The 144,179-nt window shown below is 39.6% G+C and overlaps 4 protein-coding genes and 1 pseudogene across 9 annotated transcripts; 4 read left to right on the forward strand and 1 right to left on the reverse strand.

The window, feature by feature from the left end:
• Window positions 1–28,009: 28,009 nt before the first annotated feature.
• Window positions 28,010–30,005, forward strand: LOC103696981. The gene is made up of 3 exons (XM_039119348.1): window positions 28,010–28,024; window positions 28,179–28,256; window positions 29,451–30,005. The coding sequence occupies exons 1-3, from the start codon at window positions 28,010–28,012 to the stop codon at window positions 30,003–30,005; spliced, it is 648 nt and encodes a 215-aa protein (XP_038975276.1).
• Window positions 30,006–45,571: 15,566 nt separating this feature from the next.
• LOC103696980 (protein EXECUTER 1, chloroplastic) lies at window positions 45,572–78,121 on the forward strand. Of its 3 annotated transcripts, none has more exons than XM_008778726.4 (12): window positions 45,572–46,145; window positions 48,853–48,969; window positions 49,047–49,112; window positions 54,625–54,731; window positions 61,889–61,967; window positions 62,457–63,152; window positions 67,007–67,127; window positions 67,290–67,459; window positions 75,465–75,539; window positions 75,617–75,709; window positions 75,818–75,957; window positions 77,767–78,107. In XM_008778726.4, the coding sequence occupies exons 1-11, from the start codon at window positions 45,657–45,659 to the stop codon at window positions 75,908–75,910; spliced, it is 2,106 nt and encodes a 701-aa protein (XP_008776948.1). In that variant the 5' UTR covers window positions 45,572–45,656; the 3' UTR covers window positions 75,911–75,957; window positions 77,767–78,107. The 3 variants fall into 3 exon arrangements, 2 of the variants coding, with proteins under 2 accessions (XP_008776948.1, XP_008776947.1); XR_602490.4 differs by having other exon boundaries at window positions 45,573–46,145; window positions 62,457–63,164; window positions 75,818–75,961; window positions 77,767–78,121; XM_008778725.4 differs by having other exon boundaries at window positions 45,574–46,145; window positions 62,457–63,164.
• Window positions 78,122–104,404: 26,283 nt separating this feature from the next.
• On the forward strand, window positions 104,405–107,466 carry LOC103723186 (annotated as a pseudogene).
• A 2,149-nt stretch (window positions 107,467–109,615) lies between these two features.
• Window positions 109,616–116,000, reverse strand: LOC120106349 (armadillo repeat-containing protein 7-like). 3 transcript variants are annotated; one of them, XM_039119344.1, is made up of 8 exons: window positions 115,703–116,000; window positions 115,267–115,451; window positions 114,875–114,911; window positions 112,127–112,200; window positions 111,957–112,050; window positions 111,603–111,685; window positions 110,013–110,207; window positions 109,616–109,919 (listed from the first exon to the last, which is right to left on the reverse strand). In XM_039119344.1, exons 2-7 carry the CDS (start codon window positions 115,336–115,338, stop codon window positions 110,037–110,039), a joined length of 531 nt encoding a protein of 176 aa, XP_038975272.1. In that variant the 5' UTR covers window positions 115,339–115,451; window positions 115,703–116,000; the 3' UTR covers window positions 109,616–109,919; window positions 110,013–110,036. The 3 variants fall into 3 exon arrangements, with proteins under 3 accessions (XP_038975272.1, XP_038975271.1, XP_038975273.1); XM_039119343.1 differs by having other exon boundaries at window positions 109,662–110,207; XM_039119345.1 differs by having other exon boundaries at window positions 109,662–110,207; window positions 115,267–115,463.
• Window positions 116,001–118,583: 2,583 nt separating this feature from the next.
• On the forward strand, window positions 118,584–129,607 carry LOC103723257 (H/ACA ribonucleoprotein complex subunit 4-like). Of its 2 annotated transcripts, none has more exons than XR_005508523.1 (2): window positions 118,584–120,762; window positions 129,209–129,486. XR_005508523.1 is itself a non-coding variant. In XM_039119346.1 (2 exons), exon 1 carries the CDS (start codon window positions 118,778–118,780, stop codon window positions 120,689–120,691), a length of 1,914 nt encoding a protein of 637 aa, XP_038975274.1. In that variant the 5' UTR covers window positions 118,585–118,777; the 3' UTR covers window positions 120,692–120,700; window positions 129,209–129,607. The 2 variants fall into 2 exon arrangements, 1 of the variants encoding a protein (XP_038975274.1); XM_039119346.1 differs by having other exon boundaries at window positions 118,585–120,700; window positions 129,209–129,607.
• Window positions 129,608–144,179: the final 14,572 nt, after the last annotated feature.

Below are 144,179 nucleotides of genomic sequence, written 5' to 3' on the forward strand. Positions count from 1 at the left end.
GTCCGAGCCCAGTCGAGCCTTAAGATAAACTTCTCTAGAATTTTTATCTTTTCTCTTCGTTGTTAAATTCTATTATTTAACATTCTCTTTGGCCTTGCAGCTGTTGCGGCTATGAAGACCGATCTAGCAATGATTTAGAAGATAATGCATAAGATGGGGGCAGCGACTGGAGGTGAAGTTCCTCAAAAGAAGAAGGCAAAAAAAGGATCTTCTTTAGCACCCCCTGATACTGCAAATGGATCTCCTACGCTTGAGGTGCTAGAACCTTGGGTGGAAGGAGCGAAGCCCCATCCCAAGGCTGAGGTCAAGGTCGAGATCGTCTCACCCATTAGGCTGGTCTTGCTAGAGGGGTTGCCCTCACTCAGACATCTAGGGCTGTTATTCCTTCTTTTCCATCATCATCTGAGGCTAATACCTTGGCTTAGGCCAGTCCAAGCTCCTTGGCATCAAGTTCCTCTACTCATTCCTCTGGACTTTATATTCCAAGGTGGTCTGTTAAGGGTTCTGATTCAGCCTTGATAACCCCTTAAGTGACTAAGGATGTGGTCTGAGCCATACAGCTATGCCGGACAAGAGCATCATGAGCTCGATCCATGTCAATGACTTGATTGACGGAGGCTTTTACCTCAGTTGTTCGGGTAAGCTTTCATTTTGTAAATTTTCACAAAGTCTTTTACTTCGATTACTAATTGTTCCTCTTTTTAGCATGCCTATGAGGTCAGTAACATGTACAAGGTGATTATATTATTTAGGTGGCATTCCTCAGATTTTGAGATGAAGTGGAAAGCTGTCGAGCATAAAGCTTCCAAAGTTGAGGGCAAGCTTGAATAGGGCGAATAGCAGGCACGCTCAGCAGAAGAAAGAGCGGTAGAGGAGCGGATCGAATCAGTAGAAGCTCAAGCTTCGACTGCAAGGACTAGTGCTATGATCTTCGAAAGCTAACTTTATGAGGCTAAAGATGCATTTTTGGCTACCAAATAGTGTGTTGCCGATCTACTATGGAAGATTTCTCAAGCTCGGGTGAAGGAAAGGGCTATTCGAGCCTAGGAGAAGGCTGCTAAAGCAGTCGACGACTTTCTTTTCTCAAACAAATTTGAGTCAGAGACCACTGAAACTGCCTATGATGCCTTTGCCAAAGACTTCGAAGACTGTTGAAGTCAAGTGCTCAAACTTTATCCCAACATGGACTTCAATAGTCTTCATATCGACATTGGGGAGGATGAGAATGACGAGGATGAGGAGGAATGAGTCCTCTCTCTTTCTCTCTCTCTCTCTCTCTCTCTCTCTCTCTCTTTTTGGTCGGCCTTACCGAGTTGGCCGTATTTTGTTTCTAGCTTGAGTATGCCGAGGTCAATGTACGAATTTCTTCAAGTAATGAAAAGTGAACACAAATTTCTTCAAGTAATGAAAAATGAACTTTTTCTAAGTATTTGAATTTGGTTTGCACAGTTTGTTTTGTTTGAATTCAATTTATTGTATCGAACTTCTTTCTCTTGATGCCTCCTCTTAGGCTTAATTCTGATTAAAGGATCGGCAAGGATTCCCAACCAATCTTGGGTTTCTCATATAAATTGCTGGAGTTCATCTCCAGATCAAGTTTCGGGTGAGCTCGACTTTCTAGGATGTCTCTAATCTTATTTGAGTCGGATATGTTAGTCATAGTTGACCAATCTGAAAGATAGAAATATGACAAGAGGGTCTTCGTTAGGAATTAACTTGGGATATAGCGGACCTTATTGGTAATATATATGTACATTCTCGGAGTTCCAAGTTCGAGGGATCGGGGTACCATCGAAATGCTCCAGCTTATACATCCTTGGTCATATTGTTTTGGCTACTCGATACGGTCCTTCCCAATTTGGGCTCAGCTTTTGAAGTTCTCCTAGTTGTGATGCTTCGATCTTAAGATGAGGTCTCCAAGTCAGAAAAGCTTATCCTTGACTCTTGAATTATAATACTGAGCTACCTTTTATTGATATGTCTTTATATAAATTTGAGCCAACTCTCTAGCTTTTTCTAGAAGATCAAGATTAGCTCAGAGCTGATTTGAATTTGTGTCATCATTCAAGCTTTCTATCCGAAGTGACAAAAGTCCGATCTCTAGTGGAATTACTGCTTTTGTTCCAAAAGCAAAGTTGAAGGGCATCTCTTTAGTAGAAATTCGATATGTTGTTCATTACACCCATAAGACATTATAAAGATCTTCAACCCATAGTTCTTTTGCTCAGTCCAATCTTGCTTACAGTCTTTGTAGAATTATTTGGTTGGTCACTTTGGCTTCTTCATTAGTTTGGGGGTGTGCTACCGAAATAAACCAGTGATCGATTCCAAAATCAACACAAAATTTTTTGGACCGGCCATTGTCGAATTGATGCCCATTATCTATGATGATTACTCAAGAAAGTTCGAACTTGCATATTATAGCCTTTCAGATAAAGTCACAAGATTTTACCTCGGTAATCCGAGAAACTGATTCAGTTTCTGCTCATTTGGTGAAGTAATCTACAACCACAATGAGAAACTTCCGTTGCCTGGTTGCTACTCGAAAAGGTCTGAGAATGTTGATTCTCTATTATGCAAACAACCAAGGGGCTAATCGGTGCTAACAGCATCATTGGTCGTCGTTGTATGCTAGCATGGCATTGACATCGGTCGTATTTATTGATGAAGTTGGCAACATCCCGCTATAAGGTTGGCCAATAGTACCTTTATCATAGAATCTTGTAGGACAAATATCTGCCCCCAAATAATTGCCACAAATTCCTTTATGTACCTCTCAAAGTGCATTATCTACCTCGATTAGACAAAGGCACTTGAGGAGCGGTAGTGAAAATGATCTCCGATGTAGTTTGTCATCAAGAAAAACATAATGAGAGGCTCGATGCATTATCCGGCATGCTTCAACCCTACCTGCAGGCAATTTTTTGACCTTTAAAATATCGACGAGAGGATCCATCTAGCTCGGCTCGACCATGGTGTTCATAATGAAGCCAAGTTTCTCGATGCTCGGTGTCTCTAGGACTTCGAAATATGTGGCTTTAGTTAGATCAACAAACTCTAAGGTGGCCAATTTTGAAAGCTGGTTGACCCTTGCATTTTCTGTCTAAGAAATTTGTTGTATATCAAAGCTATGAAAGGCTAAATTGATGTTCTTTACTTTTTGTAGATATTTGACCATTGACGGCTTTTGAGCCTCAAACGTTCCTCATATTTGGACGATGATTAACTATGGATCGCTGAAGACCTTCAATTGATGGACACCAAGCTCCTTAACAAGCTCAAGCTCGGTGATAAGCATTTCATATTCAGCTTCCTTATTTGAAGCTAGCTATTTGAACTATAGTGCATACTCCATAATTCCTCCATCCGGGCTGGTAGGTATGAGTCCAACCCTACTGCCCTCCGAGCTTGATGATCCATCCACGTGCAAGATCCATGTCTACTTGGTAGTCTTCTTTTTCTCGAAGAGCTTGAGAGGATCTTCACCAGAAATGGTATATTCCACCAAAAAGTTAGCCAATACTTGTGCTTTGATTGATGGCCGAGGTTGATACTCCAGGTCGAACTCTTCGAGCTCGATTGCCTACTTTGCCAACCAACCTGATTTTCAAGTCTGTGCAAAATTTGTTTTATTGGTTGGTCAGTTAAGGTTGTGATTGAATGAGCCTGAAATTATTGCTGGAGCTTTCGAACTAAGATGATTAGGGCATAGACCATCTTTTCTAACTTAGAATACCTCATCTCGCAATGTCACAGAATCCGGCTTGTATAGTAATTTGGCTTTTGACATCTTTCTTCTTCTCATATCAAGATTGAGCTTACAGAAGAAGGAGAAACAACTAAGTATAGATAAAGTATTTCTCCAACCTATGGCATTGTAAGCAGAGGTGATGAGCTGAGATACTCTTTTAGTTGCTCAAAGGCAATGCTCAGTCGATTTGCACATAAATCTTCCAAGTGCTACGAACCGACCAGCCAGGCATTGAACTTTTTTGACAGTCTTCGGTGATTTCATTTTCTATACTGCTTGAATTTTCTTTGAATTTGCCACGATGCCTTATTGTGTTACCATAAACCCCCAAAAATTTTCCAAGATGACTCCGAAAGTGCAATTCATTGGCTTGAGCTTCATTCAAAACTTTCCGAGGGTTGAAAGCCTTCTCCAGGTCATTTATATGTTGCTCTGCTGCTCGGTTTTTCACGAGCATATCATCCACATATACTTCCATGTTTTCGATCTATCCCTTAAAAATTTTGTTGACGAATTGTTGGTAAGTTACTCCTGCATTCTTTAAGCCAAAAGGCATTACTTTATAGTAGTAGAGGCCCTTGTCGGTGAGAAAATGTGTTTACTCCTCGTCCTCGGGCATCGTTTAAATCTGGTTATACCCAAAGAATGCATCCACGAAAGGCAGCAGTTGATGTCCGAGGTCGCATCCATGAGCTGATCGATTCATGGGAACGTGAAGCTGTCTTTAGGACAAGACTTATTCAAGTCAGTGTAACCCATACAAGCTCATTATTTTTTATTAACTTTCTGACAAGTACAATATTGGCCAACTGGTCAGGATGACTCACTTCGCAGATAATGCCGGCTTCTAGAAGCTTGTCAATTTTTTGATCTATGACTATTTGCCTTTCTGTGGCGAAGTTTATTTTCTTCTACCACACAGATTAGTATGTCGGGTTCACACTGAACTTGTGAATGATCACTTTAGAGATTATTCCACGCTTGTCAATGGCCAACCATACGAAGACGTCAGCGTTGGTGCGAGAAAGTTAATCACTTTAGCCCGCATTTTCTCATCTAGGTTCGAGCCGATCTGCACAGTTTGGTTAGGTTCTTCTTCCTTCAAGTGGACCTGTACCAATTCTTCGGCTGGTTCACCTAGTTGTTCTTTTAGCTCATCCCTTGTGTCCAACCCTTTGATGAGCAGTGTTTCGATCGGTTTCTTTTCTTTAAGGATGGCCATGTAGCATTGACGGGCTAATATTTGGTCACCTAGGATTTTTTCTATTCTGCTTCTAGTAGAAAACTGCATGAGCAAATAGTAAGTCGATATCACAGCTTAAAGAGTATTGAGGCTAGGTCGGCCCAAGATGGCATAGTAGGCAAAGGAGATCCGAAGTACCAAGAAATCCAACCTCACAATTCTATCTCAATGCTCTTATCCCGTAGTGACTAGTAAATTATCTGCACCTTCTACGGGGATAGAATCACTTGAGAAACCGACTAGAGGTGAGTTGACTTTACGCAATTGTGCAGCATGTAACTTTATTCGTTGGAAGGCATCATAAATAACACATCAGCCGAACTTCCATTATCCATAAGAATCCTCTTTATATCATAATTTTTGATTGTAAGAGAAATAACCACATCATCATCATGAGAAGTCTGTACTCCTCCCAGGTCGACATTGGATAAAAAGATGACATCTCTTGTGCACTATCTCTTCGGAGTATCTTCTGCCACTTACGGGGATCGATCATCCGAGGTGATTGAAACCTCAGTAGTACTGCTAGCAATTGTGCTGATAACTCCTGTTGCCAGGCGGCCATCAATTGACTCCACGGGTGGCTAATCTGAGGCATGCTCTTTTCGACCATGCCGAGCATGTACATACCGATCCAACCATCCACATCGGATGAATGCCTCAAGCTCATCCTTAAGTTGGATAAAAAGCTCATCCTTGGTGCATGTTTATGACCTCGGTGTCATGTTTATGACCTCGGTGGAATCAACAATACTTATTTTTGTCTTTTTTATTCGCCTATGCCTTCATTCGATGCGAAGGCAGCAAGTAACCTTGGCACTCAATTTCTATGAGCATCTGAGTTCTTGGTGTAGTGAGAGAAGTGTACCTCTCAAATTTTCGAGGAGGGCTCTTCGGCTGGCATGAACTCTTTTCTCCATGGGGTGAAGTGCTCCTAGATGCACCCTGCTCTTCATGCCTCCTTTCGCCTCTTTTGTCGGGTCTTCCCCCGGCCAGCTCACGATGGGAGGTCATGGCCTTCTCTACATTGGAATACTTTTTAGCTCGTGCTAACATCTCAGCGAAGTCTACAGGAAAGCATTTCTCCAAAAAAAAGAGAAAATAGGAAAGTTTTAGCGGCCCTTCATTGTTGACATCATGACCGACTGATCTAGTTGTAGACTTTCAACCTCGCTGCATTGAAGCAGTTGACGTAATCTCTGATAGACTCTCTTTCCCTTTGTTTGACATCGAGTAATGCAATAGATCCACAATGCTGTCTTCGGCTGCTGATGAAGTGCATCATAAAAAGCTGTCTGAGCTGCTCGAAAGAGTGAATCGATTCGGGATGAAGCCTCGAGAACCAAAACTGAGCTGCTTTATGAAGAGTGGCAGAAAAAACCTTGCAAAGTACAGTGTCGATGGCACCATGCAAAATCATAAGAGCTTTAAAGCTCTCCAAATGATACAAAAGATCTAAGGTTCCATCGTATAATTCCACCTAAGGCATTTTGAACCTAGTGGAATCGACTCCTCCATAATCTATAGGGAAATGGAGGTTCCGTAGAAAATTTGAGGTTACTAGTTGACCTCGAGGTATGTCCCTTGAGCGCCTGAATCTGACGGCCCACCTCCTTGATCTTTCTATCGAGCTCAATTTTCTGCCGAGGCAAAAGCTCCATGCCACGAGGAGATGAGTGACCCAAAGTAGAAACTTTGTTGGAATGGGGGCTTGGAATATGTTGTTTTCCAGTGAGACCAGGACTCCTCTGTTGGGTGTGTCGACTCTAGAGAGATCGTTCTAGACTTTGGCGTCAAAAATGGTGGCTGACTTGGTGCGTATGGCCCGTTGATTATTGGGAGTGATGACTGGGCTGAGCAAGTTTTGGTCGGGTTGGTGTTAGCCATGCTCCTGTTTGCTGTAAGCCCTGAACTATCGCAGTCAAGGCCTACGAGCAAATTAAACTGCTCGGTGTTCATAAGTGCAGCAAGCTATGTCGATAAGGCGTGTTCCGAGCTCTATAGTGAACCTTGTGAGGCCGGAGCTTGGAGCTATGAGGCAATGGATGCTATAAGACTCCTTCATGACCTCATGATAATAATTTCTCCCCTCTTTAAATGTTGGTGCAAGATTCTTTCTCTAGCACCAATCTGTTGTCACTAAATTCTGAACCAAGGCCGAGACACTGCTCAACTGGCTTTGAGGTTAGTAAGAATGGAAATGAGTGAGATCGGATGAAACCGAGGTGAGAAAGAACTGGTCGCCTTCGAGGCCAATCCTGCAAGAAGTCCACTTGTCGAAAAGTTTTTGGTAGGAGACCCTCCGATACTTAAGTCAGAATACTAGAGCAATAGTATGGAAGAGAAAAAATTTATAGAGTGGAGTCTCCAAACTTACTCGAGGATCCCCTAGACACCCCTTTATATAGGGTAAAATATACTACCTGATTTGGAGTGACATGTCTTAACTATATGGTAACGATCGGCATCATATTTACAATATCACAATTATCTCGTGCGAACAGCACATGGCGTCAATTGCACTGGTCATGCATTAAGTGAGGTGTCGCCATAACTGCTGATCTTTATTAGCACGAGAAGAGTAGCACCTCGATTTTCACCAAGGTCAAAGAGGTCGGTCTATGTCGAGGTCAAGATGCCCAATATCTTTTTCATCACTCATCTAAATAAAAGTTTTAAAAATAGCAAGATACATGATAAGGAAAATCAATTGTTTTCCTAGTTTTTCAATCATATGCTTGCCTCATCCCTCTCTCCCCCATTTCTCTCACCCTATAACCCCACGACATCATCCACTTCATTCTTGTTTCTATCTCTCTCTTCTGGCTTCTTTTCTTCCTCCAGCTGTTTCTCCTAATGGAGAAAGAGGATCTTAGTTGGATTATGAAAACCTTTTGGCTGCCTTTAGGCATGCTTTGGATGCTTAAATGATGAGTATCTAACTTCTTCTCCTCTCTTCTATTGCTTGTTTCAAAGATCGGAGCTTCAAATCGAGTTTTCATCGCATCTTTTCAAATTTTGAATTTTTATACTAGCTTGATTAGTTGTCATTGTTCTCGATATGCTCTTGCTCTGCTTTGACTTATTTCATTAAAAGCCAAGTTTTAAAGTATTTTTAATGGTAAAAATGGTTCTTATTGTTTTTGCATCAAAAAATGATTTTCTATTAAATATGTTGGTTTCTTATCCTTCATGGTATTTTATTTTTTATTTTTTAGTTGCTCAACATTGCTTAATTTCTTTCTATAATGTTTTAAATTTATACCAAATTTGGTCTTTGTTTCATATTTTTTTTTGATGCAGCATGTCATTATGCTACAAGGAAAGCTTGGGTTGTTGCACCATCTATCTATTTTATTGTTGATAGCTACTCCAGTGGTTAAGTCAATGTTCGTGGTTGTCATCTTATTTTGTAGTGATTTTGATTCTCTTGTCTAGATTTTTTTTAAACAAAACTAAATATAGATGTTGTTTAGATATAAATAAGCAAAGATGATCTTTTACGGTCGTAAGATACCTCCATGATGATACCCGATCAAGGTCAACTTGTCTTTCTTTAATGTTATTTTTTCTCCATCAACATTTTGCAATTAGGATGCTTAGTTCTTGCTTTCCATCACCTTTCATAGGATGTTTTTTCCATTGCTTTATTTTTTTAGTTATTAGTTTTTAATTATAGGTAAGTTATCCTCTATAATTCAAGTTCATCATTTTAGCACGCTATATCTATTTTGAATTCTTTCTGTCCTCACTAACCTTCCTTGTAATGAATCTAATTTTCAACACAATAAGACAAGTCATTGCAACACTTATGGAGGGACTACTACATGAAATTCAATGCGGCAAGCAAAGAAAGACTAGTGAATTTATTTTTTTTTCTTGTATTTTTTTATTAAGGGTTTTTCAGATGCACTGATGGGGTAAGTTAGACATGTGGATCTATTTGAGCCTGAAAATCCTATTTGATAGTTATTTCCCTACTTTAGATGCATTGGATATGCCCACTATTATTGTTATCTATGGAGATGGAGGTGCCTTCCAAGTATCCAATTTATATTTATATGAAGCTTTTGGAAGAATTTGGAAGGTCGCTTCTTCAATAGCCATCTTTGCATGAAAAGATGTCCACATGTATAATTTTTTTAATTATTTTTTAGCTCTAATAGTCTAAATTATTCATGAAGCTATAATGAACTTTCTTAATGAATAGAAAATGTTGTTGTTTCCTCTTTGTAGTTATGTTGGTGGTTTGTTGTTCTCTAGGCATTCAGGTGTTCGCTGAGATAGGTTTCGAGGTGTATCTATTATCAAATATAAGCTGATGTATGTGCTCCAATCTTGCATTTCCCAAAAGCCCGCATATGCATAACAAATTTTATAGAAATGGACTTATTGTTCAACCAAGATGCATAGATTCTAGCCTAATGGGGCTTCAATTAGTTAATCAGTATCACTTGTTATTGCTTCAAGTGTTACTCGAATAAGTTGACCTAAGTTTCTTATCAATGGTTAGATGGTCACTAGCATATAATGTAAGCCTTCATTTCCACATCATGATTTACATTAGGCATTCCTCTTCTAAAGTTACTAACAACACTTATGGTATTACTACATTGGTTTGAGCTATTTTTGAATGGGCTAAATGGTTCGATTCAATTTAGATTGCAAGTTGACGATTTTTATACAAAATATGTATGTGAGGATCTATGCAGGCATATGTTTAGTCCCATATCAGTTGTGCTCTCTACAAAGATCTTGGATAATTATGCGGGCCAAGAAATCCAAATAATACCAACCTTTTCTTTCCTTTTGGGGTTGATATTGTTAAGAGTTTTCTTCGAATTTTATCTTACCTAATTACCAAATCCTTGTACAAACAAAAATAATCTAATATATGATTTATTGAAGGCTTGTAAGACATTTCATATTCCTCTATTTGAGGTTTGGTTATACCTAATATAATCCTTGTGAATATTTCTCAAAGAAATATGTTCTTTTCCCCCTATACATTATCTATAGGCAAAGACAAAAGTGTAAGAAACGAGTGCATTAGTCAATATTACATTCTCAAGAACTAAGAGAACTAGTCTGGAAAATATGATGGTTAGTATATGTAAGAGTTGGACAATACTTTACATCAAAAAAGTGCTGGAGAACAATACCTACTAAACACAGTATTTTTGGGATCATACTCTTTGCATTAGTTTAGATCTCATGTTGATATCCAAACCTATGTTGAAATCTCTAGAAGTTCCTTTTAAATTATTATCCAAGAGTCCATGAAGATCTATTCCACCAAGACGATATGCCAATTAATCCTGATCACATCTGTATGATCAGATGGTTTGGTGGTTGGTGTTCATGGTGCCATGCCTATCATATGGAGGGGTATCATGGAGATGAACATGTGCTGCATCCAACATCTGAGAATCACCATCAGTTAGTCGGATTATTCTTTAAAATTTTGAGCTAAGATGTGTCATTTTTGAGCCTTGATGTAGGTGACAATCAACTAACATGTTAATCAAAGCACACTTTACATCGTGATGTGATTTGGAGGAATAATAAATAATTTATGAGAGCCCGTATAAGTGTGTGTTTAGTTCTTTGCATAGGACTAACGAATCTAAATAACATCTTCCAACCAACCTCTTTGGATGAAGTCCTAGGTCACCGCAGATGATATTGCAGTGGATCCAATCCATGGTTGATATGGACTAGAGGATACCATAATATGAGCTCTTTGGGGGCTGACTACAAACCTACAATGGTGTTTATTATTAGATTTGATTAGATTTGCATCCTTAGTCTGACAATAATGCTAAGGTTAGATGTGATAATTGAATCAAATTGGGCCAGATACAGATTGGGTTGGATGCAGGTCATGTCAAAAAGTTGCCAACCTGAATCTAACCTATTTATTAAACAATTCAAATATGTACTCGATCTGTTTATTAAACAAAAAACCCAATCTGACCCGTATAATCTATTTACTAAACAAGTTGAGTCAAGTAAAATAGGTTAAAGGGTTTTTAATAGTTTAAATAGATTTTAATTGGCTAAACAGTTTAAGAAGTTTAGGTTAAATAGGATAGAAATAGGTTAAGCATAATTTAAACGGGTTTAAATAGGCCTTAAATAGATTAAATAAGTTTGATCATAACCCGACCCATTTATTAAATAGATCAGAACGAATTAAACGGGTCAAAAGTCTAAACCTGAACCTAGCTTATTTAGTAAATAATCCTAGACAAGTTGATCCGTTTGTGATCCAAACCGGTTTATGTCAGACTCGAACCTGCTTAAAGTGGATTGTTTGCTTACGAGAAATATGTGAGAGCCCATGTGGATATATGTTTAGTCCCTTATATAGGATTAAGAAACTCAAATAATACCTTCTTGGTTGGGTGAGGTCCTAGGTTATTACATTATCATTCTTGTAGTTTTGGAGTTATTTAGTCTAATTAAATTAAGTTGTCATTGGAAGATTTAAAAGAAGAATTCAGGCATATTATTAATAAAGTTACAGCTTAAAATTAGTTTTGTACTCCTAATTTGCTTATCGCGCTCATTTGGATTTACAAATTGAGATATAAGTATCATTAGACCAGTGTAAAATAATGCACACAGCTTCCTTCTGTACTCGTGTACTGACAAATAAGTGTGGCTGCTACAAGCTTTTGATCAGGAACCATTCATCTTCTGTTTTCTTCTTTCCTTGATTCATTCTTTTATTTTTGTTATTTAAAATTTATACCATACTTGATTCAATCAATAGCTTGGAAAGTATATGACCTGATATTTAAAATCTCTCAACCAGACATCCGGTATCTTTAATTCTCTACCTTTTTATCTTAGCTCTTCTTCATCCCGTTTCTTATTTGAACTGAGGCTCTATCTAATTTACAACTGAGTTTTTAAAGCCCTGAAGATATTTAATGTTCCTCCCTTCAAAGATTAGGAAAAAATCAAATTAAATTTGGATTCTTTGTCTCTAAATTACATCAAGCAAGGATGGACTTTATATACATAGATACGTGCATACATATGTATGTGTGTGTGTATGAATGTATGCATCTATGTATGCGTGCGTGCATACCCACACATACATGTGCTTATTGCGAACCTTGTTGGTAAGTGCACTATGGAGGCAGACTTCTTTGAATTTAGTTGGCATCCTTTGGACTTTATGACCTCTGCAGAGGTTCCACCTTTCTCCTCTGAAGCACTTGAAACTTTTCAAATCTTGAAGAGCCAGCAATTTTGAAATGAACCTATCATAGATCTGATCACCAATCAATTCAGCATCTGAAATTACTGCTGGAAAATTTTCCTATACGCCTCCTCATCCTTATGACAAGATCACTTCATTGTCATGGTATTAGTTTTGATCCCTTGCATCATAAAATGAAGTAACACCAAACTGAGGGCATCCAAAACTATATTTGCAAGTTTTTAATCATCAAGATCTGTGGCTAATATGCTGGTAATATCTTGTTGTGAGTACCAAGGCAGAAAGTGCATGGGCAAATGTCTTCCATTGTACCATCCTATATGCTGTATATCATCTGCATCTAGTGGAGCATGTAGCTTCCTAACCAATGAAAAAAGAATGGAACATATTGCTTTAGTATGCAAAGTACAAATTGACAAACATATAGATATGTGCTTGTAACCCAACATGTGTTTTACCATCCCAAGCAAACTGGTTTTGTGTTCGATTCGGCGCTCTTCGTTATTGATTTCTTTTTTTAAAAAAAGAAGGAAATTGCATGCCTATTGTGGGGTTTTTCCTTTTTTTTTGGTACAACGGTGGTTTACACCCTGTGGGTGTGGATGCAGCCAACAAAGTCAGAAAGCAACAAAACACGCTCCATTCATACGAAGCCTCCGGAATGGTGAGCCACGTAGGATGCAACCCAATCAGCTATACCATTCGCTTTCCTGTATATGTGTGTGGCCAGATGGGCGCCACACTCCTACAGTAGTCTGCGAATGTCACGAAGCAACGGCTAGAAATCTAGTTAATTATTTTTTTTCTTTATTTTCCTAGCTTTCTTTGGCTGGTTATAAACTTTTATGTCGATGCAAGAACGAACAGTATGAGACTGGATCAGGCATTCGCTGGCTATGACTGATTTTTCAGAAATATGAGTATAAGAAATTTTTCATGTCCTCTGGCCATGTATATAGCCAGAATGCGATGGTCTCACTCAAATTAGTTAATAATTGTTGAATCCCAAGAATTGCTCAGGGGAGCATCAAAATGGTCACTATTAGATTAGAATCCAAATTTTTGTGGGGCTTGGGAACTTCTAATAAAATCCACTCAAAAGAGAGGATTGTATTGGAGCTACTGTCTGATGACTGCAGAGCCTTGATGCAAGGCATATTATTTTGAGAAGTACTGGAAAATTTTGAGAAGTTCTATGCTAACATTTCTATAGGTAATAATAAAATCATGAATAGCTTCAGAAAAAAAAAATTGATCTACCATGTATCCTCGTTCTCTTAAAAAGCAAAGGTGTGCCACATGGATGAATTTCTCAAATAAAAGACTCTTCTTCACTACTAATTCCAGGAGACAGAGCAGTGGCAATATAATATCTATTCATTTAATTTGGAAAGATGATCGAACAAGACAAGCAGTTAAAATTTTGTGAGAGCAAGAAGTAGCTAACATCATGACTCTACTTTCCTCCTTCATTGCACCCTTTTTTCCTTGTTTCTGCTGGATCCATTGCCTGTAAAGTTTGTGAGATGATGGCAAGGCTAGCAGAGGAAGGAGCAGCATATGAAATCAAGGCAACCATCAGTGCAGTCATAACAGCAAGAACAACTGCAAAAAGGGAGATCATAATAGCTACAAACTTAAGAACATGAATAAGAAAAAGAAAAAAGGAAGAGAAAAATTAAGAGAAGATTGAGGAGATGGGAACATCAAAACACTTGCCATTCATTGATGATCCTATCTTGAGGGTCATCTGTGCTTGACATAACTTGGGAGGAAGGTGGCTCCATCTCTCTTTCCCTTTTCTCTGTCTCCCTCTCTCTCTCTGCGCAATGAAAATTGCTAAAGCCTTCAAAAGCTTTTTGAGAAGGTGTTGCGCTTCAAAAGTAGATAGAGATGGCCAGTGGAGGGGCACATGGCATTGGCCCTTGGGTCCACACTATTGTCTCTAGCGTTGGATGGAGAGGCGAAGGGCCAGTTTTATGCATACTTTTTTTTGACTGATGACCAGTAACTTTATTCATACTTTTAATAACCAAGTTAGCAGTACCCTAGCAGTAAAGTTTCCACTTGCCACAACTATATTTGAAATAGAGATGGCAATGTTTAACCCACTTAAACTATTTTATATGATTAAATTCATTGCAGATAAGTTCAGTTTATGTGTTTAATAAAATGATCGGTTCCAACTTTGAATTTATGACCTGCTTAATAAAAATATCAAGTTTGGATTGACATAGTTTTGATTTATTACATACCAACCTATTGTTAGCATCCCACATATGCCATAAAAATTTCAAAATAATTTTCAGATTGCAGCGGAAAAACATATGCGGGATCCGTTCATCGCATGAACGTGTTTTAAAATCTTTCGTTTGTAGATAGATTAGAATTAAATTATTTTAAACCATTTTAAAATCATTAAGAAGATCAGATCTTCACCTTGTGCGGGTAGATGGTCTCCGCAAATCTGATTTACGTGGTATTTGATCAAGGCTCAGTGGAAGCCGCACACGCGTCCGGCCTCTACTGGTATCCACACAAAGTACTGACTCGATCGAAGCCTTTGGATCTCACCGGGGTGCTAGCTCCCTTGCAGAGATGGCTATGGATGGCTGAAGTCCTCTCCTTTGAATCAATCTTTGATTGGCTTGAGAGGAAGAAGAAGAAGGATGGATTTAGGAAGAAGAAAAGAAGACCCGCAGCCTTTCTCTTTTTCTTCCTTTTTGGAACCAAGATGAAGAAGGAAGAGGGCGTCCCAAGCTTTTCTTTTTTTTCTCTTGATTGTGGCTCAAAGGAGGAAGATGGAGAAGGGTGCTCACGGTTGGAATGAGGAGAAAAACATTCATTTTGGCCGAAATTCCATGCTCCCTTTTTTAATTGCAAAGGGATAAAGATGAGCTCCTATTTTTTAGGAGCTCATCCTTATCTCTATTTCATGCCACCTAGGAGGGGCATGCGCCCCTCCTTTTTCTCCCACGCATGGCTCAAAGGGAGGGGCATATTCCTCTCCCTCTTATCCATTTAAATCTGCCACTTAATCAAATTAATGGGTGATGTAATTTGGGTCTAGTGCATGAGTCCAATCCTAGTCAAAATAGGACTTGTATGGACCTATTTCAATTTCCTCCCAATCCTAATCTAATTAGGACTTAATTGAACCATGACTCTATTGAACTCTTCAATTCTAATCCAATTAGGAGTCATGAAATTAATTAGATTAAATTTAAAATTAATTAGGACTTAAGAAAATCCTAATCTAATCAGGACTTGTTCAAATTTCAGCCCTAAGACAATTAGGACATTAGAAATCCTATTCCAAGTAGGACTCTAATTTAATTTGAAATCCTAATCCAATTAGGACTCCATGATTTCCCACTCCAAGTAGGACTCATGATCAAGTCCAATTAATTAAATCCAATTAATTAAATTAAATTACAATCCGATTGCAATTATTCCTTCTTCTAGCCACTAACTCTTAGCGGGTTTTCATTTATCAATCTAATTGATTATTTGTGATTCCTAATCACATTCAACCATTGGATCGATCAATACCTCTAATGTGTGTGACCCCATAGGTTCCATTCTGACTGGTAGTGAGATATATTATGATCTCTATCACAATATCATTGAAAACTCCTTTCAATGGGTTGAAACAATTCCAACTCAACTCACCAGGGATTATCGACCATCGAGATGATTCCTGTGAGTCTCACCATCCACCAGTGACACCTAGCAGTATGTAGTGGCCACCCAGCAGAATAGAATGATGAACCTCTAGGTGCAGCAATCGTATGATACAATCCATCTATCGTGGATCCCTATAGACCAGAGGTCATGGATAACTCGTCAAACCCCGTCGTCTGTCATATGTCTAGATTTATTTGACTTGAGTTCGATAGTGAAAAACTCTTTCTCCACTTTATATTTCTGCCCTGGCCAAGGTCTTAGAACTCAGTCTAAGAAATCACATAGGATCACTCCTCTTCTATCAAGGTCGATAGATTCCATGTAAGTGCATACCCTACTCCTACAGTGAACTTACTGCAGCCAATCTACACTACAAGGACCCATATGGCTAGAGACCATGTATACGTGTAGTCAAACTACAATAACCTCACTGTGAGTAGCCGAAGCACCGCAGGTCAAAGGACCAGTCATACTACTGCAACATCAAGCAAGTCACTGACGAGTGGACAGACATCCAAGTGACTTCTTGTCTTGGTCACGCTCAGTACCCTTGTTCTCTAACAAGCACCTGCACTATCACTTCAGTGTCCCTACACTGTGGACTCGAGTCTCGTCCATCCAGAAGAAAAGTGATCTGTGCACTGATCGGATCGATCACCGTCCTCGTGATGATCCATTGATCAGGAGCATTTAGAAATTAATCACCAATGATACATGGCTCAAATTCTCAACTCTTGAGAATATGTATCATCATCTTATTAATTCCTTGGACGATTCATAGACACATAAACAATATGAATGAAAAAGATGCCCATTTATTATTCAATAATAATAAAGTCAAGTACAAATTTATGTCCTAGAATTAATAATGTGTCCGCCAGATTGGCTTCTAGGGCATACATCTAACAATCTCCCACTTGCACTAAAGCCAATCAGACATATATCTAAGTCCCATCTTCTCAAGGTGGGCTTCTGTCTTCTGCTGATTTAACTACTTAGTGAGCGGGTCTGCCACGTTGTCCGCGGAGTCTACTCTCTGCACCTCGACATATTTCTTCTCGAGGTATTCGCGTATGAGGTGAAAGCGCCGCTCTATGTGCTTGGACTTCTGATGAGACCTTGGCTCCTTAGCAAGAGCTATGGCGCCATTATTATCGCAGTAGAGTGTGATGGCATCCGATGGCATTACATCTAGCTCTGCAATGAATTTGTTGAACCGGAAGGCTTTCTTTGCAGCTTCAGAGGCGACGATATACTCAGCTTCCATGGTAGAATCAGCAATGATCGGTTGTTTGGAACTCTTCCAATTTACCGTACCACCATTGCACAAGAACACATATCCAGATGTAGACTTTCTATCATCACTATCAGTCATAAAATCTGAATCTGTGTATCCTTCTACCTTTAACTCTGATGATCCTCCAAAAACCAAGAACAAATCTTTAGTTCTTCTCAAGTACTTAAGAATGTTCTTCACAGCTGTCCAGTGCTCTTCACCTGAATTCGACTGATATCTGCTAATGACACTTACAGCAAGAGCTATATCAGGTCGTGTACACAGCATGGCATACATGAGGCTTCCTATTGCAGAAGCATAAGGAATCCTGCTCATGCGTTGAATCTCTTCAGATGTGTTGGGGCACATCTTTTTGGAGAGATGAATCCCATGTCTTAGGGGTAATAGACCCCTCTTGGAGTTTTCCATACTGAACCTCTTCAGTACCTCCTCTATGTACATTTTCTGTGATAGGCCAAGCAACCTCTTAGATCTATCTCTATAGACCTTAATCCCCAAAATGTAGGATGCTTCCCCAAGGTCTTTCATGGAGAACTCTTTTGACAACCAGACCTTGACCGAGGTTAGCATGGGAACATCATTCCCAATCAAGAGGATGTCATCCACGTACAGTACGAGGAACACGACAGCACTCCCACTAACCTTCTTGTAAACACACGGTTCCTCTTCGTTCTTGATGAAATCAAATGATTTGATCGCATCATTGAAACGAGTATTCCAACTCTGAGATGCTTGCTTTAGTCCATAGATGGACCTTTGCAGCTTGCAGATCTTGTGATCTCCATCACTGGAAGTGAAACCCAAAGGCTGCTCCATATAGATATCTTCATCAAGATATCCATTCAGGAAAGCAGTTTTCACATCCATCTGCCATATTTCATAATCATGAAATGCTGCAATGGCAAGCAATGTTCGAATGAATTTTAGCATGGCTACAGGTAAAAAGGTCTCCTGATAGTCAATGCCTTCGCGCTGACTATACCCTTTCGCCACTAGCCTTGCCTTATAGGTCTCTACCTTTCCATCCGAACCTATCTTCCTTTTATAGATCCATTTGCATCCAATAGGTACTATACCTTCTGGTGGATCTACTAAGGTCCAGACTTGGTTGGAATACATGGAGTCTATCTCTGACTTCATGGCTTCCAGCCATTTCTCGAAATCGATATCAGATATCGCCTCGTTGTAGGTATTGGGATCCTATACATGTTCCCTATCTCCCATGAGGAACATTTCCTCCGTGTCCTCTACTAGTATACCTAAGTATCTATCGGGAGGATGGAAGATCCTACTAGATCTACGAGGTGGAAGAGATACAACGTGTACTGGCTCTATATGAATAGGTTCTATAGGATCCATTACTTGTTGCTTTTCAGAGACTCTCTCTTCAAGCTCAATTTTCCTCCCACTGCCTCTATCAAGGATAAACTATTTTTCCAAGAAGACGGCATGTCGGCTCACAAACACATTGTGATCCTTTGAGACGTAAAAATTGTATCCTAATGACTCTTTAGGATATGCAATGAAACGAGCACTTATGGTCCTAGGCTCTAACTTGTCCGCCTGCATTCTTTTGACATGGGCCGGACATCCCCAAATCTTGAGATAACCAAGACTCGGCTTCTTACCATGCCATATCTCATACGGTGTGGTAGGAACGGATTTAGAGGGAACTCTATTCAATAAATAAATCGCGGATAATAAGGCATCTCCCCAAAGAAACATAGGTAGATCAGTAAAGCTCATCATGGATCGGACCATATCCAATAGAGTCCGATTCCTCCTCTCTGACACCCCATTGAGTTGAGGTGTACCCGGAGGCGTCCATTGTGAGACTATGCCATTCTCTTTGAGATAGTCCCAGAATTCTCCACTAAGGTATTCTCCTCCTCGATCTGATCAAAGAACCTTAAGGATTTTTCCAGTCTGTTTTTCTACTTCATTTCTGAACTCTTTGAACTTTTCAAAAAACTCAAATTTGTATCTCATAAGATACACATACCTATATCGTGAATAGTCATCGGTAAAGGTAATGAAGTATGAATAACGACCCCTGGCTAGCACATCGAATGGGCCACACACATCAGTGTGTACCAGGGTAAGTATTTGAGTGGTCCTCTCCCCATGTCCTACAAAAGGTAATCTAGCCATTTTTCCTTGAAGACAGGACTCACAAACTGGATATGACTCGGAAGTCAATGGGCCAAGAAGCCCATCTTTCTCCATTTTGTTCATTCTGTCCTCTCCAATATGGCCAAGCCTGAGGTGCCACAAATACTTCTGGTTTATCTCATCTCTGGAGCTTTTAGATCCTATGGCACTCACTACTTGCTCAGACACATTCACAGACACATCAATATGCAAGTGATAGAGACTGTCAATCATGAAACCACGTGCAACTAATTTATTTCTGAAATAAATAGAACAACAATCTTTGTCAAAGGTCAAAACATGACCATCCTGTGCTAAACACGAAACAGAAATCAAATTCCTGCTAGCAGCAGGGACATAATAACAGTCTCTAAGTTGTAAACTAAATCCAGACGGTAATCGTAGAGGATAGGTGCCCACAGCTACAGCAGCAACTCTTGCCTCGTTGCCAACCCGAAGGGTTACTGCACCTTCCGCCAGCCTCCTACTTTCCCTTAGACCCTGCATAGTAGTGCACAAATGAGCACTAGAACCAGAATCTATAACCCAACTAAAAGTAGAAGAAACCGTAAGGTTAGTTTCAATCACGAGCAAGTCTAGCATACCTTCAGAAGGTGTATGCCTTTTGTTCTTCATGCTCTCGAGGTATGAAGGGCAGTTCCTTTTCCAATGGCCGTCGACATTGCAGTGGAAACATTTTCTCTTGTCATTAGCCTTTTTCTTCTGAACTTCCTTCTTAGGCTTCTTATCTTTCTTCTGCTTCTTTGCAGGCTTCTTTTTCTTCCAAGTAGACTTTCTCTTGGAACCAGAAGTCAGCTCAGCAGCCAGAACAGAGCCCCTTGAACCTTTCAAGGCCCCTTCAGCAGTTACCAGCATGTTCAACAGTTCGGTCTTAGTGCATTCAATTTTATTCATAAGGTAGTTTACTATAAACTAACCAAATGAATCAGGAAGGGATTGCAGGATCAGATCTATCTGCAGTTTCTTATGCATGGACATACCGAGCTTCTCAAGCTCCTCGAGGTCCTTGATCATAGTCAAACAGTGATTGTGGACAGACTACCCCTCGTGCATCTTTGCCTTGAAGAGTCTCTTGGACACTTCAAAGCGTGCAGTGCGGCTCTGCTCACCATACAACTCTTGCAGGTGAGCCAGTATTTCCCTAGCAGTCTTTATGTTCTCATGCTGGCATTGAAGTTTGTTAGTCATGGATGCCATGATGTAGCACTTGACCCTAATATCGTCATCAGTCCACTTCTGATGCGTCTCACGCTGATCATCAATAGGACGTGCTGGCAGCCTAGGGATATCATTCTCGAGCACATACCCTATTTTCTCACAATTCAGAACAATTTTCAGGTTCCTAAGCCAGTCTTTATAGTTGGTTCCGGTCAGTCTGTTGGTCTCAAAGATTCGGGTCAAAGGATTTGAAGCTGACATTATGATCTGTAGAGAGTAAAGATTCTAGTTAGACTTTGTACTTGAACTTAATTTGTTCTAGGACTTTTAAAACAAATATGCTCCCACTATTTTCTCGAACCCCTCATACTCTCCTGATGGAGAAACGAAAATCCTACGCGACTAGGATTTTTAGTGGGTACTGCGGTCTCACCGATTTACATGCCGCCTCACCTAACAGTTATTGGTGACATATAAATGGATGAGTGTACAACTCTTGTACAATGCTTCTCAAGCAAATTGCAGTGGTACTTGGTCTCTAAGTCATGAAGACCTCACCTAACAGTTATTGGCCCCATTACTTAGTTAAGTCAGACCCACCATATAACCGCAGAAATAAAGTCGTCATTGGGTCCTCACCTAACAGTTATTGGTGCCCAACCCCACCTTTACTCCACAACATCTCATGTCTAATAGAGAGGTCCAGTCTCCCGATGCAACTTGCCCACTGTGTCCAGCCGAGACAAATCAACACCGAAAAGACCTTAGCAGCTCTACTACGGTGGAAGACCTATGGACTTAATATTGCATAATCAAGTATTAGTGTTTGCAACTTGAGTTCTTCATAAGAGGTAATCGAACAATTGGCCAGGTAAGCAAGTGGGAGGCTCCCCTTACTCAGAGAGTAAGGTCCTAATTAAGTAACCACCTTATAGGCTTGCCTAGACACCAATTAGATCAATTAATCTAATATGACTAACTCATGTTGGTTCACCCTCGACTGATTAGGGAGGTTTCGATTTAGGTCTCACTCGATCGCGTATTCACATCTCATGCAAATATAAGTCTACCCGCATAATCATAAGCATTAAACATCCAGGCATTTATCAAAAATAAAATTAAATGGTGATGATCATGGATCCAGGATGGGGTCATTTTACAAGCACATGCACGTCAATTGGTTTGATCGTCTTCAACTCTTGACTCGATCTTGATCCTCTAGGTCCAATTGTGATCAACTCCTTGATCCATCTTCAATCAACCCTTGATCTTGATCCGCGCATGTTGAGCTTGTTGATGTACATATCGATCAACCATCGACGTGCAACACACATCACAGATTACATCCCAGATTGCTTTAAAAATTAAATAAAAATAAAAATAAAATTACAACCCTTTTCATTGAGACACGCAGGTCTCTAATACATAAATTTAAGATGCACGCAGGCATCTGAAAATTAAAATTACATGCATCACAGAACATCGCAGAACATTTCAGCACATTCAAAGGGTCCATCCATGATCATCACCATACGCATCACATGCATAAAAATTATTTTCAGATCTGTAATTTAATTGATTATTCCATCTCATGACTTGCTGATCATGCTAGATTTGACTCTAAATATTTGTAATCACATTATCAAAGCATTAGAATCATTAATCTAAGCATCTAAATATTAGTATGCAGAAAAATCAGCAAGCTAAAAATCCTGCATACATAAATTTCAGCAAGCCTAATCCCTTAAATTTCAGATCTAAAATGCCTTGAAAAATTTAATTCTAATCTTAATCTACATAACCATGGCTCTGATACCACTGTTAGCATCCCACATATGCCATGAAAATTTCGAAATAATTTTCAGATTGCAGCGGAAAAACATATGCGGGATCCGTTCATCGCATGAACGTGTTTTAAAATCTTTCGTTTGTAGATAGATTAGAATTAAATTATTTTAAACCATTTTAAAATCATTAAGAAGATCAGATCTTCACCTTGTGCGGGTAGATGGTCTCCGCAAATCTGATTTACGTGGTATTTGATCAAGGCTCAGTGGAAGCCGCACACGCGTCCGGCCTCTACTGGTATCCACACAAAGTACTGACTCGATCGAAGCCTTTGGATCTCACCGGGGTGCTAGCTCCCTTGCAGAGATGGCTATGGATGGCTGAAGTCCTCCCCTTTGAGTCAACCTTTGATTGGCTTGAGAGGAAGAAGAAGAAGGATGGATTTAGGAAGAAGAAAACAAGACCCGCAGCCTTTCTCTTTTTCTTCCTTTTTGGAACCAAGATGAAGAAGGAAGAGGGCGTCCCAAGCTTTTCTTTTTCTTCTCTTGATTGTGGCTCAAAAGAGGAAGATGGAGAAGGGTGCTCACGGCTGGAATGAAGAGAAAAACATTCATTTTGGCCGAAATTCCATGCTCCCTTTTTTAATTGCAAAGGGATAAAGATGAGCTCCTATTTTTTAGGAGCTCATCCTTATCTCTATTTCATGCCACCTAGGAGGGGCATGCGCCCCTCCTTTTTCTCCCAAGCATGGCTCAAAGGGAGGGGCATATTCCCCTCCCTCTTATCCATTTAAATCTGCCACTTAATCAAATTAATGGGTGATTTAATTTGGGTCTAGTGCATGAGTCCAATCCTAGTCAAAATAGGACTTGTATGGACCTATTTCAATTTCCTCCCAATTCTAATCTAATTAGGACTTAATTGAACCATGACTCTATTGAACTCTTCAATCCTAATCCAATTAGGAGTCATGAAATTAATTAGATTAAATTTAAAATTAATTAGGACTTAAGAAAACCCTAATCTAATCAGGACTTGTTCAAATTTCAGCCCTAAGACAATTAGGACATTAGAAATCCTATTCCAAGTAGGACTCTAATTTAATTTGAAATCCTAATCCAATTAGGACTCCATGATTCCCACTCCAAGTAGGACTCATGATCAAGTTCAATTAATTAAATCCAATTAATTAAATTAAATTACAATCCGATTGCAATTATTCCTTCTTCTAGCCACTAACTCTTAGCGGGTTTTCATTTATCAATCTAATTGATTATTTGTGATTTCTAATCACATTCAACCATTGGATCGGTCAATACCTCTAATGTGTGTGACCCCATAAGTTCCATTCTGACTGGTAGTGAGATATATTATGATCTCTATCACAATATCATTGAAAACTCTTTTCAATGGGTTGAAACAATTCCAACTCAACTCATCAGGGATTATCGACCATCAAGATGATCCCTGTGAGTCTCACCATCCACCAGTGACACCTAGCAGTATGTAGTGGCCACCCAGCAGAATAGAATGATGAACCTCTAGGTGCAGTAATCGTATGATACAGTCCTTCTATCGTGGATCCCTACAGACCGGAGGTCATGGATAACTCGTCAAACCCCGTCGTCTGTCATATGTCTAGATTTATTTGACTTGAGTTCGATAGTGAAAAACTCTTTCTCCACTTTATATTTCTGCCCTGGCCAAGGTCTTAGAACTCAGTCTAACAAATCACATAGGATCACTCCTCTTCTATCAAGGTCGATAGATTCCATGTAAGTGCATACCCTACTCCTACAGTGAACTTACTGCAGCCAATCTACACTACAAGAACCCATATGGCTAGAGACCATGTATACGTGTAGTCAAACTACAATAATCTCACTGTGAGTAGCCGAAGCACCGCAGGTCAAAGGACCAGTCATACTACTGCAACATCAAGCAAGTCACTGACGAGTGGATAGACATCCAAGTGACTTCTTGTCTTGGTCACGCTCAGCACCCTTGTTCTCTAACAAGCACCTGCACTATCACTTCAGTGTCCCTACACTATGGACTCGAGTCTCGTCCATCCAGAAGAAAAGTGATCTGTGCACTGATCGGATCGATCACCGTCCTCGTGATGATCCATTGATCAGGAGCATTTAGAAATTAATCACCAATGATACATGGCTCAAATTCTCAACTCTTGAGAATATGTATCATCATCTTATTAATTCCTTGGACGATTCATAGACACATAAACAATATAAATGAAAAAGATGCCCATTTATTATTCAATAATAATAAAGTCAAGTACAAATTTATGTCCTAGAATTAATAATGTGTCCGCCAGATTGGCTTCTAGGGCATACATCTAACACCTATTCCATATCTTGTTCAACCTGCCCTGATTGTCGTAAAAGAGTGGCAGTGAATAAAATATACGGCTCAACCAAGATTTTCTTATTGGGCATTCAAATGCTAGTTGAACAAATCCAACGTATTGAATCAGAAAGTTATAGAGTCCGATACAAAATATACATGATGATTGTTTAGAAGACTTAATTCTATTAAAGCAGTAGTTGGACCCAAAAACTAGGGAGACGTTTGGTATGGGGTGATCGTCCCAGAATCAAGGATGATGTGGGTGGAAGTGATGAGATCACCACATTTGGTTGCACCACGGTGATCCTACATAGCAGTGATCCTAAATCACTTCCACTCCTTAAATCATCCCCCAACTCGGTGATGAGATACCTGTCCTTAAGATCGGAAATCTAAGATCACCCCAGGGCAGTGATCCTAGGTTGAAAGTTGAAGACAAAATTACCCCTCAATTTAACAGAAAAATTGAGATATCAATATATCATCAATATATTATGTCAATGTTATATATATATATTATGTTGATATTATATATTATATTCATGATATATATATATATATATATTATAATATATTACTAATCTTATTATTATCTTATTATTATTGAAGGATAATTTTAAATTATAGTAGAAATATATTATTATGTTTTATATTTATAAAATGAAAATATCTAATATATTACTCCTATTTACCTTATTTTTCTAATCAAAATAATTATTAGTATTAAAAATCTATTATAAATATAAATAAAAATATTAATTCTATAATGAAAAATAACATATTTTTATAAGATTAATAATTTATATGAGTAATAAATATATTTTTATAGAATATATTAATAATTATTATATTGATAAATATATTAATATTTTATTATAATATATTTTATATGATTGATAAATATATGATAAGGGCTACTAAAAGTAGAATATGTGACAAAATTATAGAGCTATTATAGAAATTAGTATATTGATTTATATTTTTGATTCATGAGAATGAAAAATACATAAAAAATCTATCTAAGATATATTAGGGGTATTTGTGGTATTATGTAGTCGGTGATCTTGGATCTCCGTGCCATACCAAACAAGTTACTCATGGATATCGGAAAATTTTTAATCACTGGACCATAGCCTACCAAACACATTGATCTTAGATCACTGAGGATTAAATCACTTCAATATTCGGATCACCAGAGATCTTAGATCACCGTGGTGATCCTGATGGGGTTACCAAACGCCCCCTTGAGGAATTAAAGGACCTAAGCTTGCTCATGCTTGGGATTATTTACCACCACGCGTAGAGGCTGTTTGATTGTCCACAATTGAGGCTACAAGCTCAAAAGTCAAAACAAGTGTATGGGAACTTGCAATTGCAATTATAGGCTCTTTAACAAACAATTTTTAAATTTAAAATTGAAACTACAGCCAAAATTGGTCCCAGTGGAGGAATCTTGTAACTAAGAAATCTCTATGAAAGAAGTCACTTCGTCACTCCAACCATTCATTTTCTCTTTCACCATGATGTTCTTAAAATAGTAATCATGATATTATAGTATAATTATAATATGATTTTATTATTATACTATATTATTATGACTATGTTATTGTAATAATATCAAAATCATATTATTATAATAATAGTAATATGATACTATATTATTATCATGTTATAATAATATTATAATCATATTTATTATTAATTTATATTATTACAGTATAATAATATTTTAATATCTTACTATTATATTATAATAAATGTTGTACATTGACATTTTATTATAATAACATTATTATTATTTTGGTTTATATTATTATTATAATTTTATGATATTATTACATTATTAGTATAATAATAGCAAATTATACTACATTTAAATATTATTAGAATATTATAATAATGACTGATGGTGTTATCATAGTATAATTATTATAGCATTATAATCTATAGTATTATAATATTTTTAGAACAACTTTGGCGAAAGCCAAAGAGCAAATCTGTACGTGCTAATAAAGACCTGCAGATATGGCAACATTGCTATCATCGCACAATCAATGTGATCATCGCCATATGCTGCTCATGTGGAACATTTTTGATGTTGTAAACATGCAGCTCAACATTACCTAGCAAATAAAGGCATGTCACGCCAAATTAGGTAACAGATGGATCGACTTTCCTATATAAAGGGATAGATCGGGGGTCCTCAGGTAAACTCATTCAGAGACTCTACTTTGCCAATAATTCTACTTTCCACATTATTGTCTTATATTCTGACTTAGGCATCAAAGCATCCTTCGCCGAAAATTTTCTGGCAAATGGACTTCTGTAGGTCATCCCTGGTGAAGATCAATTCTTCCACACCTCGGCCTCTCATTCAATTCGGTTCTCATTGACCTCAGAGTTAGCCGAGCAGCACTCCAACTTTGGTCCGAGATTTTGCGGAAACAGATTGGTGCTAGGAGGGCTTCCAGCTATACCGATATCAAACGAAGGAAGGAATTGTCAACATTAGGTTGTGAAGGACACGCGGTGCATCACATGCTTTGCAACGTCGTGCTCCGGCCTCACAAGGATCATTGCAACGCCCTGCACGTACGAACACTGAGTAGTTCAATCTGCTCGTACAATAGGTGATGCCTTGATTCTAGCAATTTAGGGCTTGCAGCAAACAACAACACGACTGAAACTAGTCTGACTGGAACCTATTCAACCCAGTCACCACTCTCAGCAACCAACGCGCCACACATGCCAGATTAGCCACTAGTCTCAACGCTAAAGCCTGAAGCGATCTCGCTAGAGCCGGCACACCCGACGAAGAACTCCTAGTTAGGATGGAAAATAGCATACTCCAAGCCTCGATTCTGACAAGGATTCCACTCTGGGTCTTTCTTCTCTTCGTCGCATGGAGCCCCTGCCTCAACGGGATGCAGACCTTGATAGAAAACTTAAGGAGATGAGTTGTTAGATTCAGGCCCTTAGAGGAAAAGCTTCGAGGGCAAATAACGACCTCAACTTCTCCACAAAACCCCTCTTTTTCCAGCAGATCATGGAGGAGCCAAACCCACCTCGATTCAAGATGCCTCAAGTGGAGCCCTATAATGGCACCTCAGATCCTTTGGATCACCTTGAGAGCTTCAAAGCTCTCATGAAACTATATATAGCCACCAATGTTGTGCTTTGAAAGGCTTTTCATGCAACTCTTCACAAAACAACTTGATTTTGTGTATCATGAACCGTGTATCTTCTATATTATATCACGTATCATGGATGATGTATCATATAACATATATTTTTTATTGTAGATGAAAGCGCATGGGAGGGAGCCTGGTGAGGTGGAGTTCTATAGGATGACTCATACCGAGATAACAGCTTTATCTACAAGTCGAGAGAGAAAGTCGTTTGTATTGATAATCGATTTGTGCAACAATTTGTTGTTTCAGTTTTTTAAACATTAATATGTGACTTTTTTTATTAAATATAGGAGAGGGATACATTTCTTATTGCAGCGCATGTCAGGGACTCATCATCATCTAGGGAGATCAGTCGCATCGAAGCTCAGGTATTCTCCAAATTGATGGAATAGGAGCATTATGGTCGAGTAAGGAGTTATAGCGTTGGAGTTACCCCCACTTAGTTGTTTGCAGGGAGTAGATATACCCAAGAAGCTAGACATAGAAGTAGCACTGTAGAAGTTTGTAGGCTGAAGACAGAGATGGAAGAGATGAGGCAAAGCATTAGACAAAGATGCAATCTTTGAGGGTTCAGCTTGACTAGATTGCATATTTGTTGCATAGATTTGTCCCTCCTAGGATAAATAACTATATCTATTTAAAAATTTTATATAATTATCATGTATATTTTTGTATGAGCTTAATGATTTATAAACTTTATAATTTTTGTATTCTCAACTTCTAAAGTTTCTATCTTTTTCTTATAAGTTCTGATACTTTTAGAAGTCATAAAGATGATGATGATGCTGCCATGGCACCCTAATAGCCCTTAAATTTTTGTGTATATTTTTATATTTTTCAAAGCATATTGATATTTAATGGACATTTAATCGTGTTTGACAATGTAAATATGATCATATTTGATAATATAAATAGTTGCTATTTTTATATATGATGCTCATGTTACCTGCGCATCTAGGTTGCAAGGCTTTGAGCGTTGAGGATAGGGGTGTACCGCTAGCATTATTCTGGCAGTTGAGCTACGATTGGAGGCGGCGTTCGTCGGTCCAGTCGAGCACTTGCTCTATCCCTCGGCACCGTCCCGACAACTCCGGTCGAAGTTGTCTGACCATGCATGTTCCGGTACTTTTGTTATGTATGCGTTCAATGAATATATTTGTATACAGAGTTTTTAAATTTTTAAAATAAATTTTTAAAAAATAATTTACATTACGATGCTATAAAGTGTCGCCATATTTTAAAGCTAACTATGCCAATAAGTGTCATCGGTTGAATATTAGCGACGCTAATTTCTGTCGTTAATTAGCAACGTCAATAAGTGTCATTAATATAAGGCGCTTTAGCGCCAACGCTTTTTAAAAGCGTCAGCGGTTGGCGATGCTTATAAGCATTGTTCGTTACAACTCATGACTCGAACCAAAAACATCGTAAAATTTTTTTTCACAGTTGCAATGCCGACACTTTTGCGATGCTTTAGAATACATCAAAAAGCTGACACACAACACTTTTTCGCATTGGCAAATGCATTAAAAAAGCACCGACAATGCCATATGTTCCTATAGTGCTCTGATTTGCAACCCCTAGAGCCAGTTGATAATCGTCTGACAGTAAGGTTTATCAACACAATTGCTAGCGGTCCCACTGAGGTTCCAAGCACCTCGGTCAATCAAGCTCCCCAAGAGGCCGAAGCTGCTTCAAAGAGACAGCGCATGTGGGATGCCATCTCTTTTTTGGATGCCGACTTGAGAATAATTCAGACTCCTCATAATGATGCTGTGATTGTTTCTCTTATAATTGTAAACTATGGTGTAAAGAGAATCCTTGTTGATAATGCAAGTTCACTTGATGTGTTATTTTATGATGCTTTCCAACAAATGAAGCTACGTGCTGAGCAACTGCGAAAAGTCAATACACCTTTGGTCGGCTTCTCAGGAGATTTTGTCCCTGTGGAAAGTGTGATTAAACTATTGATCACCGCGAGAGAGGAGCCTCAAAGTAACACACTAAGGTTAGACTTTCTGGTGGTTCGAGTTTGCTCAGCTTACAATGCAATCTTGGGACAACCTGGTCTGAATGCTTTTCGAGTTGTGGAATCTACCTACTATTTGCTCATGTGATTCCCACGAGGAGCGGAGTGGGATAAATCCGAGGTGACCAAATGTTAACTCGTCAATGCTACATGGCCACACTCAAGAAAAAAAATCTAATAGAAACTCCACTAATTGAAGGGTTGGACACAAGAGACAAACTCAAGGACCAGCGAGGAGAATCAGCCAAAGAATTGGTGCAACTCCCCTTAAGGAAAGATGAATCTAACTGAATTGTATAGATCGGTTCGAACCTAGATGAAGAAAACTAGGCTAAAGTAATCAACTTTCTCTGTGCCAACATTGATGTTTTCACCTAGTCGGCCACTGACATGCCAGGTAAAAGCTCTGAGGTGACGGTTCATAAGCTTAATGTAGACCCAGCTCACCGACCAGTGTGGCAAAAGAAGAGGAACTTCACCACAAAAAGACAACAAACCAAAGATCAAGAAGTTGACAAACTTTTGGAGGCTGGCTTTGTTTGTGAGTTGAACTATCCCGATTAGCTGACCAATGTTATACTTGTTAAGAAAGCAAATGGAAAATGGTGAGTTTGTATTGACTATACTAACCTAAATAAGGCTTGCCCAAAAGAATACTCCCCACTCTCGAGGATTGATCAGCTCATGGATGTAACCTTGGAACATCAATTACTGACTTTCATGGATGCATTCGCTGGACCAAATTCAACTGGCGCCTGAAAACAAGGAGAAAACAACCTTTTTCACTGACAAAAGCCTCTACTGTTACAAGATAATACCTTTTGGCTTAAAAAATGCAAGAGCAACTTACCAATGGCTTGTCAACAAAATTTTGAAGTGCAGATCGACTGGAATATGGAGGTATATATGGATGACATGCTCGCGAAAAGCCGAGCAACTGAGCAACACATAACCGACCTGGAGGAAGCTTTCGCAATCCTTAAAAAGTTTTGAATGAAGCTCAATCCGACGAAGTGCACTTTCAGAGTCACCTCAAAAAAATCCTAGAATTCATGGTGACGCAATGAGGCATCGAGGCAAATCCAAAAAAAATTTGAGTAGCGAAGAAAGATTGTTAAAAAAGTTCAATGCTTGGCTGGTCGGACCATCGCACTTGGAAGATTTGTCTCCAGATAGGTGGAGCATTGCCTCCCATTCTTCAAGGCTCTGAAGCATCCAAAGAATTTTTAGTGGATCGAAGAGTGTCAAGTGGCTTTTGACCAACTAAAGGAGTGTCTTAGCTCATCACCTCTCCTTACAAAATCACAGGTCAAAGAAATACTTTATTTATATTTAGCATTTTCTCTTTTTGTTGTGAGTTCGATTTTGGTATGAGAAGAAGGATATCAGAAACCAATCTACTATACAATTTGGATTCTGTGAGATGTCAAGATGATATAATCTAAGTTGAAAAAGATGGTCTACGCCCTCATCATCTTAGCTTGGAAACTCCGGCTATATTTTCAAGCCCATTCGGTCACCATCCTAACTGACCAACCAATGAAGCAGATTTTGCAGAAACTTTTAAAAGCAGGTCGGTTGGCGATGTGGGCGGTTGAGCTCGAGGAGTTCAACTTTGAGTATCAGCCTCGACCATCAATCAAAGCGCAGTTGTTGATGAACTTTTTGGTAGAAGACATATGATCTGTCATAAATCTTACACGTGGATGGGTCATCAAGCTTGGGGGGTAGTGGGGTTGGACTCATACTTACCACCTCAGATGGAGTGATCACGGAGCATGCACTGTAATTCAAATTCCTAACCTCAAATAATGAAGCTGAATATGAAACGCTCATCACCAGACTCAAGCTTTCTAAGGAGCTCAGCATTCAACAATTGAAGGTGTTCAGCGACTCACAATTGGTTGTCAGCCAAGTACAATGAGAGTTCGAGCTTGACGACCATCGAAGATCAAATATCTACAAAAGGTAAAGTACATCACCTCAGCCTTTTATAACTACAACATATTTCTCGAACGAAAAATGCAAAGGGCTGACCTGCCATCAAAATTAGCCACTTCAGAGACTGTCGACCTCACTAAAGCCACATACTTAAAGTCCTGGAGCTGCTAAGCATTGCCGCGCCTGAGATTGTGATGAACACCATTGTTGAACCAAGTTGGATGGATCTCCTCATCGACTTTTTGAAAGACAGAAAATTACCTACAAATTGGGCAGAAGATCACTGAATAAAGCATCAAACCCCCCCATTATGTTCTTCTTGATGACAGGCTATATCGGAGATCGTTTTCACTACCTCTCCTTAAATGCCTCTGCTCGACCGAAGCAGATTATGCACTTCAGAAAGTACATGAAGAAATCTGTGGCAATAGCCTAGGGGGCAGATCTTTGGCCTACAAGATTTTGCCATAAGGATACTATTGGCCGACCTTGCAAAAGGATGTGACCGACTTTATCAAGAAATGTAGCTAATGTTAATGCCCTGGAAGCATCCAACGACGACCAGTGGTAACATTAATATTGATCAGAGCTCCTTGGTCATTTGCATAATAGAGAGTTGACATCATCAAACTTTTTTTAGTAGCAACTGGACATCATAAGTTTCTCATTATGGTTATGGATTACTTTACCAAATGTGTGGAAGTCGAACCAGCAGCTTGAATTACTAAGGTAAAGACCAAGACTTTGTTTGGAAGGCCATAATTTGCAAGTTTGGGTTTTCTCAGATAATTATCACAAATAATGGGTGTTAACTTGACAATGCCTAATTCAAAGAATTCTGTGCTGAGCTCGGAATCAATCATCGGTTCACTTCAGTAGCGCACCTCCAGGCTAATGGAGAAGCTGAGGTGACCAATCAGACATGTCTACAGAGTTTAAAGGCAAGATTGGACTAAGCAAAAGGACTATGGGATGATAAGCTATATAATATCTTATGGGCGTATCGGTATCGAACAACATACCGAATTTCTACCAGAGAGACGCCCTTCAAGCTTGCTTTCGAGATAGAGGCGGTGATTCTACTAGAGATCAGACTTCCATCACTTATGGTAGAAAACTTTGACAACCACATAAATTTAGATCAACTCAGAGCTACCCTCGATCTATTAAAAGAAACTAAAGAATAAGCTCAAATCTGTATGGTGACCAATGGAGAGCAGTTCAGTATTACAATTCATGGGTCAAGAGTAAACTTTTCTAATCTGGCAACCTTGTCGTAAGAAAGACTGAAGCGTCACAACCAGAAGAGCTTGAAAAGTTAAGCCCAAATTGGGAAGGTTTGTACCGAGGTGCCGAAGCAATACGACTAGAAATATATAAGCTAGAACATCTCGACAATACTCCAATCCCACAGACTTAAAACTCCGAGAACCTACATATCTATTACTAGTAAGGTTCATTGTATTACAAGCCTATTTCTAATAAAAATATTCTTGTTATATCTATCTTTTAGATCAGACAATTATAACAAGCATATTCGACTCAGATAAAATAAGGGACGCCTCAAAAATACTTGGGCCTTGACCTAATACCTCCAAGATCAATGATAGTTTGGTAACAAAATTAGCTACTCCTGTGGAGACACCTCGAACATGTCAGGGACTTCCTTAAGCCGAGCTCACTCAGAATTCAAAGCAAATCTGCATATGAACTCCAAAAAATCATAGAAGGAACCCATGATTGACTGGGAATCCTCACCGATCCTCTCGTCAAAATAATCAAAAAACATCCAAGGAACCCAAGATTGGCTGGGGATCCTCATCGATCCTCTGGTCAGAATTGAGCCTAAGAAGAGGCGTCAAAAGAAAGTTTGGTGCAATAAACCGAACTCAAGCAAAGAAAGTAAAGTATGCAAACACAAATGAAGTTAGGAACTTGGAAAATTTTCCATTTTTATTACTTTTAAGTTTGTACATAGACCTTGGAATAACAAGATACATTGAGCTCGGTCAATCCAAGCGAAAATAAAAGAAAAAAGAAACAAAAACTTTATTCCATGTTGTCACCATCTTTATCCTTGTCATCATTATCCTCTTCGTCATCGAGGTCGATCTAGAGGTTACTGAAGTCGATCCCTGAGAAGAGTCGAAGGGCTTGATCTTGGCACTCTTCAAAGCCCTTCACGAATGCATCAATCGCATTCTTGATGGAGTGACTCTCCTTGAATTGGTTCAAGGAAAGATAGTCCTTGACTGCTTTACCAACCTTCTCCTTGGCTTTGGTGGCCATCTCTTCGGCCTCGACAACTTCTTGCTCAGCCCGAGCAAGCTTTGTAGATAGCTCTGCAACCTTCTGCTCAACAGCCAAGAAGGCCTCCCTTGCCTCGAACAACTACTGTCCAAAATCATGGCGTTGGTCCATGCGACCAAGGCTTAAGCTTCCGTCGACTCGACCCTATCCTTGGTCTCCTTTGCCCTCTCGTCGGTCTGCTGGGCCCGCTCCTCCACCCGCTTAAGGTGAGCCTTCGACTTTTTCTTAGTAGCCTGCCATTTCATCTTGAGGTCCGAGGCATGCCTCTTGAGTGATATTATCGCCTCATGCATGTAGCCGACCTTGTGAGTATACGGAAAAAAAGAAAAAATAGTGACCAAAGTGAAAACATGGCAAAATTTTGCAAAACAGAAGCTTACCTGGATAATCGAAGAGAAGGCCCCATCGATCAAGTCGGTGATGGGGAAGGAGCACATGATCTTCTTGTCGGCTCGAAGCTGGATAGCTCGGACGACGTCCCTGGCCACCTCGGGGGTTGTCAAAGCCAAATCAGACTCTTTGACCGACCACCTTAGGACGTAGACCCTAGAAGAGCGGGCTGAGGCTAAAGGATTGTCCTCGGCTGGAGTAGATGGACTAGGACCAATCCATGCCGAATTATGAGCCTCAGACGATAATGGATAGAATGACGCAACAATGGTGGATGGTTGGGTGATGATGACTCCCTTCGGAGGGGCTGACCTAATTGGTTAAACAATCCTGACCTCGAGGTTGAGCTCCACATTCTTCGCTCGAGGTACCGGCACCTTGGGAAAGACCTCGAGAACTGAGGTCTCAGCAACTACATCTGTAGGAGCTGAGGAGGATTCCCCCCTCGGCTTCTTCTTTCCAAGGGTTTCACCCCTAGACACTGTAGCCATCCTCTTGCGCATTTTCTTCCAAATCAGCCAGATCGGTCTTCATAGCTGCAACAATTGCAAGACTGAAGACAAAGTTAGACAATAATATGATCTCAAAGAGAAAAGATAAAAATTCTAAAGAACTTTATCCTGAGGATCGGCTGGGTTAGACCGACATTTATCAGTATCTCCTCGAATAACAATTCTTGCAAAGCAAAAATCATGGATTTAAGAAGACTGTCCAAGGATTTTTGATTATCGCCAAACAACCTCAAGGCCCGGTTCAAAGATTTTCAAGGTATCCTCTATAGGGTTTCAAATCGCCATGGTTGTTCGAAAGAAACAAAAAAGAATCTCCATTTCCATCTATGAATGGAAGAAGGAGTACCTCGGATCAACTGGCGGCCTTTCCGAGGAGAGAAATACCACTAGTTGCTTTTTCGAGGATACCTTTTCAGAGTGAAGCATCCCTAAAAAAAGAAAACCAAGGTCTGAATGTTCAACAAAAAATAAAGAGAAAAAAAACTTATGATGACCCGCTAAGAGGTCGAAACTAGTTGGGTTGGGATGAGGTTGTAAACCCTCATCCACTGAATGAAGAATGGGTGAAGAGGTAATCTTAGCCCAGTGCAGAGAGTGTCCTCATATAGGCCAAGTTGAGCTGGAGGAGGATTTGTTATCTAGTCGTCGGGACTGGCAAGCTCAAAAGTGAACTCCAAGTATATGCAGTGTTGAGCTCGAAAAAAGTCCATTTTCTCTTGAGTGAGAATAGACACTTTATAGTTCGGGCCAGAACAGACCCTAGGCTCAACCTCATTTAGAGGTGAGGTCTGCCGAGCTCGAGGAGAATGGTCAGACGACCAACTCTCCACTGAGGCGTTGACCTCGGCATCACTCATCATGGTAGAAAAAGTGAAGAGAAAAGGCAAAGGAGAGAACAAAAAAAAAAGAATCCAAGTAGCCAAGATCAGGAACCCACCGAAAAATAAAAGGAATGCAGAGGACGCTGGAACCGGAGGAGAGAAGCTTTGTCGGAGCACCCCCCCCCCCCCCCCCCCCCCCCCCAAGAGAAAGCTTGAGCACTTGAGAGATTTACAAAAGAAGCAAGAGTGCGAAATGAGAGAGGGGGTTACCCTTTTATAGGGGTACAGACTATACTTATCAAAGTAATGGTTTGACTAACCAAGCTGATTCATCCATGTATCGACTCGGGATACAACGTAAGTGATTCACCAAGATCACAACATTAATGACACTTCGGAATAATTCTGAAATAATCGTGCCTCAGGATAGCCTAGTTATGGTGATGTTTCGAAAATACCAACCAACGAATTAATGCTCCCTTTTAGAAGCTTTGTCTTCGATTAAGATGGCGATATGACTTCCATCACCCAAACTAAGATGCAACTTGGCCTCGAAAGTGGGGGCAAGTGATGAAAGAAATGTTGGACATCTCAACCTCAGATTAAATCGATCTTCTTCACCTTGGTATAAATCGAGGTGAATAACTTCGGCGAAAGTCGAGGAGCCAATTTGTACATGCTAATAAAGTTCAGCAGTTATGGCAAGAGTGCTGTCATCGCACGATCAATGTGATCACTGTCGTACGCTACTCACGTAAAATATTTTTCATATTATAAATGTGCAGTTCACTGTTACCTAGCAAATAAAGGCACGTTGCACCAAATCATATAACGAATGGATTGATTGCCCTATATAAAGGGGTAGTTTGGGAGTCCTCGAGTAAACTTATTAAGAGACTCTTTTTTGCCAAGAATTCTTTTTTCCACACTGTTACCTCTCTATTCCAACTTAGGCATCAGAGGGTCCCCCACCAAAAACTTTTCAGCAAGTAAACTTTTTGCAGGTCATTCTCGGAGGAGATCAACTCTTCCACACCTCGGCCGCCTCATTCAGTTTGGTTTTCACCAACCTCGGAGTTAGTCGAGGAGCGCTCTAACCTCGGTTTAGAATTCTACAACAACATATAATATACAATATCAAATTATTTTAAATTCATATAGTTATTATAATAATTATTCTTATAATGAACTAATAATTATTTAATTATAAAATTATAATACAACAACAATAAGACAAATATTATAATATAATAGAAGATAGGAACATTTCACTATTTCTCGGGCAGGGGTTAAACTTACAGGCTATCTCTATCTACTCAATAGTTAAATAGTTGTAATTATGTTTGCAGTTTTCAATTAATAATAACTATATAAAGACTTTTTTACAACTGTAATAGCAATTGCAGACAATTCAACTGCAACTTGTGATTAAAATGCATATAATTGTATTGCAAGTAATCAAACAGCCTGATAGTAATTTATTATTCAAAATTTAGCTTAACATTATCAAATTAAGGTGCAGATGTTTGTTTTTTGTTCAATAAAAATATTTTCTTAGAAAAACAAGCCATTAAAAATATATTTTTTTGAATGTTTATAAGTTTTTTTAGAAAGTGCTGCACGCCGAAAGTAGACTCTCTGAGAGGGGAGGCACATCTACTGAGGGCAAACTTGGAATCCTATAATTGTCTTCTTCTGGCAGAAACACAAAGCCGTTTTACGTAAGGAATGGGGTGGTTCTATATACACCCCCCCTATTGCTCAGGACACCCCCCAAAAATTAAAAAAAAATTAAATACTCTCTGCACCCCCCCATTTGCTAAGGACACCCCTAAAAAATTTAAAATTCCTAAATTACCCCCCACCCTCCCCACCCCCTCACCTAAATTGCTCTCTACACCCCCCAAACCCCCCCCACCCCGCTCTTTCCCTCCAAAACACCCGCCGGCTTCTCCCTTCCGCCCAAAAAACCTCGCCTCAAGCACCTCGCCGGCGGCCAAACCCCCTCCGTCTCCCTTTGAACTGTTTCGCCCAAAGCACCTCGGCAACGCCCAAAACCCCCCGTTCCCCCTTCTCCCTCTCGTCGCCGGCATTCTCCCGATCTCCGACCACCTCGCCGGCTTCTCCCGGAACCACCTCCCCGGCCATCTCCCGAGCAACGAGCACCTCGCCGGCGCCTCCACGACCACCTCGAGGTAGCTCCCCCCCCCCCCCCCCCCCCCCGCCGGCATTTTTTTTTCACGGTTCGTGCTCTGTTCGGCACTTGATCGCCGAACAAAAGGCTTCTGTTCGGCTGAACAGTGCCGAACAGAAGCCTTCTGTTCGGCAACCCTCAACCGAACAGAAGCCTTCTGTTCGGCTGCACAGTGCCGAACAGAAGGCTTCTGTCCGGCACTGTGCAGCCGAACAGAAGCCTTCTGTTCGGCACTGTGCAGCCGAACAGAAGGCTTCTGGTGCCAAATCGCGTGCCGTGCTGAATTTTGTGCCGAACAGATCCTCTCATTTATGTATGCAATTGAATTATTTTCTTTGATATAGCCTAACATTGAATTTCTATATTTTCAGACATGGATCCCGGTCCCTTCAGAGTTAGACCTACGGCGTCAGCTAGGAGACGTCGTGCTAGGATTGCTTCTCCCGAGCCTGCTCATATGCCATCGCCCTCTCCTGAGTCCGAGCATGATGATATGCCCGCTAGGGGCGAAGACGATGAGTCCGTTGGACCATGTCCAGGAGGTCCAGAGGATGAGTCCGTCCTGATCAGTTTCAGGACGCATATAGCAGCTTCCATCTGGAGGCAACAGGTATTGTTTATTTGTTATAGCATTATATTTTGTTTATTGATGTTTTATAAAGTAGTAGTAATTATACATTTATATTACAGGAACGGGCTCCACTAAAGTGCATGAACCATACTGCCAAGGTTGGTGAATGGAAGTGGTGGTCTTCAAACCAACCAAATACCAGGTTCAAAGCACTATTGAGGCAGTCGGGCCTCATAGAGTTAGTACAGTGCTCTTATCGATTCACCGATAAGATTCTGATTTCGGGCTTCGTAGAGAGATGGCAGCCCGAGACGAACACCTTCCATATACCATTTGGCGAGATCACTATCACGTTGGATGATGTATCCGCCATTTTAGGGATTCCTGTCGCAGGTGCCTCAGTAGCAGTTTCTCCTGAGAGGATGAGTGATCGGAATGCTGAGGAGCTACTTGTGGAGTTGTTGGGGGTGTCAGCTGGAGACGCGCGTCAGGAGGTACTGTCATCGCGCGGTCAGTCTGTGAGGATGGAGTGGCTGAGGTCTCAGTTTCACTCTGTATCTGATAGAGACGGCCAGCAGAGGATAGAGTGTGCAGCACGAGCCTATTTGTTATTTTTGTTAGGCTGCACACTCTTTACTGATAAGAGTGGGACCAGGGTGCCTATAGCGTATCTGTGTTTACTGCGGGATCTGGATAGGGTGAGCACATATGCCTGGGGTACAGCTGCCTTAGCATATTTGTATCGGCAGTTGGGGATTGCGTCGAGGTCATCAGTGAGACAGATCAGTGGTTATATGACGCTTCTGCAGGCATGGATTTATGAGCATTTTCCAGCACTCAGTCCTCACCCGTCGCTTGAGTATACTGATGCCAGTCCCCGCGTGCACCGCTGGATGCCCGGTACTCCATCCCGTACCACGATGGACCATTTAGTGGTTCTACGTGAGTCATTGGACCTTTTGAGCATCGATGAGGTACGTATCATATTACCATTTGCTTGTGTTTGTCAGTACTTTTAATATGCGATATAGTATAAAACTGAAATGGACCTTTTGTTTTGCAGGTTATTTGGGATCCCCATCATCGGCTTCGGGGAGATCGCCCATATGTTGATATCGCATTTTTTAGTGGCTCCATCAAGTGCCTTGATATCGTAGAACCCTATCATCCAGAAAGGGTTCTTAGACAGTTTGGTCGTATTCAGACCATCCCTCGAGCGCCACTAGCCCCTACGCGAGCCAACAGAGGTTCCACAGCAGGCTCGTACCGGATACATTACTCCTATATGGATCAGCTTTGGGAGCGGTGGGAGGACCACGTGCTGAGCCAGGCGAGCAGGAGCCACCCAGTTACCCGGCCATCAGACAGCGTACCGGGATACATGGAGTGGTATCTCCGTATCACGCACGTTGCAGTTCAGCCTCCTCATCTGCGCTCGAGTACTCATTCTGGAGATAGGGGAGGTCATGATGATGCTGACATGCACCGGCGGCGTATTGCAGATGCACTCGGTATCAGTACCGACATTGTACGGATGGGTCCCTCAGAGGCTACGTCACTAGGTGCCGGGCACCTATTTCATGCTATTTGTCAGATGCATCAGTTACTTCTGGGTGATGAGCCTGGCCCGAGTACAGCACCCTCTCATTCGGATCCAGCACCTTCTCATTCGGACGTACAGCAGTACACGCGTCGACGACGGCGTCATAGGGATTGATGATGGAGCCTTTATTTTGATATTAATGAAAAATATATATTTTTGGTACATTTACGTGTAATCTTTGTAAAGCCTGATCCGTTCTATTTTACACAAATATAACAGTGCACATAACAATCAATCTAACAATGCGAAGACAGATATTTTTTGATTTATATTGATGATGGAGTTTCACAGTACATGACTCTAAGAGCCCAAAAAAATTTACAACTTTCAAAAATTGTACATATATAAACAATCAATCTAACTCTACTGTCTCGCTAATTATAACATTAGGTGAGATGCTCTCTTTGAACTGTTGAATCCGGGCTTCATATGAATTTTCCCATCCGGTAGCACAAGGAAGATGATATTTTCGCCAGTTGGTCGCTACTGGCGGAACGGGATGTCCCGGCAACAAGAACACCTTCAAAATTAGAAATAAGAAAATATTAATAGCTACAAAATTATAAATAAGCAAAATTAAATAAGCAAAATTAAATATTCGCAAGTGTTGTGAACGTAGTACCTCAACAAAATGATTTCCATTTACGAATCCGATAGCGATATCTTTGCGGGATAGAAGAGGTACTGGCACAGAACGGAGAGGTAGGAAGGTCAGACATTGTTGCAACGAGAGATGGTATAGGACAACATTATAGCAGGATGCTATAAGATGACCCATGTCCGGCATAGTCATCCATCTGTCATATGGTGGACAATCATCATAATATGATAATGCATGAGTGATCTCAGCAATCGTCCCTTCCACACCATATAATGTGCGATAGTGGTCCGAATGACATTGCAACTCTTGCAATAAATCCTTCCTAACACGCACCCAGTCATCTTCTCCAAATCCCAGTAAGTCAGCTATTGCCCTAAATCCGCAATTCCCATCAGCTTTTACATCCTTGATATGCTGGATGTATGGTCTCAAGGCAGAAGGAATAGCATCAATATAGATAATGGGCATATGTGACTGGGCTCTAGTACGAAAAACCTGCAAATAATATCAAATGATAGAAAATATGTAACAATGGCAGAAATATCCAAATAGTTATCCGTCTCAGCACATCCCGTACCGGCACGGCACGGCACGTCCCGACATGTCCCGTATCGGCACATCTCGGCACGGCACGTACCGACATGTCCCGTATCGGCACATCTCGGTACGGCACATCCCGTATCGGCACATCTCGGCACGGCACGTCCCGAAATGTCCCGTATCGGCACATCTCGGCACGGCACGTCCCGACATGTCCCGTATCGGCACATCTCGGCACGGCACATCCCGACATGTCCCGTATCGGCACATCACATACCGGCACGGCACGGACCGTCCCGTAGACATTGTGATACCTATTGTAAGGAAATAAATATTTGGTACTTACCTTTTGCTTGGGCCGCCTCTTTTGAATCTGAGTAGATGGATTGCGGATGGTAACTTTCTCAACACCAGGTGAATAACTATCCTGTCCAGATAGAACCAACTCAAACGCAGACGGGTCACGTCGAGTAGACGTATCAACCTTCATTGAAGCGCGCCCACGTGAACCGGTCTTCCGTTTTGCAGGCTCTAAAAGAGGTGTACTATCTGGACTTGCAATCTCTCGTAACTTCTTGATCATCTGCAATTGAGAAGCCCCATCTAACTTCTTGAATCGTAGCGCAATCAAATCTAACTCTGCATCACAACTCAACTGAATTGGCTGCACGGGGGGGGGGGGGGTAGGCAGAATATCAAGTTTCCTCCAATGAGGATCTATGCAGTCGAGAGGAATGGGCCGACCTTCCACCCTGTACCGCGCAATCTGGTGAGCACATGGTATACCATGTGTGCGTCGAATAGCGCACCCACAATTTGAATCATCAAACCCAACTGAATTGGCTCGTTTCGATTGGGCGAGGACATGATTTAACGCACTTATAGATATGAAACCTCGCAACTCTTTGAATTCAGCTGGCTTGAAGTTGTGCTGCACTACCAATAAACTCTTCTCCAATGAGGCTTTAACGGAGCTGTGCTGCAACTCAATCAATCCATGTATTCTAGTCCAAGATGACTCGAAACTTCCTTGGCTTGATCCAAGCTGCTTTTTGAGCTTTGCATGTGCACTCTCGACCCTAGTAAACAAATGAAAGTTAGATATAACAATTGAGGCAAATTAAAATTAAATGAGTCTTTATTTGTGATACCTATTTGTCGTCACATTTCCGTAGTGCCTGCATGTATCCGTCCACGCCGCAACAAATCTTTCCTTGTATTTGCTCAGCCAAGTATCTGACACATACTGTAGTGCATCTGGATAGGTACCGAACTCTCTCTGCAGTGCACTCCAGCGATCATTATACTCGTCTTCCGTGGAGGACAGCACTAGTACATTCCAACTCATAATAAATTTATCCCATTTCTCCTTCAATTCGAAAATTTTTTTGCACTTGGCCAAAACATTCCTACTAATATGCCATCTACATAATAAATGTCTAGCAGTAGGAAATACTCTATGAATTGCATTCATCAAAGCCAAGTCTCTATCTGTAACAATCAACTCAGGCAAAACATCATCAGCTATGACACTGCGCAATCTCTCTAATGCCCAAGTATAGCTTTCTTCCCGCTCAGAATTTAAGTATACAAAAGCAATTGAAAATGTCATGTCAGTAGATGTCACCCCCACAATCTCTAAGAGCGGAAGACGATACCTATTCGTCTTGTACGTGCAATCCATTATCAACACACGGAGAAATGCACGGAACAAATCAATGCTGCCAGGGTGTGCCCAAAATAAGTCATGCACAACATCCGTATTAGTACAATTTCTATGCCACTCAATATATTTAGCCTCTGATAATTTACCTAATAGATTTTGCATTTCAGACCTCCCGGCTTTCTCTACAACCTTAAACCGTTGACGTACATTGTAGATAGTCTTGATAGTCGTAACATTGAGGGCATCTCTTTCCTTCAATGTGGATAATATGTCCTTTGGACGAACCAAACTCTTCGACATATCCACTAACAATTCCGTCTCCTGCTCAGATAATCTCCCTGCATATGAGTGCCCCTCCAGATTCTCTGCAGCGGGATGATTGTGCACTCCACATACGACCAGTAATATCCAATCATCCGCAGTATCCAATTTCTTTCCTCTTAATGCAAAAGGGCATCCACACTTCTTTGTCCCACAGGCAGTCTTTATTCGCTTTTCTTTTTTGGTTCGGTACGTCCCACCCCTCTCACAACCTAACGTAATTCTGGGTTTCTTAGAAATGGTACCTGCATCGGATGATTTGATTACAACAACAAAACCATTTCGCCTCCCAGCTTCACGACACCAATTACACAAGTCCTCTCTACTCTTGAAGATCTATACATTAAACAATTTATGTAAGTACACAGTTGTAAAAATAGCTCGCTAAACTAATACAAAATTGCACAATACATTATAATACCTCGTAAGTTGTAAATTCGCTTGTGTAATCCAGTACAAATTCTGATCCAATTATACTCGATTCGGTTGTAGCATAGCCCTACATATAAAATAATTTATCACCAAGAATTAATGAATCAGAGGATCTGTTCGGCACAAAATTCAGCACGGCACGCGATTTGGCACCAGAAGCCTTCTGTTCGGCTGAACAGTGTCGAACAGAAGGCTTCTGTTCGGCTGCACAGAGCCGAACAGAAGCCTTCTGTTCGGCTGCACAGTGCCGGACAGAAGCCTTCTGTTCGGCACTGTGCAGCCGAACAGAAGGCTTCTGTTCGGTTGAGGGTTGCCGAACAGAAGGCTTCTGTTCGGCACTGTTCAGCCGAACAGAAGCCTTTTGTTCGGCGATCCAGTGCCGAACGGAGCACGAACCGTGAAAAAAAAAAATTTCGAAACAAGGTGGAACACGTACCTTTGCGGCCGATTCTTCGTCCCAAATCACTAGTTGCTTGTCCATGCTTCGAATGGGGCTTAAATCTCCTTCAAAGATCGCCTAAACGATGTAAATGGATCGAGAGGTTTAAGGGGGGGTTTGAGGGGTGTTTTTTTTTTTTCTTTTCAAAACGAAACGGAGGAGGAGGAAGGGGGGGTGTACTAAGAAAATTTCAAGGGCAATATGGTAATTACACTAAAGGTTAGTTTGGGTATTTTTTTTTTTGGTTTTTGGGGGAACCACCCATTCTATATACACCCCCCCTATTGCTCAGGACACCCCCCAAAAATTAAAAAAAAATTAAATACTCTCTACACCCCCCCATTTGCTAAGGACACCCCTAAAAAATTAAAAATTCCTAAATTACCCCCCACCCTCCCCACCCCCTCACCTAAATTGCTCTCTACACCCCCCAAACCCCCCCCACCCCGCTCTTCCCCTCCAAAACACCTCGCCAACGCCCAAAACCCCCCCGTTCCCCCTTCTCCCTCTCGTCGCCGGCATTCTCCCGATCTCCGACCACCTCGCCGGCTTCTCCCGGAATCACCTCGCCGGCTTCTTCCGAAATTTTTTTTTTCACGGTTCGTGCTCCGTTCGGCACTGGATCGCCGAACAAAAGGCTTCTGTTCGGCTGAACAGTGCCGGACAGAAGCCTTCTGTTCGGCACTGTGCAGCCGAACAAATCTGTTCGGTTGAGGGTTGCCGAACAGAAGGCTTCTGTTCGGCTGCACAGTGCCGAACAGAAGGCTTCTGTCCGGCACTGTTCAGCCGAACAGAAGCCTTTTGTTCGGCGATCCAGTGCCGAACGGAGCACGAACCGTGAAAAAAAAAAATTTCGGAAGAAGCCGGCGAGGTGGTTCCGAGAGAAGCCGGCGAGGTGGTCGGAGATCGGGAGAATGCCGGCGACGAGAGGGAGAAGGGGGAACGGGGGAGGAGGGGTTTAAGGGGGGTTTGATGGGTGTTTTTTTTTTTCTTTTCAAAACGAAACGGAGGAGGAGGAAGGGGGGGTGTATGAGAAAATTTCAAGGGCAATATGGTAATTACACTAAAGGTTAGTTTGGGTATTTTTTCTTTGGTTTTTTGGGGGGGGGGGGGGGTGTCCTGAGCAATAGGGGGGGGTGTATATAGAACTACCCAAGGAATGGTGATGGCAACACAAAAAGTTGACCCGGGGAAACCTACTTTAGCCTCATTATTTCACCGAACCCCGGCTTCGCCCCTCTTGGGTGTATTTCCGGTTCCGCATAAAAATTTTCGCGTATGAAAACTATGTTCCAGGTCGAAACGTTTTTATCCACATCTTATCCTTCGTTTCTCCCGGCGGCGAATCCAGCATTCAACGCTATCTAATCCCCAACTCTCTCCCCCCACTCCACCCCCATGGCTTCCATTCCAGCTCCTCGCCTCCCACCGACCTCTGCCCACGCCGCCGATCCAAACCCTCACAAATTCCCCTCCAAGCCCTCGAGATTCCTCCGCACTCCTCCTGCCGTCGCGCTTTCCCCATTCAAGAAAGCCTCCACCTCAGCCTCTAGGGCTTTCGATTTGGGCCCCTGCCGCTGCCTGAACCCGCAGTCCGACTTCCCCTCGCCGGATGGTGATTCTAGACGGCGGAGATGGGATTCTCTGCTCCACGACTTCGTGAGGAGCGCCGTGAAGAGGTGGGACGATTATGTGAGCTCGTACTGGAATTCTTCGCCCAAGAATGGCCCTCGGACCAATGTGCCGGCGGGGAAGGGGGAAGAGAAAGAGGTGGAGGGGAAGGATGAGGGGAAGAAGGGGGAGGAAGAAGGGGATTGGGATTGGGAGAGGTGGAAGCGGCACTTTGCCGAGATTGAAGAGCAGCAGAGTCTGGTCTCTGTGCTAAAGGTTCCTCTTTCTTGATTTCTCTTCTCAATTTCTTGGTTTCTTTAGCTTGCTAGCATAATTTGTACTGCTTCTTGAATTTATGGTATCTTCTTGATTTAGTTGCGTCGGCGTTCTTCCCTAATAACTAAAATTTCCATTCACATGGCTGCCATATTTCCAGCTGCCATGCTGCTAGGAAAATCCCTAACATGCTCCACTTTCCTTGTCACCATTGGACAATTGTAGGAAATCCTCAAATGTAGGAGGGCACCGTACTTTGAGCTCCTTTGGTCTCTTTAAGTCAGCATAAATGAGGGGTGATGTTACAAACATATCATTCTTACTTGATTCATGATCTTGGTTGTTATGATAATACCAGTCTTTATAATTTTGCCACCTTTGTTCGATTATTCTTAGCACCCTAAGCAGAAAATAGATTGTTCTTAATTATACTTTTTGTTAGTAACTTATATTAACTAAGTATCATTATCTTCATGATGTGACAATGTCATGTCCTACCATCCATATTGGAGGTGTAAAAATAAGGGTTACTCTATGAAATAAGGAGATGTACAACCTGATATATATGCTAACCCAGGAAAACTTAGAATATTAATACAGTTGGGACTTGATGATATCAACTTTTTACATATATGGCAGAAATTTATCTTTTTCAGCTGATTAAAGTTTCTACAGTCATTGCTTCGCATATTAGTTATCACATGAGCATTTCTAATTCATCCATTTAAAAGAAAACCATCATTCACACTCAAAGTTTCATTACATCTATAAAATATGTTAAATATTCAAGATGCAGTTAGAAATAAGCTAAAAATCAGCTATAAAATTTTTGGCATGTGTCTAGTTTGCAATAGGTATCTATCAAACTCATATCCAATACTGAAAGCTTTTTCAAATGATGAGAAATGTAGTAAACATATCCAACATGCATTGTGCTGTATTTCCATTTGACACAAATTAGCAAGGTTCAGAAGCTTGGTTTTGATTTCAGCTAGAACACGAGTTTCAGTTTCTGCAGCTTCAGTTGGCTCGACTTTTGGTGGTCCTTTGAATATTGCTTCGGTTGTTTTATAAGGAGATAATAAAACAAACTCTTTGTAATGTAGTTTAATCTAGGTAAAATGCTTCCGTACATTTAAATATATGAAGAAAATGCAAAAGTTTGGCATGATTAACTCACATATACATCGACTTGGTTCCAGATGAACCCCTTAAACTGGTTCTTGATTCACTCTGCAATTTTCGATAAATCTTTAAATAATTCATATTAGTCATTGCCTTGGTCTCCATGATTTTAGGAAAATATTATGCTGCTCCAAATATCTTGGAGCCTGGCTATTTAAGATCCCAATTCGCAACAGAAGTAAGAGAGAACTTAAAAACTAACTTCCTTTGTTTATTCCAATTTATTCTCTAAGATTCTCTTATATCCACTTGACTTTTGGCATTGTTACAACATCTCGGAAGCTGATTAAGCACACCCATCTCTTTGCCCTGATAGTGTTCCCACCAAAAGATCTGCCGAGCAATCTGCTTTACCGCACTCAGTATTCTCTTTTTGCCAACTTGTTGGAGCTTTGTGCCTTCATTGATTCTGATTGGGTTATGGTACTCTTAACTGGCACTCTACTAGTAGCCAGTTATATTGTTCAACCACTATCGTACCAAGATTGAGTTATATGTGATTGTTCATACCACCTTAGAGACTACCTAGTTTCTTTACATAATCTTCAACATTGAATTACATGTCTAGTGCTTTCTGCGATGGCTAGATTTGTAGAAGATAGCAAATACCTTGTTTTTTTAAGTGTTCACTAAGCACACCTGTAATTGGTTGCCATGTAGATGTGCTTCCTTTGTTTTTGTACTCCATTTCCTGTTTAGTCAGAGTTTAGAAGCTTTCAGACTGCTTCATGCTGAATTATACATGACAAACTTCAGTAACTTCAGAGTATTTTTTTCTAATTTTCGTTAATTTTTAACTATTTATTTTTTGCCCGTGTCAGGAAGATATTAGAAACATTTACATATTTAGTGGTGCGATTGGTAAGTTTATTTATTACACTATTGGCTGTGAGTTGTTGAATTTAGTTGATTTTGGCTGGCAACTCTATGGCAGTACTTGCTCTTGGAAAGAACTAGTGACAACAACACTCATCAAGCTTGAAATTTTGTAAGATGAGGGTTTGTCACCTTCTATTGCCCTGTTATCTCTGTTGATATGTGAAGGGAATTGAGAGAATTTTTGTATTTTACTAACATGACTGTGAACCACACTTTCGGCACTGCATTATGTGTTATTCGAAGAATTACAAACTATTGGAAGATGATGGTGAGAAGCTAGTTTTTAGCCACTGTTTGGTTGGATAGCTGCGGACCCCCTGTTCTGATTTTGGTTTATGCAAAATTACAATTACAGTGATGTCTACGTAATATGTTGTTTACATGCCTTGAAGAATATAACGCTAGTTTACATGCTTCCCTCAAATGCTTACAATGCTTATGCGGTGTAACTACGCTACTATAACCATGTAGCCTGTTCGTTAGTTTCAAATTGTTGTGGTTCCGAACATAGTTTAGCCGAATTTCTTCTTCTGATATTGATTGTAGTTTGTATGCTCTTGGAAAGATTGTTAATGCTTGAAGTGTTATCCAACAAGTAATTTCAGGTTGGCTTTGATGTGATAATATGATGGCTTTATTTCAGTCACAATTATCCGATGCTATTATCCGAGAGAATTATAAAGAAGCTGCAAAGCTGAAGCTGGCAATTGCAGCTGCCACAGAAAAAGATACTGTGGGAGCAGCAATATCAGATATGAATGTAAGGAACTTGTAATTTGTCTAGCATGCTCATGATCTTTAAGCATACAATTTGAATGAAATGTTTTGCTGCTGCAGAGGGCCATAGAGGAAGAGCGTTATGCTGATGCAGCTTACATTCGAGACCATGCTGGTGCAGGATTGGTTAGTCAACTAAAAAATATGTTTTGTTGAAAATTCATAAACGTCATTGTTCTTATGGCACATGCATATGTTTTAATATGTTATTGTTAACATTGTGGATCTTGGCAGTAATCATTATTACAATATGACAAAAACGTTTCATTGTCACATATGGTTGTGTATGTTGAATCCTTGATAAACTTTTTGAGGTATACTGTTGTGATGGCCTGAAGGAATTTATTTACCAGACACTATCTTGCACAAAGAAAATTTATTCTTTTTTATGTTTTTTTGGAACTTATTCAATATAATTTCACTGCATATAGATGAATAAAAAGCTTTTTGTTTAGTTTTAAGCAAGTAATAGCAATTTGAAACTGCATATTGTTATTTTTGTAACCATGCTATTGGCCGTTCATTGATCTATGTGTTTTATGCATGTAATTCAGATTTTTAGCTTTCTCAAGTTATTCACAATACAACAATCATAGATTTAATGTGAAACAAGTCTATGCTATGATTAACATAGTGTACCAAAAGAGGTATAGTGTCTTCATAAAGGTTAGACTTTTGAAAGGATAAAAAAGGTATCTAAAATCTAAACTTGGAGGGACATTTAGATATGGATTCCAGTGCTTGAGGTTGTTTCTAAGTGTCTAACATCAAGGTTGGCTAATAGACTAGGTGTGGCTGTATGATGGTGGGCAAAGCATAGGTGTAAGTGTGACATTGTGTATGCGTGTATGCACCTGCATGTATTTGCATGTGTTGTATAGAGTTTATGCCTCCTTTGTATAGAAGAAAGTTGCTTGATATGAGAGCATCAATTTTTCCATCTATGGATCACATGAGGTGCCAAACATGCTCCAGGAGGTTGCTTTAGTAATTACTCTTTCCTTATTGACACTTCTATTCTCATGACTGCAGCAACCTTTCTCAATTGATGAACAGCTCAACATCTCACTTTAGTAATTACTCTTTCTTTGTCAACCTTTCTCAGGATCTTGCTTTTGGTATTGTACTTTGCTTCCAGCTTCTTTTATTATTCACCTTTCACAGCTGTTGTGTTTAGTTGAAATTGACCGCTTTTGATTAAGACTGTACCATATATTTTTTTCTTAAATGCTGAACTATTAAATTAATTTTCCTACAGGATAGTCATAAAACAATATGTGTTGCTTTCTTCTTCGAGAAAATTCTTTTTTGTTTAATCAAGTTGAGAGACAGGAAAAAAAACTTGCACGAACACTAAAAAGGTTGTGATTCTGGATACCAGTTCTTGGTGGTTGTGGTCGATTAGTTTTGTTTCTTCTGTATCGCTGTTATTAAGTGTTGGTGTTGGTGCATTAACAAATCCTGTACTTATGTGTGAAATATATTTATGGGGCATTAATGAGATTTGAGTCCTCAAGTGTAAACGATGCTAGCATGAGATGGCTAACATTCATATAAGACACTTTAAGATCTGTTGGGATATTTTTGGAAATTCAGTTGATTGCTTAAGATAATTGTTATTAATTGAGGGTCCACTTATTCCTTGCATCAGCCACAATTATGGGTAAGTTTTGCCAACTCATCTTGTCGCCTGTGCATGAGGACTATAAAATGGTAGTTACCTTTCTTAAATATTTGAGTATGGACTCTGCACTAGCACTTGAATGTATTATTACACATTGAGTTAGATAAGATCTGATCAGATTAGTTAATTGCACATGTAATGGCCTTGTGTTGCAATCACCTGCTCAACCTGCCTGCAGTATTCCTTGATTTAGTAGATTGAAGCTGTTTATTTTAGACCATTGTAGTCATTCGGATGGGATACCAAGCATCAAACATAGGCTTGGACCTGTGAAGCCTCCACTGCAGTTCCATATAACAAGGCAGTTAGATAGACCTTAATGGGCCCTGAGAGTTGAGACTGTTACGAGGCCCAGCACCTACTTGTATTAAAGCTGCATACAGGCCAGTCTGAAGTATTAGTATATTCAACCCTACTGACAATCCTATATAGGGGTAAACAATCTCATCCTCTCTTTCCTTGGGGACCTAGAGACAAAATGTGGGAGGCTCTTGGATTGGTGAAGTTTGGTCTGAGTAGGGACAGATAGCAAGTACAAGAACTGTCAGTTTGGCCTCGTGGAATGGCAAGCAGTTTTGAGATTATCTTCTCTTTTTTTTTTCTTTCTTTTTTTTTTGAATCAATGCGCAAGGTATAAACCCTAAATACTATGTATGCTATTGTCTGTTTCAGATTTTATTTTATTTTTTGCTTGTAACTGATATCGGGGCGCATATTAGTTTATTCTTAAAGGTAGTTATGATATGTGGGAAGTTAGGTGACTGCCTTGTGCTTAAGTGGAAAGTGGATGCACAGGTCGGTTCTATTAAATGATATTTAAAAATTATATAAATTATTTAGATATGCAAATATAAATAGAGCGTTTGAATTATTCAAGAAAGGTAAAGCGGGGAAATTATTGTCATACATTTAGAGCCTATTATAGTATAAATGTAGCATGACATGTCAACTTGTATGGTGGCAATTTTTTCATGACAAGCTATCAGGCCAAGTAATTGTGGCTAGTTATTCAAGTATATGCAACAAGCAAGTCATATGTTCAGGTCTCATAGCAGGAAGACCTCTATTGATAGTCAACACCCAGCTCGATGGAGCCAAAGCTGCCTAGGTGGGTTACTTAGCTACCTGCTAAGCAATTATGCTGCATATAGGGCCTCCTAAGTTGACAGGGGCCATAAGTAGGATGGCCAGTGGGCTACCTAAGCATAGGTATCTTCCTTATAAAGCATGGGTTTCAAATCCTTTAGGAACTGCATCTAGTACTGCAGAATTTCTGACATCTTGGAACCACTTAACATTGCATAGCAAGATCTAAGAATAGCTAGAGCATAATATCCATGAGACTTGGTAGGATGTTTGTGACTAGTCTGTTTCTAGAAAATACATTTGTGAGCATTATCTTATGGGATTGAAAAGTTCTGTTATGAGAATAAGAGATCCTTGTTATTTTAGGTGTTGTAGGACAGTCGGAGGGACTTTATTTATGTTTCTTCTCTACCAAGCATCCTTGCTTTCTTTGGATCTTAAGCAGAGTTTCCTTGCGCAAATGTAGGGAGTAGAGTTTATTGCTTTTCCCGAGTGCCTTTTTTCTTGCAATGACACCCATAAAAGAGAATGCATATTTGCCTCTAGTGGCTTTGGGTTTGTATCATTTCATCATGTTCATTGCTTTTTATTTCTGCCAATTTCCTGTCTTGATTTTTGTTAGACTTGCACTTTCCAGGTATGCAACTATTCATTTATTCTTAGGGTCTTAGATTGTCTATCTTGAACTCATAATAGAGAATCCAACTTAAGAACTAATCTCAAGGACGTTTGAGAACTATGTGGATGAGAACATAAATAGTCAATGTAATAAGATCTGCACATTGTTTTCTAAAGAACTATAACTTGCTATTGCTGATATTTTTAGAAGTTAGAAAGCTACTTTCCATCTCATTTCCATCCTATCTTCTTCAAAGGGTCAAAAGTTATGCAATACTGAAAGTGATAAACTCAAAGGGCTGTGGACAACATGACAGACCTTAGCATCATGTAAATGATTTGAACCTGAAAGAGTGAAGTTATTACAGGATCCAAGTCCTGACAAGATGACAGATGACTTGTGCGCGTAACAAATAGTTCATCCAGTCAATCCAGATATCTTTCTTCAAGTCCCGACAAAGTTTTGTGTTGTACTAGTCCATAATGCCTGGTCTCAGGCCATAGCATAGCTGGGTGTGAGAAGTATCTCCCAACCTTGTATTCATACGAGACTTGTACCATAGTGTACTCCTATTTCGGGCGTAACATATCGTATTGGTGAGGTACCGATGTGGTACCTAGTACTGGTAAAGTGAGCCTTAGTTAATGGAGAGGTGAAATATAGATTTTTTTTTAGTTTCAGGCATATTGAAATAGTGATTGACATGATCATAAATATATGCTCAAAGGTGGCTAGGTACTTTCTAGGAACTAGTTGTGCTATTTTTTTCTTTTTCTTTGTATTGTTTATTCTTTTTTGTGCTGGGGGGAGCAGTGGATACCTTGATGATTGTGGGCATACACTTGCTATCTTTTTTGTTTCTTTTGTGGTGTTTTTGGCTATTCTTATATTTTTGTGGCATTTAGGCATTTCAAGCTTAAGCTCCCCCCCCCCCCCCCCCCCCCCCCCGCGCCGACCATTGCTCCCCATAAACATATATGTCCCCAACTTATCTTGCTGTTTTAAAATGCTAGGTTTGAGTTTACTTGGGTTGGGTATTGGTCTTCCTCCATTCTATATCATGTTGTTTTCTATTCTCATTTGAAAGATAATCTCCTACCCATGGTATGCCATCTCGGTACTGGGCCTGTACCAATGCCACTTTGTTACTATGTCGGTATGCCCGGTATGAGGGCCAGTTTGGTGTACTGAGTATCAATATGCTTCCATACTGCATACCGATACTGAATTGGTACGGGTACGGTACATTCTGTACTGTCTAATTCGGTATGATATGGCGTACCTTGCTCCTACCTAACCTTAATAGGCTATCTTGTGATATCCAAAGATAAGTATGGATCCATTTTTGATTGTTGACCCTCTGTTAGTGGGAATTTCAATCTTATCATACCGTGATGACTTGCAGCAATTACTTTAAATCATTTTTGCACTCTTAATCTTTGCACATGTACCTATAAGAGTGATTCTATAAACGATTGTTGGTTCTCAAAAGTGACAAATAGGTGGTTTCCAGCAGAATCCTGCTTCTCATATGTATTGATTCATCGCTTTTGAATTAATATTCCTCAATAATTCACGTTGTATAACTTTTGATGGCAGCTTCCTCAGTTCGCTTTTTTCAACAAATTTTTCATGACAAACCCTTTGCAGAAATAAAATTGATTCATGTTGAATATTAGTATTTTTGACTTTGCAGTAGGAATAAGTCTGTGTTGAGATAAATAGCCAAGTTTGTAAATTAGCACTTTTGAATTGGACCCTCCTTATGAGAAACTACTTCTGCACTTTCCAGATATCTACTCATGATAAATAACCAAATTTTCCTTTTCTCCATTTGTATGAGTCATTCCTAGACATATTTTTGGAGGACAACTTTTTGTTTTTACTGATACATATATGAATTCTCAATTCCTGATATCTTTAGGAGATCTGAGTCTTTTGAAAAATCTAGTAGGCCAGCATATCAAATTTTGGTGCTTATGGCAAGTATGTCTGAGAATCTAGTCTTCTGTTATTATAAGCTGTCAGCATGTTACTATAGAGTAATTCACAATAGGATACTGAATGTACCTATAAGGCTGCATTATGTTCCTTTGTTTCAGTAGTTTCAGGTATGTGCTGATCTTGTTCCAACTTTTTGTTGATCTCCCAAGATGCAACCATTGAATGTCAGACATGAGTACTCTCTTTCTTTTTAATTCTGTGTCTCTGAGGGAAACTGATGTTTGCTTTCTTGGAAACCCATGCAGTTGGGATGGTGGGCTGGTTTTTCGGAAGATGGTGCTGATCCTTATGGTCGAATTATCCGTATAAGTGCAGAACATGGAAGATATGTGGCAAGAAGTTATAGTTCCAGGTAGACCATTCAGAGTTACCCCCAAAAATCATCAGGATAATGCAACAGGTTTACTGAATCCTTTGTTGTGGATGTACTACCATATATTTAATCAACCTTTTTTGTTGCTTTTTGGGTTTCCTGCTTAACAGATATGGTGTAATATTATTTTTCAACATATATTTTTATAAATTGCAATATTGTGGTGGATTACAATACACTATTTTTTATTTTTCAACATATATTTATGTAAACTTATTATTATTGTTGGAGTGAATTATTAAAAATAATGTGGAAATAATTTAGGGGGCATTTGGAACATGTATGCATTATTAGTGTACACATGCTAATATTTTGTTGCATGATTTGGATAAGTGTTCAGTAGCATTCGGGAGCACCCAAGCGTAAGCTTGAAATTACGATCAACTTTAAATTATTGCTCTAGAAAGGCTTCTATTTACTTAATATTAGAAAAATATTAAGTGAATAGATGGTTTATGTCTTGAGAGTCAGTACTGTATGTCCTGATATTGTACCGGTCTAGAAAGCTTAATAGCTATCAGAATAGTTTTTGCTGCAAGTGAAACTCTGAAGACGTAGAAGTTTGTCTAGAATTCAGTGGAAGATGTGGGAAATTTAATGCAAAAAAACAAAGATAATAGTGTAATGAGAATAGACGCTTTTGAACGCGGGTTGGGGGTGGGGGGGGGGGGTGTCTTCTTCAAATATCGAAACTCATCACTTTATATAGATCTTTATACATTGAGATAAAAATATTAGGAAGCATTGTTTTATACTCGAAAAAGGACTCTTAACTTATAGAATTATGACTGTAAGGTTCTTATAATTTGATAAAGAAAAGATTCATAAAGTTGTTCAGTAACAAACCTAAACAAATAGACAGCATATTTGGTACAAATTAAGATCCATAGATGTTATGATCTAATCTTTATCTAAGACATACAAGTTGGATGCTTATAAGATGCAACCGAAACTCCTAAAAAGAAAAGCTTTGGGTGTTGGTCACTGTTCATGTACTGTAGTGTGAACAATGCCAAACAATAAGTTCCCTTTTAAATAAAACAAACACTTCTTATAACGCTGTCAATTGACTAAGCACCAAAAAGACTCAGTATTGGAGTCTCATTGACATCTCAACCTCCAAAGGATATCCAATCATCGCAATATGGCATTGATTTGGACCAAAAGAATCCTCTTGTACCATCCCTTCCATAATTGGTCCTACATCATCTTAATGGGCATTAGGAGATTTACTTTGCAATTTTTCTAAGGAAACATTTTGGTGTTAAACTATATTAAGGATATGTCATAACAAGTGATTTGATGATCTTTTTTGTGAATGAAGAAAATGTTAAGTAACAAATTTTAGAGTTTTATTTATGTTATTTTGTCTGAAGAGAAAGCCTTAGCCAGGTTTGGCTCTCTCTCTCTCCCTCCCTCGCTCGCCCCCATCCCGCCCCCTCTCTCATTCTTGCTCTCTTTCTCACCCCTCCCCCATCCCGCTCCTCTTCTCTATTTTATTCTAGTTAAAATTTCTGCATCTTGCATCAAATTTTTGCACATAAACTTCCATGTCTTTTGAGTTTCGCTTGCGTCAATTTTTTTGGTTGCCCTTAAAAATCTTTCTATTAGGATTTTTACCATCTCTTGTAATCTTTTAATAATAAGTGCAGGTTTTGATCATGTTCTATCAGCCAACAATCCTTAACATTTTGTTCTGAAACTTGGACAAGAAGTTATCTGTGCTTGTAGACCTTCCACACGCTTTATTATATATACCCTGCATCATTTTGGTAATAGAGGTGTATTACATAAACAAGGTAGTCTATGTAAAGATGTTTGCTTGCAGCATCATGCTAAAACATGCATCCAAACTGGTTATCTCTATTATATTTAGTAGATTTAGCAATATTACAAAAGAAAAAAAAAACTATAACACCAAGATATAGAGGAAAGAGAAGTCTAAGATCTAGAAGCTGCAGAAACACAAAGGTACACTAAAGTGATTAGTTAGATGTTTGAGATCCATTATACATATTAGTAGAGAGTTAAGAAACACATTTAATTGAATTAGAGCTGGTTGGATGAACTGGAGCAATGCTTTTGCGGTATCATATGATCAATGCATTTGATGACTTAAAGGGAAATAGTTGTTAGCTCAGTTAATTGGTACCTTTCTCTCCAAACGAGAGGTCTCAGGTTCAAACCTGAGTTCTGGTGAATAACCATTGTATTCTAAAAATAATAATATGGCCTTTATTGTTCTATGGATCAGAATGTTGGTTAATAAAGAGGGTCCAAGAAAACATGTCGTGTGTAGCATATATGAAAATGTTAAGATGGATGTGTAAGAAGATTGGGAAAGCTTGAGCAAGATGAGTATAAAAGTAAAGTTGTAGGCAAGGTTCGTCGTCTTAATAACAGACTCTGTACTGGTATTATCCTATTACAATGTTGGTGCGTGGTATGGTACGAGATGGCGAAGCGTACCGTGTGTTAGTAACGGTATGCCCGATACAGTACAATACCAACTGGTATGACAAACCTTAGTTGTAGGAGCTCTATAAGTTAAGGGATTAATGATGGAGAATCGATTAAGATGGCATGGTAACGTGTAACGAAAATTTGAGAGAGCGCTAGTAAGGATGGGTATTTTAGTTTGTGTTCAAGGTGGGGAAGACCAAATTTAATATGAATGAAGGTTAGGAGAAAAGATAAGGAAAATCTTGAAATAACATTAGAAGTGGTATTGAATAAGAATGATTGGCATGGTTTCAAAAATTGCTTGAATGGGATAGTACAACCAATATTTTGTACTATTCTGGTGCCATCGGCATTAGTATGCATGGTACGCCATACCGTATCGAACCGGATGGTACGGATCATACAATACTGTACTGGTTTGGTACCTGTATATGGTACAGGGAGTGTATCGACACTCGGTACGCCGAACCGGCCCGGTATCGTATGATACCGACATAATGATAGTGTGGCACCGATACGGGGCCCAATACCGCGATGGCATACCTTGTTAGTATGAGTAATGGGATGCCAAAACCATGTGCACCTGTGTACCGGCCATGCTGGCGGTACTGGTGCATAACAGTGATACCATACTGGTGCATATTGATCGTTTTTAATTTTTTTTGAATTTGTTAGTTTTAGTACATGTACTATATTAGTACCATATCTTTTGAACGGGAAAAAAGTATGGGATTTGATACCGGTATTTAAAACCATAATGCTTGGTGAATTAAGATCTGTATGGCTGATCTTGAATAATTGGCATGACGCTGGTTGATTATGGTTATGGCTTTCCAAATAGATGTGATGTGTGACCATTGTATGATATAGAATTTGCATTTGTAGGTTGATTGACCAAGGAACTCTGGAGTCATGTGAATTAGTTGGAGAACTTGAACATGAAGTAGCTAACACTGCATAAGAGGGTGCAGTTCATATTGTTGATCTCAAGAGTGCTAATAATTTTGTTGGCTAGGTTCAGCCCCTTCTATCCTTCTTTCTTAGTTTCATCCTCCATTATATTGTCTGTTCCACCTTCTCATCTCATATCAATTCTTTCTTCGATTTTTATGTTTTACTTTATCCATATCATTTTTTCTGTGAAAAAATATCTTCATGCATTGTTGCTGAATTTTATTTATAGGTCAACTAAAGTCCCTCTTGTCTAGCGCAAAAACCCTTCAGAGTATTGTTGATCTCAAGAGTGCTAATAATTTTGTTGGCTAGGTTCAGCCCCTTCTATCCTTCTTTCTTAGTTTCATCCTCCATTATATTGTCTGTTCCACCTTCTCATCTCATATCAATTCTTTCTTCGATTTTTATGTTTTACTTTATCCATATCATTTTTTCTGTGAAAAAATATCTTCATGCATTGTTGCTGAATTTTATTTATAGGTCAACTAAAGTCCCTCTTGTCTAGCGCAAAAACCCTTCAGAGTATTGTTCCTCTTATCCTCCTGATGATGAAAACCCTAGCATAGGTTAATTTGAATTTTTATTTGATTGTAACAGCCAAACTTTCCTTTTTCTGCTTTGTTTCTGAAAACTGGACAGCTTTGAAATTTCTGGTCTTAAATATAGATTAAAGTCATCCATAGGACCTTCAATGCCTTGTCGACTACCTCAATTTGTCCTACATTAAGATGGCTGGTGGAACTGTGTAGATGCCAAGAGGAACGGGGTGTCTATCTGTCCATCCATCCCTCTTTTCCTTCTTGTTTGGTGACTGGACAATGAGCCATAATTAAGTCCTTGCTGATGTGACACTTTAAGTTGCCATGTTTTGAAATAGTCTAAAGGCCTCAAACTAAGGTTAAATGACTTAATCTTAACTGCATAGCTGAAAGCAGCTGCTAAAAACTGAAATAATAGCTCAATAAAGCTAAAAATAAGACTGGATTGAGCAATTTGAAGTTTTAAAATTCAGGTTTCGTCAGCTATCAAAATAGATCTTCGTCATTATCAATGTGCCCTATGCTTGTGGAAAAGGAATCTTTTGATGCAGTACATAAGTTTTTCTTACTTGTTTTCTTTGATGTTATTCATTTTGGAAATTGTCAAATTACAGGTCTCTAAATGAAGAATTAATTATTCAGTGGAGGGATATGGAAATTATAGAAAAAGGATGTGGTAGGAGTATTTACTTTTATATTTGTATTTGTTGAATTCCTTTAGAATGTGCGAGGAATTTCATATAGGGGAAGATTGTGAAGATCGTGTGCCTCATTACAAGTCCTTTAATAGAGTTCTAGTTATTAGTCTAGTTAGGAGCCCTAGCTGTAGGAAACCAGGACTGGAAGAAGGATAGTAAGTTGATATTGAGAGAGATTTGTTTCATATTGCTTATCATTTAAAATGGTACAAAGAGTCGGAGCAGGAGCATCATTTGGGAACAAGTTGTAGCTATGTATCCCTACCTATAGGATTCTGTGTTAAAATAATTGAAGTTAATGAGGTTAGGCCATCATTGAATGCTTGCATCACCATATTGCCATCTGTTGCCCTCCAAATCCGTTCCATATCTACATGTATGATGTCATATAAAGTGTAAGCGTAGCTTTTCCTTACGTTTGATGCTACATATAAGTGGATATGATGACTTCACAAAGGCAACAAGGCTGTAGACCATTAGATGCAACTCAGTTAAAGCATTTATGCAATTTTTAACAAATTGATGTTGTACAATAAATATTATTATATTTCAATATTAAGTTAGGAAGCACGAATACTTCAAATCACATGCCATGTTCATATCATATTCATATTATATATTGATACTCGTAGTATACTTCTTAGATACGTGTGCAATGCTTGTGTTAGGTATCATATTTTCAAAGTGAAAAAAATACTCTGGATAATTCCAAGAGACACTTTTGATACTTCCCAAATACCTCTAAAAATATATGGGGGAGGGTCAATTTTGAGTCTATGATATTAATTTTAAAATATGAAGTATGGATTATGGTCTATGGAATAATGACTAAATGATGAGCTTCTAAAGTTAATGCTTTCCATAAACCATAGACTATGCTATTTTGATAGCCTACTATGCTTTATGGATGTTTTTTTCATACATACATATATGTGTGTGTAGGTAGCTAGGTAGACTTGGCTACACTCGAGTGAATCTCCACTTAAATCTGATCAAGTTTACATTGGATGATCAGTGCCCCACATCAATGATCCAAGCTGTTGGATGTAATCTACTATCTCTAGATTGTTTACATACAAAAAAAATTTGTGATTTGGAGACTCCTAGCTTATGCATCAAGTGATCAAAAGAAAATATATAATTTGATGTTACGTAGACTGTCTAATATTTTGAGTCTTTGACCATTTGATTCATAGGTTAGGAATCTCCAAATCATATATTTTTTGGTATGTAAGCAATCTAGAGGTAGTAGATTACATCCAAGGGTTCGGATCATTGATGTAGGACCTCTATCATCCAATGGAGACCTGATCAGATCTGTATGGACATCTACTCAAATGTAGCCAAGTCTAGCTACATACGTACACCCCCCTACGCGCACCCCCCCCCCCCCCACTTTGATGTATCCTAACTATTTGATGTCTTTCTTTTTCAAGATTTGCTGTATCTGCAGAATCCATGTGGTGCCGTATTCATATCCCATATCTGTATCCATGCTTCACAGGTCTTAAGAACTCTATGTATCCTCTTTCAACTCTAGGTAAGATTAGAGAGACCTAGCAATTATATTGGAATAAATACTAAACGAACTTTAAGATTATATGTCCAGTAGACATTGTTGTTGATTTGGGCTATCAAACCTTTCTGTAGTCTTAAATTTTGCATCAAACTTCTATGATTTATACTTGGCAGATATGGTAGGAAAGTCTTACATTTTGCATTTGGCACAAGCTAGGATGCCCACTTGCCTAGTATTTTAATCCTTGCATATCACTAGGGTCCACATTATAGTAGGGGTGGCAATTGGGTCAGATATGGATTGGGTCGGATGCTGGTCGGGTTAAAAATTCGTCAACTCGAACCCAACCTGTGTTTTAAATAAATAGATCAAAAATTCAGATCTGAACTCGACCTATTTATTAAACAAGTAATCCGATCCAACCCTCTTAGCCCATTTATCAAATAGGTAAAATCAGGTTAAACAGGTTAGACAGGTTACACGGGTTTTTTAATGGGTTAAATGGATTTAAACAAGTTAAACATGTTAAGTTGGTCGAGTTAAATAAGATAGAAACATGTTAAGTAGGTGTTAAATAGGTTAAATGGGTTATTTGACCCAAATATTAAACAGTTTAAATGAGTCAGATGTCTGAAACCTGAACCTGACCCGAATGTTATACAAGTTAAACGGGTCGACCTGTTTATGACCCAAACCCATCTAGCCCAAACACAAATCTGCTTATGGTAGGTCGAACATGGGTTGGGTTGATGGGTTAGGTCGCATTTTGCCAGCCCCACATTATAGTTATCTCTTCTTTGGCATCTAGGATTTTTGACATAAGCAATTCCATTCTCTTGTCCAAACCATGTACATGGTATTATATACCAAACCTTAAATGTCGATCAAACTTGCTTTGTCCACATATTCTTCAAACCAGAATTCTTTGATTGAATTGTAAGAACTTTATTGCTATTATTGCAGGCAACTTGCTACAGCTAGGCCAGGTTGTCCTCTATTTGAAATTTTTTTCACTGTGATCAATGGAGAGTACAAGCAGCAGGTATGTTGTGACTCATGAGAATGTTTACCTGTTCTTTTCTTTGTTTTGAGATTTAATTTATAACTATTCTCCACCAAATGTATATCCAAGATAACTGATTTGATTTTTGAATGATCGAAGATAATTTGTTACAATAAGCAGGTATCATACAGAACTCTTTTCACCTTTCTATAGTCTTGCAGAATGGCAAAACTCTCTCTCTCTCTCTCTCTCTCTCTCTCTCTCTCTTTCTGTGTTTCTCTCTCCTTGCTCACTCATACGCGCACATGCATCACTATATGACTCTGTGCAACAAAATAAAACTAATGCTTAACCTCAGTTAGTGCCTTTAAATCCAAGTGAAATTGTAATTGATCTTTCAGTCTTGTTATGGTTCTGAATTAGAGGTTATTCATTCAAGTATTGCATACTTGTTTTGTATTAAGAATTTTTTTGTATTTGACTGCCTTTTCTTGATCCTTTGACTTAATGAGAATAATTGCTTTTCAGGCAGTGTATTTGAAACAGAATGGTGACGATTCTGGAGGCTTACATAAGCGTGGGATAAAAAATGAAATTAGCAGCCTAAACCCATCAGACAGTTCAGCTGAAGGACAAAATGGTATATATAGTGAGGACATAGAATCACTTGAGAAGGGGGATGATGACTCTGATGTGACTGATGAGCTAACCAGTATACAGAACATTTTGCAAGATATTATTCCTGGTGTCAAGGTCAAGGTCTTAAAGGTAGTTGCTCCAGGGAGGGTAGACAGAGATTTGATTGCTAAAGTTATTGAAGAGATAATAGAGGAAGAGGATGATGGACATGATGAAGAGTTAGACAGTTTAGAGCCCGAAGACATTAAATCTGACAGTGACATGGAAGAGACAGAAATGAATGCTGGAGATGCACCTAACAATTTTTCTGAAGAGAAAAACACCATGCCAGTAAAAATTGTAATTGAGGGTCTCATGCAAAAGCTGCATGCTGATGTGCCTCCAGAAGATCTTTTCCGCATGCCAGCTAGGCTAGAGAAAAAGAATCACATATCATTTTCCTTTGTTCCAGAGCATGATGAGAGGGAATTTGTTACTAATAAGAAAGGACAGGCTTCAGGGAAAAAAGTTGCTCCACATTCATCACAGCTGAGTGCTAATCTTGTTATGTCTGATCTTGCCAAAGTCATCCTTAGCAAAGAGAAGGTAACCATGAAGGTTGGTGTCTTCATTTTCTTGTTCTACTATTACTACTACTACTAATCCTACTTAGTCTACCACTGTTACTACTTTGTTTTTTCCTCCAAAACTACTACTACTTTCCAATAAAATTTGTAAATGCCATTCTGATAACTGTTAAAGATAACACAATACTTTATTTGTCAAATTCTATAGAAGATGGTGAGTGCTTTTTTGTTGTTTATCATGGTCTCATTCAAAGTTTGCTATGCCAGTACTAGGGCTCGTGCTGGCCAGCAATTGGTTCTGGTACATACCGTACCTAGCCGGGGTGTACCGAACCATGGGGAGGAAGAGGGAGAAGGAGAGGGAGGAAGAGAGTGAGAGAGGAGGGAGGGAGGGAGGGGGGGAGGCTTAACTTGAGTGCGACTAATGGTGTCGCTACGTCAAAGAAGGGGAGAGAGAGAGAGTGAGGGTCCGATGGGGCAAGGGGGGAGAGAGAGAGGGGAATCTTTGCTTGAGGGAGGCTAACGCCATCGTGGCATTGAAGAGGGGAGGGTGAGAGCGAGCAAGCAAGCAAGCATCCGATGGAGGGGTAGATGGAAGGAGGGAGAGAGAGAGAGTTGGAAAGGCCTACCTCGAGGGTGATTGATTGTACCCAGCGTCAAAGAGGGGGGAGAGAAAGAGTGAGCAAGAGAGCCTTTGAAGGCTCTTGAAGATCCGAACCATCGAAGCATGGGCGAGGAGATTTATAAACTGAAGTAGCCCAATAAATTGAACCGTCACGATTTGGTGTTGGTTCAGTTCGATATAGACCTAACAACCTCAGGATGGTTCACTTAATATTTTCTTTTTTTTTTGAAATTTTTGAAGTGAAGTTGGAGGTTGCTGTGGACTTCACTTAAAAAGTTCAAAAAAAATATGAAAAGGGGTAGAAGCCCCTATTTCGATGCATGGAGAGAGGGCTTTGAAAGCCCTTTCTCCCCCCCTCCCTCACTTCTGTTTCGGCCACCGCCCTCTCCCTCTCAAGTCTCTTTTTTCCTCTCTCCTCCCTCTTCCCCTTCCTTCCAATTTTTCTTGTCGGTTCACGTTAGGACGGCACGACATGGTGGCATATTGTACCATCCTGCTGGCCAACTGGCATGAATGCCAGTTTCGGTACTGCCTTGCTTGCCTCCACCTAACTACTCTAAGTGCTGATTCGGGCATACCTGGTGACTTGTCATTTGACACTGACAAACATTTGACGTAGCTCTGCAATGTAATTTATCGCAAATCGTGTGACTGTTGGCGTCAAGATGTCATTCCCTGTGCACTTTCTCATCAAAACAAATACCCATGTGTGGTTGTAGATGAATTGTGTGATGAACTAGGCCGACCGTGCGACCTGCTTCACTTTGCAAATCTCCCAATGTTCATCAATATGAGATCAATGCAATGTACAACACATGGGGTGCAGAATATATGGTCGTCTGTCTGTCAAGATCTCCTCGGCAGTCTTGTATTGTGGACCATTATCGGTGACCACTTGTATGACCACTTGCTCTCCTACCTGATCAAGCACCTTCTCCGTCAATATGAGGATGTCTTAATCATCATGCACCTGATCGGAAGCATCTACTTGTAGAAGAAGGTTTTCATATTACAGTATATCAGAAGGTTCATTATGCACTGCCTGCTAGGACCTATCCAATCATTATACATCGTAGTCAATCCATACGTGTCCCATTTATTTGGCTAAAAGGCTATCCATTTTTGCAACTTCTCTTGATTGTTGTCCAATAGATCATTGTAGATATCCCCTGATAGATCCACACCCAGTACAACGCTTTATATGAAGGCGATGACAAATTGATAGTATGTGTTGTCTGTCGAATTAACTGGGTTATGCTAAAGTAGAACCATGATGCAATAGCTCTCTACATGTCTTTCTTATCCTTGAGTAGTATAATTTGTATCTTCTATTGCTTCAAATCTCTGCTTAGAAAGGCATATAGATCTAGATCATGAATAGTGCCCCTACAGGAATCTCCCTAGAGGCCTTTTTCCCATTTCTACTGCCAAAGGTCCCAAACATCGATGCTAACTGGCTGCCGCCTCTACCGACGGCCTCTCTAATTGAGAGGGTTGTCCTAAACTCTGGATCTACCCTGACGGCTTCAGAACTAGAGCTTGACTTGTATTGAGAAGGCCCAACCTAAAAACTGAGCCCTATGACGAGCAATCTTGTCCCACTACGATTGGTCATTTAGGCTTGCCTGAACGGCAGCTTGAATCTACTCCTCATCATAGGGTATGGACTCCTCAGTGCCTTCCAAATACCTAGAGGGATACGATGGTGGCTATATTGCCCAACATTCCACCTCTACACTCTTCTTTGCAGTCTTTTGCTTGGCCGCCTTGAAATCGACAAAGTGCTTCATAAGCTGCCAGACTTTTAGCAGGTATTTTCGACATATGGATACAGAAAACCACTACTTAGATACTATTTCAACTTGGCAACCTCTCCTTTTTTGAACTCTATGTTGCACCATTTGCACCTACAGTGGTGCAAGCCTAAGAGCATGATTCTATGATCCCAACCAATGTCATGCTTTTGGTCCTTTTATGTGGATCCATTCCCGCATGTTTGCAGAACACATTCAAATTAGCCTAGAAACAACAGTATACATTATCTACATGTAAGACAAATTTTTTTACAATTTCTACAATTCATTGAATAAATTTTAATTATATTTTAATTAAATTTTAATTAATAAATTAACATTAAATAGGAAAATATTTAGAAAATTTGTTTTAATTCGGAATAATATAGAATCCTAATAAGAATGCTACATATATTTTTATCTCGCATGTATTTAATTATTTTTAAAAATAGTCAATTTTTTTTAATGCAAAAAATTAGTTTTCTACTTCAGAAAATACATCTGAATTATCCATACATAATACTAAATTTTTATATTTTTATTATTTATATATTTTTTATTATTTATTTAGAAATTATTTTTTAAATATAAAATATTTGAAAAATTAATTTGACCTCCCATGTAGCATCCTACCAAGGATGTTGCATCTATTTTTCTTAGCCTGTGGGTATGCACAAAACACCACTTATTTTTCAAATTTATTCAAATTTGGGTTTATGCGACGATGTGCATGATCATGCCCAAATTTAAATAAATTAACACCAAATTTTGATAGAAAGTATCATGCATACCCCTAATCATGATACTAATTTTATGGACTTTTTTTGACATTTATTTTATTTTTTTAATTTCTATTCTGGAAATATTTTTTTAGTTTAAAAGCTATAGAGTTAATGAAAATTTATGATTTTGGTGGGATTGTGTAGATCATCCGTACATCGTGAATTTTAGCATGACCACTCTTATTTTTCCATTCTTTTTGCTGATTTTCAGCCACTAAACCAAAGAAGAAGCTTGAAAAGAGGTGGGGGAGAGGTATTTTATCTAATTTGAGCTTCATTCCAGTTTGAAATCAGTGAAATCCAGTGTTCTGGGGGATTTTTCTGGATTTTTTTAAAAAATGAGAGAAAGAGGGGCTGAGAAGGCATAAGAGGCCTTCTAAGAGCCTCCCTCTCAATTGTTGAAGTTGTGGGGGCGTGGGAATGTGGAGCCCAAATCACCCTGTGTTGGTATGAATCAGGCACTTTGCACCGGTACCGCTTCAAACGGCTCCAACTGCCCGGTTCGGTACGTCCCGAATTTGGGGGGGGGGGAGGGGTTCGGGGCGGTTCGGTGAACTTTAGTTAAACCATGCACAAGATTTGTTCCAGCTAGCTGAATGTTTTTAGTGAAACTAGAAACTTTGTACTCACAGATATAAATAAAGCTTTTTGTTTCTTTGAATTCATTATGCAGGTGCTTAGAGACATTGGAGAATTAATCAGTTTTGCAGCTAATCGCCAGAATCATCAGCCTTTGTTAGGACCAACACTCTTCAACCGTATTGAGATACCAGCAACTTCAGATCCCCTTACTGGTATATCACTGTAAAATCAACACTGATTGGTTTAAATTTAAACTTCTAGCAATATGATGATTATATTACCAAGTTCTTGTTCTTGTGTTCTTCTGTTTCATCTAGACGTCTGGGTTTCATTGGTAAATCATAATCAGTTTTCATTATTAATTCTCATTTTAGGCCTTTATGTTGGAGCTCATGGAATGTACACCTCTGAAATCCTCCATTTGAAACGTAAGTTTGGTCAATGGCAAGAGGATCCTGCAACTCAGAAGCAAGCGAATTTGGAATTTTATGAATATGTTGAAGCCATCAAATTAACTGGGGATCTTTCTGTACCAGCTGGTCAGGTATCCCTTTTCCTTGTTTCTACAACTATCTTTAACATTAAATTTTACAGAGCATATTAGCATTAGATATGGTATTCTATATTCTGAGACTATGCCAGCTTTTATATATTTTCAGAAGGTACTGGAAGCTTGATATTTTCAGAAATGAACTCGTTTTGTATAATCCATAAATTAATTGAGTTCTTAGCATTCATACTGATAGCAATCTTTTCTGGATGCAAGAGAGATGTTACAATGGGTACATTCACTAATGGAGATCCAAGTTCGTGCAATAATGCGTGACCAGTCTGTGGCTTGGGGTTTCAATTAGATCTCATTTTAGTTATGAATTTCTGTATTTTATGTTTAGATTTTTAGTTACTTTCAGTTTTAGTTATGGGGTCGATTTACTGTATTGTTGCTGTTCATGGCACTGTGAACAATAGCAGTGCCTTATCAAGGGCAGTTTTGGGGTTTTTGAAGTATAGTTGAATCAGTTTTTTTTTTTTTGGTTATATAAAGGGCCTTAAATGATATATGAACATATTATGTTTTGTGGAGTGAACTTTATGCACAAATTAGTGGCTCCTGAATTTGATATCTTTTGAGGCATGGATCTGGTGTGAGAAGAGCCCCTAGGTGTGATTCCTAGGTCCTGGAGTGAGTCCAGTATCATCTTTTATCTTAATATTTGTTCTTCATGATAGTCTGTGTTTTCTTTTAGTTCCTTTTTTTTTCTTTAGATTTATTTCTGTTTTCCTTTATTCTCTATTGCTCCCAAATTGCTGTTCTTGATACCTAGAGAACCAGCAATCCAGTCATAAATATACTGCATAGAATAGTTGTCTAGGAGCCCCTTTGAAACCCTTTATTTCTTTATTTAGATTTCAGTTTGTCACTTAAACTTTAATCCCAAATCCTTGGGTTAGATTCTCTTTCCTTCATGCGACTTACCATGCTAGTTCATAGATATGAAACCCAGATCTGATTTCTGGTGGACAGCAATGCCTTAAATCTATCTCTAAGCACATCCAAACCCTATGCATTCCCCAATGAAGACGTAAGTTCATATTAGGTGGATTCATCAATAGCATTTACTATCAATTTTGCATCAATATTCCAACTTCCATAATTCAGTCTAGATCAAAACTCTGGACTGAACTCAATTTTCTAGCCTTTTTGGTTTTCGCCTGTTTCCAAACTCTAATAGATCTCTTCCCTTGACTGTCCTACATCAGTTCGGCATCTGATCCTAGGTTACCCACCATGTACAGTCATCGAGGATTGTGCTGGGATGAAATTGACAGGGGCCTTTTGACACTAGGACAATAAGTTGACTTGTTGATTAGCATGCATGATAAACTTGATACAATGATAGAACCTTTGCAAGCTTTTAATTACCATTGTTCGAGAAGAAATTATGAGCAGATTAAATCACAAAAATTCCAAGTTAGGATATTTGCATGTGTACAGAAAATGCATACCTCAGCGATGTTTACAACCTCAAGACATGAAAAGCAAAGTGTTGCATCACTGACAGCTCACGTCAGGTGCATGAAGAAGACATAAAAGAGAGGACAACAATATTTTTAGCATCTAATAAATTGTCAATTTGGAAGGGAGGTTGAGGAAGACAAGGAGAGCATTGCAGTTAAACAAGTGAAAGAAGAGCAAAAGGAGAAAATGATCATATAACTGAAAGAAATTTGCATGAAATTTGTTGCAATCAAGACATACATAGAAGGAAATCATCAAGATTCTAAAATTGCCGTGGAAGATCAAACAACCTTGATGGAGGACGTTGGTAGCACCCATAGAAGACCTATAAATGGCGGCCTAAGACTGGTTCTAATGCTCAAGCTTGGATTTGGAATATGTTGGATGCAAGGATTGCCGAACCGGTACCGGGATCCATACCGGTTGGCACCCGGTGCCGGTTCAGACCGGACCGAACTGGTCCAAACCAGTCGTAAAAAATGCCACAACGTGCGCGCACTGTGGCAAATCTAACTGGACTTGGTGCAAACCGACCGGTTCGCACTGAGTCCTGGCCAAAAAGAAACGGAACTGGGAACCAGTCCGTTTTATATGCCTGAACCGACCCGGTCAGAGACCGGGTTGGCTCGGTTTGGCCTGAATCGGGCTATACAAATCGGTTTGGCATTCCTTGATTGGATGATGTGGGGCCCTCTTGGGAGCTTGCTTAAGGTCAATTAGTCATTATAGAATCTTAATTTGTGTTTCTCGGTAGTAATCTAATGTTGGTTCAGTTTTATTAATGTTTTCTTAAGTTTTTAGAGTTAAGGTATTTTTTGTAATTGATGTACAAATCATGAAATCATTTCCACCTAATGCATTGAATTAAGTAGTTGGGATATGAATGGTTTTGCTTCTATAATGTCAAAGTGTCATAAGCTGTGCCTATGAGGCCTGGGTTTAGCATGGTAATTGTGTCATAAAGCATCCTGTAAATAGAGAACATTAAAGGGTCTATCCTTATAGATCTGCCAATGTCTTATAGGCACATGGCATGATTGTATGCTGTTACATGTGTGCCTTTGCATGTCGGGAAGAGTGCCACACGAGAGGGGACTATAGTGTTTCATAAGAATGCATTTTAAATTTTTCACATGGTTTCAAAAACTACCGAAATTGGATGTTATGGCTCATACCGTACCTCTCTAAGCACAAATTTACATCGATAGGGGTGTTGAAATGCTGAAATAGCTATACCAATACGTACTGGCCACAAAGATCTTTACTAGTCCATAGTGGTGGTACTGTACTGGCCATATCGGTTGATATCGATAATTTTTCAAACTGTCTTGATGGAAAAATAGCACGGTTTCAGACCAGTATTTAAAACATCAGTTTCATATAAGTCTTCTTTAATAACTCAATTTACATATTTTACTAAATGTATTTAGATGTATGCATGTTTATAGTTATGCAAATATGTGACTAGGTATCTATATGTGTATTTTTTACTAAATATTCATTTATATGCATATGATATACATACATATATGTGACTAGGTATCTATATGTGTATTTTTTACTAAATATTCATTTATATGCATATGATGTACATGCAAGACATTTAGCAATGACCTATGTCCAAATTTTGAGTGTGTCATGCTATATTCTTTGAGACCATGGCTTGCTATGCCGGTATCGAGCACTGTACTGGTTGTCCGGCGATACGAGTTGGTATGGGCCCGTGCCACGATAGAGGAGGCAGGAGAGAGAAAAAGAGAGAGAGAAGGGGGGAGAGGGAGGGAGGCCGACAGAGGGTGGTGGAGGCCGACGTCCGGGCAGCAGGCGGAGGCCGCGGTTGTTCCTCTGTTTTGAATCCGACCGCTGAAATATTTCGCAATTTTTAAGTAAAGTCGGTAAATCATAATTTTGCGATTTTTAAGTGAAGCCGGCAAGCGATGTGCCGATCGCGAAATTTTTTAGTAGTCGGACGTCTGTTTCTAACGAAACAGGGGAACAACCATGGCCTCCGCCTGCTGCCCAGGTGCCGGCCTCCGTCTGCTGCCCACGTGCCAGCCCCCCTCCCTCTCCCTCTCCCTCCCTCCCTTGTGTTGGTCTCGGAGTTGTGCAAACATTATTTAGGGTTCTGACTTTAGTCATCGATCATCATAAATGTGCATTGGATCCACTTGTCTGATTCAATATGAGTTTTTGTGGAAATTGTATATTTTATGATTTAGGGATTATTTTTTGTTTATCTCTTGTTATGGAAAGGTGTTAGCTTGAATAATAGGTTAGCAATAGAAATGAGTATATAGAATGGTAGAGTTTCTGCTTGCATGTATGTTTGCAGTTACGAGTTAAACACAAGCATATGGTGGTTTCTGCCATATGGCATGCCGTGTACCATGCTAGCATTGGACTAGTGTGTGGCATGGTTACATGGCCAGCCTCTTGCAAACTTGTAAAAGGTCAAAGTGGGTGGGTGGGTGGGTTGGGAGGATGGTGCCCATATGTGAAAACTAGCATGCATGGTATAGTTCTCATATGCAACCAAAGTTTCAAATCCCATGGGACGAGGTCATCCTAGTTTTTTTGTGGAATGGGATATACCACCATCCTTCCCCTTCAAGACATTTGGGATGGAGGATGTCCTAGGACACGCCAATCGGGATGCTGGGAAAATGGCAGATGGTCCATCCCAACACTTGGGATGGTGTCCATCTTGGCATCCTATGGGATGTCCCACCAAGATTTGAAACCATGCATGAAACATTCAAAAACTTTTGTGGCCATGTGTTTAGGTGTGCTTGCGTGCATGCATGCATATCGGTTTTCCCTCACTTTTTTAATAGTAAAGGCACTTGGGCTGGTGCCCGTGATATAAAATCAAGATCACATTCGAAGGGGCTTATTTAATGTCAAACGTAGTGGAGAAGGAGTTGATTTTCAATCAAAGAACCCATCATCATAAATCCACTAATCAAAAAGTTCATCACAATGGGTTCCATGATCTAAGCACTATCCATCATGTATCCTCTAATCAAAAGCAAAATTAATTTGGTACATTAGGAACTGATCATTTAATTAGGTCATCATATGAATTAATTGATCATCATGGATATGAAGCAATCATTAATTTTAAACACTATCAAACGTCTATTTATAATCAGAGGTCCAATCATCATGTGGAGAGCGAAAATTTCTTGGGGGAATAAAAATGTTTCAGATGACAATCTATCAAATATAAGACTATATGAAGAAAAGTGAGCGGCACTTGCACCAATAAGAGTCCTAAATGTAAGTCTAAGTACTTAATTTCTTAAAACTGTGCTACTCTTGGGGTTGGTATTAAGTTATTTCCTTGGTTGGTTAAAGTGGTCCTATTTTGAGTGCAACCATGATTGATCATTAGAATCTATAATTGTATATTCAAGTGCTTTCTACTATATGGGTTTCTTTAATGGGGAATGAAATTAAGAAATTTTTAGTGTCTTTTGCAAAAGGTGTTCAGTTGAGTAAAGGGTTAGAAATAGAATTAAGTTGACAAAAGGAGTGGCATTTTGCTAAACAGTAGGATCATTTAGTTGTAATTATTTTGCCAAGATTATGATTGTAAAGTACTTCATGCTTTCCTAATCTTGTGACTCATTATGCACTAAACTTTAAAAATGAGTCAAATTTTAAAGAGGAATTGAGCCTAAATTCCTTTAAATTGCCATTCTATCTTCTTTTTTGTTCATTCTGCAACCCACTTGTTAAAATGTGTTGGCATTGGCGTGTCCCTCTTCATGCATCAAACCAGCATCTCCCCTCTTGTCTTTAACTCTGCTACCAATGCTGTCATAAATGGTGACACCAATACCAGCTGGCTCCCAAAGTAGGCGTGTGCCACCATCGTCCCCTTACACTTGTCCAAACATGCCATGTTCTCATTGCCGGTGATAGGTCACTTTCCCATGCTCGATGGTGCCTTTGACTGACACTAGTGGCTTCGCTTCCAAATAAAGCATCATGTGATTCAAGTAAATCTCTTCCAAACTCTATGAAGGTTTAGAAGATGTACCCCTCTCCCCAAACATGACATCCTTCTCAGCCATCCATTAAAAATACTTTGATCTTTCTCCATGTTTTCACATTTCATTTACAAATCTATGAGCTAAATAGCAACAAAAACATCCTTAATGTTTCATAAGCATATTTCGTACATGTTTCATGTACTAATATATCTGTTCCCCAATATTTCAGACCCTTAATTCGGAATAGGGCATCTAGACCATGGCGAGAGTGAAACTATCCAGCATCAAATCCATCTCCAAAAACCTTTAAAACTTATTGTATTCCAATCTTCCTTGACCTATATACCTGCTAGTGATAGTGGTGAACTACATGACATTTACCACATCAATTCATCAACCAAGCTATGAACTGCCACACTGACATATGATAGATTAGACTATTCTTAACTAGTGTTTAGAGAGCCAGGTGGGTGCACCAGATCGACTTGCTCAAACAATCATCGAAGAGCAATTACATGTTGGGCCATATGAAAATGTGAAGTATTTACAAACACATTGGAACTGATGACCTGAGTTGTTTGATTGTTCGAATCGCTGGTCGAGACAGCACAATAAACTGTGTGAATCAACTCGAATGTGATGGAATGAAAGAAAAGGGGAAAAAACCCTAGCTTAATATCTCTTCTCTACGGGTTTCATCTGCTCGGAATCTCGGTGGCTAGGGCAGCCTAGGTCGAGCGGCAATTGAGGTTGAATCTTGGAGCTTGTGATTGGAATGGAGTGATGGATGACGTCAAGAACTCCATGTCAGGAGAGGGAGACATGAGTGATATGAAGGGAAGGATGGATGTGGTGGTTTGACATTTGAGAAGCAAAGGAAGGAGAAATAATGATGGTGGCCTTGATGTCTAAAAGATGATGGAGGAGAGAGGATAGCACGGGTCTTTGCTAGAAGGTGGCCATGGAGTGAAGAGCCATGAGGAAGGTGGATTAGAGTCAAGGTTACAGGTGAGGAAGGTTTTGACCTTTGAAAGAGGTGGACAAGGTTCCATCTATTTCCTGTTATCTCAACCATAGTTTCTTCATACCCCGATCGGAGTTGACATGGAGTCAAATTGTGATTCAAGATTTATGTGCCGAAATGGTGCGGTCAAATCGACGAGTTTAGAGCATTAATCTTAACAAACACCTTTGACTCGATCCTTGCATTCAAAACATAATTGTGGATCTTTAAGAAGATGTTGTGGTTCAGGAGTTTAGCATAGTCCTTTGAGAGCAAAGGCAAAGGTAAAGTTGTTAAGTGAGAGAACCTTTTGCTACATGTCAACCTAGAGTCAGATGGCACTGACATGTGGCTGGTAACAATAAGGACTCAATGGTGACAACTTGGTTCGTCTATCTGAGGAAGTTGGAGAGTATTGGTGGGGTTCGATCCACTGGATGAGGGACTTCTAGAGACCGGAGAGGTCCTGGATTAAGGTGTAGAAGAAGGAAGGCTGAATGACCAAGTTCTTGAGATCAGGGGGTTGGGCAAGGGAGTGAGGGGTCTTTAAGGAAGTGGAGGACAAATGCTAGACAATGGGGAAGTGGTAGAGAAAGATCCAAAGACTTTACAAACAATTAAAAATGAAAAAAAAAACAGAAGGGTTTTGTCGTACATGTTGTACAGTCTAGTTCATTTTTCTTCTTGGACTTATTGAAAACAGATACAAAAATCAAAAGCAATACCAAGTGGGCCCTTCCTTATCTGTTACATTAAGTTATCTGTTATATTCTGTGGCATGTATTCTAGTTGATTAAAGAATTGTATCATAAAAGGACTTTTGTAAGTGCAAAAATAATTTTTTTGGAGGATGTATGAAGGGAGATCGAAATAAGATTTCTTAGTTGAACCGAAATTTTGGTGGGTATTGACTGTTTTTCTGAATGAAAGAACAAGCAACTCAATTGAACAGATTTTTAGAAGCATAGCACTGGAACATGTCAAGATGGAGCATCATTTCTTTTTATACTCCCTGTTGTCATCTCTGTTGTATCTTAATTCTAATTGATCATATTAACATGTATCCTTGCAGTGGTACATCAACACCTCACCCTCTGAAACTTCTGTCCCAGTTGTTAAGGAATCTGGGCTCTGGTGTAATTATTTTGCTCTATATACTTTCCTCCTTCAGGTGTTCGGCCTTTGATTTTAAAATAAGAGCTGTTTATGTATTCTAACCTACTGATTTGTTTCATAATAAGTGTCAGTTTGTACTATATTACTGTAGCATCCAGTTGGATTAATTTATTGCATTCTGTTCCATATGTTCCTTCTCACGTTTTATGATAATAGCCAATACTTTTATGATAATCTTAATACATTTCAACTTATTTGAATAAAATTTCGTACTAAAATACTATGGGGGCAAATTCTTGGTTGTTATATACGGATATCTCAGTTTTACAGGTTGGCACTTGTGATTCATATTGGTGTTTGGAATTGTACAGTTATCAAGTTGCATAAATATGAAATTCATGGGTTTTTACAGGTTACCTTTCGTGCTAAAATTGGCAAACAATATCAGCTGCCTCATAAGGGGATAATTCCTGAAGAATTTGGAGTGGTACTCTTCCTATTAACAATTTGAATATTCATCCTGCATAACACTGAAGTAGATCCTAAGTATCATCACTACTCCAGGTTGCTAGATACAAGGGACAAGGGAGGCTGGCTGATCCTGGGTTCAGAAATCCTCGATGGGTTGATGGCGAGCTTGTCATTCTTGATGGAAAGGTACTTCTTTTCTTTATATATAGATTCTGGTTTCATTTTTGGGCTTGCTTTAAAAAGCATTTTCCAAGCATCAAATTGCTTATGTGACCAATTATTGAACTTGTGCAGTATATTAGAGGAGGCCCTGTTATTGGATTTGTTTATTGGACATCAGGATATAATATCTTGTTATTCTTTAATCGGTTAAAGCTTCCAGATTAGATTGCTACCGCATGCAGAAGGTGATCAGGATACCTCATTTCAGATATGTAGGTAACCCATATTTTGCTGTATTCCATTTAAATATTTTCAGAACATTTGGTGCGGATGCATTCTCTAACATCAAGTGAGAAATATTCTACAGTTGTTAAAAAAGTCAGTTGTATTAGAATGGTTTGCTTTTAATATTATCCAAATTATAACACTTAAATATTGTGGATAGTTTCTTGTGGAACCTTGAAAGCCAGAAAAATACCATATGATTGGAGAAATATTTTGATACCCATCTAAAATGATAAAATTAATGTACCAAATCACATAAAGTATGAGGGAATTGGACTTATGTGCAGTTTCAGTTATCCAATTTAGATTTTTGCTAGGTCAAAAAGTTACCCTCTTAATCAATTGATGGGCTTCAATAAGGATAAAAGGTAATGCATATACAATACCTCGATATTTTTGAGGACATGTAATCTCAAGATGCAGCAGTTGTCAAAGGTAAAAGTAATGTGACAAGACAAGAAGTATGTTCCTATAATTCCATCATTAGACTAAGGATTGCCACCAAGCATACTTGTAAATTAATTAAATGCCAGTATTCAGAAGGATGTGTCATGGTGTATCTTATTTGCAGATATTAGGTTGTTGTCAAGAAAAAAAGACATTGTTAAATGCTGGATTATGGTATATAAAATTTAGTCACTGCAAGTTTGGGAATAGAAAAAATTGAGGCTCTGTTCAAAGTGCTGACCAAGAGATACCACAATTAGTTGGCCTTTTGAATTAGACATTATAAAATAATAGAGTTCAATGAAAGTATCTCTAAGAGAACTAGAGTTGGGTGGGTGGAGTGAAGATGCCCTTTTGGGGTGTTATGTGACCAACAGAATGGATTTTATAATAAGTTATGTATTGATAGGGTTCGGCGTATCGCACAATAGAGGCCTGAAGCCAATGAGATGAATTTGTCAATGATGAGAATATTAAGATAAAGATATGGTGAATCAACAAAGACAAATTGAGGGATTTGTATGTTGGATGAAGTGTAGAGATTGACCGATTGAGGTCAATGGGAGATTGGATTACTGCTAAAGAATGACTCTTGGAGGCCTGTTAAGGAGAGTAACCAAATTTATATAGAAGGATCTGTAGGAAGAGGAGATAAAGACTTACATCATAAATGGAAGTTGTGAAATGGAGTTGGAACATTGGTTGGGGAAGGGATTGATGGTTGTAGTTAAGATTATATATGCTTGTGCTCATCTGGTGCTTGTTCAAGCAGAATGAGCATCATGGGCTGAATATTTAAATTTAGCAAGTATAGAGAGTTATCACTGAGATAGAGAAGCACTGGGACTGTAATAATGCCCAAATAGGAAGAAAAATAGAAGCACTGGAACCGCTAACGCCTGAATAGCAGGGAAAAAAAAAATTCTGAAGATTTCATAAAGTAGCCATGTGGTTGGGCTCCAAGCCTTTCATGTTATGATATTAGTATGCACACATGTATATGTACAGCCATGTATCTGCACATGCTGCATGCACACGTGTGTGCAATGAGCGTATGTGTGTGTGCATGCATGCATGCATGCGCATTTGTAGCATGCAGCTTGCATGAGCTGTGCTTGCTTGCTTGTGCATTATTTATTTACCATGCAGGAACTCATGATTTTTCTTAAAACATTTAATTCAAATAGTATCTTGTGGATCAGTGTTAAATTTGATGCCTGGTTGTTAATGGTTATTTAATACTGCCGATATTCTGCATGTTGAAGTAAAGTGCTCTTGACTCAAACTCAGATGGTTGTCTTTGTTGATTAATATTTATTTTCATGTGGTTTCATAATTCCATGAATCAGGCTACATTTGATGAAGCCTGTATAGAAATTGAAAGCGTGGATTGTCTAAGCTGCACGGCACATTGCTCACTGGACGGTACGTGCAGAATCAAGCACCACCAGAATCAGAAAAAAGAACTACGAAATCTGTCACCTTGCTTCCCAAAATCAAGTCTTCCTTTCTTTCCTATACCACTTCCATGTACATTGTCAACCGAAGAACTAAATGATGGTTGTATATGCTCTTAACCTTTGCAAATTTTGCTTCTATATATGATGACTTTTACTTGTTACATGTACTAAACCTACAAGCTATACGTGAAGGTGCAATTGTCTCCATATGCAATTATTATTTTCCTAAATAGAATTGTAACCATGTCAAGTGTCACCAAGAAACAATGTTTGCTATGACAAAATTAACATACAAGCCAGTCCATTGCTTCTTATTTAGGGCAGGCATATTCACCATTTGGCTGGCTAGGTTTTTCACATTAGAGACTAACAACAGAATACTAGCTATCCAACTTCAGTGATTGCACAACCAAACCTCATAGCTCCTACCTTTCGAAACATCTCCTTCCTCAATAATCATTCCTATAATACTGGCTAGGGATCCTTTAAAGCCTCTCATACTTTAGTTTTGAATAGAACCCTTGACCCTAAAATTTGAGTCAAACAAACTAACGAAGGAATGGATATTGACATCTAATGGTCTTTGTTTTTGAGATCACAATGCCTTTTGAAGACACGCAAGTGCATTACGTGCTAAATACTAGTCATATGTAATGGTATACGCTCCAAAGTTACAAATCCTCAACCATGTTGATTTGCGTTATTGCTAATGCCACGTTGACAATCACCGGACCCAAAGCCTCCAACTTCCCGTCCATCATGGAAGTATGCACGCTAAGGAATTCCACTGTATTCTTCTCCAAGCTTCTCATGTTCCCTCTTTCGAAAGACCTACCCTTAATACTCGTTCCTCTCCCTTGCTCATGGTGATTGGCCACTATTTGTAGGATGATATGCCAGATGTGATAGAGCAGTTCACTAGGTTAGTCAAATTAGCTACATGAGCTTGGGATTCAGCTTTACAGACAACTAAAGATACATATTATTTATTTGAAGATTATTTAAATAACTTCATTCACTTAATTTATCAGATTTAAATAAGGGATTGTCTCCCAGTTTGAGTTTAATAAAATTTTTTTTAAAAAAGAACAGATTTCATTCAAAAAAAAAAGATCAATTTTCCAGAAGTTCAAAAATCTAATTTTTCAGGTTAGGTCAAATTAGTAACTTCCAAATACCAAGAGATTTCTGATAATCCTAATTGCTTATTAGCTTTATTTTACCTGAATTTAAGAGTAAAAATCTTGGTGAAAAAAATGTTTTGTTTCTTGAAAAAAATATTTCCATGTAATACGTACCAAATCAGCATATAGTGAAACACCTCAAATCTTTGGATGTTACACACATGTGCGGATGCATGCGTATATTACATACATGCGTATTTCCTTCTTTGTATATATTGGGTCATTGCAGTTATCGCTAAAGTGCATTGTCATTATTAGACAGAAACATCTATGATTTGCATTTGCATTGGTAAATTGTTAATCATAATTCGAGCATCCGGTATCTTTCAGTAATCTTTGATGAATTTTGCAGGGTAATCTCATTTCTCTCTTGAGGGAAAAGCCATAGCTGTTCTGTCCTCTCTTTTAACCTCATAACTAGCAGAGCAAAACTCATCAAGTCACAAACTCCAATAATGAAACTGCTCCCTTATAATTCAACATCCATCTCAACCTAGTTTTCTTTCTTGAGTGAAGCTATCTGATCCATGAACTTACTTTTCCATGACCGGATTAGCTTCTTCATTGGCATTTCGGATTCGGTCAGTCACCATCTGATTGAAGACAACCTAGACAAGTACATATGTAAAACCGAAGCTTTTCATATCTTTCAATCTTTGTTCTCAAGCTAGAGTCTTGATTGCTAATTAGTTCTTAGCTTGCACAGATTTCAATGTTGGAGATTGTACTTTGATCTTGTTTTTGGGTCCTTGTAAATACAGAAGGAGAGGAGGGAGAGAGAGAGAGAGTTGTAGAGAAAGAGGAACGAGAGACGTAAGGAGAGAAAGATGTATTCTACACTTGTTCACATACAAACGGTATCATAGCCCACCTTTTATAGTTGAAGGTAGCTATGCACAGCTCATATACAGCTATGTATACAGCTCATATACAATTCATATACAGCTAACTAATACAACTCATACACAACTTATATACGCTAATATTCTTCCTCAAACTCAAGATGGTAGCGAAGATGCCAACTTAAGATTGTTAACCAAATCATGATGACGCTCCGGTGGATGGGCCTTCATAAAAATGTCAGCAATCTGATCCACAGAAGCAACATGCATAAACTGAAGAGTGCCTTGCTTGATATGATGCTGAATGAAGTGATAATCTATCTCAATATGCTGAATTGGGCCAGAAGGTCAATCTTTCCAAATCAGTTGCCAATTTATCCACAGGAGTCCCACTGCAACTCCAACAGAATTGAACTAGCCTGCTATCGAAGGATCGCCATGCAACGAAACTGGAACTTACTAAACTGACTTGGCTGAATCAACATGAGCTTACCTTAGGACTTGTTACTAAAGGAATGGTGGAAGACCTATTTGAGTGATCTTTCTTCGAATCTGCTTCTTCTGAGCCCAGCCACATGCGCCCTATAACACCATGCAAGAAGGACCTCATTGTCATGGAAGCCCTTTCCTTACTCCTCAATATAGTCTATGAGGACGTCTTTCTGACCAACTCTCATGGCTTTAGGAAGGGGGGAGGACCCATTACCTTCTTCGCGCATGTTGATAGTTGGGGGACAGTAGATCGATTTATCAAAGCAGACATTGTTGGTTGTTTTGATAACATTGATCACACTCTTCTAAATAGAAGAATTGGTTTAGATATGGGTGAGAGCAGTGAGGGCTTAAGCGATCGAAGTGACCTAACCTGGCTCCATCTAGAAGGGCCCTCGGTCATCTATGTCGTCTTTGGAACTCCTAAAAGAGTTTACGGGCCTAGCTCAACGAAAAGGCAAGTCCTTCGGTTCGAGTGATGGTTCACCAGTAAGAGATCAACGAAAAGCAAGCCTTCTTCCCAGTTTGAACTAAAAGAAAGTAGTGGAAACCCGAGACCAAAGGAGTGTACGTTACTTAAGGAAGTGTACTTAATGAGGAGAAGATAAGAATCAAAAGGATCGAACTACCTACTCATTATTCGGAGGTGAATCATAGATCAATAGAATGACCATGATAGGGGGATAAGGAATGCCGGCCAGGGTGCCAGTCTTAAGCTTTAACCAAAACTCGGGGATCATAGGCATATCCCCCAGACACGCTTTGATGACCTTGTTCTGTTGGGTCGCCGGGGATGGAGGCGTCGGGCGTTGAGGCATGACGGTCTGCATCATAGCCAGTATCTGTTCCATCTTGGCATTGAGATTAGCGATTTGGCGATCTTTTTCTTCCAGTTGGGCCTGCATACGTGCCAGCATACTGTCCACATCCTCCTGTCGTACAGGTGCTTCGGTTTGTTCTGGAGAGCTTCCTACCTGGGCTCGGCTCAACATTCTTGGAAAACAATCAAATCTAGGCTTTTCAATGACTTGGCCATTCAATCTTGTGAACTAATCGAGACCGAAATTGGATAAAGAGATACGAACGGAGAGAAATAACCAATCGATGAAAGAACATGAAACCATTCTGTTTCAATAGAGGTACGGGAAACGGTTGGGGGCAATGAAGTAGGTGAAGTGCTTGGATTTTGTGAGCTGTTCCAAGCACTGCTGGATGTGATTATTATAGAGGGCTTCGTTTCTGATACCGACTTTCTTAGTTACGAGCTCACTTTCGCTGACTTCTTCCTTAGTGTAGTCTCGGTGAATACTTTTAACCCTAACCAAATCTGAAATGGGAGTGGTAGGATACCACCGGGAGAGAACAACCATCCCATCCCCTGATATCCTGAAAGTTTCTGAACCTAAGTTTACGAGGTTCGGATTTCCTAACCCTTGGAAGGGGAGGAGGTTCGGGGGAGGGAAAACCTTCCCTTCCCCAGATCTCAACGGTGAATTCATAAATCACAACTTTAGAAAGCTTCTATATAGCACTATCCATGGCAGGACCTCTCTTCTCGGCCAGCTTTCGTGCCTTCTCTCTCTCTTCTCGGCCAGCTTTTGTGCCTATTTCGATACTAATTAGGTTGGCGACCCTATAGATCGTCGCTCTACCACTGGTTATTGTTTCTTATTTTGTTCTTCCCTTATCTTTTGGAAAAGTAAGAAGCAGACAGTTGGCCTGAATATCCAAAGTGGAGTGGGCTGAGAAATAAAAGCCATGGAACGATGTACCCTTAATGTACCGTAGGATACGTACGACTGCTGCATAGTATGTAGAGCATAGTGCATGCATAAATTGACTAACCAGGATGATTGCATAAGAAATATCAGGATATGTAACAGTCAGATAGTTGAGACTACCAACCAACCGCCAATACAAAGTCGCATCTGTCAATGGTTCGCCATCAGTGGGAAGAAGCTTAACATTCATTTTCAGAGGACTATCCACAGTCTTGCTATCTGTCAATCCGACACGAGACAGCAACTCAGAAGCATACTTAGCCTGAAAAATATAGTAGCCATCTGAACTGGATGTTATCTCAAGACCAAGAAAGTAGCTGAGGGACCCTAAATCCTTTATCTCGAACTGCTGTCCAAAAAACTACTAAAGTGCATGAATCTCTGAGATGTCATCTCCAGTAATAACTATATCATCCACATATAGCAAAAGAAGAACAACATCATCCTTAGATCGGTAAAGATAAATGCAAAATTATATGCACTAGGAGTGAAACCCTGCTGCATCAGGACTGAGCTGAACTTAGAAAACCAAGCTTGAGGAGACTGTTTAAGGCTATAGAGCGTCATACGAAACGATAGACCTTTCCAGACGGATAAGCAAAACCTGTAGGAGGTTGTAGATACACTTAGCTAAATCATCATTGAGGAAAGCATTCTTAACATCCATCTAATACATCTTTCATCGCTTAACGGCTACAACTGCAAGTAAAGAACGAAAAGTGGTAAAACGTGCTACTGGAGCAAATATTTTATCATAATCAATATCATATTCCTATGTGAATCCTCGAGCCACAAGACGATCCTTGTAGCATTCCACTAAATCGTCAGTACGAGTCTTAATCTTATACACCCACTTGCATCCTACTGCAATCTTTCCAGAAGGCAAGTCAGTTAGATCCCATTTATGAGTATCATGAAGAGCTTGGAGTTCATCGGATATGGCCTTCTGCCAAAGAGGATTAGAACTGACCTTGCAATAATTGTGAGTCTCATAGAGGGTAGCAAGAGCATAAAAACAGCGGTAATCACTAAGATGAGATGGGGTGAATCTTATCCTACTAGAGCGGCGAAGGGTAGTACTGAGAATAGGCTTGGATGATCCAGTTGTAATGATCAGATCAGTGGACGATCTAGACTTGGTGGAGTCGGACGTTGAGAGATTACTTGATGAGCTCCCATCACCTACAACAGAAAAGGAGTCTGGGAAGAGATCAATAGTGGGATTATTGAAGATAGGAGAATACTGAGGAAGACCTGTAAAGAGCAGAGAGATGCTAGTGAACATTTTGTGTTCCCAAAATTGAACATGTCAGGATATACGAAGTCGCTTAGCTATAGGATCATAACAACGATAACTTTTATGTTCGATACCATAACTAAGAAAACAACTGAAACTTGAGCGTAGCTCAAGTTTAGTATGCTCATGTGATGGAAGCAGAACAAAACAGACACAACTAAAAAATTTTAGAAAAGAGTAACAAAAAACCTTCTCATAAAAAACCTCATATGGTGTTTTATTTGAGATCATGAGAGAAGGTAGCTGATTGATAGTATAGACTAGAGATGGGCATCAGGCCGGGCCGGGCCCAGGCCCACCGGGCCACAGACCAAACGAGCCGTGTCTGGCCCGGCCTGTTACTAAACTGGTTGTGCCTGGCACGGCCCGCTTAACCTAAAGGCTAAGCCCGGCACGACCCTAGGCCCGTGGGGTGGCGGGCCATGCCGTGCCAGGCACAAGACGGGCCGTGCCTGTCCAAAAAAAATAGCCGTTATGGGTGGCCCATAACGGCTATTCTTTTGGCCCATAACGGCTATTTGTGGCTTTTTACCCATTTTGCCCCTCCCAACAACCATAAAACGGCTAATTTGAGGGGTATTTTGGGAAAAAAAATTGGAGTATGGACCGCGGGCCGTGCCGTGCTTGGCCCACGAATCGTGCTAGCCCAGGCCCTTATGGGCCGTGCCGGGCTCTGCCCGTGGGCCAGAAATCCTTAACCCAGTCCGGCCCTCTTTTATGAGCCGTGCCTAGCACGGCCCGTTACTGTAGCAAGCGGGCACGGCCCGCTTCGTGCCGGGCCATACCGGGCCATGGGTGGCCCGGCTCAATGCCCACCTCTAGTATAGACTGTTGTAAGGTCATGTTCCATAACCTTTGTTAGTAAAAGTTATTGTAAGGCCATATTTCACAAGTTGACCAACAGATAGTAAGTTAAAAGATAATTTTATAATAAGGTATGTATTAGGTAAGGAAAGAATAGAAGTAGAGATAGAACCTGCATGGCTAACAACCATATGAGAGTCGTTAGCAGTGTAAATAATAGGAGCAAGATTTAAGTTTGTTTTCAAGAGAACTAAGGAGGGATTAAATATCATGTAATTACAACAAGCGGAGTCAATGAACTGGGAAGAAGGTTTACCTGAGATAGTAGAGAGGGCAATGCGAGATAGAACTTGATGAACTATTGCCTCAATATCAGCTATAGTAATAGATGAAGTGGGTATAGAAGAAGATGTAGAAACTGACATACTAGTAGAAGCAATAGCCAGAAACCAGTGTGACGAGGCCGCTTGGGCTTTCTAAGCTGTTTTCTCCTCAGTCTGTTTTTTCCTGCACTTTGAGATCTTATGGCCTATTTTGTCATAATGGAAACATTGCTTCTGAAATTTACTAGGCTTTCTCCTATCTAACTTCGAAGGGATAACGGCAACCATTGGAGAAAAAATAGAAGGAATAAAGGAAGTGGATAAAATACTAGCCGATGTGGCCATAACCATATCAGTAGAGACATCTCGACGAATAGCCTCACGAGTCTCCTCAAAGATAAGCTCAATGAGAGCTACCTCAACAGTCGGTTGAGGAGATTGATGAAGTAAAGAAGCCCCAGTGTTTTTAAATTTATCCTGAATACCAATCATAAGCTAAATAAATTGCCGACGATCCCTATATTTTGGAAACTTTTTGGCAGAGTCCTCATCTATAAAATTAGGATCGGCTTGGAAAAGTCGATCCCAAAGACTGCCAATCTGTGAATGAAAGTCAATAATAGATTAATCAGCTGCTTGACGCAACTGATGAATCCTTGACTCCAAGCCAATTCACTCAAACAATTATAACGATTTGCTAAGAAATCCCATGCGAGCTTGGTATTTCGAAATTTTGGAAGAAGAGTCTGAATAGAAGGAACAGATGTATTAATAAACCAAGATAAAATCTTATAGTGTGTACTATCCCACTCCTCCAATCGTTCTTTAAAGTTAGAATCAGACTCTGCAGAAACTTTTTTAGGAGCCTTCTTATCTCTAGTGACAAATCTCCATAATCTGTGCTTGATGAGAATATTAAGGCATGATGGTTGTATGTCACATCGTCTTAGTGAGACACAGAGCGAAAAGGGATGGGAGCTAACGTACTCAAGATGGAGGGTGGGGATAGCAAGGCACAGTGGCTGTATGTGGCATCATCATAGTCAGAGAGAAAGAGAGAGGGGATGAGAGCTAACGTACTCAAGATGGAATCATGGAGGCCCTCGGTGATAGATCTGTCCCCGTGAGAGCTCCGCCTCGTTCCGGTCGTCTCAGAAATGGCGAAGTCGAAGAACCACACGGCAACCAGTCTCAGAAAGAGCGACTATGGGGAAGATGAAATCGGCCGCGGGGAAGAAGCCCAAGCCTAAGCCGAAGTGCCGAAGCCAAAGTCCCCGGCCGCGGCCAAGCCCAAGGCTCCCGTCGCAAAGCCGAAACCGAAGCCTGCGGGGAAGAAGCCGGCTTCGGCCGCAAAATCTCCTCTAGAGAAGAAGGCCGATGGGAAGGCCAAGCAGCCGCTGGGAAGAAGGCAGCGAGCGAGGCTTCACCAAGTCCACAACCAGCAAGCGGCGCGCTCCCCAATATTCACCAGCAATGCGGGGGCGGAGTCCAAGTCTCCGAAGAAGGCGTAGAGGCCTATTCTCCCCGAAGCGCTCGGATGAACACTGCAGTAATAGTGGCTGTAGCAGTCTGCACCAGAAAGGGATCTCAGAGACTGAGGCAGCGAGCGAGAACGGCTCCAAGATCTGTGCGGCTCTGATACCATGTAAATACAGAAGGAGAGGAGGGAGAGAGAGAGAGAGAGAGTCGTAGAGAAAGAGGAACAAAAGTCCTAGCGAGAGAGATGTATTCTATGTACCAAAAAAAAAAAAAGAGAGATGTATTCTACGCTTGTTCACATACAAAATGGCTATGTACAGCTTATATACATCTCACATACAACTAACTAATATAACTTGCTTATATATAGTTAATAGTCTTGTTACTATAGGCCGTCCACAGTCGACGTGTGCGAGCTTTGCATGGCATTGTGTTGCTCTCTGATAGCCAAGAGTGGGCTTGAGTTCGGGTTGGCACTTGACTTCAATTTGCTACGTCACGGATGAGGCATGAAAGCTGCAGATAATATGATTAAGGAACTACTTTGTCTCGATTGGTCATAAAATGTTTTCCATATTGAACAGCAATAATTAATATAAGCAATAAAATAAGAGTTTTCAACATAAGTAGTTGCAAGTTGTGCAGTCATATGCTAATGCAACTTGTAGCATTTTTAGTTCACAATCTATAGTTTGACTTCATGATAATATAGGCTTGTCATATTCGAAAATTTGTTCTAGCATGCAGTGTGTGGGAACTATAATGAATGCAACCTTTTGAACATAGATGAAAAGTCCCAGGATCTAAACCTAAATAATATCAAGAATATCCTTGGCAGGATTTGAACTAGTTTTGTGCCACTCTTGGTGAAATCAGCATTGTCACTAATCTGCATAAATCCATACTTCGATCAGGACCTAATCCGTACATTTATATCTGACATGGATCCAAAAACTGACATACGTAATTTTTCGATTTCAGGTTCAGCTCTACTAAAATTTACCTAACCCTAGCCCAACTTAATCTAACTATATAAAAATTTAGAGTTTGGTTCTGTTTTGCATAGACCCAACCTGGCCATGCCTAGACATTTCTTAGAAATCTTATGTACTATACTTTGAATCTATGTCACTGATAAATAATTTTGAGGGCATATAGAAATTTGAGCTTTTCGAATCAGGACCTAGCCCTATTCCTGATCGACACATGAGCCAACTAGGACAAGGACCCAAACTTTGCCCTAATTAATCCTACCGAATACAACATGAGCCAATTGTTTGGATGGTTAGGGCAATGTAGATGGGGACCCCCTCATCTGGTTTGGTCTGCGAAGGTAATATTGGGCATAAAATATAGTCTGAACGAAATTAAGAATATATGCTAGCTCTTCTTCACAATATATTTCAAATGCATGTTTATTCAGTCCTTTAACTCTGCAATGCTACTTTTAGAGAGAAAACCCTCATATACATTTTAAATAAAGTGAAATTACTTTTGCAACAGAAACAAGTTCTTGGATTCAACTATTGTGACAGGATTCGGTTTGTATTGGACAATAGTTGAATTCGAGAGCACCTACATCCACTTCACCTAATAAGGAAACCTTGTACTCAATGGTGGTCTGAGTCTAGTTCAATTTTATAACATATGTTTCTTGAGTGTTTTAAGTCCTCATCCAATTACTTTCATGTTTCTTGAGTGTGCTAATCCTATAGCATATTTTAGATAAAATGAAATCAAGTATGTAGCAAAACTTCTTGGTTCATTTACTAATGATAAGAGCTCAGTACTCCTAATGCATGTTTCTTTAATCCAATTGAATTTTGTAACTCATGCTTCTCGAATACAATTGTTGAGATAGACTTCGGCATGTCCAATTCAATTTTGTAAGGCAATTTTCTCTAATCAAATTTAATTTCATAACTTATGTTACTTGAATTTAATCACTAAGGACAAAGTTTGCTACGCTGAATACAATTATGCAGCACATGTTTCCATGATTCAATTTAATTTTATAATATATCTTACTCGAATTTGTCATGTCTAATTTAATTTTGTAACGCATGTTCCTTTCAACCCATTATCTTCGTAAATTTGGTTATTAAGGACAGAAATTTTGTAATGCATGTTTCTCTGATCCATGTAATTTTGTAACATTGGTTTCTTGAATTCAGTTTCTGAAGATAGAGTTTGGTATACCTAATTTAATTTTGCAGTGAACGTTTTTCTGATCCAAATTAAGTTTTGTACCATATCTTTCTCAAATTCAGTTACTGATACAGTCTTGGGTTGACCAAATTTAATTTTGTAACCCATGCATGTCTCTCTATATTAAAGACCAACCATTCACACCCTTAACAGACGTTCCACTGTATCTTCTCTCATCCCCGTTCTCCACTTCTCCCCTTATATAGACAAGCAGCCCTTTCATGTCACTGCTTCCCTGTCCCCCTTCTCAGTCCATTTGATGGTGATCTTCTTAATATACAAACCCTCTTTCCTAAGCCTTTCCTTTCTGTTTCTCTCCAATCCAGAATGGAGCTTAGGCTCATCCTGCCTCTCACTTTAATTTCCTCCAACTCTCAATCCTTCTCCTTGCTCTCCAATACCTTGCATCATCGGAGATGCGAAATCTCAGGGATGTATGTCCCTCACATCAGTCTCATCCGTGATGAGTGTGATATGCATGGACTGACAATGGCACGATCGAGAAATTTCCATTCCATGCAATGGTATTGTTCATTACAAGTTTCTTTTACATGACATGCATGGATGGTCTAATATCTTTCATCTAGGGGTGGCAACTGGGTCGGGGTCAGACCAGATACGGGTCAGGTTCGGATACATGATAGATCAAAAATCTGTCAATCTGAATCTGACTTGTTTATTAAATAAGTCAAAAAATCGGACCCTAACCTGATAATTTTATTAAATAAGTAATCTAACCCAAACTATAACGAGTTGAAATAAATTAAACGGGTTAAATAGGGTTAAGCATTGCCGCTCTTACTTCCGTTATGTTTGCTTTTGATCTTCTTGATTGTGTTTTTCTTTCAATACCAAATTTTCACCTGGTTCGGGATAACTTTATGAGCTGTAGACATCAGCTCATTCGTTGGTATAATGGCTTGAATAGGGCTAAACATGCCAGCTTAGGAATCTCTATCCTGTCTAAAAGAACACACCTTAAGAGCCAAACTCCATAAAGAGAAAAACTCTACTGAAGTTGGCGTTAAGTCAGCTAATCGCTACAGCCAACATGGTTTTTTCCTTTACTTTTAGGTCATCATATACTTATACACCATTTTAGATTGATGCTTTCTTCTTTGAGTTGCTGCTCCATTTGACCGTTTAGTCTCCTTTTCCTAGCTCTTTCTTTCCCATTTTTCCTTCTCTTCAGGCAGGCAATCAAGGCAATGGAGCTAGCCGAGGAAAGATTTAGTGCGAATCAAGGATACCACAAAGTGAATCAAGCCAAAAATAATGAGATAAACTAGGAACAATAATGAAATAAAGAACAAATATGTATATATTATTGGCGAGAATCATTCCCTACAATCATGCAGACCAAGAATCATAGAGCATCATATTAGCTAAGAGATTCTAGCATATTGTGCAACTATTCAAAAACTTTTCTCATTGGCGAGAATCATGCAACCCAAGAATCTTGAGGCATCATATTTCCCAAGAGATTCTTGCATATTGTGCAACAACTTGAATCATCGAGTCCACTGAGTTTGCAGAGGATTTACATATGAGGTCTGCCATTCGGGCTCCGAGTTTTGCTGGCTGAGATGTTGCTAGTGCCTTATGGCTTATCATATTCGGCTGGATAAGAACGACAGAGTCTTCGAGAGCAAGAGAGCTCCCTTGAGGGTTGTGGTTGATAAAGCTATCTGTCAGGCCGCTTAGATCACTGAGGCTTATATGATTATTTCATCTGGGTTGGCTAGGAACATCTGTGTCTCTCCCTCTGCTACTATAGCGCCTCGGTATGTCATCACATCCTAGGAGCCCCTACCCCCTAGCCATCTTAAGATAAACTTTGATGGTAGTCTGTCAGCTGGTGGAGGATGCACGAGTATTGCCTTTGTAATCAGGGATTACGAGTCCAGGCTAATTGCGGCAGAAAGGCGGTGCATGTTCGAGTCATCAGTTCCAAGGGCAGAACTCAGGGCCGCCTAGGAGGGTGTTTCATATGTAAGGCAAGTTCTAGAGTGTTGCCCAAGGTGACAATCCAAGAGGGGGGGGGGGGTGAATTGGTTTCTTCTAAATTTTAGTGCTTTTAAAACTTTCTTAGTTAAATGCGATGGATGCTTTCTTAGGTTATTTGAGTGAGTTAAACTAATGCAAGAATAGAAAGTAAAGCAAGAGAAAATGAAAGCACAAACACAATCCAAACACAACAATATATAGTGGTTCGGTGCTCTCCTTAGCACCTACGTCCACTCCCCAAGCGTACCCTTGGGAATTCACTATAATCTCGCGGATTACAGTTGGATTGTTTTCCGGGCTCACAATCCAAAAACCTTGTTGGTTTTACGGGATCACCAACGAACCTATACAACTTTGGTTTTCCGGGTTCACCAAAAACCTTGTTGGTTTTGCGGGCTCACCAACGAACCTTTACAACTTTGGTTTTCCGGGTTTACCAAAAACCTTTGTTGGTTTTGCGGGCTCACCAACGAACCTTTACAAAGTATTCAAACAAATGAAAAGAAAAGATTTAAACTCCTAAATGAGCATATGAAACAATATAAACTACAAAGAAGAGTTAGAAAGTATTTATCGCTTTGAAGTGGCTTTGCTCTTCTTTGTCAAGGATGCTTCACTCTTCAAGGGAGGATGGAGCTCTTGATGCCTCTTTGAATCTGCTCAATCCCTTTCTTTGATTCTTGAATGAAGCCCTTGGATGAAGCTTGCCTTGCTAGGGTTCTCTCTTGAATGCACTTGATGTATTTTCCCAAAAGCTTGCTTCCTCTGATGAATACTCCCTCTTAAATACTTCTCCAACCTCCAAATAGTCCTTTCTGACCGTTGGATTGAAGAAACTAGCCGTTTATAGCCGTTGGAAGTCCAAAAAGCATTTCTGCACAACTAGCCGTTATGTTCAGCCCGTGTTTGGGTCGGCTCAACCTGTCCTTGGGTCGACCCAACCTTCACTTGGGTCGACTCAACCATTTCTTGGGTCGACCCTCTCAGAAAACACAGAAACTTGAAATTCAGCCTTCTGTTGCCTTGGGTCGACCCAACCTTTCTTTGGGTCGACCCAAGGTCAGCTTCAGAAAATTCAGAGCCTTGAATTTCAGCCTTTCTTCACTTGGGTCGACTCAACCTTTTCTTGGGTCGACTCAAGGTTTACTTGGGTCGACTCAACTTCTTCTTGGGTCGACCCTCTCAGTAAATCCAGAGAGCATTCTTCCTTTGCATTTTGAGGTTCTTTGGAGGTTGGGTCGACTCTTGCTTACCTTGGGTCGACCCAACTCACTGTTCATTTGTGCTGTTTTTGCAGGAGTGTGCCAGATGATTCCTCGATATGCCGGGGTCGACCCAATCAACCTATGGGTCGACTCAATCCACACTTTGCTGCATTCTCAAGGTTAGTTTCATCCAAATGAACAAGACCATATATATATTTCCAATTAAGCAAATGTACTGAGAGCAATGAACTTATAAATGAAGTATCAATTTTAACTTATAGCATACTCTAGAGAATTGCTTGTTAATCATCAAAATAACACTATCATCCTCAATCTCCCCCTTTTTGATGATTACAAAATAAAGAGTATAAGCCTATTGATACTTGTCTTTAAAATCAGTTTATAAAAGGGATTGAATTTCAGAATTTCAGCTTTTCATATATATAAGTGAAATCTCCCCCTATATCATTCAAAATTTGCCAATTTGATTTTTTTGAATGGCTCCCCCTTCCATTTATAATTCATTAGCAATGAAACTTCAAAAATTTGAGATAAAATAAGAGTTTCAGCTTATGTATCGAGGTGAGAAAGGAGCGTGCCAAATTCTGAATTTATATGTGCCAAATTCTGAATTATGATAGAAATTTTTGATTTGATGATTTTCATTGTTACAAATTGCTCCCCCTTAGATATGTAAGCTTTCTTATATGATTTTCAATTTGTTTGCCCATTTATTTCTCTTTTCTTTTCATAACTTCTTTACTCACTCTTTCTCACAAAAGTAATACTCTTTCTTTCTCTTCTCTTTTATATACTCTTTCCTTCTCTTCTCCTTTATATACTCTTTCCTCTTCTCCCTTTATATACTCTTTCCTTCTCTTCTCTTTTATATACTCTTTCCTTCTCTTCTCCTTTATATACTCTTTCCTCTTCTCCCTTTATATACTCTTTCCTTCTCTTCTCTTTTATATACTCTTTCCTTCTCTTCTCCTTTATATACTCTTTCCTTCTCTTCTCCCCCTTTTTGTTATCATCAAAAACATATATATGGGAAAAGATGCAATAAAGAACAAACTTCAGACTTCATTGATCAAAATAGGAACATTTTCATATATTAATGCTCAAAATGATGAAAAGTACAATGTTCCACAATCAAGATTTAAAGATATAAGGGAAAGACAAGATTCATAAGGGAAAAAGCAAGATATATATGAGAAAAGGCAAGATACATACGAGAACTAGATTTCTAGCCTAGGCTCTAAATATAGATGCTAAGATCAGCCTAGGGAGACTCTAATTGAGAGTGGGAAATAGGGTTTTCGGAAGAGGACAAAGGGTAAACAGTGCCCTAGATAGCTCACGGGTCCCCCTTTTAACAGTGGGGTCCCGACGTTGGGTCGACTCAAGAAATTTCTTGGGTCGACTCAACGTTGGGTCGACCCTATTCTGGGTTGGGTTGACCCAAGTGCAGAATTTTTCTTTTCTCTTCCGTTTTGCTTCTAAAATGTTTTCCTTGCTTCCAATCCTTATAAACTCTTTATGGGACAATGATACATGAGTAAGGAATCTATAGATAACAAGTTTGACTCATGTTTCATGGGTTTTTAGAAATGGGAGGAATGTATCATGAGATTGCTTGCTCCCTTTTATATCTCTTCAATAAAAAGGATCACATATGCCTAATTTCCTCCTTAGCGTGCAGACTCTATCTTCACTCAAGGGTTTTGTGAATATGTGAGCTAATTGTTTTTCAGTACATATATGCTCATATGTTTCCATTTTGCACATGATCCCTAATAAAATGATATCTTATTTCTATGTGTTTGGCTTTAGGAATGAGATATTTAGAATGTAAGCCAGAAGTGATCTCTAAATGTAGATTCCAAAGATAGTTTTGAAATCAAGTGTAGATGGAATCTTTTTCAAGTTATTTCAAGGAGTATCAAGAATAATATTCAAAGAAAGGCACGGATGAAAATCCAAATAAAAGTATTGGGGCATAGATACCAAAACATGAATTTATGTAGTGTAGGATACATAAAATTCAAGGCTTTGAAAGTTCTTTTAGAGCTCTCTTAAGGACTTTCTTTTACTCCTTTAAAGATCATAACATCAAAATCAATTAAAATGAATTGGCTCATGATTGAAACGCTAAAGTGCAAGCCAATAAGAGCTCATTAGTAGATTCCAAAGTAAATTTCCAATACTAAGACAAATGGAATCCTTTTCACTTAGTTTTCAAAACAAGTGATTTACCAATTAAGTACAGATGAAAATCCAACTTTCAAAAGATATTCAATGAAGCACAGAGTTTAATACCACTTTACATTTGGTATTCTTTCTCTCATCTTTAGTTGTGAATTTACATGATTGAGTTCTATATGATCTCTCCCTCTGAAATTTTCTTTCTCCCCCTCAATTAATCATTCCATTTGAGAGTTTAGAGTTTGAAGATAATTTTCAATAAAGAGATTGAGTATTTAAAGCTCCCCTTCAAAAGATGCATTTTCTTTTAAACTTTCTTTTCTTTTGTTGAATTTCAGATTTTAATGATAAACGTGAATAAAACTGAAACTTTATGATATCAAGAATGTAGAGTGATCTAGAGTTATTCAAAATTTATAGCAATCACTCTTTTTAATCTTTTAAGAACAAGTTATGCTTCCTCTTAATCTTTGAGAAAATGTACTGAAATATTAATCAGAAAATGATTCATTTGAAGCTCAAATTCTTTCAAAAGCATTTACATTTTCTTTTTTTTAAGAATCATTTGAGTGAGCTGAAATATTTCTAGACTTGAGATCATTCACTCTTTTAATAATATATATACATATATATTTTGATGAAAGTCTTTAACAATGTAGGAGAGGAAAAAAATATATAGATGACCATTGAAGTATATGTATTTATAGAACTCAATTTCTTAATCAAGGTTTTTCAGCAATGTATATATGAAGCACAATAAATCTTTTCAATATCAAAATAAAATTATATATTAAAAAATATTTGTTTGCAATCAAGATCATCAAAAGACACATCATTCAGACCAATATTAGTACACTTTGAAGATAAGAAATGATATGTTTCAGATGCGTATCAGGGCAAGCAATCAAGGCATCAGAATTATTCTATTTTTCTTAAGCTGTAATTTTATCTAGAAATTCATATTGAGTTATTCCCCAAAATGATGCAATCATTGAAGCATATAATGAAGGTTACAAAAATACAATGATAGAGGCATTTTTAAATTAAGTTTAAGCTTTTATACAACATCAGATTCTGAATTTCATAAAAATTTTCAAGGAGCCTTTCAGGATTATAATTTGAGATATGCATCTTCTACATTGTAGCTCATCTTAAATTATTAAGATTGAAGACACATATTTCAAGAACATTAGAGCACATCCAGAATCTTTGTAATTCATATTGAATTTTGGTACAAATTGGAGGATATTATGTACTAATGTTAGGCAAGATAAAAGATATGTCAGAATCAATCCATTTTGCCTAATTTGCAAATTCAAATAAATTTTTTTTTATTTTTCAAAATATATTCATTAAAACAAAATGATGTTGTTGTTGGTAATAACATGTTTCAATCAAAATTTATAGGCATGAAGCATTACAAGTTATATCTAGGAAAGATCTTTGCTATTTGAATATTGAAAACACATAATTCAAAATATGCAAAACATAACAAGCATGTCATGGATCAAAATCAATTCTTTTCAAATAAAATTTCCTTTATTTAAATACAATTTAGCACTGATTTTATCCTTAAGGTGTGTTTTCAAGTGATTCAAACTTCATTTGATTTTTCACAACCTTCTTATATATTTTTATTTATTTATCATTCATTCCCCAAATTTTTAATTTCTTTCTTTAACCATTCAATGAACATTTTGATTATCTTCATTTATTTTTCGGTTTTACTTTTCTATGCTCTATATTCTATTTGCTCCCTATCCGGTGGAGTTGGAAGGGGCACGAGGTACTACCACTAGCCTCCCTCTTGTGCCGTCCCTAATATGCCCTGCACCGAATAGTTGGGTCAAATAGTGCCGGGTACTACCACTAGCCTCCCCATTGGCACCATCCCTATGATGAGCAATATAGAAGGTTTAAAATGTTCACTTCAACCTTTTCCTGTAATCAATTACGGATTTTATCTCTTCCAAAGGAATGTTCATATTAGTCTCACAAATGTGCCGAATGTATTATGCTTGTTTTGCTTTTCCTTAAGATTGAAGTATTTGCCTTTACTTAGATTTTACTTCTCTTGAATAATATCCATTTTCTTTTCTTTACCTCTCTCTCTTTTTGTTATTTTCAAGTAGTTACATGAAAGAGCAGAATAAAGAATTAATCTAATATGCTGCATATAAATATATATCATGCAAACAGCATTTTCATTATGCCCAATGATTCATAGCTTATCACAAGTTATTTTGAATTAGAGATTTGAGGCATAAACTTGTGTATTTCATGGTTATGCATTATATAGGAAAAAGTAAACTTCAATTTAATCACACCATGAAACAATCATCACTAGCATGAGAATGAAGCATGATATCAAGATGATCAGCAATTAAAGGTTTAATCATGCTACCATATAATTTCAGATTATTGATTTTGCTCAACTAACTCACAAGAGAAGAGTTTAGATTACCAGTGTATTTAGCATTCTTCAAGCCAAATACCTTTTAGATTCTTTACACCCTTGGCTGAAGAAAATCTCTCTCCTTTTTTTGTTTGCAAAGGAATGTTTATTGTATCTTTCATCAAGGTGTCCTTCAAGTTGAAATTTCTTGCTCATAAATCCTGTATCATTAATAAACTCTTTTTCTTTCTTGAAGGAAAGTCATTAGTTTCTTCAAGATACAAAACATTCATACAATATATTTCTTTAGCTAGATGACTCAACATAAGATATGACAATAATTGAATATTAAGTCACTTTACTCAAGAGATTGTCTAAATATAAGCAAGCACAAGTCACTTGAACTAAAGAGATAACTTCATTAAGTAAAATGGTTCAAGGACAAGCATGTGAGGCAATAGAAAGATTCATCAAGATCAAATCAATTTCTTATTATCAGAAGCAATTTAGCTTAGATTCTATTTGCTTAAGATAATTATTAATAAGATATACCAGTTAAGTTTTAATCAAATTATCTTAAATAGTTGTGTCTATCAAAATTCTGATTGTTACATAGAATCAAAATGATAAACTATATTCTCAATAAAGGATCTAGTTTTAATAAGAATAGTATGAATTGATATCTCTACAACTAGTATCTTTTCATTGAATATTCTATATGCATTGCTTGAAGAGTAATATCCAAAGGAATATTTGTTTTACCAGATTTGACATTATTTTCATAAGAATATATCAAGCATGACATGTATGACTGAAAAATATAAAAGATATATAATATATCATTTTCTATTTTTCAGAAGATCAAAAGGAGTTTTCTAATAGAAACCATATGTATGACAAGCAATGATGATAGCTTTTAACAGAAATCATTTAAGTAGATGACTATCATACAACATTGTCTTTTTCATTTCTTCAAGGATTCTATCAACTCTATTTTATTTATGGTGTTCTTGGTGTAGAAACAATTGTATTCAATATTATTTTCTGTGCACAACTCAATAAGAAATTGGTTTTCAAAACTATGCCATGATACAATTTTATTTTCATAGTTTGCAAACCTTTTTCATTTGAACCCTTTTTGTGAGTTTGTGCCAATGCAGAAAATATTTCAATTTAAGTGTCAAGAATAAAACCAACATTAGCTTTGAGAAATCATCCATAATTACAAAATTAGAGAGCTTATCTCCTAGGTTCACAATCCTAGAGATCCAAATAAGTTCTTATGAAGAGTTTTCAAAGGCTAAAAGGTGAAAACAATATTTTCAGATTTAGAAATGATTCTAGTTTGTTTTTCTAGATGACATACATAGCAAACTTTGACCTTGCAAAGAATAATCTAAGTGAACCAATGACAAGGTCTTTTGAGATCAAGTCCATACTAGTATGAGTTGATTTTATATGCCAAAATTAGACTCTTTAATCTTGGTATTCTTAATGCATATAAAAAAAAAATTATACCAAGTAGACATTCTTATGTTTGTGATCAATAGAAGATAATGTCATGGATAAGACCTCTCAATCAAGCATATAGAGAATTTAAAGAGTTATTCTAAGAGTATTGATTAAGCAAGTTATCCATCAATAACTGAAGCATAATATAGAAAGATGGAGTGATTTGGATATATTTTCTTTTCATGCCAAAAGTATCACTTATATCACAGAAATGATTAATACCTGCAATTTATGTTTTAATTGGATACTAAGGCAAAGAGAATGATGATATATGCAAGGATTACTAATTTCATTATTCTTTTCATTTCAATTACTTTTCTTAAGTATATTTTAAGTTTCATTCTTTAATATATGTCTAGAGCACCCAATGTCTAAATTAACATCTTTTGGTTGGAGCCTTGAGTGCTAGATATACTTACAGAAAATATTCAGATTTTCAACTTAGGAACCCAAGCTCTTTTGGGTCCTTGTAGGTTAGCTATTATTGTTCCTTTTGGAACCCATATTTTCTTAATAGCTATTTTGTCCATAGACTTGCAAATTTTAGGATTACAAGGAGTGAATTTCTGCATCATCTTGTTAAATTTGACAAACATAGATTTAACATGAGTAGTAGATAAACTTACAATTTTCTGTTTTTGCCTATTAGGTTCATCAGATAAATTAAAATCTGTTTTAGGACAGATAGTAGAGGATTTAACACACATGTCATTAAGGGATTTTTGTGTGTACCAAGATTGATATCCTAATCCAGCCTTTTCAAATTCAGCTCTTTGATTATTTATCATTAAGTTCAGTTTTTCAGAGCTGATAGTAGATTTTTCAACTATAGACTTAAATTTGTTAACTTCTTTAGTTAGCCTTTCATTGTCTTCTGAAAGTAATTTATTATTTTTCTGAGTTATATCATAGCTTTCAGCAAGAGATAGATTTTTCTGATTTAGCTTTTTATTCTTTAACCTAAGCTTCTTATATTCAAAGTATAGATCATGAAGAGCATCATGAAGTTCATCAAATGTAAAATCAGATTGAGCTTCAGTATGTACTTGATTTTTGAATGAGAAATCACTTTGTGTTCGAGTACATACCTCATCTTCAGGTGCTCCAAAGCATAGATTTTCAGTTTCAGTTTGATGCTCTTCTTCTTCGGAACTAGTTTCAAATTTACTAGAAACGTTAGTGCATTCATATTTAACTTCAAGCATATTCCATATTTCCTTAGCAGTTATGCAAAAAGATATGCTATTAAGTTCACTATCATCTAATGCACAATATAGAATATTCATGGCTTTTGCATTTTGCTGAGCCCTTTCTTTATCATGATTAGTGTTTGTGTGTAGCCCATTGACTATGATACTCCATAAATCGTAGTCATGTGCTTGAATGAAAATGCGCATGCGTGCTTTCCAATATGTGTAGTTTATACCATCAAATAGTGGAGGTCTATCAATTAATTGTCCCTCACTCATAGAATATCCCACTTGGGTTGTCATGATCTTTAACTCTTGATTGTGAGATCAATGAGTACTATTAGAGCACCTTGCTCTGATACCACTTGTTGCCCAAGGTGACAATCCAAGAGGGGGGGGGGTGAATTGGTTTCTTCTAAATTTTAGTGCTTTTAAAACTTTCTTAGTTAAATGCGATGGATGCTTTCTTAGGTTATTTGAGTGAGTTAAACTAATGCAAGAATAGAAAGTAAAGCAAGAGAAAATGAAAGCACAAACACAATCCAAACACAACAATATATAGTGGTTCGGTGCTCTCCTTAGCACCTACGTCCACTCCCCAAGCGTACCCTTGGGAATTCACTATAATCTCGCGGATTACAGTTGGATTGTTTTCCGGGCTCACAATCCAAAAATCTTGTTGGTTTTACGGGATCACCAACGAACCTATACAACTTTGGTTTTCCGGGTTCACCAAAAATCTTGTTGGTTTTGCGGGCTCACCAACGAACCTTTACAACTTTGGTTTTCCGGGTTTACCAAAAACCTTTGTTGGTTTTGCGGGCTCACCAACGAACCTTTACAAAGTATTCAAACAAATGAAAAGAAAAGATTTAAACTCCTAAATGAGCATATGAAACAATATAAACTACAAAGAAGAGTTAGAAAGTATTTATCGCTTTGAAGTGGCTTTGCTCTTCTTTGTCAAGGATGCTTCACTCTTCAAGGGAGGATGGAGCTCTTGATGCCTCTTTGAATCTGCTCAATCCCTTTCTTTGATTCTTGAATGAAGCCCTTGGATGAAGCTTGCCTTGCTAGGGTTCTCTCTTGAATGCACTTGATGTATTTTCCCAAAAGCTTGCTTCCTCTGATGAATACTCCCTCTTAAATACTTCTCCAACCTCCAAATAGTCCTTTCTGACCGTTGGATTGAAGAAACTAGCCGTTTATAGCCGTTGGGAGTCCAAAAAGCATTTCTGCACAACTAGCCGTTATGTTCAGCCCGTGTTTGGGTCGGCTCAACCTGTCCTTGGGTCGACCCAACCTTCACTTGGGTCGACTCAACCATTTCTTGGGTCGACCCTCTCAGAAAACACAGAAACTTGAAATTCAGCCTTCTGTTGCCTTGGGTCGACCCAACCTTTCTTTGGGTCGACCCAAGGTCAGCTTCAGAAAATTCAGAGCCTTGAATTTCAGCCTTTCTTCACTTGGGTCGACTCAACCTTTCCTTGGGTCGACTCAAGGTTTACTTGGGTCGACTCAACTTCTTCTTGGGTCGACCCTCTCAGTAAATCCAGAGAGCATTCTTCCTTTGCATTTTGAGGTTCTTTGGAGGTTGGGTCGACTCTTGCTTACCTTGGGTCGACCCAACTCACTGTTCATTTGTGCTGTTTTTGCAGGAGTGTGCCAGATGATTCCTCGATATGCCGGGGTCGACCCAATCAACCTATGGGTCGACTCAATCCACACTTTGCTGCATTCTCAAGGTTAGTTTCATCCAAATGAACAAGACCATATATATATTTCCAATTAAGCAAATGTACTGAGAGCAATGAACTTATAAATGAAGTATCAATTTTAACTTATAGCATACTCTAGAGAATTGCTTGTTAATCATCAAAATAACACTATCATCCTCATAGAGGCCCAGAGCATCATCTTGGAGGGAGACTTAGCAGAGGTGATTAAATGGATTTTATAGGAAGGGCCAGGGGGTTCGACCACCCACTTCTAGAGGACGTCCGGCAGCCACTGCAGGAGTGTAATGTCTTACAAGTTGTGCATATGTTTCGGGAGGCAAACAGAGCTACCGATTGGGTCACCTCCTTTGCTGCTTATCATTCTAAAGAGATTCTCTGAACTCGCTTTGTATCTGTTCCTCCACCTCTGTGGAGTATTTTGCTCCTTGACTCAGAAGGTGGTAGTCATGCGAGACTAGTGTGAGCTGCCGATGTACCAAAAAAATAATAATCACGGAGCATCACATTGTATAAGAGATTCTTGAATATTGTGCAACTATTCAAAACATTACATTATGCCTAGGATAGTGTACCTTACTTGTAAATCATTCTTTATTTTTTCTTTCTATAACATTGATCTTGCCTACTATAAATTTACAAGCAATAGATGAATCAAGCGTGCCCTTTTACCTCAAACATCTAGCCTCATTGATTCCTCTAGCTCCAATTTCTACATATAATCCTAGCTAAATTAGGACTCATGCAAGATTGCTGGACTGATGACTTGTGGAAGGAAAGGTATTGGGCCTGCCCCCCTGGACTCCCTCAGATTCTCTCTGCCATCAGAAAACTTAAGACAGAGCGGTTGACATGGTGACCCCTTAGTTGATCCTAATGTGATTAGGAGGGACAAGAACCACTCCACCACTACTTATGGTTAATGTAATAATTCTCATTGTAGTCACTGCCATGGATGATGGCTAGTCTCTCAAACATGACTTCCCATGTATTGCACAATGGCCATAATTCAGACAATCAGTATGATAAACCGAAATTGCAACCCAAGCAACCCAACCAATTAAAGTCGAAGTTCCATAGTCCCTAGGCATTTCTCATTATATTCACAATTTTGTATTTTATTACTTCTTGTAAATGTATCATTCTTCAGATTAGTGCATAACTTTTGTAGGAAGATAAAATTATGCAAACAAGAAATTCTCTGATATTATACTTGTCTATGATGTTGTGCTCTGTTTGCTTTGTGGGTTCTCATGTGATTTAACATGTAACCTTTGACTCTTGCTGCTCTGTATTGATCTTTTAGATCTCACACCTCTGGGCTGGTTTATCATTAATTTTAACTTACAGTAATAAAGAAATTGGACTTCTATTGATTAAGTTTTTATAATCACATGAAGAAAAAAAAAGTGAAAAGAAGAAAAATCTTGGAAACCAGAAATCAGTTTACATGTTTATATACTATAAAATGCAGAGCAAAGTCGAAATTGGTATGGATAAGAGTTGATCCTTTCTTGAGATTCTCATCAGTGTATGAATTATTAAAATTTAGACTATAGCATGCAAAATACAAGCCAGATGATTCTATATCTAAATGGATCATGATGAACCTCTAGGCACTTGAAAAACAATACTATTCATAGTGATTGAAATCAAATATTTACATATTTTTGAATTGTAATAATATTGTTTAATATACTCATTACTCACATATTTTGGGAGTCTTTCGTGAGAACATGTCCTATTTTTTTCACTTATTATTACTAGAACTAGGTTATACATAAATTTGGGGTTCAAACAATAGTCCAACAATCTTAGGTAATCATATGGCAAATCATCAGATAGTTAGAGAAGATGTAATCTAGAAGATAAAAGATTTAATGATGAACTAGTTTAAGATTTTAAAGCATCAATAACATAAGAATCATGATTAGATGCCAATAAAGTATTATTAATAACAATTATAGAATTGAGATCATATATTATCCATATACCAATAAAGATAAAAACATGATCTTAAAATTTAAAATGAACTTATAATCCAATGGGGATAACAATGGAATCATAATCAATATATGAATGAAGAAATGGTTTCCACTTGCCCAAATGTTTAATATACTATTCTTAAGATTATAGGCATTTAAAAGAAACGAAATTATACTATTTTACTAATTTTCACTGAGGATTGAAATTAAATGAAATTTAAGAGGAAATGGACTGATTCTAAATTATGAATATGGTTGTAATTATATCATATCAAAATCATGAAATGAGAAGACTTGGTCATGATACATGCATACATACACACACACATACACATTATAGTTTATAATAAGATCATGAGCATATTGAATCAAGACCATAAAATCTAAATAGATTTTGATAAGTGGTGGTTGTATGATTGGATACTCACACAGAATTTTTTTTCTTGGTAGAAAAATAAGAAATTCTTAATGGTTGATAGTACCTTCCCGAGCCACACTCAAGGAAGTGACAATAATGGTTTGCCTCCAACATGGCACCACAGGCAATTCTTGATTAAACAAAGCTATCTTTAATACAACAAGGAGAAGTCTAAGACGTCCCAATATGCCTTAAATTCCATCACACTCACAGCTGCCTAGTTTAAACCCTAAAGATCTAAGAGCCATTCTCTAATATCATTTTAATCTGTCATGCCCTGACCAGTTAGTCTGAGTCGACACATGACAGACGATCATATATCTTGCAGGGATTGACCCCTTACAACATGCTGCAAGTAATGGAGTTATATAGATCAAAATTTTTAATAAAGTTTCAAATTTCATAATATCAATTTTTTTAAAAAAATAAACCAAAAGACACTGCCTCAAAGTAGCCCATAGAGGTGGGGATAGTAAGATCAATAGAGGTGGGAACAGTAAAAGAATGAGCTTTGCAGTCCAATGAGTAAGAATTTACCCCAATTAGTTGATAAAATATTGATAAAACATTAATTAAACATGATTATATGAAATCATCAAAAGTATATTGCAATTTTAATCCAAATTTTGCAAGTCGCCGATAATTTCAACTACTTAACAAATAATGATTTGTAAATGAGACAGAATATTTAAATAGTATTAAAACCATTCCTAAGCATCGCCAATGAGTTTTTCAAATGTAAAAAAATGCAAATCGTTACTAATCTTTATAAATATGACCATAACTAACCCCATGAAAATGCCGGAATTATATTTAGCCCTATGGTGCAGGTCCAAAATCATATTTAATTATGTTGTAGGCTTAGAAGAAAACTAGATTCTATGTGTAAGCAATGCCAATAATTAGCCCTGCTAGTGAGGCCTAGATCATAGTCAAGACTTTCTCATACTACGAATTTTATGAATCATATCTTCAAACCATTCTATTTCAGTATTTCCAATGGCATATGGAATGTATGTGAAATTGAACCATTCCAAGTATAATTCAAAGAATTGTTGCAATTCACGGCGGGTTTTGGCTAGCCCCTCACCTCTTATCCGTTGTTGTAAAACATGGTATAATCTAAACTCAAAGGACACTCAAATTGGTTTCCACAAATTTGATTGGCGTTTATGTTTATTTTGTAAGTTTGGTGTTCTCATACTGGGCTAGCTATTAGGATAGCCCTGGTCCCAGTTACAAACAAAACTAAGCTGGAGGCTAAGCAGGATCACAACCGTTCACCTCTCCCCTTAAATCTTACCTATCATCACAACCGTTCATCCTTCGGACCCCTTTGCACGTGCCCGTTATGGCAACCCAGGATACGGTGATCGCAATACGACCTGGTCAAAGATTCACCCCTCCAACGGCTATATTCCCCGCGAAGCCTTTGAGGGTTTTGAAAAGCCAAAAACCCTAACACCGTCCTCCGTCAATAAAAAAGGGATCACCACATCCCAAACCAATCAGTCTCAGCAAAAAGAAAAAACTCTCAGGAGAACGAGAAAGGGCTCTTTTCTCGAACTTCTCCCTGCAACGATCTCAATCAGTTCTCCCTCAAAGAAAAGCTCTCGTTTTGCGTTCTTCTTCATTCTGAGTCCTTTAGTTTCTTTGTTTTCTAATTGTTCTGCTCGCTAACGTTTTCTTTGGTGCAGGGTTTCTCTTTATCTTAGTTTTAATCTGTGTAATTATTTCTTTATTTTGTGTTCTAGTCTTTGTTTTCTTGTATTTTTGTTTGCTGCTAGCAATGGATGCCGGAAGTTTCTCTTCTTGCATCTTTTCCGAGAAGGCCCGGCCTGCATCTCGCCACCCTCTTCGAGAAGGCGGTTCAAGGCCTTACATGCCTTCTCTCCTCTCTTCATCGAAGGATTTTTCTTCCCGGCAGAGCGTAAGCATCATCTTTCTTTTAAAGAATATTTGTGATCGGCAGGAATTAGTTCTTTTCCATACATATGGGTTTTGTCTCGTTGTCCTATGATTTATATGCATATGTTCTTTGTCACTCAGATGTTTGTTAAAAGTTCTATGTGATTTCAAGAAATTTTTTTTGTTTTGCCCCTTTTTCTGTTCCTCAGACGTTTTCTTTCCTGATTTTTGTGGAAAATTACTGGTTCATGTCATCATCTTGGCTTGGATTTATTTCAGGGCTATGCTGATGTTTCCGTGCTTTGGATTCGATTTCTTGGCCTCCTGATATTACGAGTCCTTTTGAAAGAATTCTTTTTGCCTCTTTTCTGTCCCTAAGACATTCTCTTTCCTGATCTCTGTGGAAAATTACTGGTTCATATTTGGCCTCATGGAGAAAACATTTGTTTTTAGGACTATACTGATGTTTCTGTGCTCTGCATTTGATTTCTTGGCTTGCTGATTTTACGGGTCCTTTCGAAGATTGCTTTCCTTATTTGGTTTCATCTTCTCCGTATCATCTAAACATTCTTTGCAGTCTGTGATCAAATCTTTTCTCCTGGTCACCGTCCCTCTCTTGGATGTGTGCTTTTCTTGCAATCTCTTGAAGGTTCTATTCCTTTATGGAATTCTTGATACTCTCTTCTTTTGGTGTTCCATTTTATGGTTTGTGTGTGAAAATACTGCTTTCTTGGGCTTACTTTTCCTTTTTGGTCAATTGAAGGGAGGAGATAGATTCATTCCGGACCGATCTGCCATGGATTTTGACATGGCCTACTACCTGCTAACAGAGAGAAGGAAAGAGAAGGAGAACGCTGCAGCTGCATCCCCATCCAAAGGGACATACAGAAGGCTTCTTGCCGAGAATCTTCTGAATAATAGAACTCGAATTCTTGCTTTCAAGAGTAAGCCCCAGGCACCTGCGGAAGGTATCCTCCAAGAAGCCCACTCCAATGCCTCTTCCCATCCGTCTAAGTCTGCAAAGCCACAGAGATACATTCCCCAGGTGAGTTTTCTTCTTCTTCAGCAACGTCTTGTTCTCTATATTTCGTTCTTCTTGGCCTAATGCTGTTGTTTCTCTTCTCAACTTTCTTGGGTTTCTTGATCATTGGCAGTCTGCTGAGAGGATTCTTGATGCACCAGACCTTGTTGATGACTAATATCTGAATCTGCTGGATTGGGGAAGCAGCAATGTTCTGTCGATCGCCCTTGGGAACACGGTGCATCTCTGGGATGCTTCAGATGGATCTACGTCCGAGCTTTTCACCGTGGACGAAGATGTGGGTCCTGTCACTAGTGTCAGCTGGGCTCCTGATGGGCGCCATATTGCTGCTGGTTTGAACTCCTCCGACATCCAATTGTGGGACTCGAGCTCCGGCAACCTGGTTAGTGTCATTTCTCTGCCCCCTTATTTTTGTTTGCCTATTCTTTGGGTTCCTGTGAAATTTAAATTCTTTGGGTTCTAGATAGTGTACTATGCAGTAGTTCTTGATTCCTTGTTGTATCCAAAGTGATGGTTCCTGTGGTTTCTAAATACTTGTTTCTTATAAATTTGCAGTTGAGAACTTTGAGAGGAGTCCATGGATCTCGAGTTGGATCTCTTGCTTGGAATAACAACATACTCACAACAGGGGGGATGGATGGAAAGATCGTTAATAATGATGTGAGAGTAAGGTCGCACATTGTGCAGACCTACCGAGGACACCAGCGAGAGGTCTGCGGGTTGAAGTGGTCAGGCTCAGGACAGCAGCTGGCGAGTGGAGGCAATGACAACCTGCTTCACATATGGGACCTATCCATGGCCTCTTCAAATCCATCTCCAGGCCAGAATCAGTGGCTCCACAAGTTGGAGGACCACATGGCTACGGTTAAGGCCCTTGCTTGGTGTCCCTTCCAGAGCAACTTGCTCGCATCCGGTGGCGGCAGCGGCGACCGGTGCATCAAGTTTTGGAACACCCGTACCGGGGTCCGGTTGAATTCAGTGGACACCGGCTCCCAAGTGTGCTCCTTGTTGTGGAATAAGAACGAGCGCGAACTGCTGAGCTCTCATGGCTCTACTCAAAACCAACTGACTCTCTGGAAGTACCCTTCGATGGTGAAGATTGCGGAGCTCACGGGCCATACTTCTCGGGTTCTCTTCATGGTTCAGGTATGTTTGATATTTTCTTCAGACTTAACATAGTTATAGATTTCTGATGACTTTATTTATATGTTATAAATTTGATTGTTGATGGGGTCTATTTCTATTGGAATTTGAAGAGTCCAAATGGGCGCACAGTGGCATCTCTGGCGGGGGATGAAACGTTGAGATTTTGGAATGTATTTGGAACTCCTGAAGCACCAAAGCCTGTTGCAAAGACAGCTAGTACAGGACCCTTCTCTAGTTTTAGTCACATTAGGTGAAAAAGGAGGTGGAGGAAGGGGATGGGTCTCCATCTGATCCTTGAAAGCATGTCGTAATGGAAAGAATTGGGATGGAAAACGTAGCCTGCTGCAAGGTAGTTGAAGTTTTGAAACATTTTGAAATTTAATGTCATCAGATTTTTGTCGCAGTCTATATGTATTAATCTTTGGTTTTCTCACGTATTTCGTTGCAGATCATAATACTGGCAGATCAACTTCTCTAGAAAGGTAAATTATTTCAAAAACCTCATAATTTACTCAAGCAATTTTGATTTTAAATTAAGATACAACAGATAAAAATTGATCTCATCAAGGCTTGAAATTTATTCTAAATTGGTGATATCAAATTTGTATAAATCTTGTGCTACATGAATTTAGTGTTAGTGATGCATGAATTTACATAAAACTTAGATTGAATTTAGTGTTAGTGAATATAAAACACACTTTATAAAAAAGAAAAGATAGGCATAGGTAGTAAAGAAAAAAAAAGAGAACATCTTATCTTTTGTTCTTAGGTTTTCACCACTAAATAATCTAATTATGGTAATTTAAGAAAAGATAGGCATAGATAGTAATCATCAAATTTACACAGAAATTTGACTTTTTTTTTAAACGATCAATAATAGTGGTTAAGTTTTGCGGCTAAAGTTTAAACCCATGGGAGCGGCCCCTGAGACCAGCCCCTTTTTCTCATCCTATAAAAAAATTACAAAATAAAAGAAAATAAAAAAATTAGTGCTACTTTCTGCAAATATTTTGCTTTTTTTTTTCTTTTTTTCAATTTTTTTTGGGTTTGAGTATCTTTTGATATTTCTGTTTATTCAATTTGGTAAGAAAGACTAAGTGGGGACTATGCACGATTAAATTTCCTAAGAAGGCCACTTAAGCGACCGACCCCCTATTTCATTCGAAACAGGGGTCGGGCGCTCAAAAAAATTACAACTTCGTAAGTAAAGTCGGCATATTGATTACTGACTTCACTTACGAACTGACAAATATTTTAAGCGGCCGACTCTGTTTCAAACGCCTAAGCGGCCTTCTTTTCCGGCGCTGGCCTCCTAGCAGGCTCCACCAGCATCCCTCCCTCCCTCCCCCGCTCTCTTTCTCTCTTTTTCTCTCTCGTTCTGCCTCTTCCATTGGTCGGTTGCTTAAGCAACCCTTCTTCCCTAGCGTCGGCCCCCTCACGGCCTCTGCCAGGCTCCGCAGGCCCTCCGCCGGCATCCTCTTCCTCTCCCTCACTCCTCCGCTCGCTCTCTCTTTCCTTCTCCCTCTCCGACTTCGAGAATGCATCCCATTTTCTGAGCCGAAACCGTATCGGTGAGTCACCGGTACGGTTCGAAACAAGCGGAACCGGCCGGTTTGGGTTGGTTTCGTCGACGTTGGTTTAAAAGGACTACTATAGAGCTAGATAGTAAAAAATAATAAAATAAACTATTTATATAAAAGTACTAGATATATTATTAAACTATGAAAATGAAATGAGATACCTAGTTAAATTTATTTAGTGATTAGTAGCAACTTTGCTGTCAACTGTAGGCATAGAAACATGGAAGCCAAATATCAATTGGCATAATGATGCTAGCATAATAATGACACCAGCCTGACACTCACATGGTTTGCTTGGCAGACACTGGCAGACTAGCATGCCGAGTTCAAGCACACAACCAGTATCATGTCAGTGCTACATGCCCATAAGGCACTGGCGGCATGTAGCACTGGCATATATATAGTCATCCTGTATGGATCAGCACTTAAATCCAAGAGCAGCAAGGGTTTTAACTGTGATAATTAAAAATAAAATGATAAATAAGATGAGCTCCAGAGGAGGCCACAAAGAGAATTGAAGTGAATGAGGCCAAAAAGAAAAATTTCCTTTGGCAATGAAGGGTTACACTAATACTGCTTATTGCGAGAACAAACATAAAGATTGGAAGGTGGAAAAAGGTTCACTTTTCTGTAATCTTTGCATACATAGGTGCATCTTCATGGACCATGTTCTAGGTAGCATAATGCCTTGAGAAGAAGCTACATGTAGCATTACAAACTACAAACCCAATTTAATTTTTAGATTAAGTTAGCTAATATAAATGATATATCATTTTGATTATTTAATTCAGGTAGAATGTATTAAGCATTGCACATGCAATTTAAAAAAAAAGGAAAAAGAAAGATGCCAGATCACCATTGAGAAGCACCTAGGCAGATTAAATGGCTATTTAAGTGTTTGAGCAAAGTTCAACAGCCAACCAAACTAAAAGGACATATGACATTTAGGTAGGAAAGGCTTAAGTGGTTTAGCACCATATAGCCATTTAAGCGGCCAACTAAGCACTTAATGGTTGTTTTTGATAAGCATTTGAATGGCTGTCAATCCTAAAAACATTATTCTCTTTTATCTATTTGTTCGTAAGTGTAACATGTGAATACAAGGGCACAATGTAGTATGGCATCTATTCTTTCTGGCAAGGACAATAAGTGAACTTGATGAAGCTCCAGCTGTCTTCAAGAGTACAAAAGAGAAAAATCTTTTCAGTCTCCCAAGTACTCAATTTTGTCAGCTAGCCTTTCCACTATACCTCTTCATGGAATTTAAAGATCAAGGGAACAAGAAACCTTAAAACCCGACTTGCTTGACATAAAAGGAGAAGATATCAAGGTAAATAAATATAGAATACAATGATAGTGTTATGCATCCAATATCAGAACTGATGGATTAGGCCAACCTTACGATCAGCATTCATCAATTTCATTGGTTTACATGCTTGTCCAAAAATGCATTGGCCAGATTGCTGAAAGTCACATTAACACCTTCAGCTGCAGCATATTTTCTTATTACTTCAACAACTTCCGGTTTCAGGATCTCTTTCTTAGTAGAAGGATTGCAGAGATAGTATAGAGCTCCAAGAGCATAACTCACCTGCAATTTACATTTGATATTAAAAGCCAAGAAAAATCTCAAATTGTACAGCTGAAATAAAATTAATTTATTTGCTGGCAATTGAGCCGGTTGCAGTTGCACAAATCCTGAAAGTAAACTGCAAACACCCAAAGAAGCATTTTAGAAGCCTATAATTGCAACTGCAGGCTGCTTTAAACGACAAAAAAAAGTCTAAATATTGTAATTGGAATTGCATGCAAAATCGGCTGCAGATCCAATTACAAGATTTATTTCAGTTGGAAGCAGTCCTCAAAAGAGTCCCCTCACTACCTACAAAATTGAATTTAATATATAATATAATTTAAATATACTAAATATATTAGTTATATCAATACATATATATTATAAAATATAATTTATTATTATAAAATATATATATATAACTATTATAACAGAAAATGATTTTTATAATATCATATTACTACGATAATTATTGTTATAATACTAGCAACAAAACAACTATAATGATCATAATATAATTATTCAATTATTATTTTTGCACCATAATGATTCTTATTATAATACAGAGAATAATAATATTACAATAACAACAAATACAATTATATTATAATATCTATTTATATAATTATTAGTTATTATAATAATATATATAATAAACATATAATTATGATTGCAGTAATATAATCAAATTATTTTATATTGATATAAATAATCTAATATTAATTTAATAATATTATTTTATTAAATATAAAAATAATATGATTATTATTATACTATAATACAAAAAGTAAGCAATTTACTGTTTTTTGAGGGGGTTTAGTAGGGTTATCTTCCATCATCATACAACCAAACAGATGTAATTGCATTTGCACTTTCTGACTATAGACATGCAGATACAAATAGTTTTTGAGGGGGTTTAGTAGGGTTATCTTCCATCATCATACAACCAAACAGATGTAATTGCATTTGCACTTTCTGACTATAGACATGCAGATACAAATAGTTTTTGCAACTGCAATACTAATTGCAGCATTTCCAATTGCAGTCTGTATCTGAAATACATGCAATTGAGTTGCAGGAAACAGTCCCTTGTTTCAAGAAGATTAGAATTTATTTATCAAAGTGACCTACCATACACAACAAAACCAATTAAACACTTAGCTTCTAAGAAAGCAAGTTGCCATAATGCCATCCTGTGATGGCTACATAGGTTAGCCATCTGGTATCTGTTTTCTTTTTAATATTACTTCAAGTCTATTCATTTGGAGGACAAAGTGAAATCGAGCCATCTCTAACGTATGTTTCCAAGTAAACATACTTACAGTGTTGATGTTTCCAGGTAAACATACTTAGTGCTTATGTTTCCAGGTAAACATACTTACAGAGTTTATGTTTCCAGGTAAACATACTTACAGTGTTTCTAACGGGGCTAGATAAGCATTGTACGATCAAAGGGATTCCACCCCACTGGATAATAACTGCAGAATTTGCTGGATCTGCAGCACAGCCAGTAATTCAAGTTATTGTGCATGCTTATCTTGACAAATAAAACATGCAAAGTTTATCAATTTTCTATATAAAAATCACAGAACTACACCTAATGTAATAAGCTATTGTATAAAAACATTAAACTATGCCAAAGTGAATGTGGATATACATCTACAATGAACAAAAAGAAACTGCTGGCTGTTTTTTCACATTTCATATTAGAAACAAAAGCTAATTCTCTGCCACAAACTAACTGATTTTTGAGTTCAAATTGCTCACCAACACATGAGTTACAGATACCGCCAACCCCAAATTCAACTAATTTTTCATTTGGCTCCGTTATACAATCGAGGAATAGCTCCAAAACATTAAGCTGTATAAACAACATATTCTCTGAGCATAACAAGAGAGTATCCATATTCAGGTCAATAAATATTCAAGTTCAGTACCTGGCGCAGAAATGTATAATTGTAGGGGTCGTATGCGAAGTTAGCCAAATGGGCAACAATTCTCTCTTTCGATTCTGTCACATGATGAGATGATAGAAAGCCATGAGTCAAAATGGGCCATGGTCCATTATCAAATTCCAGTAAATGTAGAATTCTACAGTACTAAAGAAATGCAGCACTGAGATATTTCAGCAAACAAAAATCTAAACATGGAATACACATGCTATCACAAGTCATGTGTGCATGTGCATGCCCCATGTTTGTCTTATCTCCTGAAGACATGCATTTCTAGAATTTTTTGTACAGTCAATCCAAAATCTAGCAATATTTATAACAATTAACAATATATTTTACTGACATATGAATGTCATAATAATGCAGGTAAGCAATTACTCACTGCTTTTAGCCCACAGCCCCATTCATTTAAATTCACTTGTTACCCAGTTTGCCGCTGTAAAGTTAGCTTGTCTAACAAAAAACTAGATTTAAGCAGTTAAACAAACAAATCACAACAAAATCTATGCAACTGACTTTCTTGGCAGTATCTTGGATCAACTCCTCAACTAGATTTCGTATTAATGCAAGCTGAACTTTCTAGATCAAATTAAATCAGTATGATGGAACCATTGACACCGATTTAATGAATACATTATCTTATCCAACAAATTTTTAAGGCAGCATGCTAAACAGCAAACGATAGCTCGATATGTAACATTAGAACCCAAACCAATGTGTAGAATACTCCCACAAAGCATATAAATTAGCTCATCACAGTCTTCTAATTGGTTTCCTCCATAAACATCTCTTCTAGCAACTCAGAGAATCTCTAACAAATTAAATTCTGAACTAAGATCACAAATGAAAGCAAATGACAGAAATAGGGCTTGATGCCACTCCCAATCCTTGGAAGCTGGGAAAGATGGACTCAAGCAGGAAAAAAGAAACAGTAGAGGGAAATTCTCAAGGAGCTCGATAGAAAAGAAAGATAAAGAGGAATGTGTTCACCATGAGAAGAGGGAACTCAATGCAAGCAAGAGAGTGATAAAGAAAAAGAATATAAGAGCACAATGAAGATACAGAGGGAAGAAAATGGTTAGAGGGAAGAAGTGAGAAAGCAGGAAGGAGTATCCATTCCTTTGTCTCTCCTAGCATTAGAAATACCTCTCTAAAAGGAGATGTCCTTTTCATGAAGTGAGATTCCTTTGTGGGCTTTGAAGAAGTGATGTCCATTGATTGCATTATTTGCTGTCGGATCCCTTACGGGCACCAAAATATATCAGTTGTTTAATTTGGTCTAATATGGACCTTACTTCAAATAAAACACTTTGTAGTTAGAGCGTTGGACCCACTTAAGTGGTAATGTGCTAGTTACATGATGACCTAAGTTAGGATGTGGATCTACCACCCCACCACTCAAAGTCATATGTAACTAGTAAGGTGAAAGAGTGGTCGGAAGCATAGTTTTCAACCTTTAAGGAGATTTTTTTTTTTTTTTAATAAAAGAGTGAGTGCTTGGAGTCTCTCAGAAAAGGGAACAAGGAAAATTTTCAGCTGTCATTTGTTTAAGGAGGTCTTTTGCTCCCGGAGTAAAGAAGCCAACAAGGAGTGAATTATAGAAGTTCTACATAGTTGTTCTCTTATCAAACCTGAAACATGCCAAGAATATTGCATTCGTAACGACTTAGTGCACATGAGATATATACCACTTATTATTTAGAAAGAGTGCTTTGTGAAAGCAAATAATTTAAACAGTACATACAATGAAATCTATAACGAACTACACAGTTCATTTCAAGTTTAAACATATAAAAAATTGATAGTTAAATGAAGATAGTCTCAATATTTTTTATGAATACAGATGTTAAAGTTCAAGAATGTGGGAGTGAGTTTATATATTACACTTCATTGCATAGAGGGAAGGACACAGAAAGGTCAACAGCAGCATAGTTCACAATGTTTGAGAACTGACCAATATAAGTATATTAAGGTGGATATGTGCTATAACAAGGTAAAATCTTGCAAAAATAAATGATAGAGAAATAGAGACCAGGTTCAAATGGTATGACTATGCACAATAATGACCAAAACGACAATCTTGGCAAGGCCAGGGACCCAATCTGTGACTTTAAAGAGATGAGTGGAAACCCACAAAACCATCAAATGAATATACAGGAAGTGAATCATGAAAGCTCAAATTCGGCAAAGCTAATGGTCCTTCATAAGAAAGAAAGATGGTGGATTCACAAATCAAGACCCAACAACTATGGAAAAGCGCTTGTAGTTAACATGTAGCATAGTTTTGCAAAGAGGATGCATTGAACTTCAGATTTTATTCCTTCATAATCAGTCTTACAGCATAAACATGACTGTAGATATGCAATAAAAAAAAAAATACCCCCTCATAAAGATTCATCCATTTCCAGCTGAACATTAATAATGATAAGAAGGCACCGGCCGAGCACATTTACTGGTTTTGATTCTATTATACAACTAACAACAAAGCATCAATACACTGCTGCTTAATCCAGGTGACAGAAAAACAAAAGGCTATCTCATACCATTAACTTGATAAGCAAGTTTCTATAAACAAAGTAGATGCAGTACTCTGCTGATGATAAGTGCTCTCTATCAGCAAGTAATTCCAGAACCATGTATTCTCTACTAGAAGGATTCTAAGAGAAAACATGCACTCAATTATGTAAAACCACCAAAAAAAATTGCACAGCCAGACTAATACTCATCTATTACCTTCTTTGGATGTGCCCTGAAACTCGGTCACAAGCTCCTGCAACAAAAGAGGAATGCATTGGTAAGCAACAAATTCCAATTAACTAAAATGACGGAAAATCACACCACGCATACAACATAAATATTCAGGAGAGTAGCGCATAGATTGCTATTCTCAGGCCAAGAAACTCCAGTTGATATGACTATAACCCAATTCCATCAATTATTCATCAAAAAAAAAACTTTTTTTGTTTTTCTTTTTGTAGGCATCAAGTATTCCAAAATCACATCAATCAAAACTAAGTTTAAGAATATAAATTTCTAAGTGCTAACTGGCTAAGCTGGAAACATAAAGACCCATAAGGACTCCTCCACTAACATTTAGAAGAGAAGATAGGGTGAAGAGTGCATACCTGGAGGTATTGAACCCTGGGAGTGCCGTATTTCCCAGTGCGCTCCAATTGTCTCTGGTCATTGGTGAACATTGCGCAAGCACCCAAGAGATTTGTAAATAGGCCGGCGACCCCTCTTCTAGTCCTCTCCTCCTCTTCTCCGCCTCCCCGTAAATGGATCGGGATAAAAAAATAATAATTTTGACCTATTACATCATCTACCAGCTCAGAAAAATTTCTCAAAATCACTTCGTTTGAACTTATAACCATTTCTCAATGTCTAGAAGAGAACAAACAGTTGAACTTAAATCATAGAATGATGAAAAAAGAATCTAAAGACAGGAGATAACAACTCGAAATAGGGCCATTAGAAGGTGGAGTTGTCTCAAGTTATTTCCTTTATCCTCGAGAAAAAAGACATAATACGTTTCCCTTGAGATCAATAGAGAAAGATTACCAGGACTGTTGGAGCACGAGAGAGACGGAGGACTGGTGTTCGAAGGAGGAGGTGGCGGCGGCGGCGGCGGCAGGCGGAGAGAGGGGTATGGGACGCCTTCGGCGGTGGCAGCAGCGGACGCGGCTTGGCGTAAGAGGGAAAAAGTTTTTCGGAGACGTTCACCCGAGTGGAAGTAGAGGTCGGCAGAGTTAAAGGTCACAGCGATACGGCAGGTGGAGGGTCGGACTCCGGCAGGAGGCCAGGAGATGGAGCGACGGACGATGGACCTCAGTATTTATTATGTATGATTTATTTTGCTCTTGGGTCCGAGTAAGGCCCGTTTGGAAAAGTTTTTGGAGGGCCAAAAGGGCAAAAGGCTCTTCCTCCCTCTCCAAAAATATTTTTATATAAAATAAAAATATTGGATAAAAATTTTAAAAAATTGTTTTAGTTTTAAAAAAAAGCTTCATTTTGGAGCTTTTCAGAAAAACATTTTTTAGCCCGGTAGAAAGCTTTTTTCTTGACCAAAATATTCGTGATAAAATATAACAATTATATAAAATAACTCTTTAATAATTGTTTAACCAATTTTATCACCTAATTAGAAAATTTGTTATATTATAAAAAATTAATTTACGCTAATAATTATAATTATTTATTTTTATTGTATTATACTATAAATATAATATTATAATACATTATATCATTAATATATTATGTTAAATAATTTAATATTATATTAAATTATTATGCTATAGTATACAATATTATATTACTCTATTATAATAATATTATATTATATTACAGTAATATTATACTATATCATATATTTATGTATTAATATATATTATATTTTATTATGCTCTGTTGTAAAATACTATGTAATGTTCTTTTTGATCATTTTGTCATACCAAAAAAAAATTTGGTTTGTTTACCAAATATATATTAAAGTGGCACGGCATTTAAGAAATATAGTTACAAATAGCAAATAGCTTTTCATAAAAACTCTACTTTCAAAATCTCTACTTTCAAAAGATCTACTGCCAATAGCTCCTACAGGGCCTAAGTCGGCTCTTTTAGGTTCCATCTATGGTTATGACTCTCAAGATCTAAACCACCATCAAACGGTTGATATTACTTCAGAGCATAAAGTGGTCCGTTGACCATCTGGCGTAACGCGATCCCAAAGACGAGTTCACACGGTCCTAAGGCGCTGCATAGGGTCGAAAGAGGGAGGGGGAAAAAAACACGCGCACATTCCTCTCTACACATAGAGAGGCAATTTATACCCTAACTTATTGGATAAAATTATTTTTTAAAAAAATTATTTATCAAATAGATTGGATTCAGATTTAAATCTTGATCTAATTAATCCATTTTGATTAGTTTAACAATTGGATTGGATCATGACCCGACCTATTTAAGCCATTCCATTTAAAACCTGCTTGATGCATTTCTGTTATATTTAACTTGATTCGAATAACTTGTTTAATTTATTAAAAATTCATTTAACATGTTTAATTCATTTAACTTATCTTTACATATTTAATAAACAGATTATGCAGGTTGGGTCGAATTATCTATTTAATAAATATGTTAGGTTCAAATCTAAATTTTTGATATGTTTAACAAATAGATTAAATTCAGATTAATGAATTTTATCCAACCCGATTCGATCCAATTGCCCTCCTTCATCAAATAATTTTTTTAAAAAATAATATATTGTTATTAAGATACTATCATGCATAATTTTTTATAGAAAATAAAGTTACATATATAGTGCACATAAATTGCACATAACAAGAGCTAGTTGTAACAACATTATTATGATCATCTAGGCATCCTTTTAATATTTCTCCCTTGCCATAGCAATGTCTCTATGATAGTTCTCCTTTGTGCCATATTACTCTAAAGAAATTCTATACTTATTGTACCAAAAAACAAATGCTACACTTCCATCTTCTTCTATTTTAAAGATTGTAAAATAAAAAAATAAAAAATTGTCTACTACTATAGAAATTGGTAATAGATAACAACTATCTTGAAAAAAACACATTTCATGACTACTTTTCTAACATTTTCAGAAAATAAAAACTAGAAACTTAGTAATTTTTCTAAACTTTATCTATTGTTTACACATAGGAGATATCGCCCCATTAGCAAATCATTAGACTAGGTACAACTAGTAGACAATATTTATCCAACCAACTAGGTGGTCAAAAAGGAAGTATCACTTGTTTCAAAATATCCAAAGAATTTAAAATTTAGTAAATTAGATCAAATTACAATAATAGCTGCAGTTTACTGTTCATTGTTTCGAAATATGGCTTCATGACGATCATTATACATTGAATTTGAAACTAAAACTCCGATTTTACTATCTTTACATCAAGTAAGCTTTTCCATGGCTAATAACTTATATAAGACCTATTTGGTTCACAGAAAGAATTTTTCTCTCTAAAATATTTTTTTTCTAAAAAGTTGATATTTAGATATATAATGCATAGAAAAGTAATTTTTGTATATTTGGTTAACCATGAGAAAGTAGCACATTCTAGAATGGCTTATGTTTGATTGAGTATCTACATTTCTAAAAAAATATTGTAAAATACTTATTATACTCTTAATAAAGAAAAATATCTTATCCTATTCTATCTAGAAGTTTAAGAGTATTTTTGGAGAAAAAAAACCTCTAATTCTTAGCCGGTGAGAATTAAATTTTTTTACATCTTTTATATTTTTTTCATAAAATATAAAAAATTTATTTTCACAAAAAAATATCTTTTTATTTTTTTAAAAAAACTCCAACTAAATATAAATTGTTTCTCCAATCTTTTGTTGACCATATACTCTTTTTTTTTTTTCCTCTGAACCAAACGAATCGATAGTCCTAAGACTCAGTAAATCTCCATGAGCCTCGCTAGGGTTCAAGCAGAGCATGTCGTTTTATTTATGGCAAGCGGGGGAGCAATAAGATTCGTGACAAACGACGGAGGCTAGGCAATCCAAAACCTCTTTAAAATCCTCTCGCCGCCTCCTTCATTTCCCCCTCGAACATCCACCTAAAACCCTAAATCCCCGCCACACCCCATCACCATGTCGACGCCCCCGACGATCTCCTCCACCTCCCCCACCTCCGAGAAGAAGCATAAGAAGAAGAAGAAGGACAAGAAGTCCTCCGCGGCCGCTAACGGCGACGACGACTCCCCCATCTCCCGCGCCGCCGACGCCATCGATGACGATCCATTCCAGAAGGACTACCTCATCAAGCCACAGTCGTTCACCCCCTCGATCGACACGTCCAAGTGGCCGATCCTCCTCAAGAACTACGACCGCCTCAACGTCCGCACCGGCCACTACACCCCACTCCCCGCCGGCCACTCCCCTTTGAAACGCCCCCTCCCCGACTACCTCCGCTACGGAATCATCAACCTCGATAAGCCCTCCAACCCCTCCTCCCACGAGGTGGTCGCCTGGATCAAGCGCATCCTCCGCGCCGAGAAGACCGGCCACAGCGGCACCCTCGACCCCAAGGTTACCGGCAACCTCATCGTCTGCATCGACCGCGCCACACGCCTGGTCAAGTCCCAGCAGGGCGCGGGCAAGGAGTACGTCTGCATCGCCCGCCTCCACTCCGCCGTCCCCGATGTCGCCAAGGTCGCCCGCGCGCTCGAGACCCTCACCGGCGCTGTTTTCCAGCGCCCGCCGCTCATCTCCGCCGTCAAGCGCCAGCTCCGCATACGGACCATCTATGAAAGCAAGCTCCTTGAGTACGATCCTGACAAGCATCTCGTGGTTTTCTGGATTTCGTGCGAGGCTGGCACCTATGTTCGGACTCTCTGCGTTCATCTGGGCTTGATCCTTGGTGTCGGAGGGCACATGCAGGAGCTGCGGCGGGTCCGGTCCGGGATCCTCGGAGAGAGGGATAACATGGTAACCATGCATGACGTTCTGGACGCCCAGTGGGTGTATGACAATTTTAAGGATGAGAGCTATCTGAGGCGGGCGGTGATGCCGCTAGAGGTTTTGCTCACGAGTTACAAGAGGTTGGTGGTGAAGGACTCCGCTGTCAATGCTATCTGTTATGGCGCGAAGCTGATGATTCCCGGGCTGCTGAGGTTTGAGAATGATATCGAGGTTGGGGAGGAGGTCGTGCTGATGACTACGAAAGGGGAGGCGGTTGCGCTTGGGATTGCAGAGATGACGACTGCTGTGATGGCGACCTGCGATCATGGATCGGTGGCGAGGATTAAGAGAGTGGTGATGGATCGAGACACTTACCCAAGGAAGTGGGGGCTGGGGCCGAGGGCATTGATGAAAAAGAAGATGGTTGCGCAAGGGCTGCTGGATAAGCATGGGAAGCCAAATGAGAAGACACCGGCAGAGTGGGTTAGAAATGTGGTGCTGCCGACTGGAGGGGACACAATGATTGCAGGCCTTGCAGCAGTGCCAGAGTCAGTGGCACCAAAAGAGGGGGCTGCAGTTGAAGAAGGGAAGGAAGAGAAGAAAAAGAAGAAGAAGCACAGGGATGGGAATGATGGCGATGAAGGGCGGAAGCGTAAATTGGAGGAAGGAGGTGAAAGCCCTGCTGCTAAGAAAGTTAAGGTTGAAGAAATTCAGGATGCTATGGTTGAGGATGAAGGGAAGAAGATGAAGAAGGTGAAGGAGGAGGTTGAGGAAGTGTTGGTTGAAGAGGAGAAGAGCGAGAAGAAGAAAAAGAAGAAGAAGAAAGACAAGGAGAAAGGAGAATTGGTATTGTCTGATGAGGAGAAGGCAGTGGAAAAGAAAAAGAAGAAGAAAAGCAGTAAGGATAAGAGTGAACTAGGATCATCTGATGAGGAGAAGGATGGGGAGGAGAAAAAGAAGAAAAAGAAGAAGAGTAAAGAAGGTGATGATGGTGGGGAACATGAATTACATAGCAGCATAGGAGATGACAACGGAGAAGTAGTGAAAAGTGAGAAGAAGAAGGAGAAGAAAAAGAAGCATCGGGATGCAGAGGGCACAGCATGAGTGGATGAGGTGAGTCTTTGGGATGTCATCTTCAAGCAACAAAGTTGGTTGACCTTTCACATATTGATGCAGTTGAGTGGTAAAATTCATGCAGAACTCTTACTCATTTTTAGCTCTGCATATGTGGCTGCAATGAGGCTAGCCTGATGCTATGGCTCGTAGGTTTTATTTACTGTTTTTTTGTCTTCCTTTTTCTGGAAATGATGATGTATCAGAGAGGCTTCTTTTGCTTATTATGCAATAACGATTTATATAGACATAATTATGTCGTTTTGTATTAGTTGTGGTAAAATGTTATATTCTGCATCCTCTTGATATTTATATCTACAATTTGGATGCTCTTTGTTTGGTTACTGTTATTTAGTTCATGATTTGCATCCGCTCAGGTATAATTCTGCATCACACAAGGAAAATATTAATCGACAGTCATCATATCGGTTTCCTTTCTATGCTCCTGAATTTCATCTCTGCTTTCACTTTTACATATTGTAGTAAATGAAACATTATGACCCTGAATTTCAGAATTCTAAATCTTTACTATTTATAATCACCGTACATCTCTAGTCAAGACTATATTCTAGACTCCCCTGTTATGCCAATCTGCACAATTGTTTGGGCATTCCTTAGTAGCTCTTTTTTGCATTCAGTTGCATATTTCGATCTATAACTGCAAGGAAAGGTTTATTCTGGGTTTTGCATGCACACACAAGTTACTGTCATATCACTAATAAAAGCAAACCTCTAAACATAGAATGAGAACTTGTCGAAGTGTAAAATATTGTTGGATTTCATGATCACTGATAGGTGTGACGTTTGTTCAATCATTTGATGTTGAGAAGCTTGAATAGGTTTAATAAGCCTGCTCTCTCTCTCTCTCTGTCTCTCTCTCTTCCCCCCTCTCTTGTTAAAGTGGTCAACTTTTATGATGTCTAAAATTACTTGGAAATGTTCTGTTGGTTCTGCAACATGATTTGCCACTCTTTTGCTTTTTGTTTAAGATTTTATGTTGAAGTCAGCCTTTTTTTAATGTTTATCTATGATTGAATGAGCTGATACTGATTGGTCAAAATGCATGTATCCTTTGAGCTGTCCTATTGATCTATAGATAGAACATGGGCTTACATGCCAGAATTATTAACTAGAAAATTAAGGACCTTGCATTTGCTACAAGGTTTAATACCTGTTTGAGCTTCTCTGTTTTGACAACTGTAAAAAACATTAATTTCAAATTTACATTGTTTCTGTAAGTTAAAGTGAACCGCATGACATGTTACTGAGGACAGACATTAATAATACCCTCATATATATAAACATTAACAAACACTGCCCTAAATCTTACTTTCAGTAATACATCTTATTTAGGTGGCCTGCTATCTGTGGAGATAATATTTGAAGTTATATAGACAAGTAGCATCTGAGGCAAAACCATGACTTTACTTGGTGAGAAGGTGTTTTGAGGGGCGGGGGTTGCAAGAGAGGGAACAATGTTTGTTAAAATCTTGCAAATTAAATTTACCACCTAAATTAATGTAATACAAAAACATTTTACCATTAAATTTTTGATATTCACAAAAAAAATTTAGAACTCTATTCATTAAATAAAATTGCCACCATCTGGTCCCAAATCCAATTGCACAATCTATTTTAATGGTACAGTTTTCTGATAACATACCTTTTAATAATAATTTTATGTCAACATATGTGCAGAAAACTAAAAGGGGGATCATGATGTTGTTGCCCTTTTTTGCTATTTCAGACCCCTTGTAGTTTCTTTTCTCTTGACAAACACTAATAGGTCTTAATAATTGACTTGGTGGACAAAAAAGACTGAGTATTCGTTAAGCAGATTGCTTTTATCCTTTTCTTCTTTAAATGACAATAATACCCTTAAATTTGGTTCCTATTGCAAGACCCATCATTCCAGTTCTGTAATATCTTCATCCATCAACAACCGTTCTCTATTATTTGTCCTCAATGCCCCTCTGTGTGACCTTGCTAGAAGACTATCTCTTGTTCCACCATTAAACCAAGAGCCAAATCATCCCCTTTGCCTCTTCGTAAACGCTGTGTTATTACAAAAAAAACTAACAAGAACAATTGGAGTTCTAGTTCTTATTCTATAAATCAGCAACATTCATTTTGAGGGAATTAAAGTGCTTTATTCTTTTTATTGCTTGCTCTGATTCCTTGGGAAAAGGAAACTGGATTAATCCAGAATTAATTGGTTTCTTTAGAGTAGGCAGAATTGAACTGATATGAAACATGATCTTCTCTCTCTCTTCTCTCTCTCTCTCTCTCTCTCTCTCTATATATATATATATATCTCCCAGGAAAAGGGTAAAAGAAAAACTATTTGATATTTCCTAGTTAATAACTCATCAACTTGGAGATCAAGCTTGTATTTTACACACTGTATAGGCTTTAGAGAATGGCTTCCTCTCCTGACAATTGCCATCTAAATTTCCTCCCTTCAAATTATGAACAGACTAAGCTTGTTGTTTTCCAACATTCATAAAATGGTTCTGGTAGTGAAATAATGAGGCTGACTTTAGTGTTGAGTTCCTGTTTGAAGTTTAACATTTTGATATGCTACCAATAGAGGGGGTGGTGGATGGTTTGGAAAAGGGGGCCAAGACGGTTTGAGAGGTTTGGAACTGTACTCTTTGGACTTTAGGTTGATGTCATGGCTGGAGGGGAACTGCTAACATGGCATTGAGCATGAGAATGAAGACATTTCAAGGTGTTTCTGCAAGAAACAGAGGCAAGAAGGATTTGATATGAGACGCCGACAAAATATAACTTAATGTCTAATGGTTTTCGGAATGCTGGAGTCATGATGATAGTAAATGGGTTTGAGATTGATCTAAGTAGTCTGAAACTGCAGGTGTGGTTTCTGTTTTAGCACTCTTCATTGAGCCAGCCACTTCCTTCTTCAGCTATTCAATTTGATGCTAAGTTCATGTGGGTACATATAAGCTTGAGGGGTTCTTCTTTAAAGAAAAGAAAAAAAAAATCATTGATGAGGACAAACACCCATGGTGAGGGAATACTGCATGTTATTAAAACACAACTCACAGATCAAGATTGGTAGGACAATTTTGTCTACTCAATAAAAATTAATGATTTAATTATCTATCTCAAGAGAAAAGGACTGATTGGGTTTGGATAGAAAAAAAAGGAATACAGTGTCAAAATCTAGATAGAAAATTATATGCGAAAGGAACAAAAAAGTTATAAGTGATGAATAATATAATACAGTATGATACTTCTCAAATTGTTGCTAATTTTATAATCTTGATTCACTGGAACTCCTATCAAATGCAAATGGTCGAGGACTTAGAGCTGCATCACTAAGAAAGTTATGAAAATAAATAATGTGAATATCGGGTTAATGAAATAGGAATTAAATATAACTGGAAGCAAATGATTTTTTGTATTAATCAAGTAAGATTGCTAATAAAAAATTGAAGAGTTTTCTTGTGTACAATATGCTTTCTTAACAGAAATAACATAACCTTGACTAGCAAGAACATTAAAGAAAATTAAGGGAGAAAAAAGAGAAAAAGAATCAAAAGCAGCACTAAGCCACTAGTATTTTTCTCCTTGTTGAAACCTATAGTTGATGTGTACTGTGAAGTCAGAGTATACAGACCAGCACCATGAGTGTCGTCCTAGACTCATTGTCACAACAACTCTCAAAATCTATCAGCTGTTGTTTATAGTCTCAGTTAAATCAGAAGTTTATGGTTGCAATTTGGTATTAGAAAACAGTTTTGGGTAGGATTTACGATATCCTTGTCTTCCATCATAAGGAACCTGGTGGTTGCAAATTCTTTGTGTGCAGTTTGATGAATGGATCCCATGTCATGAGATATATGGTTGTTTAATATCACATGATATAATTGACTACTTTATTCTCATAAAAATAACCTTGGTAAGTGGTAGCCTTAGGAAAATAAGAAGTTTTGCGAACTCAAAAATATAAAGATGCTGTGAGCAATTGAACTATAACCTCTTATATATTTAATTGAAACTCCTGACTGTCTTGCATCCATGAGGCTCTGGATGGCACGTCTTTATTGTCATGTGCTATTCCCGTCCTTTGACTTTGCCAATGCTAGGATCAGCTGGCTACCTTTATATCAATTTTGGGTGAATTGGGATCCCCCGGGCCGCCTTCCTCCCTGGATAGCATATTTATAAGTCACTAGTTTTGGGATATGATCGCTACTAAATAGTTAACTCACTCCTTCCCTGCTTGCTAAAGTTTATTGGGTTCAGACTTGAAGAGGGACCATTTTCTAAGTACTGTTTTTTTTTCAGTAATTCAGTCCTTTCCCTTTAACGTGCTTCAGATGTTTAAACCACTTCCCATTTGTATGCGGAAACTGGATAATCACAGTTGTTCTGGGGCATGAGCAGAATGGAGACCAATAAAATTTTTAGCTTTTCTGCAAAGAAATACCTGACTTTTGTCTTGTGCCCTTTCTGCAAATTCGGGAAAGATTACCACAATCACCATTAAAGTTTACAAAACCACTTCCATGCAGTTCATATTTTTTCAAAACAACTAACTGGCTTTTAATTGTCTTCTGCCTTTTCTGCAAATTCAAGGAAGATTACCACAATCACCATTGAAGTTTACACAGAACCAGTTCCATGCTGTTCTCATATTCTCAAAACAACCACCTCTCATAGACAGCCAGTTTGCAGCGCTTTCACTGTATTCGTACTACTTGTTCCCATATAAGAACTGTTCCATTCCATATGGTCTTACCCTTAAACAGAAAAATGACTGTGTGATCTAATATACTATCTTTGGCCTATGCTCTTATATACATGCCTCTAAAGTAGAACATAATTGAATCCAAATAATAGATCGCCTTGTGTGCAAATGTATTTATCATCATATTGCAGCTCTGGACCATTAAGCACCAAAAGATTATATGAAGGCATGCAAAAGATCAAAGAAAACTAATCTGAACAAGATACTGGCATGGTGGATATGGATACATGAACAATGGACTATGCAATTGAATCCTAGATCGGTTTATGCGGTTCAGTATCTTTTTTCCATAAATTGTATTATGGCCTATTTGTTGATACTGAAAACAGTTGATTGTTCATATTTTATCTTGATTTTCCAAATAATTCAACAATTGCCTGGAGTTGGAAGTTTACCAAATTAAATGTTGTAATTTTGGTAACTGGACATAGGATTTAGTGGGTCCTTAGGATCTAATGGGTTCTTTATATACCTGTCACCGCTTCATCCTTTTAAGTTAATATTATTAGAGGTTTTATTTGTGTATGTTCAGTGCATATGTTAATTTCCATTGAGTTGTTGAACCAGTGGTCATATTGCTTGTAGGATTGTTATTACATCTGAGGTTCTGTAGTTTCTAGCTTTGTTTATCCTTTTTCTCTTGTAATACTGAAACCAACAAGCACTTCTATATTAATTCTAAGCTTGTTAACATAATTTTAAAACCTTGACTTCATCGAATCTTGCCTGGCCTTTTGTTGTTTTCTTGCATTCTCGGGAATCAATTTTGTTGTCAAGATCGCCTATTTGAATATGCACTTATTTTATTTAGCATTCACATAATTGACACAATACTCTTATTGATAGAACTTGTGGATCGAAACAAATTTCTGAATTTCAATGCTGTATATGTTTTAAATTTCTTTTGCCTCTTTGAGCTAGAGTGCAGCAGAAAACTTATCATTCCTTACGCTAACTCCCGTTATTTCTCCTGCTCTTTTTCGTGACCCTTTCTTTTGAGAATCAAATCTTTGTGTGTTCTATGGAAGCATTTAGCTGCTTTGGGATTTTATGTTTGTTTAGTTATGTGGCGATTATGTTTTGTTGGACATGTTGGATGCGGACTTCATAAGGGCAGTGAGATATTTTGCTTTATTTCCTGGAGAAAGAGGAGATATTTAACATTTCAGTGAATGATGAAATTTTGAGGACAAATAGGAAGAAGTTAACTTGATGAAAAAATTTAGTGTTGCAAGGCTGTGAGCTTAGTTCCATGGCAAGTGGGTCAGGTGTTAATAAATTATGAAGTTGGAAGCACTTAGAGATGAAGGTTGGGAGTTGTTTCTACAGTTGCACTAAGATATGAACTTGAAAGGATTGATAGGTCTCCCTGATGGAGAGTGATACTTTATTAAATTCGCATTTATCTATTTTGGAAATAAGAAATATGAAGAAAATGGAAAAAATAAGAAGGAAAGAGAGGATAAAAATGATAGTGTTCATATCTTGGTAGTTTGGATTGCAGGTGAGTTTCTCTCCCATTGTTAAACAGACTAACGAGGTCTGTAATTTTTTAAGACATTCAATAGAAGCTAACCGCAAATAAAAGGGGGTACTGTTCATGTCTTTTACCCTAATTTTTGCCATGTCATCATGTAGAGGCATACTGTGTGTCGGTTTGATACTGTACCATACCAATTCATATCATATTGGGAAGATATTGGTAGATACATACATATGTAAATATGCATGTACGTACTACAAATATATGTGTGTGCGCGCGCGCGCATGTAATGGTGAAGATTTTTTTTTTTTTTGTTTTTTCGGTGGTGGTTGGTTTCAGGGGATTATTAAAACTAAGCTTAATAGACAGAGATCTACTTGTTTATGAGCTTTTAGAGAGGTGAAAAAATTACTGAAAATGTATGTTTTCTGCCATTAAGGATGGTTGTGCCTTCTCCTTTTGTATGACTACATTAATCCCGTGGTGCCATTTAAAAAAAAAATGTTGGACACTGTAGTCACCAATTTCTTTTAAAAAAATGTAACATGGAATCTCTGTTACACTACCCGGACACTCAGTTTTTGCCAAAATACCTGCACCCCAATACTTAGAGATGGGTACAGTTATGGTATTATGGGTCCTTATAGTGAATTTCTTGAAGATTTGGGATATGGAGATTACCCTGCATGATATAAATTGAACTCATAGATATAGAATCTAAGGTCTATATTCTACGATCAAAGACTAAGGGAGCCATTTATTTGTCTTGGTCTGTTAAAATTTCTGTGTCACAACCGTAAAAATGGTTTGGTGACATCTATTAAATAACATATTGAAGCACTTGTACTCATTTCTTTATATTTATCTGGTGTTTTTTAGGTAGGTAGCCTAAAGGTATCTAAGACATAATTAAAATTGCAATATATTAGAGGTGGATGGATTTGTTCAGTTTTATCCATCTAAACATGGATTAATAAAATGACATGGAAACTTTAGTAGTGCTACATTGTTGTATTGAAGGGAGATCATGTGGGAGGGATGATGGTGTATGTATAGAGCTTTATGAGCTGCGTCGGTAGCAATAGGGGCTAGAAACATAACTTCTTACATAATAAATTTTTTCTTCTTTGTTAGCCGTAACATTTTGCATAGTTAGAATTAAGATGCGTCTCAAATGGACATAATTGGGCAGTGGTTAACTTCAATGGGAACTTGCTGCTACAGCTTGCAGAATTTTTTTATTCATAAAAAAATTCAAAGCTTGTCCTGCGAGAGACAGGCCAAGCTTGAAGACTAAGGAAAAGATGGCTTCTGTGATTTGTTAAAGCAGTCTATTTATGGTTATTTATAGGCATTCATGAGCAATCTCATGCATATTGTGAACTTTTACAGGGCAGACAAGTCTTAGGAAATTAAATCTCATGCTTCTAAATTTTTATCTATGATCATAATGTATTCAGAAAATTACCCACAGACTACCCATCAACCCGTAGATGATGAAGAACCTAGCAACTTTACTCCTTAACCATAGATCAAATATAACACCTACCAAGCTTTTCTGAAATCATTTGCTATTACCTCATACACATGCCAATCGATTAAACATTTTGAATAAATTCTGATCAAATTCTTTATTAGAGGAATTAGAGCTAGTAAACATTTTGAGTAGAAATTATCGATTTAGAGGAGCCAATGTTCGATGCAGCTCCTTGCAATACATACATACATATAGGATCAAATCAATCTTGAGACAGTGCTATACCAGGATGCTGCCATTAGAGTTTAACTGCTTAAAAGAAAGACATGCTTCCAGAGATCTTTGATCTGTCTACAATATAAGAGCAAGTGAAAGTTGTCCTTGATCCTCATGCATGCAGTCGAACCAAGACAACCATCAGAAGAGAGTATGGTAACCAACAAAGTGCTTATTATTCTGAGCAGAAAAAAAATGCATGCTGCTTCTCCTTTCACTTTTACTTGTCACAATGGCTTTCATTTTTGTCACCTTTGAAGGAAAGTTTGAGAAACATCAATGGCGTTGAGAAAGGTTTTCAAGCTCTAACTCATTGTTTGTGACCAAGATTAGCATCTATGTATATGCAATTCAGTATTGGCGCTCAATGATTCCCTTCCCCCTCCTTTTTTTTTGTCAAAAAATTTTAAGGTCATGGATAGCATTGAAGTTATTGGCTTGATGGGTTTTGCAATATTTTATTGTTTATGTAATTGCCTTTCTTTCCTCTTGCAGGAAGAACTGAGTTAGAATCTTGGAAATAGGGAAACTTATTTGTTGCCTGACACGGACACGCACTACTAAGTATCTTGCTGAATGCTAGCAAGTGACCCACGCTAGCTGAAAAAAACAGCATGAAGGTGGTGATAAGCAGAAGCTATGATTGTATTGAAGTTATTTTTTCCCTGGCAAAGATGTGTTTACAGTTAAAACTCTTTTTCTTTATTTACCTTGGTTGACAGCTAAAACTTTTTTTTAACCTTGGTCGAGGAGAGTGTTGGAATCTTCGTTTCTATATTGCTTTTGCTGTGTTATTCTTATTGGAGCTGAGAAAGGAAAGAAAATGTTGACGAAGATTATCAGCATTGATGAGGAAAAACAAATAAATTTGGCAGAAGCTATATTTTCATTTTATGCCATTTGATTTGGGTTTATGGTATAAAAAAAAAGAGTTAAGTAATTTATAGTGTATATATTATAAGTAGAAAAGGTTAAATATGTGTGCATATAAAATGATATAAGTGAATATAAAATGATATTTATGGTGTGATCACTTTGCAGTGGTTAACTACCAATCAAGGAACACATAATTGTGTCAATGATATTTCCATGCAATTTCAGTTCTTCAAACTCATTAAACCCTTCGAAAACGCATGCAGGCCTTTTTCATTCGTGGGTATCTTTAAATAAAGAACTCCAGGTTTCTTAATGGTCGGGTGAGGAAGAAAAGAAACGTAAGATTTGGTTTACAAACAAATCACTCAATTAACCTTCTCTGATAACACGTAGCACAACAAAATAAATTTTAAGTAAACCAAACAAAAAGGAACTTGTAAATTTCTATTTATCAGCACATAATTGAGAAATCCGGGTGAAAGTGCCGAAAAATGTAACAGTGGTTTGGCAGCGGTGGTGTTTGGCGGAGGGAGATATAAAGAGGGAGGGCAATCAGGACCATCGGCGAAAATATTATTCTAAGCATGTAATGGCAACATTTTTTTTTTTTTTTTTACTAAGATGGGTGTTTCACACTATTCGAATATGAATACATCTAAGAGAGTTAGAAAATAACAAGTTTTGAAGAGCCCTCGAAGCAAACATCACATTAGTCCAGAGCACTCCACCGGAGTGGTCAGCCACGAAGGAGGCTACCTAATCTGCATCCTTATTTGCCTCCCGATAGATATGCTTCATCATAAAGGAGATGCTCTCTCTCGGGGGGGTCCGAGGGACGAGAGCACGGACCACCCCTTGATTCAGGATATAGAGATGATGACGAGAGATGGGGTGGCCATCTAGGCCAAGTATGTATTTAGAGAGGCCAACGGAGCGGCCGACTGGGTGGCTGCCTACGTGGCTCACCACTCAGAGTACACCCTGTGGTCAGGGGAGGAGGAGCTGCCATTAGCACTCCGCAAGCTTGTGTTTTTTGATTTTATTGAGTGTATTCGTACGCGCATTGTATGAAGACCTGCAAGAGCAAAAAAAAGGTGCTGCTCTCTCTCGACAGACTCTAAATATTTTGAAGCAGGAGGTTATCCCGCTCCTAGATCTAATCGATAATCATAGCAGATTTGTCCTCAACCAGGATGAAATCAGTTCTCAAAGTGCGTCGAGCAAGCTAACACCAGCCTCAACATCCCTCAGCTCCACTCTTGGAACTGAGGTGTTGAAGATCGGGCTATTGCCAGCTGCGATGAGTTTGGAGTTCGAGCCTCTAATTACAAACCTTGTGATGAGAGTACAAAAGTGCGATCTACACATCACTTAAATTGGTATTATTGCTAACAAATAATAATAAAAGTGCTACATTAATATTATATTTTTGTTGGATGCAGTTAATCGTAAATCAGAGTTAAGATGCGTATTTGGTACAGATTGGGATGATGCATAACTCCGAACCTGATCATGCTGAAGCATAATTAATCTGATCAAGTACACTTGCACTTGAGCAACACTTGGCAGTCATCCGGAGGCACCGCATAATGGATTCGCCAAGGGCCTAGTTTCATTATCCGAGAGGATCCAAAAGCCCGTGGGGTTCACAGCAGCGGATCCGTGATCGCGATCCATCCGCGCCTCCCAACATCCCACGCATCCGTCCGTTCCTTCGAACTAGCTTCCGTGTCCGTGTCTCAAGCGTCCGCGTCTCACCCTCCGTGTCACAGATCCCAGCATCCCGCGTCCAAGCCTTCTGCGATGGAACAGCGGCAGACTTTGGATTCGCGATCATCCCAACAGCCATTACATCTCTGCGTCAACCTTCTTCTTCAATCAATTCTAGCTGATCAGCTCCTCCCGCGATGCATCTACTCCATCCACCCCTTCCGAATCAGCTTCCGGATTAGCAAGCAATCAGCCTCCCAGCTCTTGGTCTCCACGATCAACTCGCTTCCCAGCTGTCCATGGTTCATCTCCCGCGCACATCCTCCGTTCCTAGATCCACTCTCCCGCATCCCAGCTCCTTCCCAGCCTTCCGTTTGCGTGCAATCCTCCGCTATCAGCTTCTTCCCGTGACACATGCCAAAGATCCCGCTACAATCTTCTTCTCCAGCCATCCACGATGCTTGTGGAGCCCGCGATGCATGCCAAGCGTCCGCAATCTCCCGAGCGTCTTACGCGTTCCAGCTTCCAGCCTTCCAGCATCCCGCGATCAACGTTCGAGATCCCTCTCCGTTCACCCATCTCCACCGCGTGCACTCAGGGGGGGATCGAATGCTATCTATATAGCTCTCTCGGCTGAAGAGGGAGGGGGATGACTCATTCGGAAAAACAGAGGACGTTGTTTTGGTTCCCACACAAAAAGAACATAGGAGGGAGGAGAGGAGAGAAACAGGGTATGCCCTGTTTTTGAAAATAAAAAGAAAAAAAAAGGGAAGAGGAACAAGGGAGATTTTTCATGTTGATGGCCGGCTAATCCCTTTGGTCAAGGGTGATGGGAGAATCCTTGACTTGTTATTTTCTTGATGTAAACTCTAAACTATTGTTCTATTTAATTTAGATCTTTTGATATGTTTTGGTTTCTTGCTTGCCTATGTTGTAGATAGTTCTTTAATGATTTATATCTATTGATGCATGGATTACTTTATTATTTGATTTGTCGTAGACATAACCGGCACGACGAATGCTTAGAAATTGAGTTCGTGTGTTCAAACAATATATTCCATGATTAGATCTATCCTACATTTGAACTTTTAAATCAGAAACCGTAAAGTTTATATCTTGACTATACTATTGTCAAGGGGGATTCCGGATCCCTAACTATCTCTTTATTATCGAACTTAATCTATTAATTAGTTTCTCTAAACTTCTATAAACCATCTGAAATCACATCTGAAATTAAACTGATAATTCATAGACCGCTCCCTGAGGAATTGATCTCGGACTTCCGAGTTTTACTGCTTGTGCGATTCTCCTGCACTTGGGAGATTAGTTTCGCGAAAGCATTTTTGCTAACACATCACCTTGCTCCACCTCCACTGCTACCATCCATCACATACCATCGAAGTTGACCTCGAGAAAACTCGAGAGTGAGGACTCTCAAGTAATGAATACCATCCGAGATGCTGCAAGAGCTAAAGTAGAGTCTTAAGAGCCTTGAGCTATCAAAGGTTCTCCAAAGGACATGAGTGGATCTCAATAGCCTGCACTCGAGCCCTTTCTAAGAAGAACCTCGGTGGCTAACTGCTCTCCTCAAAAATTCAGATATTTCTGGCTAGCCAAATATGATAAGCAACATAGGCAGTCATAACTATTATAGATCTGGAGTGTAGCCTGCTAAAGTTGCCTCTCAAGTATTCTAGAAAGGTATCAACTCGAGTTGCCGACTAGAGTAATTGCCAACCAATCACCATACCCACACTACTCTTCCACATTTGAAGAGGATATGATCAACACACTCCTGCACCTCGCAATAAGGGTAGGTTGGCGAGATGCTCAGTCCTTGACTGTTAATAATGCCCTGATTGGAAGGCGCCTCCATGTAACCTTCTAGATGAGCTACTCTCGGATGGACACCTAGCTTCCATATCCATCTATGCATAATCTAACCTTTGTGTAGGCTCTCCTATGAAGAGATCGTAGAGATCCTTGGTTCTAACCCTCAAGTTATAGGTGGATATTCGAACCCTCACATTAGGAACATTAAGCCCAGGGATTGCGATGGACTGCACCCTCTCGGCCAAGTGCTCTTCAAACAACTGAGCAACCAAACTAGTGTCCCACCTCCTCTCTTTAGGCAAGAGCAAGTCACAAACCTGCATGCTATCCGCCATCTTGGTGCTGATCGTGGTCGACCACTACCTCAAAAGAAAGTCATCCACCTAAGTATCCCTCATGACATTCACACTCCACCCATCCCCAATCAGCCATTTTGTGTTGGCTATCATTATTAAGGCATGCATGCAAATCTCCCTCCAGATAAAAGAGCAACTCTGGCCAGCCTGAATCTCCACATCTGATGTCCAAAGGTAGTACTTGGCCCTCATCACAGAACTTCAGAAGTTATCAGGCTCAAGCAAATACATCACATCATGCCTACCAATCAATACCTCTCTTCCGATCAATAATGACTGAATGCCCCGTCCACTTTCTTGCAACGACTGATAATCAAGCCCTAGGCAATAAGATGCATCCTGTGTCCACCGCCATGTGAAACCCATAGAAAGTTATGGAACATCTGCTCATGAGCGAGGATTTTGATATGATGGTATTGGACAAAAGATAAAGCAGCATAGAGCTAAGGACAGATCTCAACAAAGTCAGCATGTCCATCATAGATAAAGATGTCTCCTGCTAACCCGCCTGCCATTCCTAAACATACTAGCACACTCGGCCCTCCGGAGCTTCCGCCTGGTGATGGGAACACCTAGGTATCTTCATGATTCCTCCTACTTCCAGATCCTAAAGAACTCCCTAATAGTGTGCTTCACATGTGGCTTTGTGTTTAGGCCAAAGTGGACAACAGGTTTGAGCAAGCTGATTTTCTATTATTTGATTGACTATTTTTGTTTATGAATAACAAAATGGTAAAAATTCTTGAAAAATCTTCTAGATCTCCATTTTGGCATTCTTCATTAGAACTTTTTTTCTCTCTCATCCATATTATTAGCATTACCACTTGTTTATTGCTTACACTTAAATCTTCAGTTTCAATATAATATTAGCTTTTACTAATTGTTGCTGGAAATTGGACCCGGGGGCGACCATGGGCTGAGAGGGGAGGAGCTCCGCTGCTGGAACAGTAGGTGGCGGCGCGTCAGCTGATGGCGTCCTCCTGGAGAGTCCTGCAAGAAGCCGGTGGCCGGGATCTCCGGTGCCGGCCTTCCGATGCTTAAGTCAGAGGGTGGCTAGTATATGAGTGGAGTAAAAGAGGAAAATGTTTGTTCTTGTGTCCCCCCTTTTTTTTTCCCCCAGGTTCCCTTTTATAGAAGGATATTATGTTACCTGAGAGGTGACAGGGTAAATTGTCTTTTTCGTGATAATTGGGCACGATCATGCTCATTAATGGCGTTGTGGAGAATAAGACCGGATCAGACCGGAGTCAGCGAATTGTCATGGTTGATCGGACCTGTTGGAGTGGTTGAACCGCCGGCCGTGGTGGGCCTGGGGTTCGTAGATAGCAAGTGCATTAATTGCTGAGTGAACCGGTGATCAGGGAGAGCCATACGCTTTAATAGTCTAGTGATCTGGAGATCATCTTGAGCTGTGTTTATTTAATGGTTGAGTGCATTGGAGGCCCGCAGGGGTCACACGCATTAATGATAGGGCGTGCCGAAAGCCTGCGGAGGTCACGTGCCTTAATGGCTTGACAATGGCAACAGAGTACGGTGGAGTCAGGTATTTAGTTGTCAGATTCTCTAAGGGATTAGGCTGGGGTCGAATATTTGGACAAGGCATGGGCTCGGCACCTGGTCGGGTGCCGAGCCGAGCCAGTTGCTCAGCGGAGTGCCTCCAGTTTGAGCGTTGTGGGGTCGGGCGCCTTTATGGCCGGCGCCTTCCTGGTCGGCGCCTTCCTGGTCGGGCGCCTTGGTCGAGCGCCTTCCTGGTCGGCGCTCCCTGGTCGAGCGCCTTTCTGGTCTGCGCTCCCTAGTCGAGCGCCTTTCTGGTCGGCGCTCCCTGGTCGAGCGCCTTCCGGGTTGGCACGACTTGGTTTTTCCCCCAATACTACCCCCCGACTTCCGAGTTCCAGCTGGCCACCAGCTCGAGCGCGGGAAGTAGTTTTAGTCGGGCCATCATGAGTTAGGAAATTTCGAATTATCGCGTGCTTCAAGGCGCTTTTAATGGGCGGCGTCTCTTCTTTTCCGAAACGTCTCATTATTAGGGTGCCTTTCTCGAAGCGTCTTCGCGTCGTGGGCTCATGATAGGGCCACACGATCCGACGAAGCGCTTCTGCGTTCGAAGCGTCAGCTTGAATTAAATGCGGTGCTCCGGCTCTCGAGCCTACACGCGTCATGATCTGAACGGGGAGCAGCATTTTGCTCGCTGATCTGAGCCGTTGGAGGAACCTATATAAGCCCTCACCTGGCCTCCAGCTACTTTCTTATTTTCTTCGTCCTCCAGCTTCTTCTCAGTCCGAAGTTTCCAATCTCCGGCGTCCTTCACAGATCCCTCCTTTTTTCTATCCTTCCAGAATCCTTTCCTCTCTTCTTCCTAATGGGTCCCGGTCCGAGCGATATCGAGTCCACAATGAGTGAGCTAGAGGTCGAGATGGTCGAGGAATGGTTCTTTCCTCGACGAGGGTTCCGTTTGGAGCCCGCGGGATTGGAGGATCGAGTAACGAATCCCCCGGTAGGCCGGATCGGAGTGTACCTAGAGGCACTCTGGGCTGGCCTATGATTTTTCTTTCACGGGTTCGTAAACGAGTTGCTTACGGAGTACCAGTTGGTCCCGGCGCAACTCACTCCGAATGCCTGGAGGACAATTGTCGGTTTCCTGTCGCTGTGTTTGGCGTACGGGATTCCGACCTCTGTGAACGTTTTCCGGCGACTTTTCATGTTAAAGTCAAACCCGAGAGACGGAGAGTGGCTCTACGTCGCCCTTCGGGCAGGTCGGCCACTCTTCCAGGGCGCCCCATCGTCCATTCATGAGTGGAAGAAGAAATTCTTCTTCCTGGGCTTCGAGCGGACATGGGGGTTTGACCCTAGGTGGAGGTCGAGCCGACTTAGGACCGTCAACAAAGTCCCCAAGCTTTCTACGCGCGAGCAGGGGATCCTTGACGCCGTTTGCAGCCTCGGAGACAGTATTCTGCTGAGTGGCCTCAAAAGCGAGGACGCTCTAGTGAATGTTGGCCTGAGCTCGGCGCGTCCTCAGGGTAAGGGTAATAATAGAAAGTCCTATTTTTTTCTGCTATCATTCTGCGTTCTAATCCTGCTTGTCCTTGCAGATATCGCGAAAATGGTGACCAAGAGCGAGGTTCTGTACGCCCGTTTTCAGAAAAGGGCGGCCGAGCTTGCGGGAGAACTGACCGAGCCAAAGAAGAAGGCAAAGGTCTCGGCCGCCGTGGTCACCGAGAAGGGTGCTCCCAGTACCGCGCACTCCGAGGCTGGTCGGGGGGAAGGCCCAGGTTCTAGGGGCGTGAGCTCTGGTGGAGCTACGATGGCACTCCCGTGCCCGGCGCCAATTTCGCAAGTTCCTGGTCGGCAAGAAGCCCCGAGCACCGACCAGGGAGTGATTGTTTCTGCGGCGGGTTTGGCGCTTGCGCACCCTGCTCCAATTTTGCGGCAGTCAGATCGGCCGTCTGTCCGACCCCAATTCCCCAGTCCCGAGCCGGGGAATAGCCAAGGAGCCACGGGGCCGCCTCCACCCAGGCCAGCAGAGCCCAGTCTTCCGGGTTCGTCGGGTCTCCGGGAGAGGGTGCCTTACGCTCCCGGTTGGGCGGTTTTCGAGGGCGACTCAGCCCTCGATAATCCCCAGATAGCGCGCGAGGTTCTTCGGGTCGCGCTGCTCCCGGCCGACCAGGCCAAGATCCGGTCCATGAATTATGGCGCCTTCATGGACTCAGCCCTTTGCTCTGCCATCCGGGTAAGTTAACCTCTTTATTTGTGCAAGTTTATTTCAAATTGGATTCGCTTCTCACGTCCCTCTTTTACAGCATCTGCACGAGACCGAGATGCTGATGCACATAATCCAGGATTATCGGGAGCGAGCCCGAAGGCATTAACGAGGGCACGAGGAGGCCGAGGCGAGGCGTCTGGTGTTCGAGGCCGAGCGCCAGGAGCTCCAGACGAGGATAGGGGCGGCCGAGGGCGAGATTCGGGCTCTGACCGCCGAGCTCGAAGAGGAGAAGGGCGCGCATACACTGGTCAGATCCGAAGTGCGCGCCGTGGAGGCTCGTCTGGCCGAGGCCGAGTCGACGCTCGCTATCCGCGAGCAGGAGGTGGGGGAAGCTCACCTCAAGGCCCAAGAGCTCGAGGCCCGTTTGCTCGACGCGCAGTCCTTGCTCGTCGCTCGCGAACGAGAAAAAAAGAATCTAGAGCGGAAGGCCACGTATCACGAGGCTCGGGAGAAGGAGGCTCGGGAGCAGGCCCAGGACGCCGTTAAACTCTTCCGTGAATCGAAAGAGTTTTGCGACCTACTGGAGGAGGAAGGCGTAAATGGGCTCATCCAGGGCTTCAAGGACTTCCGCAACCAACTACGGCGACTTCTCCCGGACTTCGACCTTAACCTGCTTCAATCAGGAGCGGGGGTCGAAGAATCGGAGGCGGAGGCGGAAGCTCCGGCGGTCGACGAGGCCGCCCAGGAGGGCCCGGCCGAGGCGCCCGAGGCTGCTCCCGAGGTTGCCGACGCTACTGAGGTAGAGACCTCGGTCGCGGAGGAACCAGCCGTCCCTGAAGTTGCCGAGGACAATAGAGCCGAGCCTTAGATTTTTCATTTTCTTCATTTTTGTAAATTGGGATGGCCTTCATATTGTTATAAGGCCGAGCCTACACTTTGTACTTAGCCTTCGGGCTCCTTTAAATGAATATCTTTTCGTAACTTGCAATCGGTTTATGTTTCGATTTTTGGTAGACCTAGGTTTCTTCAATCGGATCCGCTTTAGGTTCCAAGGACTTGGGCTCTGCAGCCCCAATTTCGTCTGCTACGCAGTTAGACCTGTATTTAGGTTCGGCATATTTGTCCAGTCCGGGCTCAGGTCCGAGTTTCCGCTGCTCGGACCTTCGACCAGCGATGTCGCGATGCTTAGGTCTGAGGAGATGCGCTTAGGCTCGGCAAGCCTTCTCGAGCTTAGCTCAGAATTCGGCCGAGCCCTAGGACCAAAGGTCACTAACCCAACTCGAATTTTATTCGGACTCCGAACTCGAACCTTAGGTTGCCGAGGCAGATTGTCGGACCTCTTCCGACAAAACCAAGTCGGATATCCCGAGGCTCGGGATGGGAGTTCATCGAGCTGCCGGTATAGACCAGGCTATAGCTCGTTGTCGAGCAGTGCATGCGGGACGGGCGAGGCCAGGGAGAGGCCAGGCAATGATTGGCCCGGCCAGGTACCTTGGCGCTAGTCGGTGTTTCATTCAGGTAATTAATTAATTAGGAATGAAGTAAATGAAATGATGTAAGACATTAATCGAAAGGGTACCTGGTACCATGAGCGTCTTGCGATGAGGTTGTAAACTTTGCTCGGCAATTTTAAAAACGCTCTTCTGCTCGGAGTCCGTTCTCTGGGGACGCCGGCATGATAGAAGAAACCAGTTGCCATCAGAGATGTTTCACTGACCACGAACAGATGGAGATCGAGCCGAGCTCGATGTTTGATGGAGATCGAGCCGAGCTCGATGTTTGGTGGAGACCGCATCTCGAACTCACGAACATCTTCGGGGAGACCACGAAGGTGCTCCATCATCCCGAAATATCGGGGCATCCCGACCGTAGTCGAGGTATTTGATGGAGATCGAGCCGAGCTCGATGTTTGATGGAGATTGAGCCGAGCTCGATGTTTGATGGAGATCGAGCCGAGCTCGATGTTTGATGGAGATCGAGCCGAGCTCAATGTCGACACTCTAAGGTTTCGTAAAGGCGTTCGGCTTCGCTCTATGCTGATTGACGAGCTGGGCCAAGTCGGGCTCTACCCGATTCTTCTGAGGGCCGACCCGTGCCTCCAGGGTTTCAGCCGAAGGCTGGTCTGTTGCTGGGACCAACACCTCGGCTGGTCGCTTCGCCTCATGGGTCGCCATGTAGCATCATCTCGCTACCGCCTGGTCCCTACGGACTTCGCCAACTCCTTGGCTGGTGGAGAATCGCATGAGCAGGTGGCGAGTTGAGACCACGGCTCGAAGGCGTTGAGCCCTAGTCTTCCAAGAATGGCATTATAAGCCGAGGGCAGGCGTATCACAAGGAAGCCCATCCTCACGGTACTTTTCTGGGGGGCGAGCCCGACTGTGACCAGGAGATCGACCTCGCCCTCTACTGGGACCGAGTCTCCAGTAAATCCGACCAACGGAGCATTCATCATCCGTAGTTGCTTTTCTGTCATCCCCATTTTACAATAGGCATCAAAATACAAAACGTTCACCGAGCTTCCATTATCGATTAAGATGCGTTTTACATCAAATCTATTCATGACCATAGAGATGACCACAACATCATCGTGGGGAGTTTCGACTCCCTCCAAGTCTTCATCTGAGAATGAGATGGCTTCCGAGGCGCGTAGGCGCTTCGAGGAGGTCCCTTCCCCTGAAGCTTCTACGACCGAGGCCCCGCCTCGGATGGTGTTGATGGTGCCGGCGATGGGCCTGTTGGCGTTTGGATCTTCAGGCTGTGCGGCCCTCTCCGCTGGCCTTTTCTCTTCACGCCGGCCTCGTACAAACCGATCGAGTACCCCTCGGCGAATGAGTGCTTCGATCTCGTCCCGGAGCTGGAAGCAGTCTTTCGGGGATCGTGCCGGGCTCCGGGATCTCGTCTCGGGGGCGGGGGCCGGAAATAATCCCGGCCCTCAATCTCCATGAGGATTTCGGTCCGAGGAGCAGTAAGGGGAGTGTAGTTTTCATACCTCCTTTCGGGTATGCGGGCCCGTGGTGGGAACCTCGGGCGGAGCGGTGACCTCTGCTGAGGTGGTCCCCGCAATCGAGGTGGACTCTTCACACGGGGCGGATTCTTGGCCCGGCGCGGGGACGGGCTCCTAGGATGGCCACGCTCCTCGCGGCGTCTTTTCTGCTTCTTGGAAGTCTGCTCGGCCCCGCTCCGTCTAATGGCAACAGCTTCCTCGGCTTTCGTGTACTTCCGCGCTCGAACCAGCATTTCGGTGAGGTCCGTAGGGAAGTTCTTCTCGATGGAGAAGAGGAACCTGTAAGACCGGACTCCAGTCTTTAGTGCTGACTGTTAGATGTATGCCCTAGAAGCCAATTTGGCTGACACATTGTTGATTCTAGGGACATAATTTTGTACTTGACTATTTATTATTGAATAAATAAAAGGCATCTTTTTCATTCATATTATTTATGTGTCTATGAATCGTCCAAGAAATTAATAAGATGATGATACATATTCTCAAGAGTTGAGAATTTGAGCCATGTATTATTGGTGATTAATTTCTAAATGCTCCTGATCAATGGATCATCACGAGGACGGTGATCGATCCGATCAGTGCACAGATCACTTTCCTTCTGGATGGACGAGACTTGAGTCCACAGTGTAGGGACACTGAAGTGATAGTGCAGGTGCTTGTTAGAGAACAAGGGTACTGAGCGTGACCAAGACAAGAAGTCACTTGGATGTCTATCCACTCGTCAGTGACTTACTTGATGTTGCAGTAGTGTGACTGGTCCTTTGACCTGCGGTGCTTCGGCTACTCACAGTGAGGTTATTGTAGTTTGACTGCACACATACATGGTCTCTAGCCATATGGGTCCATGCAGTGTAGATTGGCTGCAGTAGGTTCACTGTAGGAGTAGGGTATGCACCTATAAGGAATCTATCGACCTTGATAGAAGAGGAGTGATCCTATGTGATTTGTTAGACTGAGTTCTAAGACCTTGGCCAGGGCAGTAAAGTGGAGAAAGAGTTTTCCACTATCGAACTCAAGTCGAATAAATCTTGATATATGACAGACGATGGGGTTTGACGAGTTGTCCATGACCTCCGTCCTGTAGGGATCCACGATAGTAGGACTGTATCACACGTTAACTGCACCTAGAGGTTCATCATTCCATTCTGCTGGGTAGCCACTACATGCTGCTAGGTGTCACTGGTGGATGGTGGGACTCATAGGGATTATCTTGATGATCGATAAACCCTAATGAGTTGAGTTGGAATCGTTCCAACCCATTGAAAGGAGTTTTCAATGATATTGAGATAGAGATCACAATATATCTCACTACCAGTCAGAATAGAACCTATGGGGTCACACACACTAGAAGTATTGACCGATCCGATGGTTGAAATCGTGATTAGGAATCACAAGAAATCAATTTGATTGATAAGAAGTTGAAGAAGGAACAAAGGGAATGAATTAATTGGACTTGAACACAAATCCTACTTCGGGTAGGATTCCTAGAGTCCTAATTGGATTAGGGCTGGGAATCCTAGTTGGAGTAGGACTGGAATTCCTACTTGGAATAGGATTCCTACAATCCTAATGAGATTAGGAATTATGAATTAAAATTGGATTCCTACTTGGAGTAGGATTCCTAGAAATCCTAATTGGATTAGGACTTCGGATTCAAATAGAGTCCTAATTGGATTAGGACTAAAATTAAACAAATCCTAATTGGATTAGGATTCCTTAAGTCTAAATTAATTATTAATCTAATGAATCAACATGACTCCTAATTGGATTAGGATTGAAGAGTTCAATTGAGTCATGATTCATTCAAGTCCTAATTGGATTAGGACTAGCATAGATTGAACCTAATTGGCTAATCCTAATTGGTTTGGGATTAAACCATGAGAGAGGCACCTAATCCTCTTTGGAAGAGGATTAGGTTAACCAAGTAAGAGGGAAATCAGCCCCTCTCACATGGCTAGGGCGACATGAAGAAGAGGGGGCCGGCGCCCCCTCTTTGGAAAATTGTCTTGGAGCTCCTAATTGTTAGGAGCTCCAAACCTTATTAAAAGAGGACTAGGGCCGGCGCCCTATGAGAAGCTTTTTCTTCCTCCAAGCCGTGGCCACCCTCTCCCTCTCCTCCCTTGGTTCAGCCGCCATTAGCTAGGAGAAAAGAAGAGGAGGCGTCTCCCTCCTCTTGGGCTTCTTCCTTGGCTTCAGCGCATGTGAAGAGAAGAAAGCTGCGAAGGGATTTGATCTTCTTCCTCTTCTTCATCCTTCTTCTTCCTCCTCTCAAGTGCAATCAAGAGTTGATTGAAAGAGAGGACATCAGCCATCAAAGCTATCTCTGCAAGGGAGCTAGCACCCCGGTGAGATAGAGAGCTTGGATCGGATTCTGCTTCGTGTGGATACCCGTAGAGACCGGACGTTTGAACGGCTTCAAACCAACCCTCTTCCTAAAACCACGAATTCAGATTCGCGGTGATCATCTACCCGCGCAAGGTGAAGATTTGATCTTCCTATTAGTTTTAAAAGTTTTAATTCTTACCTAATTACGAAAGGTCTCGAAACAACGTTCATTGCGATGAACGTCGAACTCGTGCATGCCGATTCCGCTGCCATCTGAAAATTTTTGAAATATCAGCGGCATGGGCGGGTTCCCAACACTGACATGGCAATTGACTGGTCAAGTTTCCGGACTTCTCATGTCGCGGCGGTAAATCGGTCCAAATATTCCCTAAGGGACTCTCCCTCCTTTTGTTTTATATAAAGGAGGGAGTCCGATGTCCGTCGCTGGGGTTGGCTGGCAGCGAAGTTGCTGGCAAACTGTCTGCCAAGCTGCTCGAAGGAGGAAACAGTGCTTGGCTTCAGCCCGGTAAACCAAAGCCGGGCTGGTCCTCGGAGTGTTGCTGGGAAGGCTTTGCACAGCATGGCCTCCGAGGCTCCCTGTAGGGCCATTAGGGCTCGATAGCTTTCCAGGTGGTCAAGGGGGTCGGTCCTGCCGTTGTAAGGCTCCACCTGGGGCATCTTGAATCGTGGCGGGACCGGCTCATCTTCAATCTGTTGGGAGAAGGGGGACTTCGTGGTGAATTAGAAGTCACCATCACGTTCCGACCTCCTTCTGTGGAGTGCCTGAATCTGGCGCTCCAGCTTCTTGACCTTCTTGTCGAGCTCATCATTCTGGAGGATCGCCGCGGCGGTCCGCTCTGGTGCAGGTTGCCCTGGGACCGACTCAGCCTCTGATGGTTGTGGCCAGCCACCAGGACCCCTAACCGGATGCTCTCTCCAGAGGGAGGCCTGAACTTGAGAATCCTGACCTCGAAGGGGGAGTCCGCTTGTAGGAGGCACCGGCTGAACTGGGGCTGGAGGGAGCGGTGCTGTCGGGATGCCCCTGGGTTGCAAGCTTTGGACAGCGGTGGCCAAGGCCTGGACTTGTTGCACCAGGGCATCAAACTGCTCTGGCCGAACTTGAGGAGTTGACTCGGCCGGAGGTGGCGAGTTCTGGACGGAGTGTCCGGGACTGAGTGGAGGACGTCGAGAGGCATTGGAAACTCCTTTACTCCTCAGTTTCATGGCCGCGACTCGGGCCCTTCCTCTAGCGCCACCTGTTGCTGGAAATTGGACCCGGGGGCGACCGTGGGCTAAGAGGGGAGGAGCTCCGCTGTTGGAATAGTAGGTGGCGGCGCGTCTGCTAGTGGCGTCCTCCTGGAGAGTCCTGCAAGAAGCCGGTGGCCGGGATCTCTGGCGCCGGCCCTCCGATGCTTAAGTCAGAGGGGGGCTAGTATATGAGTGGAGTAAAAGAGGAGAATGTTTGTTCTTGTGTCCCCCCTTTTCTTTCCCCCCAGGTTTTCTTTTATAGAAGGATATTATGTTACCTGAGAGGTGACAGGGTAAATTGTCTTTTTCGTGATAATTGGGCACGATCATGCTCATTAATGGCGTTGTAGAGAATAAGACCGGATCAGACCGGAGTCAGCGAATTGTCATGGTTGATCGGACCTGTTGGAGTGG

This window comes from Phoenix dactylifera, unplaced genomic scaffold, assembly GCF_009389715.1.
Source record: "Phoenix dactylifera cultivar Barhee BC4 unplaced genomic scaffold, palm_55x_up_171113_PBpolish2nd_filt_p 000532F, whole genome shotgun sequence".
Classification (NCBI taxonomy): domain Eukaryota; kingdom Viridiplantae; phylum Streptophyta; class Magnoliopsida; order Arecales; family Arecaceae; genus Phoenix; species Phoenix dactylifera.

Coding starts and splice junctions, on each gene's coding strand:
- LOC103696981 (XM_039119348.1), top strand. Junction 28,257..29,450: donor TCAGTCGCATCGAAGCTCAG/GTATTCTCCAAA, acceptor ATGTTCCTATAG/TGCTCTGATTTGCAACCCCT.
- LOC103696980 (XM_008778725.4), top strand. CDS start 45,657: ATGGCTTCCATTCCAGCTCCTCGCCTCCCACCGACCTCTGCCCACGCC. Junction 49,113..54,624: donor ACCATGCTGGTGCAGGATTG/GTTAGTCAACTA, acceptor AAACCCATGCAG/TTGGGATGGTGGGCTGGTTT. Junction 67,460..75,464: donor TTTCTGTACCAGCTGGTCAG/GTATCCCTTTTC, acceptor GGGTTTTTACAG/GTTACCTTTCGTGCTAAAAT.
- LOC120106349 (XM_039119344.1), bottom strand. CDS start 115,338: ATGTTCACCAATGACCAGAGACAATTGGAGCGCACTGGGAAATACGGC. Junction 112,201..114,874: donor TCAGGGCACATCCAAAGAAG/GTAATAGATGAG, acceptor ATCATGTGACAG/AATCGAAAGAGAGAATTGTT. Junction 110,208..111,602: donor CTAGCCCCGTTAGAAACACT/GTAAGTATGTTT, acceptor TGTAAATTGCAG/GTGAGTTATGCTCTTGGAGC.
- LOC103723257 (XM_039119346.1), top strand. CDS start 118,778: ATGTCGACGCCCCCGACGATCTCCTCCACCTCCCCCACCTCCGAGAAG.